The sequence below is a fragment of the Sciurus vulgaris genome (assembly GCF_902686455.1).
Source record: "Sciurus vulgaris genome assembly, chromosome: 10".
In the NCBI taxonomy this organism is placed as follows: Eukaryota; Metazoa; Chordata; class Mammalia; order Rodentia; family Sciuridae; genus Sciurus; species Sciurus vulgaris.
Genome location: NC_136470.1, coordinates 3,237,139 through 3,375,959, shown reverse-complemented (window position 1 = coordinate 3,375,959; position 138,821 = coordinate 3,237,139). Strand labels below are relative to the sequence as shown.

General features: G+C 56.7%; 3 protein-coding genes across 3 annotated transcripts; 2 read left to right on the top strand and 1 right to left on the bottom strand.

The window, feature by feature from the left end:
- Positions 1-36,011: 36,011 nt before the first annotated feature.
- Positions 36,012-92,172, top strand: ABCG1 (ATP binding cassette subfamily G member 1). The gene is made up of 15 exons (XM_079100458.1): positions 36,012-36,164; positions 41,822-42,065; positions 72,063-72,180; positions 74,198-74,330; positions 76,971-77,021; positions 81,582-81,727; positions 83,029-83,152; positions 83,402-83,516; positions 85,069-85,217; positions 85,350-85,451; positions 86,258-86,426; positions 87,206-87,306; positions 87,417-87,575; positions 89,510-89,628; positions 90,653-92,172. The coding sequence occupies exons 1-15, from the start codon at positions 36,123-36,125 to the stop codon at positions 90,879-90,881; spliced, it is 2,001 nt and encodes a 666-aa protein (XP_078956584.1). The 5' UTR covers positions 36,012-36,122; the 3' UTR covers positions 90,882-92,172.
- A 21,497-nt stretch (positions 92,173-113,669) lies between these two features.
- Positions 113,670-116,772, top strand: LOC306670822 (trefoil factor 3-like). The gene is made up of 3 exons (XM_079155819.1): positions 113,670-113,995; positions 115,210-115,356; positions 116,602-116,772. Exons 1-3 carry the CDS (start codon positions 113,914-113,916, stop codon positions 116,613-116,615), a joined length of 243 nt encoding a protein of 80 aa, XP_079011945.1. The 5' UTR covers positions 113,670-113,913; the 3' UTR covers positions 116,616-116,772.
- A 4,258-nt stretch (positions 116,773-121,030) lies between these two features.
- On the bottom strand, positions 121,031-124,125 carry TFF3 (trefoil factor 3). Its single transcript, XM_079155044.1, has 3 exons — positions 123,808-124,125; positions 122,447-122,593; positions 121,031-121,201 (listed from the first exon to the last, which is right to left on the bottom strand). The coding sequence occupies exons 1-3, from the start codon at positions 123,887-123,889 to the stop codon at positions 121,188-121,190; spliced, it is 243 nt and encodes an 80-aa protein (XP_079011170.1). The 5' UTR covers positions 123,890-124,125; the 3' UTR covers positions 121,031-121,187.
- Between the last annotated feature and the right edge of the window lie 14,696 nt (positions 124,126-138,821).

Here is a 138,821-nt window from a genome sequence, read left to right as displayed (position 1 = left end):
GGGGGAGAGAGAGAGAAAGTAGACAACACAGCGGCCACAACGCCCAGAACCCTCAAAGGGAGAGAGAATACAATTGCAACGCAGAATGTTCAATGGAAAATCACCCAGATCACTGACAGTACACGTCCCCACACCTTTGGGACCTGCATTTGCTGCACCCTGTTCAGTCACTGGTTGGTTCTCCCCAGTCCTGTCCGAGCAAGTCCAGGTCAGAGAGCACAAGAGGACACTCTGGATTGCTGTCTTGGGTCGGGTGCCACGTCCCCATCAAGGTGAGAGGATGTCTGAGGCCTTCTTGGCTCAGTGTCAGGAGACCAAGGGAGGATCTATGGGGAGAGAAGCCACAGGACCTGGCATTCCACAGTCCCATCCCCTAGAGCGCTCATAATATGTGTGCAAATATTCCAAAATATGAGAAAATCCTAGATCCAAAAGCACTCCTGATCCCAAGCACTTCAGATAAGGGATATTCCCCTGTAGCACCAAAAGCAATGTTTTGTGGGAATTATTTTAGAATTCTTGGAAAAACCAAGCAGCAAGCCCTTCTCACGTCGCCATGGAGACTACGCACAGGGAGCCCTGCCTTCCCTACTGCGGGTGGAGGGAGACACCCTTCCTGGCTCTGCAGGGTTTGGCAGATGCCACGCCACCTGTCCCATGGCCCATGCAGGCTTCCTGGTCTGGGAGTGAGGACAGCACTGTCATGACGCAGGGTGATCACGGAGGATTCTGGGGGTGCCGTCCACTCGGTCACTAGCCTTCGCAAGCATCGGCATCATGGAAGGGAGTGGGTGGGGTGGGAGGGATGGTCAGGCAGACGCTGGGGCCAGCTGCGGGGTTCTGAATCCACAGACGGCCCTTGTGTGGACCCTTAGCCCTCACAGGTGTGTGGGAGGTACCGGCTGGCGCGGTCCCGGGTACGCGTCAAGGCTGCAGGCCTCTGCGGGGATCCTCGTGCCTGATCACGCTGCAAGGCGTGAGGGTCAGGCAGCCCGGCCCAAGTGACCTGCCTCTAGAGGGCGCCGGCCTTGGCGCAGAGCTGCCGCGGGGCCCCGGGGGCCAGGCTGTCAGCACCACAGTGAGGCTGCTCTTGTCCACCCAACAGAAAAGCACGTGAAGCCTGACGCATTCCTACCTGTGACCCCCCGTCAGTGACATCACAGGAGGCTGCCAGAGCCACCAGCCTGCGTGGAGGCCACCACAGCCCCGCACAGGACGCTGGCCGGCCTCTGCCGGCTCAGGAGCAGGTGGGCTCCACGCTTCTTATCAATCCCGCCCAGGAGTGTGGTCAAGACACCTGCTGCCTTGGAAAACGTGCCCCTGCCCGACTCCTTGAAGCCATTCGTAGTTCATCTATCTCACGCATGTCCACACCAGTGTCCTGCTAGTCCCAGATAAATGCTGTTCTGTGGAGGATCTTTGATCGGTTCTGGGCCTGGCCTGAGGATGGCCCCTCTGCTCTGCCAGATCTTCCCTCCGCGCCTGGAGCTGGCCCCCCACCACGTCCACAGGCACCCAGGACACGCTGAGGAATGGCGACTTTCTCCTGGCAGCTTGCTCTTCGGACCTCACCAGACACTGGGGCTGTGGTCGAGGGAGGCTTTGCTCCTCTTTTTGCAGTGAGCCTCTGTGACAGGTCCTGGCCCCTGCCATTCTGGGTGACCTCCATGAGCCCACACAAACCCTGGCCCAGACTCCAGGTGATCCAGCCGTGCCACCCGGCTCTCACTGCCAGGCCCAGAACTCTCCACACACCAGCAGGACCCACCTGCTGGCTGGCAGAGGCAGCCTCCTGCTCCTCACTCTCACCCTGGGCCCTGGGCTCACCTCCCACCCGCCTGAATCTGCCAGGATGCCCCTTAGGCCGGAGGGCAGCAGATCAGGGAAGTCAGTTCAGGGTGGGCAAAGGGCCCAGAGGGCACGGGAAGAAAGTGCCTGAGATGCCCACGGTGGCCTCCCCCGGCCAGCTTTGCCCTCAGTCTGCCCTGCTGGCAGCAAGCCTGTTCTGTGGATTTTTCTGGACTCCCAGGCCCAGTCCCTGGAGGGATTGGGGGGTGAAGCCATGTGGGGAGTCTCCGTTTCTGTTCTTTATCCATCTTTGGTGACCAGGCTCCTGGCCCTTGTCCCAGGCTTGGGCCCTGTGAGAGTGGTACCCACTTGCCGCCCCCACCTTGGCCCAGGCGAGGACACGGTGAGGCTGCGGGCAGGCTCTGGAGCCTCCTAGAACCCGGCAGCCTGTTGCCTGCAGTCCTGCGGTGGCCGGGGAAAGAGCCTTTCCTGCCCTGCTGCTGTTGGCAGCGACCACGCCCCAACATGGCCCTCCTTCGCCAAGTCGCCGGAGGACAGGGGCCTACACACAGCAGCAGGGCCCTGCCGGCGGGGCCAGGGTGGGCGGGAGTGAGCGGCTGTGCAGGCTGCATCTGTCAGAGACCATGCACAGTGGCCGGCGCTGGCAGGCAGCTGCCTCTGGTCCTGCTGTTTCTGGGAGAAGAGCCCCGGTCCTCCCAGGGGGGCCGCTTGCCCGGGGCTCTGCCTCTGCAGCTCACTGTCCACGTAATCCTCGCGGTGACCTGATGGAGTGACTCTTCTGAGTGGTTTCCAAGCAGCAAGGACAGAAGGGTGTGGGGTGGGGCAGCCCAGCCTCCCAGAGGGACCTTCAGAGCCCACAAGCCAGGAAGGACCTGGGAGGTGGAGGGCTGGGGACCAGCTTCCCCTGGCTGCCACCAAGGACAGCACCCTGGGAACTGGAAGCAGCACTCACACGTGGTCTTCACCCTCTGGGGCCAGCAGTGCCGCTTGGCCTCCCTGGCCACTGTCAAGGTGTCCAGGGCTGAGCTCCTCCGGGGGACACTCCAGCAGGGGGAGCTCGGCCCCAGCTTTCCTGGCTTCCCCAGGCCCCCTCGCTGCTTGGTTCCCTGCCCCTCCTCATCCTCAAAGGCAGCAGAAGCAGGAGGACCCTCTTTCTCACCTTGTCCCTCTGTGCCCCCCTCTGCCTCCCTTTCCACATGTAGGGGTCCTGGTGACTACATTAGGTCACCAGGATGATTCAGGACGGTTTCCTGTGCCAGTGTCAGGAGATGGGCAGTTCATATTCCATCTGCTTCCTGAATCTCCTGGGCCATGTAGGATGACCACCCCCCAGGCTCCTGGATTAGGATGTGGAAAGGGCCTCACCTGGGGGCACGCACAGGTCAGTGCCCTCCGTGGCCACGGCAGGTGTGCTGGAACCAGCTCACACAGGCTTGTTTAGTAACAGCTGTTACTAAAAATTGGAGACGTAAATTCACAAATTATATTTAAAAAGGGAACAAAGTCTCAAAATGCATTGCTTTCCAATCACCTTACTACTGTCTACGGGCTCAGTTATTCACCTCCGTGCCAATGAAGTCCTAAAGGTATGTCACAGGGCATCTCCCTGCTCTGCCTTTAGCTACATGGTATTGACAGCTTGGGAGCATCCATTGTGGGAATATTTACAACACAGGAATCGGCAGGAGCTGTGAGGCTTGACTGATGGTCTTAGGAAGTGAGGGTGAAGACACTGAAGGCCTTGCCTGCCCGGGTTCTGTCCTGAGCAGCACGGCGTGCTCGCGGACCATAGTGGAATTGCATCTGCAGGTTGGCCACAAATGCAGAGCTTGGTAAAAATCAATGGAAGTGTTCTGTGTGGATCGATTGGCTCTGTGAATGTGTAAGAACAGCTGTCATATATTTTATCATTTGTAAGTTGCATGCTTCCTTTATATCAATAAAAACCAGAGCAGCCTGCTGACTGTCTCTGCTCACACGTCTCCTCTGCAGAGCTGGCTGTCGAACTCCAACCAAACCAAACCGCACCCCTCTGCCCCAGCGCCTCAGCCTCCGTGCCCTGGCCTTGCCCAACCACTGCCACGCTCCAGCATCCCCTCTGCACAGGCACCTGCTCCTGTCCCCCACCTGGCTGATGCCCCTTGTCCTTCGGGCCTGGTTGGGCCTCCCCAGAAGGCTGTCCTGGCACCAGGTGGGTCGGTGCCCGTCTGTATTCTGAGCCTGTCACATGCTGCAGGGATCACGTTCGCCCCGTCCTTATCTCTGGGCTGGAGTTGCCTCCAGGCTGAGCCCTGGTCCTTTGGGGCCTCAGAATCTAGCACGAGCTGTGCAGTAGGTGCACAGTAAACACTCGCCCCACGGAGGGCAGCATACTCCTGTACAGAGCAGGGTAAAGCCTTTGAATCTCCCAGACACAAAAATAATAGAGGGGCAAGAGAATGCTGACTTCCGAGCACAAGGCAGGGGCAGCTGGACGCCACTGTCGGCTCCCGGTGTCTGCAGGGAGGGCCCCTGGACACCTGCTTCAGGGCAGCAGCTGCCTGGCACCAGGACGAGAGTTTCTTTCTGCAGGTCCCCAGGGTGTGGCACCAGGCCTGGGAGGTCAGATTTTCCCCAAGGAGACCCTGGGAGCTGGGATCCTGCTGCCAGGTCGCCAGAGGATCAGCAGGAGAGGCAGTGACCTGGGAGGCAGCCTCCTGGGGAGGCCTGGGAAAGGCAGCCCCAGCATGGTGGCTGAGTGGGCTGCCCTCCCCACAGCCAAGACTTGGGCACAAGCATGGCAGGCCTGCTCAGCAGGGATGATGGGAGGGAAGAAGGCCCCCTGGGACCAAAGGTGCCCTTCAGGTGCCAGTGCAAGGACAGGGCTGGTGGCACCTGCCCACAACAGGACTGGGCTGGCTCCCTTGTGCACAGGCCCCCACGGTCACTTGAAGGCTCTCTTAGGGTGACATAGGCCAGGGTCTGGCTGAGGCCTGAGGCCTGCACACCTGACCAATGTCAGTGTCAGGACAGCCCTCAGACCCCAGGCCTTGGAACTCCCACGGAAACTTCCTGACCACCATCTAAACTACAGGGGCCATCTGAGGTTCCCTGTCTGACTGCGGCTGCAGCGCCCATGGCACAGGCTGTCTGCAGGTCCCTCTGAGCTGCAGCCTGCCCCTCCACAGCCCTGGAGGCCCCTCTCGTGCTCCTGCTGTGCCAGCTGCTGGCTCCCATCCTCCCCGCCCTCCAGCCTCTTGCTGTGGAAACAGGCCTGGGAGGGAGCAGCTGGTCACCTGTGCACACTCACTGCTGGGCACCGTGGGGAGAGGGCAGGAGGGCCCCTCCCGGCCCTGCACTCCTCCGTGAACAGGCTGCCAGCTGTGGTACACCTGCCTCACCCCTGGTTCCAGTGCCGACTGGGACAGAACTGAGCACAGGGTGACTTTAAATGACACCCAGATCTTGACTTTCTAAGTGAGTCAAGTCGTTGAATGTGCTCGGAGCACTTCGTGGCCCAGGGCAGGTAGGGAGGAAAGATGGGGACGGAGGGCCCCGTGGCCTGCCCAGCCTCCGTGTCACCGCTCTGAGACTGTAGATGCACCAGGACCCTCCTCCACATCTCCTTCACCGTGGCCCCAGGACTCCCAGCTGCTCCAGTCTGGAGACATTCAGGACCATAAACTGCAGGCAGGAGCGTCCCAGATTGGCCCGGAGTTTGCAGCTCCATGGAAAGAACTCCCAGGTGAGGAGTGGTGGGCAGAGGACAAGGGAGCCCGCGTGCAGCCATCTTCCTCAGCGCTGCACCTTTACGGCACGTGCACACACGTGGACACACGCCCCACCCTGGGCTGCCTGTGCAGCGGAGGGCCGCCCTCCCTCCGAACCTGCTCCACGTGCACACACCACCAAGGTCGCCCCTTTATTAGACCCCTGGGTTTTCAAAATGCTTGAGTTACAATATTCTCACTCCAACCGTCTCCTGGGGAAGGCCTGAAGTCCCTGCTTCATTCCTCAGATGAAGAAATAGAGCCCAGGAGACCCCCTGAGGAGAGGGACATAGCCAGAAGGCGGGGTCTCTGGCGCCAGGGAAGACAGAGTCCACGTGCAGGCAGAGGGGGCGCCCCCATGCTGGCCGGCGTCCATCACTGCACCACACACGCCGAGACAGCAGCCAGGAAGGCGAAGAGGAGGATTCCAGCTCATGATTCCAGAGTCCAGGCTGTGGCCAGGGGACCCAGTGCTTTGAGGTCTCGGGTGGGGGTGGGGGACAGTGGAGAAGAGCACTGAGCAAGCTGTCCACCTCACGGCCAGGAAGCAAGGGACAGGCAGGAAGGGGTCCAGTCTCCTTTAAGGGCACCACCCGACGACCTAGGGACCACCAACTAAGCCCTACCTCCTTAAGGCTCTGCCTCCTATAGGGACAGCCAGGGGACCAAGCCTTTAACATAGGGCCTGTGGGGGACACTTGAGACCCGGATTATAGGAGCGTCCACTCCTCGGGAAGTGGGGGAGAGCTGCCTGAGCTACCCGGCCACCCACAGGCCAGGAGCCTGTGCTGAGGAGCTCTGTGTCACAGGAAGACAACAGGGAAGATGCCAGCCAGGAGCCAAGGCTGAGCACACAGGTCACCTGCTGTGGACAAGGTGCCTGGAAACTGCAGGACTGAGCAGGCCAACTGTGAGGGGGGGCGGGGGCTGGGCTCCGAGTGGGGTGCCCGGGCTGCGGACAGGTACCTCCCCACGCACGCTCGGCGTGTGCGGGCAGGCGGTGGGAGATGGAGTGAGGCCTGAGCGGGACCAGGAGGCCGACGTGGGCTCACGGACATGACTACCTGGCTTCCTGGTTAACTTCTCTTTGCATTTCCCTCGATCCTTCACAGTGGAAAGGTTTTTAAGGACCTGGAAAAGTTGAAAGAACTGGACAACGAGCCCCCAGCCTAGATCAGGGCTGGAAGAGGGCAGCCTGCAGGCCCAACCTCGCCACTGCTCATTTCTGAACAGAGCAAGCCGAGAAGGATGCCAACGCTTTTAAACGGTTGGAAATAACCAAAAGAAGGGAGATACTCTGTGACACGGGACGATTACACGGAATTCACGTTTTGGGGTCCATAAGGGAGGATGTCTGGAGCACGGCTCGGGCACGGCTCAGGCTCGCCCGGTGGCTCCTCAGGCAGCGGGGGCTGGGGAGAGTGGGGAGCAGGGTGCAGACCAGAGCCCGCGGCGGAGGCTGAGGCTGGCACTTTGTCCCTGGGCAAGGAGATAGTCTTACTAATATTTTTGTCTATTTGTTCTAGCGATTACTGAGGAACATTTAAATCTCCAACTCAAGTTAAATTCTTCCCCTTTGCTGAGGAGGACGATTCAATACACAAACACATTACGGAGGGATTAAAGCAGGTCGGACACGTCGGTCCTAACGTTCAGATCTCCAGCTCCGCGGCTCCTCCGTCTGTTTCTCCGGCTTGTCCTTCAGCCACCTTTGAAGCTCCGCAATTGGGCGCATACACATTTGGGATGGTTGTACCCTCATGATAAATTTGTTCCTTTATCTTATCTGAGATAGTCCTCTATGTGGTGGCGTTTGAACTGGATTTCTTGTTCCTCTTTTTTTTGCACGTTCGACACTCCCTGCCTTTTAACTGGAGAGCTTAGCCCCTTGCAGCTGAGATGGTCTGGGGCGGGACGCAGTTTAGATCTCCCATCTTACCCCTTGTTCCCCTTTCCTTCCTCACTTGGATCAGCGAGTATGGTTTTTTCACTGAGGTAAAACATGCCTGACCATGAAATCGAGCCTAAGCAGTTGGGCGGCGTTCCAGTCCAGCTCCAGCAGGGCCGAGAGCTGTGCTTCCTGGTCCAGCGGCATGGTTGCTCCAAGGTTTCTGGTATTATGTTTCTGGCCTCCTGAGCTGGTCCCAGCCGGCCTGTCCACCACGCCCACCTCTCCACCTGGCGGCGAGAACCTGCGCTGTACCTGTGTCTCCCGCAGCCCCGGCCCTTCTTTGGCACACTCTCTGCCCGTGTGTCAGTTCTACATGTCAGGAATCCACAGCAGGGTCGTCTTCTTTTAAGCAGCTCTCTTGAAATCACAATGCAATGGAGTCGTTTCTGATTACACCTCTCATTAACATCGGATGGCACAGCGACATACCCAACCAACGCTCGGCCTCTTCCTCTTGCTTCCAGAATGCACTGTTTGTGCTTTGATGGCAGTATTTTTTAATACTGTTGTTATTTATTTGTCTTTCTCCTGTGTTAGACAATAAGGTCCTTGAGAGAGGGAACAATATCTATTCATCCAGTAACCTTAGCACAATGCCTGGTGCTGGGCGGGTTCACAAATGTTGGACCGTCACTCATTCCCTGACTTCCCGGATGACAGGCTGATAAGGGTGAAGGCACCGCAGAACCACAGATCCTAAACACAGGTCTGGGATTGTCCCAACAGACAGAACCAGGTAAGCACTCTCGGACGCACCTTGTCCCCTCTGCCGCCTGTCACCATCAACCTCTCATGCAACAAGGAAGTGAAAAGCACAAGCCACCACAGTCTGCTCCAAAGGGGCCTGACTTCCAAAAGTCCAGATGACTTGGGTGGACACTGACTTTGGCCAACAACCAGAAGGTACCTCATTTGTTGTTTTGAGTCTGGAGGCCTTGGGTGTGGGTGGGGTATGACAATGGAGACTGGTCACACCTGGATCTGTGTTCTAGCATCCCTGGAAAATGACCCAGACCCCTGAGCTGGCTCCCAACCTCACTGGGGAAACAGGCATTTTAATAACTTTATCCAAAGCAAAGAATCCCCTGCCTTAGAGCTAGAGCTGAGCATGCTCAGTGATGTGCGTGGCATTAGTTATCTGGACGAGGAAGTGTCCTGCCTAGAGCTGAAGTTCTGTGCCCACTGCCTTTTAAGTGGCAGGGCGGTCCAGGGCTGGCGAAAACACTCACAATGGGCAACAGTGACCCCATTCTTCTGAAACTGAGGATGTGGAAATATTTCTCTTCTAGCATTTTGAATTCAGAACAATTACAGCATTATGGCTTGTACATGCTTTGCTGACCTTTCTCTCACTTTCTAAGCCTCAAAATGTTGGGATGGTAGGAAAACACTCACAATGTGCTTTAGTGAAAGTGCATAAGTCTATAAAGAACCCAAAATAATGTCCCCCTTCCAGTTAGTTTTAACCTAGAATAGAAGATAACTTGTTTCAAAGAGGAATCTCTGAAGAATACATAAAGCCCTCTAAAAAGCTAATGGATTTTTTTTCACATGGAAAAATAAAATTAAGTTCAAATAACTTCCTGCTTCAAATTTTATTAACTGCATGCACTTACCAAGCCTTTGTGAAGGGGCGAGGCGGGCCATGTTACCTGTGCTATGGGAGAAGGCTGAAGTGGTTCCACAGCCAAAGCGGGTGAGGACGGCTCCCGACGGGGTCACCGGATTTCCTTTTGTCTTTCCCATGCACGTGGGACCAGCCATCCCCTGTATCACGGAATAGGAAAGGCCTTTGCTGTGGTGCTTTTAACCTTTCTTTTGCAGTAAGGAGCATGTGTCTCAGGACGCTGGTGGTGGTGGTGGTGGGGACTCTGCTGCTTTGCCACTCACTACCGGTCCCAGTGCCCCTCCTGGGCCTCCCTGGCATTTGAAAACCACTAAGCTCCTCTAACTCCATTTAAACGTGGGCACGTTGCTCTGAGAACTCACAAGTACAGGAGAAAAGGCAGGCCTCAGTCAGAAGACCCCTTATGGACATACCTCTCTGGACAAACTTCCCCCCATGTTTAAGGCCCTGGCTGGGAGCCTGGCAAGGGGTCTGTGGTGGTCAGCTCAGTCAGTGGCCAGAATCCCTGCATCAAGGGGACCAGAGAACTGAGGGACCTCTCTGAACCTGAGGGTGAAGACCAGAAGCTGACAGAAAAGCCTGTTCTGGGTCTGTAGGACATTCTGATATTGCTGCAGTGTCCACTTGAGGGTCCAGGTCCTTGCTGTCTGAAACAAAGAACTGAGCAAGAATTGAGAAGTTACAGGTAAAGTTCAGGTTTACTGCAGGTGAAGGGGGAAGCAGCCCTCCGTAAGGTAGAGCACCTGGGCTGAGCAAGAGGGACAGAGAGAGGCTCAAGACCCGAGGTCTGGAAATCAGGGTCTTCTATGCTGAACTGTGGGGCCTTCTCTTCCCTATCAGGACCTGACTGAAGGCCTCGCCCCATTGGTTACCTTATGATACTAAAGTAGAGTATGGTCCAATGTTTCCACGTTGGTGATTTTAGAATACCTAATAGAATACTGCCCACTTGACCCCCACTGGCCACTTTAAAATACCAAACCTGGGGCAGGAGATATCATGGTGCAGGGGACTTCTCCTAAACAGGGACATGACTCGTCTTCCTGTCGTGTCCTCCAGTGTCATCCTTCTTACACCTGGACTCTGACATCTTCCCTGAGCGCCTACCTAACAATCCCAGGGTCCTGGTGTAGTGGCAGGGACGACAAGCAGTTGTAATCTGGAGGTTGCCCAAGGCTGCCAGGGACTTCAGGAGACCCTCAAGTGTAACAGCAGGGTTTTCTCCCCAGGAAACACCCCCTGGACCTCCTTGAGAAGGAAAGGCACGATTTTTCCAGAACATTCCTAATCACTAGTAAGACCCCCCAAGGACTTCATCTCAAGGGTCAGTGAGGCTTGCAAGACCTGCCTCCTGGAGTTTAGAGTTTTCCAGAAGTGTTCGGCTTGACTTAACCATTTCAAAACCGGCTCCCCAAAAGCCAGCAAGCTATTGTTTCTGGGGCTTAACTCTTCCAAAATGATCAGGTACCCTTCAGCAAATTGCTACTGTGGTGTATCTAATGACATCTCAGTGCCTGAGAACACTGATTTCATCTGATAACCCCTCTAAGATTTGTCTGGTGGGAATTGGGAGAGGGGAGAGACAGACAGACCGACACTTCGGAGAAGCCCATGTAACTGCCAAGGTTTATGGGTTCCCCTGAAATGTAGACGCTCCTGTTTTGAGGCCTGCCTGAACAGCCGGTGCCACCTCTCCCTGGGCGCACTGGCTGCAATCTCCTCAAGGCCCACCTAAGCCCCTCAAGGGGGGGGTCTCTGCTAGGCACCCTGTGCACTGAACCTCCTCCCCCAGCTCCAAGTACAGGGGTCCTGCGGCTCACACTCATGGAGCCAGGACTCCCGGGACCCTGCAGGCTCCTGCGTGTCGCCCGACTTTCCTCTCCCGCCTTCCGGTCCTGTCTGGCAAAGGCACAGGCTGGAGAGGGGGCTGGTGGACCCTATGCTGAGACACTGACCTCGGGGTTACCCACATCAAAGCAGGGAGACAACTGTTCCTATTGGCTCCAGGGCCAGAAGCCCAGCCCGAGCTCTGATTGGCCCAGCTCGGGTCACATGAGCATGCCCCAGTCAATAGCGAAGGTGGTGGGGCCCGCTGATTGGTCAAGACTGGACCCTGCGCCTGGCGGGAGGCAGCCCCGTGGGAGGCATGCCTCCAGGAAAGGCGCTGACCGGCTACTGCGGGAAGGCCGCCCGGGTGCCCGACGCAGACCCCACCGGGGCCAGATCCTGTTGTCCTTGGCCCTGGGTTCATCTCTTGAATTACCCCGCTGCTGACAGGCCCTTGAACAGCGCATATTACGCCACCCCGATCCTGTCTGGAGCAGGCCAGGCCTCAGCACATAACCGTATAGCTATACATTATGTTCTATTTTAAAACCTTGCTGCCGGCTGTCTGGTGTTCAGCCTGGCTTCATTTCTTCATATAGAGCCTGTTTGTTCTAGAATACACTTAAAATTTTATTTCAAGAATTCTGAGCGATTTGGCAAAGTCATCCCTCTATGCCACTGGAGTGCGCTTGCAATGCTGGAATGTCTTTGTGATTTGTACTTTTCCACCTACTGCCCTTGGCTGTTTTAATTCATGAGCAGACTGACCTTCAACCTGCCAGGAATGCCTTCTGCAGGGTGAGCTCTGTGGATATTCTGGCTTTTCCTGGCAGTTGTCTTAAAAATGTCCATCTGTGTTCCCCGTGGCGCTCAGACAGGTGTACACACCTTCACGCAAGACCTCTGCCTGCTGCAGAAGGCTCCCCAATCCCCAGGTCACCGCGCCTCAGTTTCTTGGGTCCCCGTGAAGGAACCAGACAGGATGTCCACTGCAACTTGGACAGTTTGATCTGATGATTCTTGATATAAATGACACAACTCACAGTTTTGAGGTTGGCTTTTTGAAGCAGTGCCAAACTGTTTTAGGTCTTTTGATTTGGGATGCTGTCCTTGGCAATCGGTTGTACTACCCGTGGCTGCTTCCCTGCACTCGAGGGATAGTGATGTGAATCTAACTCCAATGCGCACCTGACACTCTGCCTGGTTCCTTCTGGAAACTGCTCTCTGCTTCATCTCCCAGAAAGCTCCTTCTCCTTTGGGCTTCTACAAAACATCAACTCGACCAACTCTGCTTCAGTATTTGTTGTTCTGGATGCATGAATGTGCCTGAGTGTTTGCACATACCAATGTGAACGGGCTAGTGCAGACAGCTCCATCAATAGCCCATAAAACTCAAGGTTGGAGACCAAGGGTGGACTTCTCGCAGTGCCTGCCTGGCATGAGGGCTTGCTTCATAGCAGCTGCTCAATAAATGCTCTTAAATGGACTCAGGACCTGTTTCAGCATTTACGAATGTGTTTTCCAATTTTCAACCTTCAGCTCTTCACAGCACCCTCACAGATCATAAGCCCACAGTCCTGCAACATCAGCCCATTCTTATGCCCTGAAGCTCTTTGAGGATTCAAAATCTTAATGCACAAAACCCGATGCCGAGGCATCTACCCATCTCCTGGAAGGGCTCAGTTATGGAGCCTTCCCTCCCAGGGATGAAGACGTACTTCCCGCAGTAGAGAAGGATCTCAAAGGTGCTGGGGAGAGACTGTCTTCAGGGTCTCGCTAAGATCTCATAGTGAAATCAGACACATACCTGGAGGTTTTCTTCATCTGCAGAACAAAGAGGCTGGGCGCCATGATCCCACACTCCTTCCAGCCCACATCCCGACTCTTAGGAGCACAGTACCTGTGTGCAGAACTGGCGAGAAATTGCAAAAGCCATCCCTCATGCGATGGGAAAATCCAGTTCAACTTCTAAGAAACGGGTTTTCTCCAGCAGATGTGCCTGGATTCTTTTAGAAAATAGGCCATTTCTAAGTGACTGGAAGCATTCTCACATGACCGCACTGAAAGCTTCATGCTAACATGAAAGCTAAAAATACACCCGCCGGCTTGTTCGCTGCTCTCAGTCCCAATGTCCCTTATGTTGAAACACTTAAGGAGATGGCGCTTGATGGTCACATTTTCTATTTGGATCTAACACTTTGGAAGTTTTTTTGTTGTTGTTACAAGAACATCACTAGGGTGAAAAAAAGTTTGGACTTGTTAAAATTTCCAAATGCCAATAGACAGTGGTCATATCCCATAATTAATCCCTTATCTTGAGAGGCAGGGTTGTCTAGTGGTCAGAGCAGGCCCAAGGCGCAGGTGGGTACTGCCGCGTGCTACCTTAGTGACCCTGATCACTGAGTGCTGACCAGGTAAGGCTGACTGGGTGCCTCTTTTCCTTTACCTTTGAGAGAATTGGGTTACAGAGGAGTCACCTCCTCAGATTGGCCAGGTACTGCCACATCTCGTGCTCCCACTGAGGTGTGGCAGAAGTCTTGTTTGCCTGTGGGCTTGTGGACACTTCTTATTGGAGACTTGGAATGCACGAGCAGGTGTCCAGCCTTGGATCTGGATTGTCCCTCGAAGGCCCATGTGCTGAGTAGGTTGGCCCAATGGGGAGGTGGGGCCCAGCTGGAGCTCTTTTGTGTTTAGGGATGTGCCCTTGAAGAGAAAGGGAATCCGACCCTTGCCCACAGCCGGCCCACGAGGCCATCGTGCTCTTGTGACGAGGCCTGGAGAGCTGGTGGTGTGGAGGAGCAGGAGCCCAGGCCCGGGACGAAGCTGCTGGGCCTGAGTTCAGCCAGCAGGGTGGCTTCTATCACCCGCTGCATTAGGCCCACTCCGAGCTCCGAGCTGAGACCAAAGTGACCAATGTGTGAACATCCACTGGTCATTTTTTCCCGTCTGACCAGCATTGAGTTCTGGGGCTGCTACTGCCAGCCCTACCTGCGTGGGGACATGCTTGGGTAGGGTTGGTGCCCGATGCTGCCAACGCTGTGCCAGTGGCACTATGCTGCCAGCTAAAATCATGCAATTGTGTGGCCAGGGCGGACGCCGTGGAAACAGGCAGGCCTGCAGGCTGAGCCAGTGGCCCCTCTGCCCACCGTCTGGCTTGTGGCTTCTAGGGCGGAGGGTTTGCTCCTCCGTGGCTGTGCTGGCCGTTGCCTGGCCACATGGGGAGCTCCCCACTTGGTGAGCCCCGCAGGGTCCTAAAGCAGGGTTGAATGGATAGTCAACCTGTCATTCAAGAACAGACTCGAACCATTTGTGATGTGAGAGGGAAAATGGTGGAGAAGAAAAATGGTCAATTTCTTAGACACCAACCCCAAGTTAAGGGAAAATCAAGGCCAGCTGAGACAAACGTGATGCTATTGACCATTTCCTGAGTCAAAGACCAAACAGAAAGCAAGGGCTGCCTGGACCAGAAACCAAATCGGCAGCAGACGTCATATTCATGCATCAAGGAGTAAATCATGGCGCTTCTGAGCGATGGCAGCTTGGTGGCTGGTAAAGTGGGTGGAAGCGTATCCGGGAGGGCCTCGGCACTGCAGCGCGGCTGTGGCGATTCCACATGGGTTTAAAGACAAACCGCCTCACACAAAGGGCACGCCAGGCACAAACGCCTCACGCAAAGGGCACGCCGGGCACATACAACTTACAGTTGGTGACTGAAGAGCAAGTTCAGGGAGGACACTGTCGTCTGTTCTGCCCAGGCTGCCATGACCGACTCGCAGCTGGGTGACATAGTGACAGCTCAGCTCTCCTGTTCTGGGGCCACGTCCTTGGGTTCCCTTCTGTGCATGCTTTCCTGTGTCTCTGCAACACGGACAAGATGAGAACATTCCAGATCTTTGGGTTCCAGCTCCCTTTTGCTTAGCGATGGCTTCTTCATCTCATCCCTCTCTTCTCACGCCACCACCAGTAGTCAGGAGGGGTCAAGCCAGCATTCAGCACTGACCTGGGGATCTCAGCTCAACAGCCACTGCGTGCAAGTCCGCCCTCCCCGCAGCAGGGAACAGGAGCTGTGCCCCTTCCGGGCTCCTCTCCACGTCCAGTCGCACATACTGCACACACCGCACGTCCCGGCTCTCACCTCGGCGGCCTCCACCGTCCACCTTTCAGCCCAGGTTTGGCTGGTGAACGTGGCTCGCACTCTCCAAGGAGGGCAGCGGTCTGCCAGCTTCCCTGGTCTGGCTCGCCCCCTGCAGCAGGCCTTCAGCAGCCCCTCGTGGCGGTCTCAGCTCTTGCTAGCATGAACCTCAGCGCTCTGCAAACCTCCACTCAGGGCCCCGTTCAGAGCTGCTCCCACCTTGCCAGGCATCTGCTGGGGCAGCAGCGCCCCGTCCCCAGTGCCAGTGTCTTCTCAGTCAGCTCGGGCTGTGGTAGCAAAGCACCACTGACTGGGTGGACTGTCGACAACAGGCCTGTAACGTCACTCGCTCTTCTGGAGGCTGAAGGCCCAGGTCAGGCCCAGCAGGGCTGCATGGTAAGGCCTCTTCCTGGCTTGTCCACCCTCACAGGCTCCTTGCCCATCCTCATAAGGAGGAGGCAGAATGAGCTGCTGTCACTCCCTCATCTCCTGAGGGCACCAAACCCACCACAAAGGGCCCTGCACAGTGTCCTCCCAAAAGACCCTCCAAATGTGGCCATGCTGGGATTCGCATCGCCACCTGGGGCTCTGGGGTCGCAGACGTGCACCTGACTTCTAGCAGTGGCTTCTTGTATGTGCTGGGAGTGAAGTCACGGGTAGAGGTGGGGAAGCAGTTCTGGTGTCTGTCACGTAGCAGGGTGACTAGAGCCGACCACAGTGCAGTACACATTGCAGAACAGCTAGGAGGCAGTTGTTTGTGTGTGTGTGTGTGTGTGTGTTTGTGTGGTGGTACTGGGGACAGAACCCAGTACCACTGAGCTACGTCCCCAGTCCTTTTTATTTTTTCTTTTGAGAAAGGATCTCGCAAGTTGCTCAGGCTGGCCTCAGAGTGGTGCTCCTCCTGCCTCAGCTTCCTGAGTCACTGGGGTTATAGGTAAGCCACCACACCCGTGAGGGCTGGCTTTTGGATGTTGTCATTACACTAATTTCCCTGATTTGATCTCTTTTCTTTACTTTCCTTTTCTACTTTGCTGCTTGGAAGGGGACCAGGGGCCTTGTGCATGCTAGCCACACAAGCCCCCACTGAGCCACTGGGCTGGGCAGGTGCCTGCCCTGGGCAGGTGGGGCCTGCCGGGTTCACAGGCAGGGGCTGGGGCCTGAGCAGGTGAGGATCTGCTCCTGGAGGGGACATGCAGAGTCATAGGGAGGGTGAGAAGGGTGCAGCTGACAGGGGCGTGGGTGCCCTGCAAGCAGAGGGGTGCCCTGCAGGAGGGCTGCCGGGGCAGCTCGAGCCTGTCCCTCGGGTCTTCAGGATGACCTCAGGGAAGCTCGAGCACAGACCACTAAGAAGGATGCGCAGAAGAGAGCCTGTGTGGAGCCGTCAGGAGCCCAGGCCCTGGACTCAGCTCAAGCAGGGTCTGGATCGGGTGGCCCCTTGTCCCTTGCCCTGGACAAGCTGTGACCTCCTCTGAAGAGGGGGAAGAGCAGGGTGGCCACCCTATCCACCTTGTCATTTTCCACACTCCGGGAGCTCCTCTCCCCTTCCCCTAGACCTGGCAGAACTGGGACGGTTGGTCACCCTAAATCAAGCCCACAGTTCGGGCTGACCTGGGAGCAAAGTTCTAAGCACAAGGTAAGCACCTGGTGAGAGGCAGTGACGGTTGTTATGGGTTCCCAGAATGACAGAGACAGTTTGCAGACACCCTCTGCTTGGGAGAAAGTGTGAAATTTTAACGTCTAGCTTACCAAACATAAGCCAGTGTGTAGCCCGCAGAATGGGCTCCTCCTGGCCCATAGGCACCTCCAAGCCTCTGTGCCACCAGACTCCATGCGGCATGGTAGTGCCCCAGGAGGGTGCCCCGCCACTACCCCGGTTCTAGGGGCTCAGTGCTCTCTCTCTCCTCTGCAGGTTACAGGAAGGCTGCAGAGAGTTCTAGCAACAAGACCACAAAGTGAGACCAGAATCTCCCGTGAAGAGACTGCACAGCCTCTGCCCTGAGCCAGGCGGTGGTAGAAGCTGGCTCTTCAAAGCTGAGCAAACCCACACCCAGCAGCGGCCTTGGCCGAGGCTGGAACTGCAGCTCCAAAGGGGAGGACAGATAAGGTCCAGCAAGAAGGGCCTGGGCCAGGCGTTTCCTCCTCTTAAAGTTGGACTCTCTCCACATCCACACATCGCTCCCTCCCTCCCTCATTCAAAAAGATGTCCTGCATGTGTCTGCTTCACACAAGTTGAGCCACCTTAAGTGACTAGAAAGATGTCCGCTTTTTATAAAAGGCACACAGCATTGGAGTGGAACTCAGCGGAGAGCTGACATCTCCAGGTCTGGAGCCAGCCCTGCCCACCGCAGCTCCAGGCCCAGCACGTGCCTCTCTGCAGGCCAGCTGGTGGCAGAGCATGCCGCACAACAGTCTCGCCAGGGGTATTCTGCGTGTTGAAATCACCAGGACCCACAATACACCACTTTCGGGAGCTTGAAGCACCTGTGTATCCCTCAAAAATCACCCACGAGGAAGCTCCCAGACTCACCGATGCCTGATGCTCCCGAGGTACTTTTGCCGATGGAAAGCATCTGTCAATGAAAGTAACAGAGCTGTCAGCAGACTCAGGCCCGCTGCCCCGCCCCTTCCCGTGGCAGGCTTCACTGATGGGTCAGGGCATGGAGCTTTGCTGGGCCTGGACTTGGCCGGGTGGCAGCCCTGCTGATGATCTGCCTGGGGCGTGAGACGAGCCTCCTCCTCCCCTGCGTGGATCCTTTGTGCGGACCAGGAGCTCCGCTGGGTGCACTTCTCCAGCCCTTGCTGTGGCGGAGTTCTGGAACCGGCACCCCGCCCAGGGCTTCTCCTTCGGAAGTAGCCGTAGTCACCAAAATCCTTCACCTGCAAAGGCTGCCTGGCCTGCGACTAGGCTCTTCCCACCCTCCTGCCCTGCCGCACCTCCTCAGCCCCTGGAGCTCTCCCCCAGCTCTGGACCCCCTTCTGGTGGTCCAGGTCAGACGAGTCCCCCAGTGCCTGCCTGAAGGTTGTGCTGGAGAGCCATCGTAAGGCTGGAGACAAAGCCCGTGCCTCCCCTCCTGGAGGCAGGTGCAGCACGCATGGCTGTCTGTGCTGAGGTCCACCCGAGAGCGTGTAGTTACTGCGACACTGTCCTTCTGCCAATGAGACCAGAGTGGACTCTGAAGGACGGGCCCGAGAGCCCACCCCCTGTGTGGATGGGAAAACACATCCTATGTTCTAACAAAAGGCCCCTGAAAGCACTGGCCTGGCCAGCGTGGGCACTGCCAAGCTCAGGACACTACGCAGGGTCGCCCGGAAGAGGAGCTGCCGGGCCAGGAGCCGAGGGGGCCCCACTGCGGAGGCAGGGCTGTCGGGAGCTGAGCAGCCCCTCGGCATGTGTAAGGTGCCCACTAGTCAGCTTTTAAGTCAGAGGCCCCCTGATTCCAAGCTGGCATCTTGATGATGGTGATTTTCATTCCGTCCGATTTGTGAGGAGCCAGGAGGCTGTGGCGGAATCGCGCTGGTAAGTCCCCACCACCTCCAGCCCTGCCGTGTCGGAACTGAGCTGCTTTCCCCAGCAGACCGTCCTCCTAGACAGCTGCCCCTCAGCGTCCTTGGGGAATGGGTTCCAGGATCCCCCAGAACATGACTCCAGTCCCTTAGGTAAAGTGGCGTCGTGTTTGCATATAAACTGCCCACACCCTCTTTCGCACTTCAGATGGTGTCTGGGTTACTCATGATTCCTAGACGAGAAATGCTCTGTAAACAGTGGCCACGCTGCAGTGTTTAGGGGACAAGAAGGGGAAAGTCTATATGTTCGTGACGGCAGACGAGACCTGGCCGTGAGAGGCAATTACAGGCCGTTGTGGTGAGACCAGCCTGGGGAAGGGGTCGCTCGCTCACCTCTGCCTCTCCAGGAAGCTAGCTCCCCTCCCCACGGGCCCTACCTGTGGGTGGTAAGGAGCTGCCCTAGGAGCCTGACACTCCTCTGGAACGTCACCCGTCCTGTGGAGAGAGCCCCCCTTCCTCTCTGTCCCTGGAGCTTGCTTCACGTTAGAGACCCTGCACGAGGCCTTCCGCTGAGTAGAGGAGGGATTTTATTTTTTTGTAAGAGAGGAAAAAGCCCCAGTGATAGGAAGGGTCTAAGATGACCCCAAATAACCTCTGAATGTTGAGAGAAAGTGTGGACCAGGTTCCGGATTTGGAGTTTGCTCTCCTCTGGGCCGGCCACTGTGAGAGTCCGGAGCCCTCCTCTCGGAGTGTTCAGTGCAGATGCACTTTTTACCCCAATATCTTTGATCTGAGATTGGTCGAGTCCACGATGCGGAACCCAAGGGTGCGGCCCAGGTGCAGAGGCCTGCCGCGCTCACTCAAGGTTCTGGCTGGTTCTAGAGGTCGAGGGAGCTCTTTGTGGCCATGTCCAAGCTGCTCCATGCTCCGCACCCCTGTCCTGTCCCACCCTCTCACTGGGCTCTGCTTCCCCACCCAGCCCTGGGGTGACAAGCACCCATCCACACGCAGCAGGGCCCCTAGGAGGCTCCAGGCACATCAGCTGAGAACCATGCGAGCCCATCCAGCTGTGCCCACTGCCCCACCGCACTGGCCCTGGGAGGTGCTCGTTAGATTGCCATTGTCTTTCCTCTGGGCTCCTTCATTGCACAGGTGGCCTTGTCCCAACCATGACAACAGGACTGGGACTGTCCTCGGGGGCAGACTGAGACTTAACCAACACCCGGTGATTGGTATCAGAGGGCGGCTCCTGTCCGTGTCTCCCCCACTGTGGGCGATGCTCTCTGTGGTCTTCCGTTGCCATGCCCTGAGGTCGATCCACACGCAGCCTAGTTACACAGCTCTTCCCCGGCATCGGCAACATTTTCAGACCCCTGCTCTGAGTTGGGAACAAAGCACTCTGCCGACGTTTTGATCTTGATGGCCGCCCCTTTACTTTCAGTGGTGGCCATGCTTACTAGTCTGTTCTGGAGGCTTCTCCCTCGCAGCAGCTGTGAGCTAGAAGGTGTAGGATAGCAAGGACAGCCCCCGCCCCCGTGGTGCAGGCCCCGGGCCGTAGGGGCTCCTGAGCCCGAGTTGGCTAACAGGGAAAAGATCTTTGCTGGTCCACACACCTCCCCGAGATTCCTGGAGGGCTGCAGATGAGCAGCTGGGAGACCTGTTCTCCTGATTCTAAGCCTGGGCCTCCTGCTGGAGTCTGCCCAAGGGTGCTGGGGAGTGGAGGCCCATCCGTACTGGAAGAGGGCCCAGAGGTCAGCACCTTGCCAAGGGCGGTCGTCATGACACTCGTCAGGACAGGTTCTGGAAGGATGGGAAGCAGAAGGCCAGAGCAGACAGCAGGTCAAGCACGGAAGCCGCTGGGCTGTGCCTGGTCTCTCCCTTGCTCACTCTGCCTGCTCCCTGTGCCTGCCATCAGGAGACCGCAGGCTGTGCCCTGCCTTCGGTTGCCCCCCACTCTGGTTGCCTCGGCCCCACAAGGCTGATCCCCTGCTCTCCCTTTCCCCCCAAGCTCACCATGATCCCCTTTCCGCACCACCTCCCTAGTCTCACTCTCTGGAAGGGCCAGTCTGTGGCTCTTTCTCTCTGTGAATTAAAATGTACACACAGGTGGGTCACACCAGGCAGGTTCCTGAACTCCCAGCAGGGCCTCTTTCCTGCCTCTTCTTATTATGATGAAAAGAGACCCCAAATCTCAAGCCCTCCCTCTGCCAGTTTTAACCCCATCCTGTGCCCCAGAGGCCTTTGCAACCATCCTGCTCTCTCTGGGGCTCCCTCCCTGCCCCGCCCAGAATGCTCTGCGGGAGAAACTCCAGGAAAACTGGAAAGACACAGCCCAGAGGCCGGCAGGTTGCTTTGGAGGACACTCGCATTTTGTGCTAAAGACACATTAACACGGTTTTTCTTTATTCACTGAGCTCTGGACACAGGAAGATCAGGTTTGCTCCAGGTTAGCACAGCCAATCCCCGAGTCAGCCTTGCTCGCTGCTTCTGCTGGGGCAGAGTCTGTAATGGCAGGCTGGGGCTCCTCCACAATGTCCCCGCGAGGTGTGAGGGCTGGCAGCTCACCAGGCGTCCAGAGCCGTTCTGGAAGGTAGGGAGGGAAGGGCCAGCTAGCCCAAGGCAGTGAGAGGGAGGGTAGCCAGTCAGGCCCACAAGCAGGAGGGGAGGCCCCAGGACATGGTCCCCACCTTCCCAGCATGGCAGAGAGCTCTGGAAGGCTCACCAGAGCCCACTGCCAGCTTTGCCTGCCTGGCTTGTTTGGGCCTTAAAGTTCTCCTCAAGCCCATGTACCTGTTGGAGATCAAGAAAATATTCTGGAACTTTTTAAAAGAATAAGGAAGTTGATGTGGGCTCACACTTTATTTCTCATTTTTTATCCTGTTTCCCCAGAAAAAAACCAAAGCCACAGCCTCATCCCCCTGTCCTTGTGGGCCTGGTGCTCAGGAACTTGAGACAGGCACGGAGGCCCGCGCAGCCCCACAGATGCAGACAAAGGACCAAGTTAGGAAGGACGGCTGCTTCCAGCAGGGTGCAGAGGGCTCAGGTGCCCCCACTGGCAAAGGGCTGCGGATCAGACAGCAGCAGGCAGGCGATCCTCCACCCAGGCCACCTCGGTGCCCACTCTAGTCCCTGCCCTTGGACCCCCGCTCGGCAACTGATGTATGGCCGGGGTGCTGTGTGGGCATCCCGGTGACTCTGGGGCAGCCGTGACAGCACCGTATTCAAGAGGAGCATGAAATGATGCAGACACTTGGCTCTGAACTGGCAGGCCCCTGAGCCCGAGTGGGACAGGGCTCCTGGGCAGACACCCTGCCCCACCCTGAGGGTGGGCACAGGGATTGTTCCGATTTGGGGGTGTTGCATTGCCGGGGAGCCCCCAATCTGGGGTGCTCAGACCTCACCGGGCAGAAGCTCTGAGGAATTCCAGGGCTGAGGGGAGCTAGGTCACCAGGAAAGGACAAGCTGGAGGGTTCTGGGAGCTGAAGACGTCCTGGGTGGGGTCGACGCAGTGGAGACGGGAAGCAGGATCGGAAAGGACGTGGCACACGGCCATCCTCACAGTCCCCGAGACAATGATGCACGGGGGCAGGAAGGCATGGCCTCCGTGCTTCCCTGTGTCTGAGACTCTGGCTGGACTCTCAGGCGCCTGGAGCGCTCACCGTCCCCGGGGGAGTGGGGGATGGAGAGTGGTCCTGGGCTCCCTGGCCCTTGGCCTCCTTCAGTAGTGGATGGTGAGCACGTGATGAGTTTGTGCAGCTGGCTGCTGCCGCCCCAGCCCAGGCAGGTCCACGCTGGTCCTCTCCCAGCGAGGAGCCCCTTACAGCACTGGGTGCTGCGGCTCCCGGCCAGGGAGAAGGGCGTGAGCAGGCAAGGTCCAGATCTGCAGGGGCATGAGCTTAACAGGGATGCCCACAGCCTAAGCCAAGGGAGCCCCTCTGTCCTTGGCTACAGGGAGAGCGGGCCTGCTGGCTTCTGGGTGGCTCTGGCCCTTCAGGGAGCTGGGCTGGCAGTTTCTTATAGGAACCCAAGTGCATCTGGAGCTAGGAGGCCAGAGTGAATCCAGGCGCATCAGAGTGCTCTGCGCAGGTGGACGAGGGAGTCGGAGCACACTCAAGTCAGAGAAGCACACTGGGCCGTGTGCAGACGCAAGGGTGCCAAGCCCGGCAAGCGGGGCCCGGGGTGGGTATTCCAGGCCGCTGTGGGCTGCTTTCATGGAATACCTCAGCCTGGGTGCTTTGTGAAGAACAGAAACATGTCTCACAGTCCCAGAGGCTGGAGTCCAAGTCATCGTGCTGCGTTGTGACCTGGCAGAGGGCATCGCCAGGTGGGAGAGAGGCAAGAGGCCAGGACTTCTTTACTGGGAACCCCCTCAGAAGGGCAGAGCCCTCATGACCTCCGACCTCTTCAAGGTCCCACCTGTCCCTGCAGCCCGAGTTTCCAACATGTGACCTTTGGGAGATGCACTTGAACCACAGCACAGGGGACAGGGTTGGCTGGGCCACGTGGGTCCAGGAAGGCTCAAGGGACAGTGAGCATCACCAGACACCCAGGGCATCCTGGCCTCTGCAGGGCCTCTCAGCACAGCCTCACACAGGGCCAGGGCCTCAAGCGGCTCTGAGTGTTCCTGTTGATTCCTCCACCGGGGCAGCCCCCAGCTGCCCTGGCCCTTCTGTGACGACGGCTTGGTGCGACTGCAGTGGCCTCAAGCTGAAAGCAGAGCTCACCAAGAGTGCGGAGGCTGACAGCTCCCGGGCTCGCCCGCCACACGTGCCTCAGCTGTACACACAGGACTTGTCCCAATAACCACAGATCTTTAAGGAGAGCCTGGAGACCCTGCTCAGTGGCAGTGGGTGAAACTTGGTGACGCAGGGCTGTGCCCAGGCCTCAGGGTCTCTGCTGACGCTGCTGCTAACACTTCTTCCTGAACCTTGGTGTCACGCATGCTCCCCGTGACTGAAGACTGCCACAACCACAGCACTGCCACTTTTACTTGCCATTAAGGTCAATTTCAGGTCATTTAAAAAAATAAACTTTTTAATTAAAGTGTGGGTTGTCATTCAGGGGACCGGAATTAACACCACGTTTGGGTCAATTCATGGAGAAGGGTGACAATGATTTTTATGGCTAGACCTGGAGTTGCCCAAGATGGTTCCCAAATCCTGTGTGAGGAAGGAGACACTCTGGCTGGCAGCCTGGTCTGGTGACCTCAGGGCCAGAGGGCAATTGTCTTGGTGCTGATGTTGAAGATGGGCTGCAGGGCCGGGCCCTGGCTGGCTGCTGGAGCAAGGCCACTGCACCCCAAGAGGAGGAACCACCCAGATGGCAGCTGGTGGGGGAGAGGTGACAGGGCTGTGGGCACAGGGCTCACTCCATGGGTGCAGGGCACACGGTGGCGCGCAGAGGTCAGACTTCAGTCAGAGAGTGTTCCAGAAAAGTCAGCAGCCAGAGGCTTAAAAACAACTAAGATCATACGATAACAGAGGACGAGAGGGACAAAATGGGCAAAGGGAGCACGTGGGTGGAGCACCAAGGGCCATCAAGCACACACTCTGGAAGCACTGTGGAGGGCACGCATGGCTGACCCAAGGCTCCTAAGTCAGACAGAGCAGCAGAAAACACCCAAGACGAATCAGGGAGCGAAAAGAACAGCGGCAACAAGGAAGTGTGAAGTGTGAAGTGTGTGGGACAGTGGCATCAACTAGGTGTGACTAGTCCTAGAGGGAGGGCAGAGGGGGAGGGGGAGGGGGAGGGGGGAGGAAGGAGGGCGAGAGGGAGGGGGAGAGGGGCAGGGAGGAGGGAGGGGGAGGGAGGGAGGGAGAAAGGAGGTGGGGGAGAGGGCAGGGAGGAGGGAGGAGGAGGGAGGGAAAGAGGGAGGGTGGGAGACAGGGACAGAGAGGGGAGGGAAAGAGGGAGGAAGAGGGAAAGGGGGCAGGGAAAAGAGGAAGGCAGGGAGAGTGGGAGGAGGGAGGGAGAGGGGAGGGAGGAGAAGGAAGGAGGGAGGAAGAGGGAGAGAGGGAGGGTGGGAGAGAGGGACAGGGAGGAGGGAGGGGGAGACAGGGAGGGAGAGAAGGAGGTGGGAGAGAGGGACAGGGAAGAGGGAGGGAGAGCGAGGGAGGGAGAGAGAGGGATGGAGGGAGAGAGGAGGGTAGGAGAGAAGGACAGGGAGGAGGGAGGGGGAGGGATAGAGGGAGGGTGGGAGAGAGAGAAAGAGGGAAGATGGGGAGAGGGACAGAGGAGGAAAAGAGGGAGGAGGGAGGAAAGAGGGAGGAGGAGGGAAAGAGGGAGGAGGGAAGAGAGGAAGGGAGGGAGAGTGGGAGAGAGGGACAGAGAAGAGGGAAAGAGGGCAGAGGGAGGCCTGTCTTAGTGGTGTTTGATTTTCCATTCGTCTATGGGATGGGCATAACTATCACGTGCAGACCCTGATGGATTTCAGTTTTTGGTGTAATTGGGATTTTTGTTTTACAATGAATGTTATAAAAAATAATTTCCCCATGATCACAAATGCAAAGTCCATCTGGGCAGAAGTGGGAAATAGGTAGATTTTCATACTGGGGTGGCCAGGGAGATAGGTAGTAGGTGCTATCTTATGCCCACGACCCCAGGCAGGACAGAGCTGCACTCAAGTAACCTCGCTCCTGCTTCTGCAGTGACAGGGACATTGGGCAACACTGTCCCCCATGTGATGGCACGCACTTATTTTAAACAATTCTCCTTGCAGCGAAAGGCACAAGCTGAGTCATCGCTGTGGTTTGGGGTTTGGGGTTGTCTGCAGTGGTGAGAACTGAAACCGGTCTGCCTGAGGCAGGGTCCCTTTCTGTCACTGAGTGCAGACAGGACTAGTGCAGGTGGAGGGCCTGCTGTGTAGCTGGGCTCCCAGGCAGGTTTTTGCCTCAGTCTGGAGTGAATCATGGACAAAATGCTTTTGAGTAAAAAATAACAGTAATGATAAGTTAACTTATCGTTAAGGATGGTAAGCGTACGGGGTGTGCAAATAACGAGATGCTAGTCGAGGAAAGCGCCAGCAGGCCTCATGTGGGCAGCGAGCATTTGGAATTTTAGCTGTGATGGACAGGAGCTGGGACTAAATTAGCCCAGGAACGCTGAGCCACTTAGGAGGAAGGATCCTGCAGATGTTGGGGTCCAGTGAGAACAAGTGCAACCCAGAAAAGCAGGGTGCTGAGGAGGGGCCCAGGGCTCGGTGCCCAGTGAGGGTGGGGCAAGCAAGTCAGACGTCCAGGGGACTCTGAAGCTCCAAGAGTTGAGGCTGACTTGGCACGTTGGGTTGGCCCTGCCCTGGAGGGGACCCAGGTCCCAGCATCCTGCCCCAGGAGCCTTTGGGGACATGTGTGGCTTCCCGGCCTCCTCACTTGCTAAGAAGAATTCTGAGGAATGTGCCCTCATGACTACAGACTTGCTCACAGTCTGCTGGGGTCTGGAGTCTGCCTGCTGGAGGGCCAAGCCGGAGTGGACTGTGCCGTGCAGGCCTCCCTCCCCCCTCCCCTGCAGATCAGCACCTGAGCTCCTTCCAAGACCTGAGCCTCCAGCCTGCAGCTGGGTCCAAGCTGGTCTGCAGGTGCCAGGAGCTGTCCTGCATGCTGGGCGCTCACACGGGGTGGACTCAGAGAGTCTCTGCCCCAAGTGTGGCAGACAGTCAGGTGAGGATTGAAGGCTAAAGCTCCTGCCCAGACTGGCAGGTTTGATGTTGTTCCAGGGCCTCACACAGGCTGGACATCAGTCTTGGCTTTGGCTGGGGGACTCTTGTGAGGATGGGGCAGCCAGAGGCAGACTGGGGACGTGGGGCTCTTGTCTTCAGCACTCCGGGCCTTTCGGGGTCCCCCTCTGTGTTCCCACCTGAGAACTGGCTCTCTACAGCTGTGACTCCAGCCACCTGGTTACCATGCTGTGTCTCCTATGGCCTGTGGGGCGCAGGTTCTGTGATGTGGGATTGGCTGTCACCCTCCTTGGGCCGCAGGCATTTCTGCAGCCGAATCCCAGCCCCAGGACAGCACCTGGGGAAAGATTTTGTCTGGTGTCTCAGGTATTGATTCTGTGGACCAGAGTTCCACCCAGGTCCCCCTCTCCCCCTACCTAGGCTGTTTCCAGGGATGTGTGAGGGAAACGGACAATGAGTATGTAAATTCAGATGGACTGGGAGTCAGTGAAGAGTCAGACGCTGCATTTCTCATATCGAGTGATGGCAAATTTGAGTTGAAGAACTAGAGTTCCTCTGTTCCACCATTTTTTCCCTTGATGAACTTCCTGCCCCAAAGTTCAGCTCAGGAAGCAAAGAGGAGGCCAGCCACCTGGGGGCTGAGCAGGGCAGGGAGGAGGCTGACGAGGATGGTGAGCGCCCGCCCTCATCTGGCTCAGCCCCTGAGTTACCCCTTCTTGTCAACAGTCACAGCCGCGCTCCTGCCATGGCTGTTTTGAGGCTCAAGACTGAGGCTTTGGGGCCTGGGGACCAGCCTAGGATGACATGGACAGCCAGGAACTGAGGCTGGTGTCCCCTACCACTGTCAGACCACGCCTGTAACACGCACACACACTCGCTTCTAGTGAGGAGCAAAGGGCCACTGTCTCTCCTCCCCAGATTGCTGGTTCTGTGGTGGTCTGGCCCTGCCCTCCCTTGATCATGCTGACAATTGATAAGGGACAGTGCAAAGCCCCCTGCAAGGCCCCTGTGCTCACAGCCTGCACCTTCCAGCCCCGGGGGCCTGGGCATGTCCTCTCCCCATCCTCCACATAGCTCCTCCACTCCCTCCCCATCCCTGTGTGAAGTCTGCTCTCTGCCCAGGTTCCGTCTGAGCCTCGCTGACGACTGTCCTGTGACTGCTTAGACATTACACTTTTAATCTGAGATGACTTTAGATCCGTAAGCAGTTTGGGGAGAGAGGACATCTCCTGTGGCCTCTGCCCTGTTTTCCTCAGTGGTGGCATCTTGCACCACTGTAGCACAATGTCACAACCAGGCACTGACCCTGGCAACAGGCGAGATGCAGGACCTTTGGCCCCCTGAGGATCCTCAGGCTGCCCTTCCCTGTCTGCTCCCACTGCCTCCTCAAGCCCCGATCGCTGTTCCACATTTGTGCTATTTTGTCATTTCAAGGAAGTGACAGCATGGAACCTGTTGAGACTGGCTTTTCGCAGGAGTCTCTGGAGAGACACCCATGCTGTGTGTTTCTTAGTCCTCTCTTTTTTACTGCTGAGTCATATTTCCTGGAATGGTTGGACCACAGTTTACCCACTGTTGAAGGATGTCTGGATTGTTCCCAGTTTTTGGTTAAGATAAACAAAACTGATTTAAACTTTTGTGTTCAAGTTTCCTTGTGGATATTAAGTTTTCATTGCTCTGGAATAAAAGCCCTGAAGTGCGCTGCTGAGTTGAACACTAACTCCACCTTCAGTCTTTAAAGAAGTGGCCACTCTGTCCTGGCGTTGGCAGTCGTGAGCGGCCCAGCTCCTGCATCCTCGCGCCTGCTGCCATGACGTCTGGGCTGCCCTGGTGGGCGTGCCTGCTGCCCCCTGAGGTGTGATTTGCCTCCTCTGGTGCTTGATGATGCAGAACTTGCCATGGGCCTACTCGCTATCTGCCTGGCTTCTCCAGTGAAGCGTCTCTTCATGGTTTCCGACTTTTTTCTAATTGGATTGACTTTGTTGGTTTTGTTGTTGCTTGTTTGTTTTTGCTGTTGAATGTTAAGCGTTCTTCATGTTCTTGATCCTAGTTCTTTGTTGGAGGTGAGGTTTGTGAAAGTTATCTCCTGACCTGGGTCTTTTCATCTTCTTAACAGAGTCTTTCTCATAGTTAACATTTTTCATTCTGATATAGTTCAATTTGCTAATTTTTCATGTTATGGATCATGTTTTTGGTGTTAAGAACTCTTTGTCTGATACTAGAGTCTGCGGATTCTTGTCTTATTTTTTCCTAAGAGTTTTATTGTTTTAAGTGCATGATCTGTTTTGAGTTCATATTTGCTAAGACATGAGATTTAAGTTTGTTTCTTTTTTCTTCTTTTGCTTGTGGATGTCTAATTGTTTCAGCAACATTTGTTGAAAAATGTATTCTTCTCCAGTAATCTGCTTTTGTAACTTCGTCAAAAATTGATGAGGCATATTTGTATAAATATGATTGATTCTGGAGTTTCTATTCTATCCCATCCATCTTCATTTCCTTTTTTTTGGGGGGGGCAGGCAATACAAATAGTCCTGATTATTGTAGATCTATTATAAATCCTTAAATCAGGTAGACTGATTTCCCCCTTTTTTGTTTTCTTTTTCAAATCTATTTTAACTATTCTAATTATTTTGCCTTTCCTTAAAATGTAGATTAATTTTGTTTATGTCTTAAAAAAATATCTTGCTAGGATTTTAATAGGAAATGAATTAAACCTGCATATCAATTTGGGGATCATTGCTGTTTTTAGTATGTTGTTTTCCAATCCATGAACATGGTATGTCTCTCCATTTTTCTTTCTTTCCTCTTCTAGTTCTTTTTTTTTTTTTTTTTTTTTTTTTTTTTTTAATGCAGAGCTTTGAAGGTTTTATTACACAAGTCCTATACCTATTTTTTAGGTTTACCCCTAAACATTATTTTGTTTGAATGACCATAAACATTATACTCTTTTAAATCTCAGGGCTCATATGTTCTTTACTAGAATATAGAAATAAAATTTGTTTTTGTATCTTTATCTTATATCCTATAATCCTGCTGAACTTGCATATTGTTTCAGGAATCTTTTTATAGATTTCTTATGCAGACAATCATGTGTTTTGAAATTAGTTATGTTTTAATTTTTTCTTTTTTCAATCTATGTCATTTTATTTCTTTTTCTTGCTTTACTACACTGGTTAGAATTTCCAGCACTATGGTAAATAAAAATGGCCAAAGCAGACATCTTGCATTGTTTTTTATGATGTAAAAAGAAACCCAGAGACATCACCACCAGCATGTGGCTCTTTGGGTCCCAGAACACTGTTTGCCCTCTCTTCTCATCTTCCCATCTGCCTGTGCTTGCTTCATATAAAGCCTCAGGTTCTTTGTTGTGCTCAGAGGAGCAGGGAGCAGCAGTACATCTCATATGCCCACAAGGCTGTTCTATGACTCTAAGTAGACTGGGTTTCTTGTAGACCTTGCCCCTCGACTGAAACAGATTTGGCCTATACACTCAACAAGTATATGGCAGCTGTAAAAGTCAGGAAGGTGCTCATCCAGCAGTCGGGTGACCTGGGAGCTCTCCTGGGAGAAGTGGCCCTTGGTGGCTTAAAAATTCCAGGAGCCTTCATTTCCTCTTTTCCTTGCACTGGAAGTAAAATGCAATAATGCATGTCAGAGCACCTGCAAAAGCGTTAGAGGTCCTTCACATGTAAGTCACCTTTGTATCAAGTGCCTACCATGGCTGAGTGCCATGTTGAGAAAGATGTCAAGGCAAAGGAATTCTAGAGAGAAACGGGTTTCCTAGTCTCTCTGGGGGAATGAGAAGCTGGGTGAGGCATAGTGTAAGGCCGTGAAGGGCTGGGGCTGACCTGGAGATGAATTCCAAGGGTTTTCTCATAAACAGGCTTTGGGCCCCAATTTTAAACTCTTCTGTCAGAATGTCTGCCCATACGCTTCCAGTCTTCAGGCTGCAAGTGACTGAACCTAGTTTCTGGTGCAAGCTTCTGGATCCACAGCAGGGAAGGATGGGAACAGTGGTGGCTAACATCTCTAAGATGCACTCGGTGTGCCACTCGGTCTTCACACACCGATGTGTGAGGAGGAGACCACCACCAGCCCACTTCACGGCCCAGAGAGAGTGCTGGCCGAAGGAGACAGTGCCCACTCTAGAGCTCAGCTCTCACCACTGGACTTGCGGCTTCTGAGAAGGGCCAAGGGCACCCTTGAACTCGGGGAGGTGGCAGGCCTGGTCTTCTTTCTCCTGAATATGGTGTCACCCTTATCTGTGCCTCTGAATTGCATGGTTTCAGCCACCCAAGGTCAGCAGGAATCTGAAAACATTGGCATTGGTCTAGACTCTCAGCAGAGAGAGATCCCATGCATGTAAGCTTCATTATGGCACATGGCTATACTTGTTCCATTTTATCATTAGTTATTGTCATTAGTCTTTCACTTGTGCCTAACTTATGAATTAAACTTTATCACCAGTATGTATGTTAGCAAAAACTGCAGCATATAGAGAATGCCAGAGAAGAGAAAGCTACTGTCATTTCGTTGTCAGCTCAACACTCATTTGGGCAAGAAATGAGTTGTCAACCCATAGTTGACACAAGGAGAGAAATCTTCCCTTGAGGGTCCAGATAAGTCCCCAGAGCTCTAGGAGCCCCTTGGGTTTGTGAGTCTCCTGCAGAACATGGCAGTGGGGGGTGGGATGGAGTGCCCAGTGGCTCTGCCTGGACGCACTGGAGTTAAGGGGGGGGACTTGGTGGCCCATGAGCTGGCAGTTACCTCCAATTGAGACTTTTTATGGGGTGAAGGGAAGGAGCCCCAGGAGTTTTCTGGTGTCTGTCTCCAAATCACTTGTCCCAGTGTTCGACTCCTCAGGTCCCACAGCAGAGGGCACTTCCTCTTCCTTTGTTTGAAGAAACTGTATCCCAGACCTTCCCTGCCATTCTTGGTCCCATGCTAGTGGGAGAAAACAGAGTCGACCTGTTCGCAGTACTCAGCTGGCCTCTGCCTGACAGTTTGTGAAAGGTTGACTTGTGTTTTCCTTTCCCTGGAAACGTCCCTTGTGCTTTCCGTGTCTGCCTTCTGGGCGCGTCCCCTCCGCCTTTGGTTTCCCCTGTCTCAGCACCTCCTTCCCTGACCTTCTGGCAGCCTGTCCCTGAGGTGGCATGGAGGGACTCCTCTCTGGATGGAATGGCAGAGGCACTTCAGATTCTGCTCTGAACTGACTGGGCTGTAGAAACAAGTGGGCATCCACCACTCCACCCAGCTTTGAGGCTTTGGGGAAAGAAATCCCTTAAACTGCCGACTCTCATATGCTGTGGACAGTGATCTCGACATGGGAGCGGGGAGCCAAGGAGAGGGCAGAAGGACCAGGCTTCTTCAGTTTTTTTCCTTCCTGAAGTGGAGAGGTGTCAAGAGAAGATGTCCACCGGTTACTCCATGAAGCACACACCGGGCAGCATAGACAAAGGGCCACACTGCCAGTACAGATACACACTGGCAGGTGGCGTCCACACTGGCAACCAGTGTGCACTCTGGCAGGCTGAAGACCATCAGCAGTTAGCAAGATGGGAACCAGAGGACCTGGAGTGGAACAGACTTAACAGCTGAGATGTCTAGGGAAATCCTTCCCAAGCTGTCCCTGGGACGGGAACCTCGCTGTGGATAAACACCCCTGCCTGCCTGGAGCTGACGTCCAGTGGGGGTACCAGCAGTCCCACATCAACAGAACCTGCGCCCCACAGACCACAGGAGACACAGCATGGTAACCAGGTGGCTGGAGTCACAGCTGCAGAGATCCAGTTCTCAGGTGGGAACACAGAGGGGGACCCCGAAAGGCCCGGAGTGCTGAAGACAAGAGCCCCACGTCCCCAGTCTGCCTCTGGCTGCCCCATCCTCACAAGAGTCCCCCAGCCAAAGCCAAGACTGATGTCCAGCCTGTGTGAGGCCCTGGAACAACATCAAACCTGCCAGTCTGGGCAGGAGCTTTAGCCTTCAATCCTCACCTGACTGTCTGCCACACTTGGGGCAGAGACTCTCTGAGTCCACCCCGTGTGAGCGCCCAGCATGCAGGACAGCTCCTGGCACCTGCAGACCAGCTTGGACCCAGCTGCAGGCTGGAGGCTCAGGTCTTGGAAGGAGCTCAGGTGCTGATCTGCAGGGGAGGGGGCGGGCAGCCTGCACGACACAGTCCACTCAGGCTGCCCCAGAGCCTTGGTCCTCCAGCAGGCAGACTCCAGACCCCAGCAGACTGTGAGCAAGTCTGTAGTCATGAGGGCACATTCCTCAGAATTCTTCTTAGCAGGTGAGGAGGCCAGGAAGCCACACATGTCCCCAAAGGCTCCTGGGGCAGGATGCTGGGACCTGGGTCCCCTCCAGGGCAGGACCAACCCAACATGCCAAGCCAGCTTCCTTGGGGCTGGCTTGGTGGCTCGTCTGGCCATCTGGCTTGCCTGTCCCCACCCTCACCAGGCACCAACTGTAGGATCCTCACCCCAAAACCAAGCCTTGGTGTCTCCTCTCCTCATTCTCAGCTGAGTGGCTGATAGTGGCAGAGAGAAACTGCACCATTGTTGCAATAGGATTTGAACTAGAAGTGTGATGACAGGACCTGAAGGCACTAGTCAGCTGAGTCAAAGGATCTGGGTGGCTCTCCACTTGAAGTTGCCTGGGTCTACTGCTGCCAACGTCAATGTCAACTCGGGCTGTGTTAACAGAGCCAGAGTCAAGGAGTGGGTTTTCCCTGTGTGCTCTGTCTTGATCAGACATACTCTGAATAGGTGTCTGTGGAAGACCCTGAATTTCACAAAGGATGCTGAGAAACTGGTCCTCATCTGCGGAAGAGGGAGTGGGATGAAAGGGCAGCTCCTACGAAGTCATGCTGGAGGACAGGATGTTTGAACAGGGGAGCAAAGACCTGAGAGGACACTCCTATAACACATGCCACGTTGCTATGGAACGCAGAGCAGACGGGTTGGCAGGGAGTCTGATGATCCAGGGACCACTTACTAAAGTCAGCCCTCGTATCCATGGGTTCTGCATTTGTGAATTCAAGCAAGCATGAATCAAAAATATTTTTTAAATGCATCTACATTGAATATATACAGATGTTTTTTCAGTCATTATTCCCTAAACAAAATAATTTAACTACTTTTGACATTGTAGCAGGTATTGTAAGATGATTTATAGTATATGGGAGGATGCAAGTAGGCTGTATGCAAATATGACACCATTTTACTTAAGGGATAGTTTGGTATTGAAGACGGTCTGGGAACAAATCCCCCATGATACTGAGGAACAACTCTATTTCATAATGCAATGATTTTCCTGTTGAGACAGGAAGTGGCTCCCCACTGGATGTCTTCCAGCCCAGCCTGGCCCACCTGTGGGTCATGTCTTGGCAGAGATTCCTGCTGGGGTTGGGTCTGGACCTGATGCTCCTGGGGCGAGCTCCTCTTGTTTTCTCCAGCCCACGCTTCTGTTCAGAAGGCATCAAAATGGCCTGGGGAAGCCTCTATGCCCCTGTTCTCCTGTGTGATTCCACCAGGGCCAACACGCCCATTTCCTTCCATGTGGCCCAGACCAGTGTCCTCCAAGTTAGGCACACCTGGCACAGTGACTGGCTGCCAGGAGATAAGACTGAGCGTGGAGATGCTGGGAGCGTTGTGTAGGAACAGCCCACCTGAGCAGAAGCCAGCATGGGTACGAGAGTCACGGGAAGAGCAAGAGACCAGGAGATGAGGTAGGAACACAGGTCCTTGACCTGGAGGGCTCCACCCAGCACACACACACCTTCCATCACCAAAGGCAGGTGTTCTCCCAGCCTAGGCCCATCCGAGTTGGCTTCCCGTCACTTACAACCAAGAGTCCTGGTACAGGTGCTATGTACCTGCCCAGCTCCACCCTGGCTCTTCGGAGTGGGCACCAGAAGGATGGTGTAAGGACTGGAGCTGGATGTCTCCATGTGGAATTTCCCAACCCGTTGAGATGACTGTGACCCCAGGATACAGATGGCATCTGAGGACCCTTTCCACGGCCCACAGTGGGAAGTCCACAGCCTACATCCCGCTGGTCACTGCCTGCCCCTCTGTCTTCCTCCCAGCCCTGATCACTCTCAGCAGCCCAGCAAGCACAGCTGCATCTCTCCAGTTCCTGAACAACCACAGTGGCCAGGCTGGAGCAAACCACCTGGGGGTTGAAGCCACTGGGTCTATGCTTGAACTGAAGGTTGGTCAATCCCACACAAATCACAGGGCAGAGAACTAGGGGGAGAGAAGAGGAGAATTTTCCAGAAGGAAATCTGGACATTCCTGAAAGTATGGAGACTGGGTATGGACAGAAAATGGATGTCCTTGCAACAGGCACCCTGATATCAAGACCCTCACCCTGGTCACATGCAGATTTCCTCTTTATCTGCTTTCCTGTCTCCTCTTCTTATGTTCTTCCTGTCCCTGGAGCAAGTGGTGGCCCAGTCTCCAGTGAGGAGGAACTTTCTCTCTCCCGGGGAGGTCTATGGGTGCAAAACGTCTTTCCAGAACATTCTGACTTGTTGGTCTCCCATTCAGTATATCTGTGACTGACCAGTAGATATCGGACACGTGAAAATGCAGCAGATTTTCTCCTTCCGCCAATATATAACAGGTAGTGTCCGGACACCTTGAGGGAAACCCCCCTGGCAAAAGCAGGCCCTGTCCTCCTTAGCTGCTTACCTCCTTCCTTTCCAAGGGGAGAATATGGACAGGCAGGGGAACGTGTGGGTGTGTTGCTCACCTGACTGCCTCCTTCCTAGGTGAGGAGAAAGCTCTGATTCCAGAGGTGTGATGGGGCGGGAGGCCCAGGAGAGCTGGAGGTGAGAGGAAACTTTCCTAGTTTTTGTCCCAACATGCACACAACTGAAACAAAAGCATTCCTGAGAGTGGGGCTAAAGAATGCCTTGTCGCCCTGGTTATCAGGAAACGGCCACACTTCCATATAATAAGGGCTTGAGCAGATGGCAGGCCATCTGATACTCCGGTCTGGGGCCAGATGAGAGGGTGACCTAATGTCATTACTTATACAGGCCCACGAACACAGTTGTGGAACGGAGGAAAAACACCTCCATCTGCAAAGTGAGCCTTCCCTTTATTTGGGGAGTGGGGTGCTGACAGCTGCCTGCGCATCTTCACCTGGCAACCGTAGTTAGCGTCAGCACTGCGCTTGCGCACAACAGCGTTGCAGTATGAGAGCATGTGCTGCCTCGGTGTGGGGGTCGCCCCACTTTGAGCTGTGGTTGGGGGAGGGGAGCCGGAACAGTCCTCAGGCTTAGTCCTTCTTTAGTCCTCAGGCTTCTACCTGGGAGAGACGTGCCCACCAACGACAGAATGAAAAATAAGTCGCCCGCTCTTGATCCTCGCTCCCCTACACCCCCTCCTGCGTGGTCCACACAGCCGCCCCCAGGTTTGCAGGCAGCGGTTTTCTGAGCTCCAGACCCCGCAGTCGGGCGTCCCCGCGGGCCTGCCCCGGGCGGCGCTGCCCAACCCCCGCGAGCTCTGGACCCCAGGGAAGCGGGCGGGGGCGGGTCTACAGCGTCCTCCAGGCCCAGAGGCGCACGGTAGCGCTGGCGGCTCGGGGACCCGCAGCGGGCCGGCCGCCCCCGGCAGGAGCAAAACAAGAGCACGCGCACCTGCCGGCCGCCCGCCCCCTGGGCGCTGGCCAATCGCCGCGCGGGGCGGGGCCGACGCGCCGGCCCGGCCCAGGCGGTAGCCCAGCCTGAGCCAGCGCTGGGCGCAGCGGCAGAGCCAGGAGCCAGCGCAGCCTCGTCGCCGCAGCCTCGTCCCAGTCGCCCGCTGCCTCGTCCCCGCCGCCGCCGCCACCGCCCCCGGGGCATGGCCTGTCTGATGGCCGCTTTCTCGGTCGGCACCGCCATGGTGAGTGAGCGCATCTTGGCGGCCAGGCTGGGTTTTCTTTTCCGGGAGGGCAGAAAACACACAAAGACGCTCACGCCTGTCCTCACACCCCTCCCTGGGAGCGCGCCCTCTGGGCGCTGACCCAGAGCCCTCTTTCCCCGGCGAGGCATGCCCAACTCGAGTGGCCCCCGCCCTGGCCACCTGGCGCCTCGGGATGCTATTTGCACTCGCCGAGAACGCCGAGAGGACGGAGGGGCCAGGAGTGGGGCGCCGGGCAGCGAGCAACCCCACAAGTGCACAGAGGGCTTTGACCTCGTCCGCCTCCAGGTGAGGGGCTTGAGGCCTTTGCGACCCTGACGCACTGGAGAGGGGCTGTAGCGTGGGCCTGAGGGAGGGGAGTGTCCGATCTCTCTGCCGGTGCACACGGCAGTGGGTTTGGGAGCGGGGGCTTCCCAAGCCACCCCTCCGGAACTCTGGGCACAGTCTGGGGGAACACAAAGAAGATAGGCTTCCGAGAGCAGAAGCCTGCGCTGCCCCTGCGCTCCCTGGGGACAGCTACTCGCAGAGGGGGCAGCGGAGTCCCTGGGGAGACAGAGGAGGGGCGAGCCTGGATCCTGCCGGCAACCTTTCTGCGAGCCCTGGGTGGGGCAGAGGCGTGCGTCTCTCTTCTCCCGAGGGAACCAGCTCCAAGGGGATGAAGGGGTGCCGGCTAGACGGTTACCGCAAGTGCTGTTCCCATGGGTGGTCAAGCATCTGCCCTAGCGCGTTCGCTCACACCAGGGAGAAAACAAACTAACCACAGCCCACCCACCTCACCTCATCCTAGGACCTTCCACTCACTTCTGTGCCTAGCACACCGACATTGCTGTTAGGTGCCAATGGCTAGGTTTCAGGCCATCTAGAGTACACATAGCAAGTCCTCCGTATTCCAACTCGGATCGTCCGGTTCGCCACCATCTATCTGTGTATTACTATCCTGCCGGCTCCTTCCCATAGGCTGTAAGCGCTCAGTGCACAGCGTGCGCGGGTCCCCCCTCCCCTCTCCTTTATTTCATTTTTAGCATCCTGTATTTGAAGTCAGCAGAGCTCAGTAGGATTTGACCGACAGTTACCTCTTGCCTTGAGCTCAAGAGAAAAAAAAAAAAAAGGTAGCAGTCTTTGTGCGCATGCTCTTCTCTGACAACTGCATCCTGTGATTCCAAACAGGTTACTGTAGAACATGCCTCGCGAGCCAGCTCATTATATAATGATTTCGTGTAAACGGATAGAATGGGGGAGTGTTAAGGAGGTTGATAGTGGGGTGGAGAGGCTGCCAAGAGACCCTCAGGCTAGCCCCCACCTCTATCACTGCCCAGCCTTTGACTTGCTAGGCATAAAAGATAATGGAAAAAAGCTGGGGGAAGGAGCCCATCCAGTCCCTCCTCGCCATGTTTACTTTTATCTAGTTGAAGGTTGGAGGAACACCTGCAGATTCTTCCTTTTGCACTTGTTCATTTACTTGGAGTTCCTAAATTATGCTGGTAATGGAAAATTAAGGCTACTGATGTTCACTGCATGTGAAGGAAATTTCTGTTCTTTTAAGTGATGGATAATTCTTCAAATTCTTTTAGAGCTGCAGAGGTGGCTTGTTCATGGGGAAAATGAATCAGAACACTCTAAGATATAGATTTTCTATACTAATTTTTTTTAAATGTTGTGTTATGGTTTGATACAGCCCCAGAGCTGTATCTCACAGGTAGGTGCTAATGGCTGGGCTTATTTTTCCAGATAACCTTGTTTTGTTTGAGAATCATTTTCCTCCTTGAAAACCTGGCACTCTTTTTAAGAAAAATTCTGTTGGTAGTCATATCCTCAAGTGTACCAATCTTGCCACACAGACCTCTCGGTGGGCTCAGGCCTCAGGCTGAGCTCCTTGGACACTCCCCTCACACCCAGGAAAACATTCTCACCAGTGGAAGCCAGGAAACGCCCAAACAGGGTCTCCCCAGCCCCTCGACCTGCAGGAATGGACTTAGACTCTACCACGTGTCATGCAGCACTGGTGGGTGGGTGTGGAGGCCTAGCAGACAGAGCAGCAGAACAGTAAGAGGGACACGGGAGGGAATAGGTGTTTGTTTTATTTTTAATGAGCTCAGGAGGCTGAGGAAAAGCTAGCTGTAACCTACATTGCCGGCAGCTCTCATCTGAGGATGTTTCCAGAGAGCTGGTCTATTTTGGAGTGACAGGCCACTGCCTCCCATTACACAGGTTTCTGGCGGGGCTGCTGGACCTCTGTGGGGAAAGGGTGGGAGTGGGTGCCCGGCTGGGGTGTGACAGGGCGGGGCTGTGGGACTTTCTCAGCCTGCAGTGGATTCTCATAGCAGATGACCCTGCAGACCCACCAGTTGTGGCCACGGAGAGCTAAGCAGTGCTTGCGCCTTGTCAAGGTGGCTGGGTGGGAGTCCTTGGAGCCGGACCCCAACAGGGCCACTCCCTAACGTGGGGCTGTGGCCAGGCAGGCCTCCCTGTGCTTCTCACGTTGGAGCAGGTGACCTCCCTCGCCCGCCGTCAGAGTCTGCAGGGGCTGGAGTGCTGTCGCTGTGGAAGCAGTAGCCACCACTGTCGACAGTGGCTTCCCTGGTGTGCTCGGGCATCCTTCTTCAGTACTTTACATTGTGAGCACCTGATGCCAGCTTCTGTCCCAACTCCAAGTCAGGTTAGTCACACAGCTCTGTGCTGCTGGCCTGTCCACTTGTCTCCAGCCCCCTCACCACCCTCTGGTTCAGGGCAGCCACCCCATCCCAGTTGCACAGTGCGGGAGGGGATTGTGCTGCGTCCTGCAGTTCCCAGCCTGGCACTACCCAGCTTGAGAGCCCTCTGTGGCTCCCCATCAACCCTCAGACAAAGTGCAAATTCCTTGACAGTGTTTGTGAGCCCTTCGCCAGGGGACCCTGTTTGCCCCTCTAGTCTCATCTTACACCAAAGCCCCCTGCCTGCTGCTGTCCCCCTGCCCAGCGCATGCTCCCTGCAGGTCTCTGGATGTTCCACTTTCTCTTGTGGTGAGGTCTTTTACGTGCTGTTGGCTTGCAGGAGCACCATGCTCCAGCGCCTGCCCCATCACCTGCTGGCCTCAGCCAAGACTGTATTTCTGCAGGAAGACTTTCCCAGAGCCCCACCCCAGAGTCTCCTGTGCCCCCTCTGAGTCTCCTGTGGCCTCAGGCCTCACCCTATTGTGATCGCCTATTTTCTTGCCTGGGGCTCAATCTTGGACTTGGGCTTGTTGAGGCCAGAGGCTGTGTCTAAGGGACTGGCTTTATCTGGTGTTCAGTTTGTCAAATGAATGAACAAGTAAGTGAGTGACCAGATGGATCTGGGGTCTAGGGGAAAATCCAGACCTCTGATGTCTGATGTCTGCCATGACTGATGGATGGGACACTGGCCACTTCTCCCTGTGTTCCAAGGGGTTTCCTTAACAAGAAGCCATCACCTGAGCTTTCTCAGGGGTCCGATACTTGTGTTATTTGCTGGGGAGAGATCCATGATTCACTCACTGCAGCAGGCATCCAAGAGGTAGAGGTCAAGGGGGCCCACAAGTAGGGAGGGACGCCAGAACACTTCCACCCCACCCTAACTAACCCCAGCCCTGGAGGTCCTGGGAGGGAGTCCAGCCTGCAGCACGTTTGGGCTTGGGACCAGCACTCTTGCCTTTCCGTTCATGTGGCTAGGCAGCGATTGGGATGGAGTTTGGGACCAGGCCTGAGCTACCCGTTGCCCATTGCTCCTCGACATCCCTCCCCACACGGCTGGTACCGGGTGTTTCCCAGGCTCTTTGGAGTCCACACGGGTGATACCTGGAAGAGCAGGTGAGGCCCAAGGGGCAGGTGGAATGGGCAGAGGGAAGGCCCCCGGTGCACGCTTGGTAGACTGGGCTTCAGGGGCACATTCCTGTCATATCACCAAGGCCTGTGACCACTGAACTAGCCGTCTCCCAGAACCCTTTTAAGGACCCAGCCAGGTGGGTGCAGCCCAAGGAGCTCCTGCAGGGTGCTTAGGTCTCGTTAGCAGGCAGGATAGGCACCAGCCTTCCCCCGTGCTGCCCGGGGATACCCGAGCCTGCCTAGGGTGGCGTTTGGAACAGCTCATGTGCTCTGCATGACTCTCCTTACTCTGCACCTTTGTTTCCTTCCACACGGGTTGGAGCCGATGAGCTAGAGTTCTCATTTGGTGAAGGTTTTGGGAAGTGGGAGAGCCTTCGAGGGGTGTGGTGTGTAGATCTTTTCGTAAATGAGAAGCTACATTTTCCGTTGCCAAGAGATCCAGAGTCGCTGTGCCCATCTCTCCAGCCCACCCTCCAATTGCGTTTCCAGCGTTTAAAACCCCCAAGTTTAGAACTAGATTCTGGAGCTTCTAGATAACTAGGTAACTCCAGCTTCTCTGTGATCCAGGCACCTGCCCTCAAGGGGACATGCTGGTGGGCAGAGGTGACCAGTTGAGTTTTGTGGTGTCTGGGGGTTTTATGGATAACCCATTTTCTGGTTTTATTCTGGTTTTTGATAAGAAATAGTTAGCAAACCTAGGGACGAGAACAATACAATGAGTTTCCACTTTAGAACAAGTGACAAGGGCACTGTCCCCAGCCTAGGGCACTTGGAGTGACCTGTGGGCAGCTCAGTGAGGGGCAGGCTCTCTCACAGAGGCACAGTCAGCAGCCGGTGGAGTGTTGTGAAAGGCCACTGCTTGGGATTCAGGAGAGAACATTCCACACGATGTCTGTTGCCCGGGCACATGTGCTTGGAGGTCCGGGTCTTACCCGTTGGGTCAGTTGCCAAGCTATGAGAAAAGCCCACCCCTCCTTTGCATATGTGCTCTGGGTCTCCACTGGCCTGTCGGCTACTGTCCCTTTGACTCCAGGCTGGAGCTTCAAAGCCAGTGCAAGGGTGGAGGGTGCAGCTCAGAGGAGGAGCCCTTGCCCGGCATGCACCCGGCTCTGGTTCCACCCCAACACCGTTAAAAAAACAAAACATGCTGGCTACGAAATACGAGGTATGAGGCCCTGGTGTGCTGCAGCCAGGTGAGCACCTGATGTGTTCTGATGACTCGAATTTGGAGATCACTCCAGCTCTTCACTTGAGGGTGGACTTGGAGCAGCTCCATGAACTGTGCCTCCGTCACCTTGTGCATGTGACAGAGAGAACGCCGAGCCGGCTCGCTCCTCAGTACTCTTGTGAAGACATGGTGAGGGAGTAGCAAGCACCGGGGGAATTTAAAAGGAAAGTGCAAAGACCACCCCACACACCCCACAGCTCTCCTTGTGCGTTTGCTACGGGATGACAAAAGGAAGTTATGCGGTTCTTAGGAGCCTCGTGTTTTTATGAGTTGACCATAAACAGGTGACTTTTTATGGTAGCCAGTGTTGTCTCCACTGAAGCAAGTGAGTCACTTATAATATGGCTTTGTGATTAGACTTTATGATTCCAAAGGAAGGTCAGTTTAACGTTTTATCTTTTTAATAGAAGAGAAAGCGATGGCTAGCCGTGACAGCTCCCGTGGTCGGTGTCTGCCCGCTGCCAAAGGCGCTCTCACAGCGAGAGAAGCGTGCTGTTAATAATGGATGACCCGAGCCTCGTGCCCAGTCTCCTGACTTTCCTGATGTCCATATGCCAGATGACACATCTTGTGCTTCCTCCTCGTTTTTCTAGAATGCCAGCAGTTACTCCGCAGCAATGGCGGAGCCTAAGTCGGTGTGTGTCTCGGTGGACGAGGTGGTGTCCAGCCACGTGGACGACGCTGAGACAGACCTTCTGAATGGGCATCTGAAGAAGGTGGACAACAACCTCACTGAGGCCCAGCGCTTTTCCTCCCTGCCCCGGAGGGCAGCTGTGAACATTGAGTTCAAGGACCTTTCCTACTCGGTTCCCGAAGGACCATGGTGGAGGAAGAAAGGTAGGGAGGGAGGCTGGTCTGGACACCCAACTGGGAAGAGACTGTGATACAGGCCACTGGTCGTTTGGGGAAAATCTAGATCTGGGGCGACTGAGATTCCCTTCCCGTGCCTTTGCCATCCAGGCTGATTTATTTAATGCTTTATGCCAGCTTCTTCTCAGCCATGAAGTGAAGTTCGGATTAAGTGATCTAAAAGTTCGCAGTGACCGTAAAGTTCGGTGGTATTATTACAGGTAGAGTAGCTCTTATGGGAAATGCCTGGGACCCGAAGTATTTCAGATTTTAGGTTTCTTTTTCAGATTTTACAGTGTTTGCTGATACATAATGAGGTACCAAGGGCATGGACCCAAGTCTAAACATGACCTTTGTCTATTTCACGTACATCTTATGCGATTTTTGAGTGCACCTGCATTTTAACTGCATCATGTCATGTGAGGTCAAATGTGGAATTTTCTACTTGCGGTGTCATGACATTGCTCAAAACGTAGAGACTGGGGAGCACTTTGGGTTTCAGAGTTTTGGACCAGGTGTGCTCAGCCAGCTTGAGAACCTGACAGAAGCCAGCAGTGTTCACGTGTGCTTGTTTCTGGCAGGTGCTGCAGGCTGTCCTTGGTGGACATTGTGTATGGTTTATGCCAGTCTTTCGGGGCGAAGCAGACTTCCAGCCATGCAGAGTTAATCAGAAGGCAGGTGCTCCCCAGGTCTGACCTGCTGGGAAGCCAGCGTCTGCCATCACCTCTCTGAGAACCCATCATTTTATTTGAGGACTCTGGAAGGACTCTTAGACGGGAGGTGCTGGTGGACTGTAGGGAAAAGCAAGCTGTTGGAAAGTGGGCTATGTAGGTACAAACTCAGTGTGGGACATTGCCACAGATTTGTCAGGTGCTCAGGGGGTTATGACAGGCGTCTTGAGTTCCTCGGTCACCCTTCCTCACCTGACTTTCAGCGCGCAGAGCATTAATGCTTCCCTGGGCTGGTACTTCTTTGTCCACCCGATCCGCCTCTTGCAGGCTTTACGTCCACACGCAGTCCCTTGGTGACCCCTCCTTGGGTGGGCGTGGCTGGGGAAGGAGGGTGCTGGTCTCCTGTTTCTACTGAAGCACCAGAAGCAACTTGGAAATCTGAGAGGAATTTTGATCAGAATAAGTGACTCAGGCAACCCTGGAATAATATAACTTTTAGGACTCTCAGCAAATCTGGACTTAACCTTTCTTTTTGAAGAGGACCAACCAAGACATTATGTTTTTATTTTTATTTCTTCTTTTCCCTCATGTCTTTGTTTCTCTATAAACTGTTTCTCAGTTTCTCTTGAAACTGAACCTTTAAGATCACCAATGTGGGCGGTGTGGACTTGGTTGTAAACACAAGTTGGAACCTAATCAAGGCTGATTCTGGGACCCGTGAGACCAGGTGGTTGTTGGGTGATTATGCCTGTGTTGGTACAACCAGGAGCAGATCCTGTGCCCTCTCAGGGGCCGACTGTAGAGCACTGTTACCTGACACTTACATTTTCAGAGCATGCCAGCCTGTTTTCTTTAGAAAAAATCCTGTGCCAGGTCAGGTTCGGGCCCGTTCTTTGAGGCTGTTGGAATTTCAATACAGGGGTAGCTTTTCCTTCTAACCCGAAGGAAGATCTTATAGAAGCATATACCACGAGACAGTGGGGTAGGCTCCTTATGTTTGGATCTCATTGGTTTGTAGATAGAGTGTGGCAGACCTGTGAGGGGCACAGAGTGGTTTCTTTCAACTGCTGCGTGTGGCCTTGCAGATGCCATCGTGGGTATTGATGGGATGGCATCCGTGACATGAAGATAGCTTGCAGTGCAGCCATGTAGACATGCAAAACCCTGGCAGCATCTTGGTTCGAAACCCAGCACAAAAAGTCTGGCACACACTGCTGCCCAGCTGAGGTTTGCTAGGATCCACCCCCTTGCCGGCCATGTGGCTTGTCCACCCTGTGCTCGCTACGCATTCACGCTGTTCACATCTACCATCGGAGTTGGCCTCCGGGTTATGGCTTCTTGGCGATGAAGGGACACAACTGTCTGTTTTCAGTAGCCCTCAGGAAGCTCAGCCAGGAGCCACTGGGTAGGTGCTTGTCCTATAGTAACCTCTGTGGGCTCTGTAGGGGAGGAGGTGGATATGGGTCCACGGGACTTGCCCATGAATCAGAGATGGTGGAGCCGGAGTGGATGACAGATGAGATTGGCCTGGTGTGTCCCAGTTATTAGTTTCTCAACCATCGAGGTGTGATTTTGCTGGCAGACGTCCTCCCTAGCTCTCCTCTTCCTCAGGAGGAGCTCCTTGGTGCACTGGCTCTGTCCCTGTTCTCCCTGTCCTATGGGCCCTGTCCTTCCTTTCCCTGGGATCTACAAATCAGAGGCTAGGTGGTTTACCACTCCAGCATGAGTTTAGGGTGCGAAATAATTGCCCACCCTCTTCTCACTCTGTAGAAAGGGCACAGAGGCTAGGAGTTGTCTGTGCTCCTGAGTGAGGTGGGGACAGGCCTGGCACGGGGGTGGCAATTTCCCATTGTGGTGGACATGCTGGCCATGGCTTGCCCAGTGTGGGGTCTTCTGAAATGTCAGGGTCCACACAGCCAGCAGGAAGCAGGAGTGTCATGGTGCCTTGGTCACACACTGGGCTGGAGGACACGGCCAAGGAAGCCTGGAGTGTTCCCTACTGAAGGGTCATAGCTGCAGATGTCCTTCTCCATGCTGCCTGCTCTCATTACCAGCCTGCCTTTCAGCTCTATCCAGCTGACTCTGAACTTGGTACCCTATTTCCCCAGTAGAGGTCACACCCCAGCATGAACAAAAAAGTATGCATTAAATCTGGCCCTGCGGCCCTGCAGGTGTCCTCTGGGCGCTGGTGTATGCGGATTCCTCTTGTACCACTCCCACGTGGCCTGCCTCTGCCTCTGCTCCTCGGTCAGCACAGACTGCCCCACCTGTGCGGGTGGACGCTTCCTTTTCCTGCTTTTGTCCTTCTGATATCTCAGGCCCCAGCAGTGACCGGGTTAGGCTGGGAGGCCAAATCCTAGCCACTCTCTGCATATCTTTCCTCATGGTGGCGGTCATCTCTGTGTGACTATAGGGTGACCTTCAGCACAGGAGTGACTTCTCTTACACTGTCACCTGATGAGCCGTCAGTACTGAGTTGCCTGTTTTCAGTTTTTACAATTCAAACTCCAAGAGTTGAGCTAACTGTAGCGATCACTGTGGGGCTAGACACCATGGCGCTGCTTAAGGGACCACGTGAGAGGCGAAGAAGCCTTGAGAGGCCTGGCTTTGACTGCTCCGGAGTTTGGTGAAGGGAACAGGGACCAGGTGCAGAAGAGCCTTGCCCATGGTCAGCCAAAGCTGGGAGCAGTTGTTCCTTTCCATTTCCGAGACGTCGGAGGATTCCAGGAAAGCTGTTCCCAAGTTTCTCCTGGAACACGGCGCTCCAATGCAACTCCACACAGAATGCTCTACTAGTAAGCTGGGCCGTGACCTCGCCGGCATTGTGAATCCTGCCTGGTCATTTTAAAGCACGCGGGGAAGAGAGAACTTCAGCATCCTTAGAGGAAAGCTGTCCAGTGGGTCTGTCTCAGTATTTTCAAGGAGACGTTCTTTACCCTCTGAGCCTGGCGATTGCTAAGCATTGAACTTGGTGTTTCACAAGACATCTTGCATTTTCAATTGTGGCTACATCTTCACCATATGATTAATGATGTCTTTGGAGGACAAAGTAGCTCACATAATAGATTCCTAGTAGAGAGCGTAATTGTGAAAGGAGCTATTCTCAGGAGGAAGAAGCACACCCCAAGGATAATTTCACCGGCTTTGGATACAATAATTACTTTCCCTCAAGGAATTCGCTCACGTAGCTTGAGTGGATGGGACGGGTGATTCGGAACACTGACGACCTTGGTGCCGTCACACAGACTGTTGTATCGGGGGATGGACCAGCACGCTGTGGTTCAGAGCACCCCTACTGTGACTCTGGGAAACAGCCCGAGCTTCCTATAAGGTAGACACATGTTGGTAGCACTTGGGACGCTTTTGAAGAAGAGTCCAGATAAACCAAATTCTGAGGTAGAGATGAGAGTGAGGAGGAGATTATACACATAGGGACCCATTTGTATTGGACGTGATGGGCCCCAATGAGCAGATGGTGTGTTTGGGGTGCTCTGTAGGCTTGCCCTCCCCGTCACCCACATGCCCTGAACCATTTGACTTCCTTAGGGCATTGCCTCAGCTGGCTTGGCACATGGGAAGATTCGGGGGGAATTCTGTCCATCCTACCTGTTCAAGACTATGACATGAGGTCTGGAGACGTTCCAAGGTCACAGTCGTAGGGAAGGTGGGACCTGAAACCAGACCTGGGATTTCAGGGCAAGGTCTGCTCCCCTCAGGAGCCTCAGGAGCACTTGGCCCTGAGAGGAACTCGGCCTGCACATGTGCAGGTGGCACAGTTGGGGTCTTCCCCTCTTCCTTTCCTTCAGCCTTCGGGATGTAGCTGCCCCTGGATGCGGAGGAATTCGCCCCCTGCAGGCACTCGCTGTTCTGTCCCTCCCCAACCCCATGGGGAGTGGAGCCTGTGAGCAGGGGGAGAGGCTCCCTGGGATCGCCCTGTGAAGAAGTCCAGGCTGGGAACAAAGGCAGTCACACCTGGGGTTTGGAGCATTTTCTTCACTATTCTCCAGGCGGGCCATTGTCTCCCCCTGGCCACTCTCCATGGGATACCACACCAGCTTTGAAACCAACCCAGCCACATTCTTGCCAAAACCCAGGCAGGAGTTCAACGTGCTGGGCAGCTCCATGTTAGATTATCTGTATTGGTTTGCTGCTAAGCTGCAGAAATGCCTTTGAACACCCTTCTCAAGTTGAAGTTTGCTTTCTCTTAATTTCCATAGCAGTTTTTCAGGACTTGTCCTTACAGGCTAGCTAAGAGGAGGGGGTGAACCACTAGCAAATCCTTTCAGGAATTCCGTGAGGACGACTGGATTGGAACCACGTGCCAGGTGGCATGGCCCAGCTCACTGGCACAGGCATGGAGGTGCTGACCAGTGAAGGCTGCAGAGATCCCCAGGATGGCTGTGGGTTTTCAAAGGGCTGCTCAGACTTGAGGGGAGATTTGTAGTCCCCTAAAAAGAATTGCTTTTGTGTTTCTTGGAAACTATTGTGCTAAGGTGGCTTTCTTTGGGGTGTAAAGAGAAGTTGCTTTTAATGCCTGTCTTTATCTTTCTTTAAGGCTGTAGCTAATTTTTTTACTGTGGTGTGACAGCCCCAATCTCCTTGCAAAGATCCCTTGCTCAAGGCTGGGGTGTCTACAAAGAGGAGCCCAACAGCCCGAGGTTGCCCCGTGAACTCAGAGGACTGGAGAGCTCCTTTCTTCCTCACTGGGGCCCGTTCGTAGGTTCTCAGTATTTGGTGGCTCCCAGGGGACAGATGGGCAGGCTGCCCACTCAGGGCCCTGAGGGACAGCACCTTCAGTGATAGGCTTTCTGGAACTGCTTTGAACCTCTGCTTAGAGGCCCCAAATAAGCTTAGAGACAATGTCAGGAACGTGCCAGCTCAGCAGACTCACGTGACTGAGTGCATAGTGCCTGTGTTTGTTGGTTTACAAGGACAGTCTTCACAGCCAGGGCCTGGCAGCCCCCCTCCAGCCTGCACATCCTCTCCCTGATGTGCCGCCTGGGAAGCCAGACTATTATCAGCTGACCTGGTTACAAAGCCTTGTATCTCAGGACCCTACAGCCTCTAGACGTGGCTTAGATGACCCTGTGACATTGGCCTTGGTGTCTGCTCTGCGCTTTTGCCCTCTGATTGGCAGGATCCTTATTTAGGCATGCCAGTTCTGTGTCACTCTCCTGGGGAGGGCTCCTGTTCTTGAGCCTCTGGCTTCTGCAGGCAGCTAGCTAGGCCTGTGCCCCGCTCAGAGCGTTGGTGTCACTGCCTTGCTTTCCGAGGACGTGCATGCCACACTCACTCTCCCTGAATGGTGCATCAGTCTTCACGTTCCCCACTGAAGCCCTCCCCTTAAACCAGATCCTAATCTGCCAGTGCAAGGAGTAACCACAGGTGACATTTTCTTGAACATGAAACCATTTCTTTTGTTTATACATTGGCAGGAAAAAATGTTTAGTAACCATACACCTGCTCCTGTCGCGTTCAGTTCTAGAATAAACAGATTTGCTTACTTAAGGAACAAGGGTAACCATGCAGGTCAGATTAGAGATATTTAGAAAGACCACATGGGGTTTGCCACGTGGTGAATTCTCTATCCATCGCATGATGGCGAAGTCCATACTGTGCCCAAGAAAGCTTATTATCAGATCTGATGCCGGGCATTTCTGCTCATGTGGGAAAAGGTGTCAAAAGCGGTCTCCTGGGTCAAGAACAGTGGCAGATGCGCCTGCAGAGTCCATCTAGCCCGATGAGCAGTCAAGAGTCTCACTTACCACTTTGCCAGCTGTGTGTCGTCAGTCACCTTGGTGCCCCATGGGGTAAAAGCCATTCCATGTCAAAAGTAAGACATGCCAGAGTGACCTCAATGTTGTTATTAGGTCCAACTGAGACCTGCATTTAGAGTCCTGATCTCTGAGCCAACAGGAGCTTGGAGCTGCCCATGTCTGCCCTCCCACGTGGGGGACCGGGCCTCTTGCATCACCCTGACTGCAGACAGCGGCCTGTCTGAGTGCTTCACCCGGGAACCAGGGCCTCCCAGGCAGCCGGGTCATGTTTGCACAACTGTCATTCTTGGAAAATGCATCTGTCTGTTGATTCGAGTGATGATCATTAGTTGATCTAATTCCTGCTTTCTGGAACTCTGCAGAGCAAGTTGTCTTGGACTGGAGCTTACAAATTGGGGTGGTGGTGGGGTCTCCAAGAACAAAACAATAAGTTTGTTAAATCCAGAGCTACCCTGAGGGGAGGAAATAAGGAACATGTGGCCCTTGGAGGAAAAAGGGCAGAGCACTGCTCTGAGAGGTGGACACCAGAGTGGCTCTGTGGCAGGCAGGCCAGTGGCGGGCTCCCCTGCCAGCAGGTTCTTGTTTTCTGTTCATACCCTGGTAAGGGTGGAGCCTGAGGGACCAGTGGAATATGAGTCATGTTTTCTGTTTCCTGTGCTGTCATAAGGCAACTTGGTGCACTCCAACCAAAAGTCCCTCGCCTGATACCCCAGCTCCCCATCTTGAAAGTGAACCTTTTGGCAGGAGTTTTATGGGATTTCTCAGTTGTTACAGATCCCCTCCCACTTTTTTGGGAGGAGTGTTTTTTAATTAAAAATAACCGATGTTTACTGAGCACAAGCTGTTTGCCTTAGCACATTGTCTCATTAAGTCCCTCGGGCGCCCCGGAGGCGCCTCATACAGCAGTCTTCTCCTGGAGCAAACTGCCCACCCAGGACCCCTTGCAAATAAGAGGCAGGCGAGGATTCAGGATTCAGACCCGAAGCGACAGCCTTTCTGAATGCTCCAAGGAGAACGCCTCAGACCATGAGCTGCGTTAAGCCCTCCTTGCTCATGAGATAAGCAAACCCCAGCCCTGGAGGCAGAAGAGGTGACGGCAAAGCCCTCTTTACATCCCCCCAATCGTTCTTGGACTCGGGCAGAGGGCAGCTTTGGGCTCTGTTCAGTGTCCACAACCCCACCACCACCCGTGACGGGGTTACAGACATTCAATCCAAAGGGCAGTTCATCTTGGCCAGTGGTCTTCTGCGTGCCACAGGACGGGGAGGGGTTGGCTGCCCAGTCCAGCGTGGGTTTACTGAGGCAGGTGCAGGTGCTGGCTGGGGCCTGGGGCCGCTGCAGCCGGCTGGACACACCTGACCCACGTAGCTTCCTTTTGGTCAGATGCAGGGCTGGCCGCAGGTCTGGTGGGGGCCGCCTGGAGGATTTGCAATTCCTCCCGAAGTCTGAATTCTGAGTGACTGCAAGGAAACTGCCTGCCTGGCCCCCTTGCGCGCGCAGGTGCAGGTGGGGCCCATGCGCGGGCCGCGCCTGCGCAGTGCCGGCTGGTCGTCTCCGCCGCCCGCGCGGGGGTTACTAGCGGTCAATGCTCGCTAGTAACCTCGGCGGCCGCCGGGCGCGGTGCGATTGGCTGCGCGCGCCGAGCGCTGTTGCTAAGGCTGGAGAGGATGCTGCGGGGCCGCCCTGGCCCGGATGCTCGGCCTCCGGCCCGGGTCTCAGCCCCGCGGACCCGACCGTCCTGCCCAGGGCGTCGGCGGGCACGCAGACCCCCGGCGCTGTGCGCGCTCTCGCCCCCTATCCAGCCCCGCAGCACACCCAGGGAGTGCGGGGCCTCTGAGTAGGAGCCGCCTCGGTGGACTGAGCAGTGATTCGGAGGGTTATTTTGAGGCCCGGGCTTGCTTTTTAAGATAAATTGGGGGCCTCCGCTGACATGGAGCTAGCACGCAGACACAAGGAGGACCGACCAGCCTCAGAAAAGGGCGCTGGGCGGGAGCCTGTGTCGTAGTGCTTTGATCAGAGCAGGGAGACGTCCCCAGTTCTGGAGCTGCTACTTACAGTTCTGCTCTGTGACCGTGGGTCTAACAAGGGATCCACATGAGACACCTTGTAAAGTTCTCGTTTTAAGTTCAGTCTAGGGAAGCCATGAGGCAGGGCTGCCTGGTGGGTGGCACTGGATAAGTACCAGGGCTGGTTTTGGAACCATGAGTTCCCCTTTGAAACTGAGGTGTGGCTCTACTAAGCCAGCTGGAATTCAGAGGGTCATGTGCAAGGTGACAGCGCCATGCCTTCTGCTGAGTCACTTCCATCCTGGGCATGGCAGAGGAGGCTAGGACAAATAACAGCTGAGCTCTGGGTGTGTTTTCTGTAGCATCTGTGATATTTATTTGCCTATTGGTTTTGGTGAACCCATAGAGGTAATGACATACATGATTTCTACCAGCTGTGCTCCATTTGGATCTGGAAGACCTGGGGCTCCTGGCCTTCTCTAGACACTGGCCCGACTGGTTCTTTGGGCTTAATTTGGGTGCCTCGTGCAGTGTTAAACTCCATTGCTCATATGCTTTGCTAAACCTCTGGGTTCCTGGATAAACGCAAGGAGACCACTTGGGACTAATGATTCTCCTGTCTTGGGTTTCCACTGCTTGCTTGTCCGGTGTGGCGATGTAGAGTTGGCGTTGCTGTAAAGCCTGCACACAGAGTTCTTAAGTACTCCCTGCGCTGATGGTGAGCCAGAAACCAGAGCTTCTCTTCTTCCCCACAGAGACTTCCTGTGTCCCTCTTCAGGCGTTTGTGTTTTCTTTGCCCAGCTGATGGCCTCTGTGGGGAGCCCCCTGGCCTCCCCAGGCTGGGGGAAGCCTGCCTCAGTTGCCGACTTCCCTGGGCAGGAGAACCTTCCTGGGCATTTCACAACCCTCTGCCCTGGGAGCCGGGCATTCTTTGTGCCAATTGGGGCTTTCCTTTTCTGAGCTTCTGCAGATGCACCGTGTCTGTGAGTCCCGCAGCCCTGCTGCCTGGCCCAGGGCCTGGCTCACGGTCACCATACAGACGGATGAAATCAGAGTAGAAGAGTCTGTTCCTGTAACCCACAGAGGGCTCGGGAGTAGGGGAGAAAAGCACATGGAAGTGATCTTGCAGTGACTTCCTAGGTCACCCCAGCCACTGGCCTCTCTGCATCGAGGTTGGCAGATAGGGTATTAGGTGGTGGTAGTAACCTGGTTCCTTGTCAGGCACCTGCTTTTGAGTCCTGGCTCCCTCGTAAGAACCATGTGACCTTGGACCTGAGTTTCCATGGGGTAGATGGAGTTGGTGGGAGTGCCAGTCCCAGGGTCACAATGGATAAGAACTAAGGCATTGCTTCATGAGGGACCACACACAGTAGCAATGGCCAGTGCATTTTGGAGTTGTAGCTCCATTTGGCCAAAGCATTGGTTTTTATAGTCCTGGCTTCCTTATGAATCTTTCCTACTGATCATGGTAATACCAGCTTGGTGCAGGTTGGCTCGGGAGCAGTGGCCTACACTGCCTTCCCAGCAACCCTGTAGGAAGGTTTCTGACCACGTCCTGTGAGGGATGGAGGTGATGTGGCTGGAACCCCGCAGTCACTTGCCAGGCAGCCCAGAGTGTGTCTCCCACAGAACCTGGGCGTTCCGATCCCCGTGCTCTGAGTGCCCTGCTGTGCCTGCACCAGAGTCCACAGCTTCCTGAGGCTCTTCTCGGAGAGTCACTCTTCCTGCTCTAAGACGCACCCTGGTTTCCACCCTTGAGTCATATTGGGACTGAGTCAACCCTCATTTCAGAGATGTTGACAAAAGTCTCTTTTTTAAGACTCGTGCATTGACAGGTGGCAGACAGGTAGCTGCAGCCTTGTTCCTTCTGGAGGTCTTTTTAGAATGTCCAGGTCACTGGATGATGACCTTTGAGGATGTAACCATGGACATTTGTGAGTGGTGGAGTGGAAATGTCCACCCCTGAAACAAAGCTCCACCACAACATTACACTTCAGAGTTTGCCTCACAGGGAGGTTGATGTAGGTCACCTTAGGGCTGCGAGATCTTATCGGCCCTGTGTATTTTAGTCTGGCTAGATTTTCATGTCTGAACGTGGAGGCTGTCATGCCTGCTGCTCTGACTGGCCATGGGTGGCAGGACAGGGCAGTGTGGGTGCCCAGGTGAGCCCAGCCTCTGCCACCCAAAGAGAGGCCATCCAGGAACGTGGCTCCTGCACTTGCAGTCACCTGCTGTGAAGTACATCCTCCTGTCATCTTATAGAAAACACGTTTCCCGTTCTTTGCAGTAACTCCAAGCTAATTTGTAATAGAAAGAGGCTCAGATGAATCAGCTGTACTCCAAGCCAGCTTACGGTTTTTCCTGTTTCTTTTAATGAAATGATTCCAGGGCTCGCACCCCTCAGCTAAACACTCTCGGCCGAAGAGGCACTGAGGTGCTGTGCTGGGGGTGTGGGCTTCGGAGTCAGGGAGTCTGCTGGGAACCCCACTCCAGCCCTGCCCTGCTGGCCAGCACCTGGGTCACGCACCCTCCCTGTCAGAGGGAAGTGTGAAGGGCGCCTCCCCACCTGCACCTGCGGGATCAGATAGCTTGACTGGAGGTGTTGATAAACACCAGCAGCACTTCCTAGGGTCATTGATGGCCTAGGGAGGTGGATCCCCTCTGTGACATTCTCAAAGGAAGCCACGCAGGCCAGGCTCGGAGTGGGAAGAGCCAGCACGTGATCCCCGGGCCACTGTGTCCTCCGCGTCTCACCCACGTGCTCCTCCCTGCCACCCTGTGAGCGAGGAGAGGATAGGAGGTGCTCAGGACTGGCCTGGGGTCACAGGGCTGCAGGTGGTGAAGCCCAGCAGGACCCAGCAGCTGCCTCCAGAACCCGGCCTGAGACCCCAGGGGCCGCGTCTTACTTTCGTGTGTCCCTGGGCGACGGGTGCTCCAGTGGCTTCCTGTGCTGACGATGTACACCCCCCAGTGCAGCCGGCTGCAGACAGATGGTCACAACACACAAGGGGCTACCTTGGTCGAGTGACTTCTTCAGAGTCGGGAGCTGGGCAGGGGGCCCAACCTCTAGAAGGTTCTCTGTGGTCATTTTGGTGGTTCTAGGCCTCCAGCATCTCATTTCTCAAATCCAAGCCCCAGGGAGGGAGGGATGTCATTTCATCTTCACACTAGGTGGCCCTGTGTGTGCTCATCTTGGGTTGGAGGGATCCTGAGGAAGTAGAGGAAACAGGTGGCAGCTGTGGTGTGGTGCAGCCTTGACCAGGCCTGGGGCGCCTGCCAGGCCCTGTCCCCAACTGTTACATGAGGCCCAGTCCCTTGTTACTGAGGGAGAAGTCACGACTTGGGCTCCGAGTACCTGCCTGTGCCAGCTGGACCCCAGGACCCACACCAGCCTGCCAGACCCCCGCCTTCCTCTGTGTGCCTCAGGGTCACATGTCACAGTCCGTGACTTCCCCAGGCCACGCCATTGTCATTGAACTTGAAGCTTCACCGGGCTTGCTGACTACATGCTGTTCCTTCACTGGGAATGAAGCGGTGTCACTGGAGACAGCTGGTGAGGGCGGGAGGTGCCAAGTGTAGGGCCACCAGGCAGGTATCACCCAGATCGCACCCTCCACAGTCCCGGGGAGCGTCCATGGCCAGACCAGTGGGAGCCAGCAGGCCCATCCGGGCAGGCAGCAGGGCACGTAGGGTGGGGCAGGCTCAGTGGAATGCCGGCGCATCGTTGGGAGGAGCGGGTCCACTTCTGGGGATCCTGCTCTGACTTGGGCGGCTCGAGCTGAAAGCATTGGCCTTGACCAGATGTGGCCGCCTCCAGGTTGCTGGCTGAGACCCAGGCTGGCCCCCCGGAGCTCAGCGTCAATCACTGTGCAGACAGGTGGTGGGGAAGCCTGGGGTTCAGTTCTAACCTCACAGTCTTATTTCCTTTCTGCAAACCTTCCTTGCTTTTGCTAGAAGAAAAAAGTGCTCTCTTCCACTAAGATATCACTGTAGGTGACAAAATCATTTATGGAGGCCGGAGTCTGAGGTCGTCCTAGGGTGGAGAGAGCCCCTCAGAGTAGCCCTGGGCTTCTGTTGTCCCCGTCTCTGGCGGTGCCTAACAGGCTGGCCTCGTGGCTCTACACCCCCACAGTAGGAGCACAGCGGGTGTTCCTCTGATCCTCCAATCCTCCAATCCTCCTATCCTCCAATCCTCCAATCCTCCTATCCTCCAATCCTCCCTCCGTACCTGCTCTTGGGATTAGACAGGAGACAGCCAGGGGCTGGGTGTGGCCCAGTGGTGGAGTGCTCACCTAGCCCGAGCCCAGCGGGTCTGGGCCCTGAGCTCAGTCCCCAGAGCCAGTGCTTGGCTGGCGAGGTGCTGTGCCCCAGCCCTGCTGGCTCGACCCTCCTGCACCACGCTTCCCGCACTCTGATGTGTGGTATCGTCTACGTTATTACCTGACTTTGCCATCCTCTGTTTCTGGTCAAGAACTTGAGCTTTTCCTCACCTGAATCACGGCAGATTCCTAACTGCGAGGATCGCGATTCGTGGGTTTTAAAAATGGTCCTTGGGTTGTGGATGTGGCCACGCTGACCTGAGCATGTGCTGTGCTGTGGGGTCTGCCTGCCACTGCTGCTGAAGGGCAGTACTGTCCCATGGCACCCATGTCCCGCCTGGAAAGCCTGGAAGCACCCACTTAGGGCTGAGAGTCACCTGCGCCCTGGGGGATGGACGTCCACACAGGCCGATCATGGGCAGAAGGAAGCCCGAGCTTGGTGCAGGGAGCATGGCTTGGCTGGAGGCAGACCCCGTAGGGGCCAGCGGGCTCCACTGTGCCCATCACCACCTTGCTGGAGTGACCTCCAGGTGAGACTCCCGTGACTGCCATGTCCAGCATGCCCAGTTACGCAGCAGCTCTGCCCCAGGGGCCCCAGGCCCAGCGTGGGAGCTGGGTGCCTGGAGCGGGGGTGGTGTTTGCTGGACACTGTGCACCTGGACACCCATGTGGCCCAGTTTTCTGGACACCTGTGCACCGTGCCAGGGCGTGGGCACATGAAGTAGACTTCTGGGTCACAGGGAGTGGAAAGCAGGGTTTTCTTGGAAGGGCCTTCCTTTCCGTGACTTGCCGAGGAGTCGGGTTTGTGAGGCAGCCCCTGGCGTGGGCATCTGCAGTTCTACAGTGACGGAGCAGCCAGAAGGCCTGTACTTTCCTGGACGACGTCCAGCACTCGATCCAGATAAAAGGATTGGGATTGGGATTGGGAAGTGGGGAGAGACTGCCCTTCTTCGTCCGGATGTGGTTCTCAGGGATGTGTTTCTTGGTACCGGCACCCACCGCAGGATGCAGCCTTCTTGGCCAGCTGGGTCCTTTTGTTTGTAGACCGGCCTTGTGCACATCCTGCATTCCAGTGCAGGCCAGGAGGCTGCCAGGCCCCCTGTGGGACAGGAAGGGCATGAGAGGGACAGGTAGCAAGGCAGAAGCAGGACTGAAGCTGGGTTCCTGTTTGCAGGAGGTGAAGGGAGGCCCTGGAGTCTAGACCGGCAAGCTGAGGCCGCCTCAGAGCTGGAGCAGAGAGCAGCTCCAGATGAGAGGAGGCCAGGAAGGTGCAGGCGGGGACTGACATCACTGGCCAAATCCTGGGGACAGCCAGCAGTGGAGCGCACGCATCCCTTGGGTATTCCCGAGGCCCACCCTTGCTGGACATGACATGCACGTGGACACGCAGGCGGGGAGGGTGCTGCCCGGTGCACTTAGCCTTCTTCTCCATCAGTGCCTGGAGTGGAGGCAGAACCGCCCCTGCCGGGGGTCTGGAGAGGCGGGGAGGCCAGGGACGCTGCCTGCTGAAGGGCAGCTGGCCTGGAGATGGCTGGGGCCACGAGGAAGGGCAGACGGTCACTCCTGTCTGTGCTCACAGGGCGGGACTGGATGTGAGGCGCAGCCACCTCTTTAGGGGAAATGGAACCAGCAGTGGGAAGGGATCATTGGCAGGACAGTGTCCCCTCTTTAAGGTGCTGGAGAGTAGTCAGACTGTCCCCATGCCTCGCCTGGAAATCAGTATTCCACCAGGTACTCCCAACACACGCAGAGAGGAAACAGGCTACTTTGCTCCAGGGGCAGAGAGGGAGAGAGAGGGAGAGAGAGAGAGAGAAAGAGAGAGAGAGAGAGAGAGGGAGAGAGAGAGAGGGAGGGAGAGGGACAGAGAGGGACAGAGAGGGAGAGAGAAGGAGAGAGAGAGAGAGGGAGAGGGGGTAGGGAGGGGAGAGGGACAAAAACAGAGAGAGAGAGAGAGAGAGAGGGGAGAGGGAGGGGAGAGGGACAGAGAGAGAGAGACTGAGACTGATTTGCAGCCGCAGCTGTTCTGAACTGGGCTAAAGGGATGGGATCTAACTCTGCAAATTCTACTTCCTGCCTCATTTGCCTGGCGGAGAGTGAGACGCAGTGACTAGGTGTGTGTTCCTGCTGTGGGCATGGGTGCACATGTATGATCACATTAACAGTGAGAGCATGTCTTAGAGCTAGGAGAAGACCTGAAGATTCATGTCGCGCCCAGTCTGCTCGTGTTATAGGCTGGAAAGCAAGGTCCAGGTTAAACACCAGTCCGGTGCTGGGGATGGACTGACTCCAGGGCCCTGTGATGCCAAGTGCTGCACCCTGAGCCACACCCCACCACTAAGACTGAGATTTTTAGTTTAAGATACACCATTTTTTTGACATTTGGTTTTTTTTACAACATGTACGTTTGTATCTCATAATGCATGTATTTAGTTTGTTCTGAGCGAGGTGATTTCTCTTCTACCATCAGTGGAAAATTTTCTTATAGCTGGATTAGAATAAGTTAAAGAAAATTTGTAAAAAATTAAAAAGTACCAGGCATGGCACACTCCTATAATCCCAGTGACTCAGGAGGCTGAGGCAGGAGGATCATAAGTTCAAGGTCAGACTCAGCAACTTAGTGAGGCCCTCAGCAACTTAGCAGGATCCTGTCTAAAAATAAAAAATAAAAAGGGCTGGGGATGTGGCTCAGTGGTAAAGTGCCCCTGAGTTCAACCCCCAGTACAAAAGAAAGACCACCAAGTCCTGTAGTTAAAGCCACACGTTCATTTGACATGTGCTCAGCCAGACCCGTGCCACCGGAACCTCGTTCTACTTGACATGGGACTTGCAGGTCTGGGGTACAAAATGGAAACTACTATAAACTTCTGAGAGTTTCCATTGACTTTATCTTCATTTCTTGGTGAGCTTGCTCCCTTTGCCCTCCGAATTAATTTTCAGGGTAAAAATATTTGAAATTTCTCCTATTTTCATGATGGGGTTAAAGCATCTTTTCTTCATTCAACAGTTTTTGAATTATTATTTTTAACTTTTCATTATTATAAACAAAGTATTTCTGCAAAGTCTGACCTCAGTGATTCTTAACTTGCACGGCCCGGGTCCTGACTCCGGCCGGGGCCTCTGACACTGCCTGGCGCCGAGGAGGGAAGCCGTCCATGCAGTGGTGCGGAGACCAGGCATGGTGTCTAGCAGGGGGGGAGCAGACGCCGTGCGGGCAGGACATCGATGGAAGCCACTGCTGCTAGCATCCCCTGGGCACCACGAGGAGACCATAGACCTGTCCACATCTGGTAACCATTGGAGTGAAGATCCTGGACCATAAAGGTGATAGTGGGGTTTGAATGGTGTCCCCCCACAAGGGTATGTCCCAGCCCCCAGGACCTGCAAGTTATGCTGTTGAGAAGAAGATACAAAAATGTGCAAATGATGGGGTCATCCTGGGTTCCGGTAGACTCAGAATCCAAGGGTAAGATTTTACTGAAGAGGAGAAGGGGAAACTGACACTGAGACACAGGGAGAAGACACAGGCACAAGAAGATGGAGGCGGAGACCAGATGGATGCAGCCCCAAGTCCAGGAGCACCTGCAGCCTTCCAGGGCTGAGAGGCAAGGAGGATCCTGCAGCCCTGATACCTCGATTTAGGACTTCTGATGTTCAGGCCTGTTGGAGGATACGTTTCTGTTGTTTTAATCAACAAATTGTATGGTATTTTGTTGTGGTAGCCTAGGAAATCAATGCAAGGAGAGAGTGGATTGGCATAGGGGAGGGACATGTGTAAAGAGAGGCACCTAGGACAGTGAGGGTATGGAGCAGGTGCGGCCCTGCTGGTGGGAGGTGCAGGGCTGGCTGCCACTGCCAAGCCCAGGTGGAGGTGCCCACTGACCCAGCACTGCCACGCCCCCGCACGCCACGCTCCCACAGCACGGTCTGTGGGTGCTTGCCTCCTGTGCCAGGCCTGGACTCCGTTCCAGCCTCACACACAGCCTTCCTTTTTCTTTTTTAATTTTGGTTCATTGTACACAAATGGGTTTCAACCTTCATTTCTCTGGTTGCACAGGAAGTAGAGTCGCATCATTTGCATAATCATGCGTGTAAACAGGGTAATGAGGTCTGCCTCATTCTATTATCCTTCCTTCTCCCCACCCCCTCCCCACCCCTCCCCACCCCTCATTCTCCTCCGTACAATCCCTCCTTCCTCCATTCTTGCCTCCTCCTGACCCCCTGTTACATATCATCATCCACTTATCAGAGAGATCATTCGGCCTTTGGATTTTGGGATTGGCTTATTTCACTTAGCGTGATATTCTCCCTCCATTTACCTGCAAATGCCATAATTTTGTTCTTCTTTATGGCAGAATAATACCACAGTTTCCTTATCCATTCATCAATTGAAGAACATCTAGGTCGGTTCCACAGTCTGGCTATTGTGAATTGAGGAGCTATGAACATTGATGTGGCTGTATCTCTGTAGTGTGCTGATTTTAAGTCCTTTGGGTATAGGCCAAGGAGTGGGATAGCTGGGTCAAATGGTGGGTCCATTCCAAGCTTTCTGAGGAATCTCCACACTGCTTTCCAGAGTGGCTGCACTAATTTGCAGCCCCACCAGCAATGTATGAGTGTACCTTTTTCCCCACATCCTCTCCAGCACCTGTTGTTGCTTGTGTTCTTGATAATCGCCATTCTGATTGGGGTGAGATGAATCTTAGGGTGGTTTTGATTTGCATTTCTCTTATTACTAGAGATGTTGAGCACTTTTTCATCTATCTGTTGATTGTAGATCTGTGAAGTGTCTGCTCAGCTCCTTAGCCCATTAGTCCATTGGGTTATTTGCATTCTTGGTGTGAAGTTTTTTGAGTTCTTTGTGTGTCCTGGAGGTCAGCGCTCTCTCTGAAGTGCGTGTGTAGACTCCCTCCCCCTGTAGGCTGTCTCTTCACGTGTGGGTAGTTTCCTTTGCTGAGAGAAAGCTTTTGGTTTGAAGTGACCCGATTGTTGATTCCTGCTTAGGGAATGACAGTTTGGCTCAGGAGGGAGAAGCAGGGGAGTAAAAGGGTTCCCGACGGCGGCGGCACGTGGGGTGGCCGTGGTCACCCAAGGCCCCAGGGTGTGGGCTGCAGAGGTGGCTGAGGCTGTGTCCGTCCCCAGGCCGGGTGGTGGCGCCCGCGCTCTGCCTTCCTCACACGCACCAGCACGCCACCGCAGGGGGCGCCGTGGACTCCAGCGCTTGACCGCAGCTGCATCCTCGTCCTGCCCGCGCGCAGGGCCTGCGGAGATTTCAGGGTTCCCTTGCTTTTCTGTGAAATGGGAATTTTAAAGTGTGTCCTGTAGCTTGTGGGGCAAGTCACAGGAGGAGGGTCACCCAAGGAGACGTGTGGGCAGTGGGGTGGCAGGGACACGCCGCAGGCAACGAAGCTTGGCTGTCAGCGTCATCGCCACCGTCACCATCTCCTTCTGTCATCGTAAAGCAAAACAAGAGGTGGGACTGGGGAGAAAGAAGCAGAGGGCCCTCGCTACGGAGGACAGGCACGCGTGTCGTGTGCTCACACGCCAGGCACGGGGTCTGGGCCAGCGAGGGCCACAGGAAACGGGACTGACGAGCAGGAGCACGTCGCTCCTGGCAGGCTCCAGAGCCGGGTGCCGCCTCTGGACACCGCGTTCCAGCCGGGTCTCGGGAACCTTGGCCCCCAGCCACATTTGGAGGCCTCATAATGGGGTCAAAGCGGGGTCCAGCCCGTGTGCCTGCCTGCGTCTGTGAGCTCTTCTCCCTGGCGTGGGCTGCGGAGGTGGCTGAGGCTGTTCCCCAAGCTGGGACACAGGCTCTCGGGACAGGCTGAGCGCTCACTGCTGACCCTGCACCGAGAAGCAGCCTGCAGCCCAGGCCAGAAGCGCCCCTGATCCCAGGAATGCCCACCTCCTCCGCAGGCCAGCCCGGCCACCCTGGGGCCACTGCCGACCTTCGCCACGGGGTTGGCAGGCAGGGAGGGACCATTTGCCCCCAGCTCACTGACAGGATGGGCTCATTCTCCCTGGTCCAAAGGTACCTGGGCTGTGTGGTCCCCACCGTGGTGCTTCTGCTTGCTCCATGGCCGGCTTGGACGTGGGCCAGGGCCGCACCTGCGGCGGATGCGAGACTCGCCCTGTACCACGGAGGCGCCAGGCCCCCAGACCTGAAGGGGCTCGTAGCAGAGCGGAGCCACGGTCCTGGGGACAGGAACAGGGGCGACAACCCGCCCTCGCTCCCTGAGGCCGACTCCTCTGGTCCTGACCACCGCTCCTGCTGCCCTGTGACTGGTCCTTTCTGGGGCACAGGGATTCTGTCACACCCGGGAGGGAGGGGGCGTCACTGCCTCCAGGGCCCGCTGTTCTGACTCTGCGGTGGTAACAGGTGTCGGCCATCTACACAGGTAGGCGTCCACGGTGGGCAGCCTGGGGGAGGGAGCCTGGCCTAGGTGTGTGGGGACAGGGTGGGGCCTGTGCCCGTGATGGCCAGCCAGGTGTCAGGCGCTCCAGGAGCCTTCCCGTTGTCTTCCCGCGGCACCAGGGGCAAGCGAGATGTTGTTAGCTGGGTTCACAGAGGAGGGAGCGGCTCCGGCACGTGGACTTACCACAGCCACGTGTGAGGACTAGGTGCAGGCTCTGAGCCACAGCAGCCACCGGTCAAGTTCATCAACCTCCCAGGGCCACCGTGGCTCCAAGAACAGCCCAGCATCTCACCTGGGGCCTCCCCAGGGTCTGGCTTCTGCTGTGGTGTCCTACGGGGTTCACGGAGCGTGGCTCCGATGTCCTTTAGCTTGGTCATGTCCCAAGGCAAACCCCTCTTCACAGACAGGGTGCTTGGAAAGACAAGCACATTCTTTTGGCCTGGAAGCTGCAGGCTGGGGCCACCCTCCCCTGCCGGACCATCCCTGCCCACTCTCCCGGCACCTGCCTCCTCTCCATGGGCCCCACTGGGGAGGGGGCCTTGGAAAGACATTCAGCAGAGCACCTCAGGACCCAGCACGCCTCCAAGTGCCAGCACACCTGGATGCCACGTTGGCCCAGGGAGATAGAGGTCACCAGAGTTTCAGGGTGCGCAGGAGAAGCATCTAGAACCCAGACTCCAGCCTGGTAGCGTCTGGTGAGACTAAGAGAGTCTGGCCCTGACTCAGTGCAGGTCCTCCAGCAGAGTCTCCAGGGGCGACCCAGCAAGGGGTGGGGAGGGTCGTGACCAGAGGCCCGGGCCGCCACCACGGAAGGAGCAGATGTCAGAATGAGCCCTAGGTGAGCTCCTGGGAGGGGCACCGTGAGACTTCCTGGTTCCTGGGGACGCAGAAGGGAAGCTGCCCACTGGTGACAGTACCACTGGTCAGCAGGATGTTCTGTGGGGTGAGGGGTGTGAGTGGACTGGCCAGCTACTGCTGTCAGGAATGGAGGTGGCTTGTCCTGGGGCCTAAGGCTCTGGGGATGCCATTCCAGGTACTTACTGATGTAGCCGTTCCCTGTCTGCTCGGATGCCAGTCTGTGCCCAATACCGTTCAAAATACCTGGATCCAAGCAGGTGGGAAGACAGAGAGGGGCTTCTGCTCAGAGTTAATGAAACCGAGGAGACCAGGAAGCCAAGGAGGGAGAGCCAACAGGGGCAGGGAGGGGGCAGGAGATGGACAGATGGACAGATGAACCGGGAGCAGGGGATGCTGATCACAAGGGAGGCCACTGAGCCAGGAGGCTGGATCCCAGGAGGCTCTAAGGAAAGAAAATGAAAAAGCAACCTGCAGCTGTGGCCAGCTGACCACCATAAGTCCACTGAGGTAGTGCCCGGGACATGGACGCAGAGCCTGCTGCTCTGTCATCCATTTGGCCTCCAGAGTGGGCAGTGGCTACATGACCAGTGGATTGTCAGGCTGACAAACCTGCGTTGGAGTGGATCTCCTGCTCAAGGCCCACTGAGGGTGGCCAGCAGGGCCATGTGCCATTTGCATATTTGGGCACAAGTGCCAATGTCTTCACTCGTTCTTGCTCCCTGTGACTGGTACTGGTACTTTAGGACCATTTTGATTTCATTAAACCCAATGTCCCAAACCTTGTTTCTGCTGTTGTCATTGACTCCAAAACCCCTTTTGATTTTAGAAAGCACCAAAAACAAGGAGAGTTTTGATCAGTGGGTGTGGCTTTGCTGTGTAATGAGACAAATGGAGGCCAAACCCCACGGGCACCAGAGAGAGGCTGGGATGGTAAGAAGGAAATGCCCCTGGTTGTCCAGGAAAGCGGACTTTGTCCTGCCGGCCCTGAGGTCACTCTTGGAGAGGAAGGGAGAAAGGTCTGGAGACTCGGACGTCTGGCTGATCAGCTCTGACCAGGAGCCCTTTCAGCTGTCCCCGAGGAGTGGAGGGAGTCTGCAGCTCGGCCTGGCCTTCCAACACTGGCATCCCATCCTGCCTGGTGGGGAGCCCGGCTCCGCGGCGCAGGTGTCAGAGTATGCCTTTGGCAGCCTCGTTGGTGCCGTTGGGATTTGAACAGTTGGAAGGTATTTTCTCAATTGTTCTAACCAAGTTCAAAAACCTGGGAGAAGACCAGTTCTGATTTTGGAAGGATTAAAATAGGACGATGATAGGAAACCACTCCAAACCCATCAGCAGGTGCAGATGACTTCCAGCTCTGTTGTAGTTCCTGACTGTGGCCACAGTGTGTGTGCTCATGGTGTGCATGCATGTGTGCACGTGGCGTGTGTGTGCTGGGGTGTGTACGAGCATGTGTGTGCATGTGCACACGCACTCGGCACGTCGTTGAGGGCCCTCCCAGGTGCAAATGCTGGAGGAGGCCCCAGTGGGCTACAGAGCTGCCCACTCAGTCTGCGTACCTTCCTCCCCCACTTGAGGCTGGAGCACCCGGGGAGCCCCAGAGCTGCTGGGCACCATCGTTCCTGTCCGTCCTACTGGGCTGCTTTAAATCCAGGTCCCTGCACCTCCCGCCAGGGCCTTGCTTTCACCCACAGCCTTTCAAGTCCCTGCTCTTGCCCCTCAGGTACAGGAAAAGCACTCTGGATTCATCCCTTTGGGGGTGACTTTGCCCCCTGCCTGGCTTTCCAGAAAGTTCTGAGCAGGATCTGTTGTTCAGCCTTTGGGAACTCTTGTTATCTGGCAGGCGCACACCCTCTTTCCTGGCCCATCTCTGCCTAACTGGCTGGAGCTGGGTGGCCTCTTGGGAGTCAGATGGCCCTGACCTGGGTCCAAGTGTAGATCCCTCCCTTACAGGGGCCCCTGGGAAACCCCTTGGCTCCCCAAGCAACTCCCTCCTCTGAAATATGGGTGTGCTCGAACCTCCCCTAGGGACTGTGGGGATCATGGAGGCAGCCTCCATCCTATGTGCACAGGACTTGGCCCCTAGGGCCATGACGGTGTCCCACCAGCAAAGACACTCATAGTACAGGCAGGACACTTGCCTCCCCCGTCAGGTAGGTTTTCCAGGTGACCACTCTCTGCCAAATCCTGGGGTGGTGTCTGCAGAGAACCCCGATCACATCTTCCTGCCAAGTTCTGGAGACCCCAGGGGTCTCTGCGTCAGCATCAGTGCAGTGGTGAGCACTGACCAGGGAGTGCCAGCGCCAGGTGGCCGGAGTGCCCGGCGTGCTGGGAACGTCACGGGGGCGACCCCTCACGTTCCTGCAGGGCACTGGCCCTCAGGAGACTGGTTCTCCTGGATACGACAGGTGCAGGTCGGCTTTGGGGCAGGGATGCGATTCTTCCAGAGATGGACAGCACCTGGGGAGGCAGGAGTATCCCAGGAATGGCTTCGCAGGCAGGCAACAAGGTCTGGAATGGTTGATCTTGGGCCAGGCTCCTGGGTGGGAACTCACGCGCTGCATGCGTGCTGGGCACAGCAGGATCCTCCGTTCCCATGGGCTGGATGAAGAGGGACCTTTGGCCCTGGTTATCTGTCACTTGCGTTTCCCAGAGTGCCTCTGGGTCACATTTTGACTCTAATTGTGACTCTGGCTACCACACTACCATCACTTACTGAGCCCCTTCTGATGCCAGGCTCAAAGCGAAGTGCTTCGAGCCGCTTCAGCGACACCCTCAAGGTCACGTGCTGGCTGCACACTTAATAGCAGATGAGAAAACAGTTTTGAAAACCAAAGGAACTTGCTCAAGGTCACACAGCTGATTAGAGGCAGAAGACCAGAGACGGGCACTGGAAACTTTGGGGACCACCAGAATGAGCTGGGCCATGACCCAGACCATGCACTGGGCTGTTTCAGAATTCCAGAGGGGTTCCCAGGGGTCTTCAAGCAGCTGGGGCCTCCCATGCCAGCTGGCCCTTACTAAGGAGACACGGGACCGGACCACAAGCACGGCATCTGTAGATCTGGAGCTGTGCTGGGTGGGACTGGCTGTGCTGGGTGCCCTGCACCCTCCCCTAAAGCTGCTGTGCCAGAGTCGCCCTGGGAAAAGGCAGTGCTGGGAGGGTCAGGCCTGGGCACACCCCTATCGTGCCCACTGCCTCCCTCAGTGGGCACAGGATTCCAGAGGTCAAGATGTGTTTAAATCAGGCAGAGGACTGCCACCCACTCAGGACCTGACTAGACTGGCCACGGAAATGCAGTCCAGGGACTCCCCTGCATGGTGCGGGCAAAGCACAGCCCCAGGTTCAGCAGGTGTCCCTCAAAACGAGTGAGGAAGAAGTTTCCAAGATGGAGCACTTGCCCGGGCCCTCCCAGGCTCTGCACTGCCATTCTAAAGAGGCCCATCTGAGTGCACAGGAGACGGTGCGCATGGTGGCAATAGCCCTCTCCTGAGCCACCCGGCAGCCCTGCCCGGGCAGATAACCTTCCCCCATCCCTGCCCGCCCTCTCCGTCCCATCGTGCAGCTGACCAGCCTCCGGTGTCAACCTTGGAAGTGGCCAGGAGCATCTCAGTGCTAACCAGACCAGACGACCCTTGACTGTGGTGACCCCCACGTCCCCGACGTCAGCACTGACTTTCTCTGGAGGGTGGGACTGTCTGGTCGTGCTTTCCATTGCCAAGAACGAAGGGTCGGTAGAAAGCAGTTCCTCGCGCCTCAGCCAGAGTCCCTGGTGTGTGTGGAAGGAGGAGGAACCCAGAGGGGTTTGGTGGGTCCTGCCGGGCATAGCTGGGAAATGCCTGGCTCCAGAATTCTGTGAACATGTCATGCAAGATTTTGCAGTTTTAAAAAAGTTAAAGATGCATGTTTATTTAAAAATAGTGATCTGTGTTTATCACCTCTTCTTAATTAGCTTGGAACACAAATGTTTCTTTTAGTGGTCTTTGTTTAGACCACTAAAGCAATTGAAAAACATCTATGTGAAATGAAGACCCGCGTGCAGTAGGGGAAACTTGGTCCACTCTCTGTGTGATGGTGAATGTGGGCCTGGCCTCAATAAAATCACAGTTTGCACAAGCATTGAATATACCCTCGGGATTACCCATCCCTAGCCATCCTGTCAGGACCCTGGGGAGGTCTGCATAGGAAACCTGGAATTACCCTCAGCTTCCAAAGAAATTCCAGCCATACGTGACTCATGCCCAGTGAATCCTAGTGTGGGAAGCAGCTCTGGGGAGAGACAGAGGCCCAGAGGAGGAGAGGGTGTTTGAAGCCCCCCACTGGTTGTGGTCATGGCTAGAAGGGGGGCCCACTGCCTTGGATTCCCACATTCTTGCTGGTTCCCCCCCAGAGATCCCTGTGGGAACTCTAGGGTCAATTGTCGAGAGTGCCAATCTTACTCTGCTTTCTGAGCCTCAGCAGGGTATGAGCTCTGGTCAGATTTGGTGCCCTGTGGTCAACACAGGAAAGTCTGAGAAGGACCTGGGTGGAAGAAGCACCCCTGGCAGAGACAGGACAGCAGCTCTCCTCTCTTCTAGAGCAGCAGGACTTCCTCCTCAGCATCAGGGGTGGCCCATCAGACACCTCTGGACAGCACCCAAGCTGGGCCCTGGACTCATCTCCAGGAGGCTGAGAGAGATGTGAAGAGTCCTGTCCCCTCCTGGGCTTGCCTCCTCTGCAGCATGAACTGAGGGCCAGCAACTGAGGACGGCGTGTTCCTTCCCAGGTGTCCGCTGAGGAGTTTAGCTGTGGCTTTGCTAAACTGCTTTCACAGGAGCAGAGCAGCCTGGTCTGCGTGTGGCAGGTCTGTCGGCAGCTCAGGAGCCAGGGCGGGGACACTCTGAACCCACAACCCCTTCCCGGCCTCAGCGTGCCAACCAGTGGCATTGGGTGACAGGGGAAGCAGATGGAGTTCTTATTTCCCCTCTTCCATCCACACACAGCCCAGCCCCCTCTTCTGCAAGGAGCCAAGGGGCAGGAAGGAAAAAGCAGACCCCAGCAGGACACAGAGCACACAGTCAGCCCTCTGGGCCTCCAAGGGAGTGGCGGCTGCCCCTTTCCCTTCCCAATTCTTGACAACCATCTTGTAGGAGAGTAAGGCTACTCCCAGCCCACCTGGGGCAGCGTGTTGGGGTCACAGTGGCAGCGTGTTTCCTGGGCAGGGGGCATCTCTAAGGGGGTTTCCAGAACACCTGTGTGGTGAGGCAGGTTGGCAGGGTGTGATCTTGTAGTTGAAACATGACCTCAGGGATGCGGAGTGATCGGAGCAGACCAGGACAGTCTGTTTGACCATCTCCTGGGAGAGAATGTCCCGTTGAGAAAACAACAGGCAGGCCTTAGGAGTCCACTCAGATGCTCAGATGCACCGGCCAACAGGTACACCCGGCAGCAGTTGCAGAAGAGGGCGATGTGGACAGCTGCCCCCTCTCTCCCCGCCTCTCTCTTTCTCCCCCCATCACCCCTCCCTCTCCCCTCCTCTCCCCCTCTCCCTCCCTCTCCCTCTCTCCCTCTCTCTCCTTCTTTGTCTTCCTGCCTCCCTCTCTCCTGCTCCCTGTCTCTCTTCCTTTCTCCCCAACCTCCTCCTCTCTCTCTCCCCCCCTCTCTCCCCCTCCCCCCTCCTCCCTCTCTCTCTCTCTCACCACCCCCTCTCCCTCCCCCAGAAGTCTGAGCATCTCTGCACTGGAGTAGACACATTCCTCGGTCTGCCCCCTGCCGGCCACCCGTGTCTGCAGAGGTGGTGTGGCAAAGCCCCTCTGCCGGCTGGGCTCTGAACCGGGATGACCGTCCTGTCTGCCCAGTTGTCTGTGGCACACTAACCCCTGGAGAGGTCAGGACCTGAGCTCTCGGTGTGGTGTTTCACTCTTGCACGGTCACAGAACACTGGCCTGCTTCTCCGAGGCACCCCTTCACCTGGCCCCAGCCCCAGACACGGGAGATGCCTGCCTCTTTTGGAGGCTGGGAAACAGCGGACGCGGATCTCCCGGGCACCTAGAAAGCGCAGCCCTTCCTGACTGCAGCTTCTCAGACGCACCCTGAGTCGGGTAGTCGCTTGCTTGTTATTTCTGCAGGTAGCCAGGATCGGGCCTACTGTCTCCCAGGGGCTCCGCCACGGCCGGCGTTCCACCCAGGTTGCTGGTGAGCCGCTGCAGGGCATCCGCCCGCTGCTGCGTTGCCAGGTGGCCCGGGGCAGCAGGAGCGGTTTGATCCTGAGTAGCTCCTGTGAGTGTGGGTCCTCACATCAACAGGGCCCAGTCCTCCCCAAGGGGCGCGTGACCCTCCCGCACCCCGGCAGGAATTCTGGTTTAATGGAGGATGTTTTGTGGATGAAGAAGAATGGAAGCAAGAGGTCTGTGGAAGAGTGAGGAGCTCCAGGGGCCCTTCATTTCCCACTGTGCCGCCTCAGCTCCGCTACTGCCCTGCCCACACCTGTGCCAAGCTTGCCCTTGGGTGACCAGGGTTTCTTCTTTCTGTTTCCTCTGTTAGTTACGTCACACCGGCAGGCTAGGTGCAGGGTCCTGAGCTCTTACTCGGTGGAGACAAGCCTGCTTGCAGGACAGGGAGGTGGAGGTGGCTGCCAGGACCCAGAACTGCCCGGCAGGGGCTAACCAAGTTCCTTGTGGTCCGAGTGCAGAGTCCTCGGGGTTTGGTTGAAGTGGTTGGAACCTTGGCTGCTCTGCTGACTGCTGTGTGGCCTTGGACACTCATTAACCCTCTCTGACCCTTGAACGCTGTCTGCAGTATACAGAGAACACAGTTCTCTGCTTGCTGTGAGGCATAAACAGAATGATGGGCTGGCACCAGCCAGACACGGTGAGGGAGCCCAGTGTCGCTGTTCTGTGACACCTGTCAGGCCGCGCTTCTACAAAACAGGGGAACCCACCCCGAGTTACAACGCTGTGTGCCCCCGATCTTTGTAGGTGCCAACGGGTTTCATTTCTCCCGTAAGGCCTTTCGGAAGTGGAAGCGGTGGGCGCCTTCCGCTTCCCGGGCTTCCTGAGTCCTCCCGGCCCAGAACTGAACATCCTGTCACCGAGGCTCAAGGCTGGAGGGGCAGTTGCCCATCTGCAAAGGAAGGGCCCTTTGGTCCGTTTGGGGTGTGGTCTCCATTTCTAAGGGAGGAAGCTGCTTCCTTTGGGGGGAAAAGTGCCTCCCCCTGAGAGGAAACCCCAGTCGTTCTCTGCTTGAGGCTCTGTGCACGGACTCGGCCCAGAGGGAAGGCTGCGGGGCTTCTGGGGCGGCCCTGCCCTTCACGACACCGTCAGGCCGCTGGGCCGCGGGGGCAGGGCAGCAGCTGGACCTGCAGAGCCCCAGGCCCTGGTGCTGCCTCACACAGAGGTCTGTCCCACCGTGGCGGTCACTCTGGGCCCTCTGGGCCGGGGCGCCCTTCTGCTCCTGAGCCCCACAGACCCTGGGTGGCCATAGGCCAGGCACGGCTCCAGGCGCAGCACCTGGTGGTGGAGAAGTCAGTCTGGCATTCTCAGCCCCTCCAGGGACAGTGACAGCTGGGAAGCAGATCAAGTGCATGTCGGAGCTGCGGTCAGTGCCTGGGCTCCAGCGGGGCCTCTCTGGGCTGGCCAGCCTCTAGGGGAAGCAGCCTCCCTCCAGCCTCCTCAGCATTGCCTTCTTTTTCTCACGATCATTGGGATCCAGGATCTGCACTGCTGATGACATCAACGTCACTCAGCGAAGGCGTAACTAAGGAAACCCTCTCTCAGTGCCCAGAGTCACTGCTTGATGGTAAACGAGCAGTCAGCTGCCACCACCCAGCAATGTGTGTGTCCCCAAAGATGGAGGAAGGCTCCTGCTTGTCAGAGAACAGAGAGAGCAGGAAAGAGGACCAAAGAGAGAGGGAGGCAGAGAAAGAAGAAATGGCAGGGGTGGCGGGAGAAGAGAGAAACGGAGAGGGAGGGAAAGAGAAGAGAGACGGCCAGAGGAAAGAGTGAGAGGAGAGGAGGGAGGGAGGGCGAGCAGGGCCCGGGGTCCTCTCCCCGGCTGGACCCCACACAGCTCCTCAGACAGCACCCTGTGCCCCTCAGTGACCTGTGCCCCTTTACCCTGGGACCATGTCCGTCCGTGAGGGAGGGCAGCCGGCAGACTGTGTCGAGGTCCTCGGTTCACCGCAGTCAGGCCTGGAACTGCATTTGGGTGACCTGTCCATGGTGAGGCCACTGTCTGTGTCCCTGCTTGCCTTTCCCATGAATGGCTGGATGCTCCCCGTCTCCCCGCCCCATCCTGCTCCTGGGCTGGCTGTGGACACCACAGCCTGTATGAGCTTCCTTCAGTCAGTAATGTCATCTGGCGCCCCAGCATGGAGCCCAGGCCGAGGGCCAGCCCCTGGCACTGTCAAGGCAGAGGGCCCCGAGACTGTGCCCCAGTGGTCAGATGGACCCTGCCTGGGGGCTGGGAAGTGGCCCCGGGCTGCCCCAGGGGCACAGGGCCACGAGCAGACTGTGCTGCGTGGCTGGGGCTGTCTCAGTGACCTGCCTGCACGCTCAGGCCCTTCTGGCCTGCGGGGCCCAGCTGGGCGCTTCTCCCAGCCTCAGGAGGAGAGCGCCTCAGGAAGGCTCGCTTGGAGGAGCCTCAGCCCCAGCCAGAGAGATGCAGGCGGAAAGACCTGGCGTTCCGTGCTCCCTTGATGGCGTCATGGGTCCCTGGGAGCACACCTCTCCCGGCAGGCACTGTCTCTGCTGAGCCGCTGTGCTGGGAGCGCGGCCTTGTGCAGGAAGCGCCTCCGTGACCCTCGCCGAGGGCAGTGCAGCTGGGCACCCAGCGGCTCCTGGGCTCCCCGCCCCGTGCCCACTTGTCCTCCTCACTGGTGGGCCTGTCCTGGTGGAGGGCGGCCCCTGTGCCGCACCAGCTGCCCTCTGCCCCTCCCCTCCCTGGCCTCCTGGGGCGACGACTGCCCTCCTGTCCTTAATGAGCCCGAGCCACAGTGCCACAACTGCCTCTGGCTCCACTTCCCCGCACCTCACTCAACAGGGCCTCGGGGACCCCATCTGGCGACAGTTGGCATGTTTAGGTGTCCAGCTGTGAAGGGCAGGAAGGCAGCAGGGAGGAACCCCGGGCAGGGCCCTGGGGTGCCACTGTGGGGAGTCCGATGACGGAGGGCAGGCCCCCCGCGTGTCCGCCTCATGGTGCCTGTGGGAGCCAGGCTCTTGGCCACGGGAGGGTGTGTGGGGATCGAATGCGGCAGCGAGGTGTCCCCGTGGAGCCCCTGTGAGCCGGGCTTCGTCCTCCCGAGCGCGCTCCAGCGCTCAGCTGAGGAAGGTCACGTGGCTTTTCTTGGGAAAGGTAGCTTTTCCCTTCAAGAAGCTCCCGGATGGGAGACTTGGCGGAGATGCCAAAGCTGTTTGAAGTGCTTACATGATGGGATGCTCTTCATTGTTAATTAAGGAATTAATAATGTATCGATTAATTATAAAGCAACTATTTATAAATAAGTTATATCTAGATAATTCATGCTTTCATAAAATATAAATAGTTTGTAAATGAGATGCTGAGTGGATTGTTTAATTAACACAGGCACGTGGGACCTTTGTGGGTCAGGAGTGAGCCCAGGCCAGTGCCTGGCTGTGTGGGCTCTGCCAGTGGCCAGGCCTCCTCGCTGAGGGGCAGTGGCCGACCCGTAGAGGTGGATGAGGGAGGGGAAAGTGCTCTGCAAACTCTGAGGCCTTAGGCACGAGCTGGCGGCTGTGACCACTCCTACACCTGTGGAATGGTCAGGGAGGTAGACCAGGCATGAAGTCGGCTCCAGGCCTGTTTCCCAGCCTCGGCCCTGCGTTTCACCCCCTGCACGAGAAGCGCGCCTCTGGCCTCAGCTCTGCAGGCAAGCTGTCCATGCCTTTGCATGCACCACACTGGGAGTCCTGTGACAGAAATGAACTCCGTCTGCTTTTTGCAGGATACAAGACCCTCCTGAAAGGCATCTCCGGGAAGTTCAACAGTGGAGAGTTGGTGGCCATCATGGGGCCCTCCGGGGCTGGGAAATCCACACTCATGAACATTCTGGCCGGATACAGGTGAGCGAGCCCCACTAGCAGAGCCATCCCCCAAGCTTGCCACCCCGCCTCCCATCACTGGGGTGTCCTGGTGTCCTCTGTGGTAGCTGCTGGACGCTCTGGCCACACGGACTTGGGGAAGCACAGGGGTGTGTGGGCATCTTGAGCTTCAGGATCTGTGAGGGGACAGTGCGGGGATGACAGCACAGAGGGCTGCAGATGGCCACAGGTGGGTGGGGGCCAGAGACTGGGCAGACAGACGAGCGGCATCCTGAGGGTCAGCCCTTCTGGGACAGGAAGAAGTAGGAAGGCTAAGTTGGGGAGAGGGAAGCAGGAGGACCGCGGGGACACGCAGCAGGGCGCACTGAGAGAGAGAGGCGTTTCTAGAGCAGGACGCGGGCCCTGCTGGGCGGGGCTTGTAATGTGGTTGTTGGCAACTTTGGCGATCAGAGTCCCTGGTGCCATGCCCAGTGCCATTCATTGGTGAATAACTGGAAAGGCGGATCTTCAGACGGAGTTGTAACATGCATCCTTAAGGCGTGTCCTCCGCTAACCAGCGCCCGGCAGCGCTGAGGGTGCTCCTCCATCCGTGGTTTTGGGTTCTGCAGCTTCACTCACCCACAGTCAACCATGATTCAAAAATATTACATGGAAATTTCAGAAAGAAACAATTCATACAATTTTAATTGCACACCCTTCTGAGAAGTGCCATAAAATCTCAGGCCACCACACTTTGCCCCACCCGGGTCGATTCTCATCCCTTTGTCCAGTGTATCCATCCTGTATGTGCTACCTGCCCACTAGTCACTTTGTAGCTGTCTATGTTATCAGATCAGCTGCAGCCAAGTGACCCTTATCTCACTCAACAGTAGCCCCCAAGTTCAAGAGCAGCAATGCTGGCGACTTTACTATAGTACATTGTCATAATTGTTCTGTTTTCTCATAAGCTATTGCTTATCTCTTTCCCAGATAAATTTATAATTAGACTTTATCACGAGTGTATGTACACATAGGAGTAAACATAGTATAAACAGAGTTCAGTACTACCTGTGGGTTAGCAGACCCTGTAGATCAGGGGACTTCTGTGATCATTACTTCATTCACTGAGACAAATGGCCAATGCTACCCCTTCCTTAGAGCTTCTGAATTACTCCTTCTTACCAGAAACTAGGATTTTTCAAATCTCACTTATGACAAACTCCTGCCTGTTGCAAACACATCTAAAAGCTGGAACCAAATTCTGAGCACCCAGAGTCAAGAGAGGGGTGTGGGGGTGGAGTATTTTCTGAGAGGGGCTATTTTCCAGCACATCACGCCCCACAGTTCTGGAAGGCCTGAGGGTGTTTGGGTTTCCCAGGAGGCTGTCCTCCTAGGCCTGGATATCCGGGGAGCCTGAAGGGAGGAAGGCCCCACTGCAAGGCCCTCCAGCTGCTGCAGGGGCTGGCTGGACGCTCCTGTTCTCCGTGGCTCTCGGAGGCAGGGCTGCAGAGATGGGTCCTCAGGAGGAGGCCGGTGATGAGCCATGGGGCTGCTGGGCCAGGCCCCTCTCCCCCATGTGAGCACACGGAGGCTTCCGGACAGCTCACCTGTGGGCAGAGAATGCTCCCCTTGCAGAAGGACTATCCACCTGGCTCTCTCTTTGAGCTCTGAGCCCAAGGCAGCTTCCAGTGTCCTTCCGGAAGCACCCTGACTGTGGTCCTTAGCCGAGGGCATTTGCCGTCGCCTGTGCTGCACACGAAAGCCAGAAGCGGGCCTCACAACCCTGCACCCAGGTGCGCCTCCAGTGGGGTGCTGCACCTGGAGCCGCCCCAGTGTCTTTGTTGAGCAGGAGCCCACGGCAGATGCACCATCCCTGAGAGCTCCCCGTGTGGCCTCTTCCAGCGGGTGCTGTCTCCCTGTGGTGCCCCTGGGCCTCGGAGCCCTCCTGCCCCTTGTGCCTCTGGCTACGGGTCCAGCGGGAAGGAGGCCCTCCTCAAGCCTAGGAGGCAGATCTGCGGAGGGAGCTGGTCTGAACACCTCCCTGTCCTTGGCTTTGCAGGGAGACCGGCATGAAGGGGGCTGTCCTCATCAATGGCATGCCCCGCGACCTGCGCTGCTTCCGGAAGGTGTCCTGTTACATCATGCAGGACGACATGCTGCTGCCGCACCTCACCGTGCAGGAGGCCATGATGGTGAGCTGCCACTGCCCCGGCCCGCCCCTGCATTAGGAGGCCCCTGCAGCTCTCCCCCTCTTGGTGGAGTCCATCCCAGGCGGGCTGTGTGGACAGCTGCATGGACAACAAACCCCCACAACCATGAGTTTCAGTGGTCCTCATTTGGCAAATGGTGGGGTTGCTGAGATTACTGATCACTGATGTGAGCGTTCATCTCCATGGTAACCACAAGTCCTCCTCCCCGTGGGCTGAGGAGTTGGCTTCCATCAGCCATCCTTGTGTCTCTGGCCCGAGTTCCAGCTCACCTGGTCACTCTCTGATGCACCTGCCTGCCAGGTGCAGAGCGAAGTCAGCACTTGCTGATCAGCTGTTGAGCATGCACATGACCCTAGCCGTCACCAGATGTGCAGCTGCAGGACAGCAGAGGTGGAACAGGGCCTGAGAGAGCTAAGCTGGGAGCCTGGGCCACACACGCAGCCACGGGGCACTGGGCTCCTGCAGGTAAACCTGACTCCGGAGGCAATCCTCTCACCTGCCCTGTGTGGCCTCAGCTCCTGCAGCCCTGGTTTCTGCAAGACCTCGCAGGGCCGGCTGGAGTGGGAGTGGGGGCAGGAAGGCGGGGTGGCCCAGACGACCCTGCCCGTGCTCAGTTGTCACGGCTCAGTCAGTTTCTTCCCAAGCCTGCTAAGTCCCCGTGTCTTCACCTGGTCCAGGTAAACCCACTGCGGAGGGCTGGACGGGTGGCGCCTGTGGCAGGTTCCAGAAGAGTCTGGATGTGCCCTGAACCCCATGGCCCTGCCTCATGCCAGGACTCTGGATGTCCAGGGCTGGGGTTTCTGGTGGTTTCTTTGTTTTGGTACTGGGTATTGAACCCAGGGGCACTTTCCACTTAGTTGCTGAGGCTGGCTTTGAACCTGAAATCCTGCCTCATCCTCCTGAGTCGCTGGAATTACAGGGGTGCAGAACCACGCCAACCTCCAGCGCGATTTTCAGAAGGCCCAGCCCACGGCGTGCGGGCCACGCTAATCTGCGGGCAGCAGAAGCCACCTGAATGCCTCCCACAGAAAGAAGGTTGCCAAGCAGCCCACAGCTGTGGCTGTCCTTCAGGCTCACTTGGTGCTCCCTCCTGCCTTCTCCTTGTCCCTGGGTAGGGCCCCCAGCAAGGTGGTGCGCTCCAGGCACAGCATTGGATTTGTCAGCCAGGGCTGCTGGCTCTTGAGCTGGGGTGTTTGCTTAGTGTCCCACCTGGGGGTTTCTGGTGTGCCCTGGGCAGAGCCTCCTGTGGTGTCAGTGAGTGGCAGCCCCAGTGTTGCCTGTGAGTCCAAAGGCTCCTAAACTTGCAGAGAGGGGCAGGCTAAGACTTCAGACGTGCCACCTGCTCCCCAGCTGCTCTGTGAAGAAACAGGCCTGGGGACGACAGGGCCTGTCTTATTCATCCTCCTGGCGCTGTTTGTGGACATGGGGCACCTCTGCACTGGCCCAGCCCCACTAACTGTCTGTGCCGGGGAGCCCGCATGTCTGGCTAGCCCAGAGTGGTCGTTCATGGCACAGGGGACTTAGGAGTGTGCAGAGACGGGGACGCGCAGCCTGGGCTGAAGCGTTCCCTCGGCCGCGGATCGCCGTTAGTCTTTGGTAAACATCACCCTACGCACCCGCAGCCTCCCTGCGTCCTGCCTACGTCCTGGGCCCCTAGGCCTAGTGCTCAGCGAGCGCGGCTGGACTGGGCAGGCGTGAGGAAGTGGCCTTCACCCTCCAGCTCCACCGCGACCTTCTTTTGCAGATGTGATTGGGGGCTCCGTGTCTCCCCAGTCTTGTCACCAGGCCCTGCTGTGGAATAGCACCTATTTCAGAACTAAATTCAGCCCGCTTCTGGGTTGGGGTGTGGAGCCCCTTTGAGGAGGCCTCTGACCCACGCTGTGGCACCTTCCCCCTCAGGTCCAGTGCACGTGGCCTGCGTTGGCCACTGTTGCTGACTTTTACCTGCTGTTTCTGTCCCTCACAACCATCAGCAGACAGAGTGACACTCGGTGTCACATGGCAGGCGGCCGGCCCTGCCCCACTTTGGGCTGTGGCCCCTCTACCCGCCTCCTGTTTCTCGGTCTCTCATTCGGCCCTTCAGGGGCTTCACCAGCTAATGAGGAGGGTGGGCTCTAACCTCGCCATGGTGGCCCAGAGAAGCCAAGTGCCCAGCTTGCCCCCGGGGGGACCGTGGCAGAGAGAACCCAGGCTGACGGTGGGCATGGCGGTCCCCACGCAGGGCTTCACCAGGTGGCTGAGGGGCCCAGTGCTGGGCTGGCCAACAGCTGGAAGGGGCATCCGAGGAGTGGCTCTCACCAGTCCCTGTGGCGCGATTCCCCACCAGGCCCAGTTCCAAGCCGCCCTGATTTGACCAGTGGTTTGTGGAATTCCCGACTACTTCTGGTCCCTGCCAGGAAGGTCTTCAGGGCCCTGCTGCCTGGTTCCCTCGTCTCTGTGGCCCACAGCCGGCAGGAATCTCACTTGGGAGTCCCCAGACTCTCTCTGCTCACCTGCTAAAGCCCAGGGACGTGGCAGCCGGGGCCTCCCGGGTTTCCTATGGCCATCAGGAGGCCCAGAGGTGTACCCCTGTGTGGCTCGCCCTGGCGATGGCCACTCAAAGCGCCACCCTTGTCCCCACAGGTGTCAGCACATCTGAAGCTGCAGGAGAAGGATGAAGGCAGGAGGGAGATGGTGAGTGTGGCCTTGGGGCACGTGGCCAGGGAGCTGGCGGGTGCTCGGCAGGGTGTGCTGGGCTTGGGTGCTGGCTCTGGCATGGCTTGCCCTGCTTCCCTCCTCGTGTGTGGGGGGGCGTCCCAGCCCCAGGTGTGGGCTGCAGTGGGCAGGGACTGCGCCAGAGAGCTCCGGGGCCTCATGGCAGCGCTGGCTCTCGGTCTGGGAGTGACAGACTGGCCACTGAGGTGGCAGGGGGCCAGCCTCGTGCTGGGCCGAGCATCATGCCTTTACCACACTTGAGACAGAGCTGCTGATTATCAGACACTAGCACTGGAGACAGTGTCATTGGTTTAGAAATGACCACCCTCCTGACCACACACTGGCAGAAGCAGCTTCGTTCTGCATGTTGCTCCCAGACTTTAGAGAGGAAGGGAAGCAGCGTCCAGCAGGCTGTGGCCTCCCCTCAGTCACCTCTTTGCTTCCTTACACCCCCATGAGCAGCGAGGTGCTGGAACACAGGGCCAGCAGGGGCCCCAGAGGCCGCCCAGGGTGCCCGGCTGTCTCTCGTGGTCCAGGGAGCCCCTGCCTGGCACTCCTGGGATTTTCAGCGTAAGGTGAATTTGGTGAAATCCCACTTTTATAAACTGCCTCTGTCTTCTGACACCTTTCGGGGCCACAGGCCAGCAGCTGAGAAAGCAGGATTGGCAGGGTCCACACGGGTGGCACAAGAGGCTGCTCATGCCTCGGTGTAAGCTGGGATAGTCAGGGGGACAGTCAGACACACTGAGGACGTGTTGTCACGACTACACGTGGGCTGTTGCTCTCCTTTTGCACAGAAGAGTCACTGCTAAGCCGAGGTAGACCAGCCTGGCATGGAAGGGATGTGCTGGGTCCCCGGGCTCCTTCCTCCCTGTGCTGCACGGTACTCCTCAAGCTCTTGGGGGTCAGCCCAGACACTGGTAGTGGGGACAGGGTGAGGAGCCCACTTCTGAGAAGTAAAGCAATGCCTCCTTGCTCCCGAAAATGTCCCACGTGCAGCCTGGCTCTGAGGCAGGAGGGAGGAACGTGGATCAGTCCAGCCCAGGACAGAGACGTGGGGAACGTGGAGCCATGCATGTGGCTCCCTTTACAGAGGCAGAAGGCCAGGCTGGACCCACCATGAAGGCTGAGAGCAGACAGTCCTCCAGGGTCTCTGGTCTTCTCTGAATGGGTGACTAAGGCAGCAGACACCTCACGCTCCCGCAGCTGCACCTGAGTGAAGACGAGGTTTATGGGCTGCATCCCCCAAAGATGCTGGAATCTGACCCCTGGCCCCTCTGCCTGTGACTGTATTCCGAGACGGGGGATCTTTACAGAGGTGACTAAGGTGAAATGAGGTCATCAGTGGCCCTCATCCAACTGACCGGTGTCCTCAGAAGAGACCGAACACAGATGCACACAGAGGTAACCCTGTGAGGACACGGGGACCCTGTCTGCAAGCCAAGGAGAGAGGCCCCAGGAGGGACGGCCCTACGGCATTTCGATCTGGACCTCCAGCCTCGGGAATCGGAGGCAGTCCTCTCCCTGTTTAAGGCCCAGTCTGGGACCTTTGCTGCGCAGACTGAGGGCACATGTGACCATGGAGATGGGCAAGGAAAGCCTTGGCTCTGGGGGAGAAGAGGAGAAGCCAGTGTGGGAACAGCCTGTGCCCGGCCAGCTCCGTCCTCCCGGGCCCTGCCCACTCTTGAGGAGGAGAGTCATCCGCCACAGGGCCCAGAGTAGCACCGCCAGAGCTGGAGGCACCAGGAGGCAAAGCCTTCCTTTCACAAGAAGTGACTGTCATCCGGTGGCCAGAGGCCGTGGGGGCCTCAGGACCCACCTCAAGCACCTGGTCACCTCTGTCCTTCAGCCTCCCCATTTCCACAGAGGCCAGAAGTGCAGTCAACCTGTTGGATACAGTGGCTTCACCAGGGTCCCAGGGGTCCCTTCAGACAGTCGTCTCAAGCACAGTGTAGAGGCTCCGTGGAGAGGCTGCCGATGTGGCCCCTGACCCTGGGGGAGGCACAGGGCGAGGGCACATGGCTTGGGGAGAGGGGCTCCCCAGACCTAAGGCCTAAGAATAGGCCTAGCACAGGGTCCACAGGGCTAGGAGGAGCAGCCAGGGCCTGGGGGTTTGTTGCCGACAGGGCCAAGCAACGAGGCTAAGCTGAGCTCATGGGGGACACCTTTGGCCCTGGGCCCAGCATCCCCTGGATAACCCTGGGCCTCCTCGCCAGCGCACGAACTTCCCTCTGTGACTCGGGATGTAAGACCCGACTACTGCCTCTGGAATGGGGCCAGCTGAGTTAGCTGATGTCTTTTGAGTCTGAGCTTCTGGGACCAGTGTGAGCTTAGGGAGGAGCCCGGGGCCTCCTCCCTGCGGCTGTGGCTGAACGGGCCTTCCCCAGGGAGGTGGCGTCATGGCTGTGAGGGAGAGCCAGGTGGGCAGTGCAGACCTTGGCCAGCAGGAGGGTCCATGGTGAGCCCCGTCGACTGGGCCCCTCTGCCTCCCACACCAGCTCTGACGTGACAGTGCTCAGTTCTGCACCATGAGCCCAGGCTCCTGCCCCTCACCTGGGCGGCCTGGTCAGCGTCTCCAGGAGGGCCATGGAACCCGCTCTGCCTGCTGTGTTGAAGGGACTAAAGACAGATGGCACCTTGATGAGAATAGGGGCGTCTCCTGGGAGGAGCCGTGTCGTGGCTTCCAGTAGACGGCACCCACGTGTGCGTGTCCTCCGTGGGCCGGGCCTGGAACACAGACAGGAAGGATCCCTGTGCCATTCTCAGCTGGGTCTAGACAAGCACAGATGACCCAGTACAGGACCCTGGCGCCCCTTCAACTTGTGTGCTGGGGGGTCGTGGAGGGGGCGTGCCCTGCCATCCCTGCAGCACCCCAGGCAGCTCGTTGTCCTGCAGACCTTCCTCACCTGAGGTCCAGTTTGCACCAACCCTCTCCTCTTGGCCACGTGTGGCCTCCAGCCCCCAGAACCATCTGGCAGCACTGCTGGCTCCGTACCCTAACTTGCTTCCTGCCAACCCCCTCTCTTACCTGGATGGAAGTTTGTTTTTGTCTTGTGAAAACACAGTGGAATAGAATGGAATGTTCTAGCAGGTAGTGGCATGTGCTGTTCACAGCCTTCCTTTCCCAGGAAAGGCATCTCAGCCCTGGCCATCCCTCTGGCCAGGCTGCTTCTGCAGGGGAGGTCTCCATGGGCAGGTCTGCACTGCCAAGTCTCCTGGTCATCAAGGCCTTGGGGGAACTGAGTTATAAGCACTGAGGGATTTTTATTTGCTTGTTTAGGGAAATAGGAATAAACAGTGAGCCCACTGTTTTCCTGACTAGTCTTTCAAACCAACCTGCGTAGCATCACTGCTGAATCACTTTGCAGACAAGGGGCCAGGCCTGGTGGTGGAGGTGCAGGGCGTGGCAGAAGGACAGGCCCCTGCCAGCAGAGGCAGAGCAGGTTTGGAATCTGCCCGGCAGTAGTGCCTGGTTCTTTGTCACCAAAGCACCACTTTGCACTGACCATGCATAAATAATTCAAAATCTTCCTTGCAAAGATTTCCTCCTCCTTTCGGATGACCTCAACTCCCAAGAAGCCACTGACCTGGAGTCCACTCACTGTGCCTGCAGGGGCCCACCAGAGGACTGCCCTGCCTGGGTGGGGACAAGGCTGGGCAAATTCTGGAGAGAGCTTTAAGGCTGCTGTCCCCTAGTAGGGGAGCCTTGTGGGAAGGCGGCAGCTGGCCTGACCACCTCCTGCTGACTTGCCTGAGCAGCCTCCAGGGTACACCTGGTCACAACAGCAGAAACCAGCCCCATACCTGCCTGTAAGCTGGCTGACCCTTGAGTCACTGTGAGGTGGCCCATCCTGAGCTGATGGAGGGCTCAGTGCACAGTGCAGTTTCGTCTGAGTGCTCAGCCACATCCCCGGGGCCAGGGCCTGTGGCCTCAAGTTGTTTATTGTCCTGTGCCATTAGGGGCTGTTTTCCACCAACACGTGCAGAACAGACTTCCTGAGAGGCCCGCAGGTGGTAAACCGCAAGGGCTGTGTAAACCACAGGGATGGCACAGCTGTGGTGGCTGTGGGCAGCAGGCCTCGTGTGTGCCAGGTGCTGCACCATGAGCCTTGTGGTAGTTTGATTTATTGGTCACAGTGACCCTTGATGCTGGTCAGCAGCCTGATCATCCATCCACTTACATGTCCGTTAGTCTCTCCATTGACCAAATACTTTTCAGACACCTTCTCTATGTTGGGCTCTGGGCCGGGCCTGGAACTGGAGGTGCTGGGGTCACCTGCTGGAGGCCAGAGTGAAGCGAGGACTTAGGTCCACACTGCTTCTCAGCCTCTGGGCAGCACGGCCTCCTGGCCCAAGTCAGCACTGTCCATGAACTAGGAGGTGCTGCTCACCTCGGCAGCCCCAGCGTGCAGGCTCCTGGGTGGATGGGCGACATGTGTCCAGCAGGATGGGTGGTGGGCAGGCTTTGCACATGAGCCCTGGTAGGCGACAAGGTCAGGAGGGCAGCTCCTAACTGGACTCTGGTCCTGCCACCTCCAGGTCAAGGAGATCCTGACCGCACTCGGCTTGCTGTCCTGTGCCAACACGCGGACCGGGAGCCTGTCGGGCGGCCAGCGGAAGCGCCTGGCCATCGCCCTGGAGCTGGTCAACAACCCTCCAGTCATGTTCTTTGATGAGCCCACCAGGTAAGCCAAGCCAGCCAGGGAGGGACAGGGAGGAGCCACCACCACCCCTGCCCTACAGGGGCCCTGCGTCCCTCCCTCCCTCCTGCCTGGGGCACAGCGAGGGCTCCAGGCGCTCAGAGTGACAGGCTTTGCTGTCCATGTACTCAGACGTGCATGTGTGCTCGACCCTGCACTGTGCATTGCTGGTGGGGACCTGGTCTGAGGGAAATGTGCCCATCTCTCCCATGACTCAGGGTTCCCACGCACAGCCACCCTGGCCAGCACCTCTGTGCCCTGAGAGGGGGCCTGCCCTCCGTGTGTTCTAGAAACTCTACTGTGTTAGCACTTTGTGGCTCAGAGAAGCTGCGTGAAGCAAGTCCGCCTTGATGCCCCTGTGGGTTTGGGGCTGTGGAGAGATGCTGCTCTATAGCCTGGCCCTGGAGCTCACAGGCAGTGAGTTGGCCACCGGCTCCTGGTCACATCATATTCAATTGTCCCCAGCAGAATGAGCCGTCAGGGTTTGGGCAGGGCTACTCTGAATGACTTCAACCAGGCTGTCACTGCCTTCCTGCCTGCTGCTCCCCTCTCCACAGGCCAGCTGGCCAGCTGGACTTGCCAGCAGCCTGGGCTGTCTGGAGGGAGAGGCATATCTACCACGTCCCCTGAACCCACCCAGTGCCCACCCACAGTGGCAGCCCCTACAGGTGTTTGAGGAAAAGCAAAGCAATGAGGCCTTAATCTCCTCTGGCAGGACGCCTGTCCTGGGAGCAGGGAGCTGCAGGGGGCCGCCAGGCACACACCCTTCCCTCGCCCTGTCCTGAGTGGTGGAGGGACAGAAGCAGTAGACAGGGCTGGGTGCTAAGAAGGGAAAGGAGAAAAGAGAGGTCACCCAGGACCTTCTGGAGAAGCGCCCACAGCCAGCTTGGGGTGCTGCACCCCATTAAAGAGACCTCAGTCAGTTAAGCTCCTGCCAGGCTGTGGCCCAGGCGCCCTGAAGCTGGCCCTCTCTGGCCGACGCTCCTGTCCCCAGTGAGCCCAGGGCCAGGGGGTGGCAACTGCTACCCAGCAGGCTGCCGCCCACTCCACGGGCACAGCTGCCCACCTGGAGTTCTGCATCCCCCTCCCCAGACAGTGGGAACCCCCTACATGCTTGTCAGGAGTAACATGTAGGATTAACACTCAGCCCCCTGAGGACCCGCCACGTGGCGGAGCAGGGCCTGACCTGGAGGACCCTCGTGGCAGCAGCTTCCTGGCCCCTCCAGGACTGGGGGCAGCGGGTTTGTCCCTGCTGCCCAGTGTCTCATGGTGCCCTTGACTTGCAGCGGCCTGGACAGTGCCTCCTGCTTCCAGGTGGTGTCCCTGATGAAGGGGCTGGCCCAGGGGGGGCGGTCCATCGTCTGCACCATCCACCAGCCCAGCGCCAAGCTCTTCGAGCTCTTCGACCAGGTTCGAGGTCCCAGCGCCCTCCTGGACCCCTCCTGGTCCCTGCCCCACCCTTCCCAGCAGCCCCTGGACCCCTCCTAGTCCCCCACCCTGGACCCCTGCCCCAGACCCCTGCCTCAGACTCCCAGCCAGGCTGAGGCTGGCTGGACACTCCCCTTCCATGGGTCCTGGGTGTCTGGTGACTGACTGGCAGCTTCTGTTGCTGTAGCCTTCAAGGTCAATTGATTTCTTCTCTCTCCTCACTGCTGACAGCTGTATGTCCTAAGTCAAGGACAGTGTGTGTACCGGGGGAAGGTCTCCAACCTGGTGCCATACTTGAGGGGTTTGGGCCTGAACTGCCCCACCTACCACAACCCCGCAGATTTTGGTGAGTAGAGCAGCTAGCAGGAAGAGGGTCCTGGGCTTGAGGAGTTGCTTGAATATTCCCCCAAATGGCTTGCGTGCCGTCCTGTGGTGGAACTTGTAAAGAACAAAGCAGTTTTCTTGTCTCCAGGTGGACATATCTGATGACCAGCTTAGTGTGCTCCCTCTCATGATGTCACTGGTTCCTAGAATTAGGACTGACCCTACATCCAGGATAAACTCATCTCAAACCCACCACTAATCCCCTGCAAAGACCCTTCCCCCAGGTCACACTGAGGCTGGGTGGACGCCCCTCCTTCTGGTCTTCCTGTCCCCAGCCTTTCTCTCTCTTGATCTCTGTAAAATGTCTGGCCTTCTGCCCCCAGAATTCCTAACTCCCATGACACTTCTCCAAGTTATGCTCAGCAGGCACTGCTCCTAGGTAGGACACACGTCCCACTCACAAGAGGCAGGCTAGGATGTCGCGGGAGCGGGAGGTACGGCCCGGGTGCGGGAAGGAGGCAGGGGTGAGGCTGCAGCATTTGCAGAAGCCATGGGCAGGACCCAGTTTATAGTTCCACCGGAGGGAAGGGCAGGCGGGGCTGGTGCCGCTGAGCAGGGGAAGGGAGGTGGGACCCACAGTCTGCCTGGAGGTGCGCTTGTAGAGGGAAGCGGGCTGAGGAGGAGAAATGTGCCCCTGGGAAGGTGCCCCAGGTCTGGGAGACGAGGGGCCCCTCAACATGCTCTGCTGAGGGGGCAGGAGCCCAGGGACTGTGGCCAGGGGTGGGTGAGTGACGGGGGAGCTTGGAGACCTCGCCAGGCAACCCAGCGTGTCCTGGCTCAGGGTTTGATGTAGGAGTGCTCAGCACCCTGGTTCCAGCCTGGGAAAGCAGACAGCTGGGGGCAGGGAGCTTTGGGCATCAGGCAGGATGGTGTTGGGGTGGGAACCAGGGCATGGCCCAGGGAGGACGTGGGGGACAGGGGTTGGAGAGTGCAGAGGCCGCTGCCCAGGGGTGGGGTGAGTGTGGGCCAGCCTGCTACAGCAGAGGAAGTGGGGCAGAGGGGCTCTCCGCCACGCAAGGCTGGACAAGGCAGAGAGGGATGGCAGCTGAGGAAGGCCAGGGGAGGGGCAGTGCCTGGACCTGGGGATGCGGGCGACTGGCCTGTGGCCTCAGGGTCCTCGGGCACGAGCACACCTGGGGGTGGGGGCCCCTCCCCGTGTCTCCTGGGACTCAAGCACGCGTCACACCCTGCAGGGTGAGCCCGCGGGGCAGCAGGCGGGCGGGCAGTGAGTCTGGGTGGAGTGAGTCTGTGGAGCTGGGCTCCTTACCTCCCAGGCTGTCCGCCGCTGCAGTGCACGTCTGCATTTCCGTCTCCTGACATGATGAATGGCCGCATGGGGTTTGAGAGCCCAACGTCGACTGATGAGCCATCTGGCCTCCACCATGGCCGTCCTCACGGGGCAGCTCCCAAGCTGCTTGGAGCTTCCCCGCAGGAGCCGTGACGGGGCCCCTCCACGTGAACGTGCCCGAGGGTCCTGTCCTGGGCCAGGCCTGACCTGCCTGTGTCTCCTGCAGTCATGGAGGTGGCCTCGGGCGAGTATGGCGACCAGAATGGCCGGCTGGTGAGGGCAGTGCGGGAGGGCCTGTGCGACTCCGACTACAAGAGAGACCTCGCGGGGGACGCCCAGGGGAACCCGTTCCTCTGGCACCGGCCCCCTGAAGAGGTAAGGCAGGCAGATCGGCTGACGGGATGGAGACAGGTGCCGCGGGCCACTCCCTGCCCCTGGATTGTGCACTCCTGCTCTGCACGGGACAGGCTGGCTGGGGGCTCACGGTGCCCTTCCCGGTGTCCCCAGGACTCTGCTTCCATGGAGGGCTGCCACAGCTTCTCCGCCAGCTGCCTCACCCAGTTCTGCATCCTCTTCAGAAGGACCTTCCTCAGCATCATGAGGGACTCGGTAAGAGCACCTCCAGTCGCCTGCAGGCACTTCTCTGGACTCACCTGACCCAGCTTTCAGGTTGCTTGTCTCCCATTTGCGTTAGTCCTGTCACTGTGGGGCTGGGGCGGCAGACGATCCCGAATGTCAGTGTCCACAGAGCCAGTGAGCGTGCGGCTGGCTGGCGGGGTGGCCCAGCCCCGCCTCTCTCATTCTGGGGCCAGGAATGGAGGAACAGCTCCCAGCTGAACTGCCCTTCTGGAGGCCCATGGAGGGCGAGCCAGAGGGAAGCCAGAGGGCGGCAGTGGTCACTGGTGCTCACGTTCCGTTGGCCGAAGAGCCAGGTGGCCAAGGCCCCATCAGGGTAGAGGGGGCGTGCGTCCCTTCAGAAGAGCAGCTGAAGGCATGAGCCCCGGGTGGGCCGTGGTCCCTGGTAGGGCAGGAGGCGGCTGGGAAGGAGCCCTGATAACACCAGCCCTAAGTGGACAGGCAGGCCACCCGGCTGGGAGAGGCCGGTGCACAGTAGCTCCTGCCACAGGCTCCTGGCAACGTCTGAGCTCTGCGTCTCCAGCCGGCTTTTGCTCCCTCTGCCCTGGAGTGAGACCTCCTTGTTTGCTGGTTTTGAAGAGAAGTGAACAAAGGACAGTAAATACTCCCATTTTAACAGCTGCAAAGCTTGCCGTGCCTGTGTGAGCACACGTGTGTGGGCACGCGTGTGATTTGGGCGAGGGCGAAGGCCTGTTTCCCTGGGATAGGGAGGATGGTGCAAAGACCCCCAACCCCAGAAGCCAGGCTCCTGCCCGCGGTAAGATCCACTGCTGCCCCAGGTCCTGACGCACCTGCGGATCACCTCGCACATCGGGATTGGCCTCCTCATCGGCCTGCTGTACCTGGGCATCGGGAACGAAGCCAAGAAGGTCCTGAGCAACTCCGGCTTCCTCTTCTTCTCCATGCTGTTCCTCATGTTTGCTGCCCTCATGCCCACCGTTCTGACCTGTGAGTGGTGCCCACACCCCAGCCTTCCGTTAGCTGGGTTCCTATCCAGCGGTGGGGCTCAGGGCCAGCCTAGACCATTAGATGATTTTTCTGGACATGAGGGTCCTGTTTCCTCAAATTCCATTTTATATGTGAACAAATGGAGGTTTTATTGTATTTGCTGTTAGACACCAAAATACAGTGTTAACCTAGAGGACTGACTCTGTAATGGGAGACTAACACAGTGGAAGGCGATGGAGGGATGCTTCCCAAAGGTTTGCTAATCAGGGGCCCTCAGGTTCAGCTATGCTCGCATGTTCCGTGTGGGGATGGCCTGAGCGCGGGCCCTGGGTGTGGAAGTGCTTCAGGCTGGAATTCCAGGCAGTTCCGGTCTGTTCACATGCAGCCTGCCCCTAGCCATCTCGGCTGGGTGGTGGGAAGCCAGCTTGCACACTTGCTTCCCACGGGCCCTCCTGCCTGCTGCCCTGAGTCTCCAAGAGCAGCACACCCTCGGCCGCAGAGGGCCTCACCCGCAGTCGGGCAGATGGAGCGGGACCAGGCAGGTGGCAGGAGTGGGAGCCGGCTGGGTCCCCACTCACCTCACCTTTCCTCACCAGCACTCTGGCTTATGGAGGGGCTGGGATTCTCCCAGGCTGGCCAAATGCTCCGTCCTGTTGTGCTTTAGCGTGCCAGGGCCCAGGCTGCAGGCAGGTGCTCTGCTGGGCTGCACGAGGCTCAGCCCAAGGGGCCTGGGCGTCTGGCTTCTGGGGCTACAGTGTGACCCTCTGCATTGTCCCTAGTTCCCCTGGAGATGGGCGTCTTCCTCCGGGAACACCTGAACTACTGGTACAGCCTGAAGGCCTACTACCTGGCCAAGACCATGGCCGACGTCCCCTTCCAGGTGTGTCCAGGGTCTGCCCTTGGGAGGCAAGGCCAGGGGCAGGAGGTCTGGAAGCAGGCGGAGCCTCAGCCCCTGCTGCGGCCGCTGGGTGACAGGCTGTGTGTTCCCAGATCATGTTCCCCGTGGCCTACTGCAGCATCGTGTACTGGATGACCTCCCAGCCGTCTGACGCAGTGCGCTTCGTCCTGTTCGCGGCCCTGGGCACCATGACCTCCCTCGTGGCTCAGTCTCTAGGCCTGCTGATCGGAGCGGCCTCCACGTCCCTGCAGGTACCGTGGAGCAGCACTGTGGGTGGCCCTCCACCTGGCCTGCCAGGCCTCGGCTGCCCAGGGGCTCCCCACCCTCCCTGAGACCTCTTCTGAATTCTGCCCTGAGCTTCCCAGACTAGGTCAGTCCCGAGGGGAGGATCACATTGTTCTTGGTGGTCAGGAGGGTTGCACTGACCGTGGACAGTGGCCACAGCATGTGCACCCATGGAGTGCCGCTGCATGCTACCATGCTGCCCCATGCTTTCTGACCGTCAGCTCATTTAGTCCCAGACACACCATTTTACAGGTAGGGAGACTGAGGCCCAGAGAGGCAAAGGGACTTGTTGGGGTCACACAGCTGGCTTCAGGCCAAGCCCCCAATCCCTACAGTACTGCTGCCTCTGTGCCCCGTAGCCATCCCTGGTCACCCCTGAACATGTGCCTGCTCCCCACCCCACCCCAGCCTCTCGATGGTCCCCCAGCCCTGTTGTCCAGAGAAGCCTGGGGCCACCCTCGCTGAACCTGCCAACCACACTTCATGGCTTCAGAGTCTCGGGCCAGTGCCATCCTTGGAACCAGACGGGGGTGCACTGTGCACCCCCAGGCCCTGAGGTTGTCTCCAGTCCATCAGTAGCAGCCGCTTGGCCTCTGGGTTTCCTCACCTGTGGGCGGGATGGCCACGGTGTGTGCCTCACGGCCTGTCAAAAGGTGAAAGATGACTCTCCAGAGAAGGTGCTGGGACCGCAGCCCCAGCCAGGCCACAGGGACGGCACCCTACTCCTCCTGCAAATGCCCACCCACCCTGCTGCTCTGACCCTTGCAGGCCAGCGATGGCCTTTGGAGGCAGGCACTTCCTTTGAGCCTGCCATGCTGGCCCATCCGTGAAGGCCCGGCTCTCCCTGCCCTGTCCCTCTGGGGACGCTGCACCCTCACCCTGCGGGGCGGCTCCCCACTCACACCAGCCCTGACCACTGAAGCCTGTCGGTCCTGCTCATCTGTTCCCCAGCAAAGTGCCCAGTCCATCCCTGCGGCCTCCACCAGCTCCCTGGGGCACAGTCCCAGTGGGACAGCCGCCCACCTGGGGCCACACGGCCCTGCCAGACCCAGACCCCACAGTGCTCTGCGTGCTCACGGCTGGCTGCTCCGAGTTCACCACCACCCTGCTCACCCCGCATACGATCCCCAGGCCATGTTGGCTGTGATGCCACTTACCCTCCTCCACCGACACACACACTGCACACGCGCACACCCTACACACACATGCCACACACAGCACAAATACACACACCACTCACACCACACGCCACACATGCATACACGCATCACACACATACACACTGTGCATGACACACATCACCATACACAATATAACATACACACCTCGCACCAGACAACCAAATACACCTCACACCACACACAGCAAACAAGGATACACCATGTACCACGAAACACTCACTGCACACACCCACTCACACCTGCACACACACCTGCCCTTAGAGGCTGTGGCCTCAGTAAGTCCAGCCTCTGTGCTGTGCTGCTGTGTCTGCCCTGAGGAAGGCACCTTCCAGTGGGACCTGTAGGGTCCCTGATGTCAGCCTGGCTCTGGGACTGAGGTGTCCCAGAGAGGGTCCCCAGACATGGAGACGCCCCCGGGGGTCAGCTCCTGGGGTGGCACACACCTGCCCCACTCAGCCTCCCTGGTCGCCTTCCCAGAAGAAGCCGCCACCACGCTGGAGGAAGTGCCCTCCTCACTCCACCTCACTGGCGGGCCCTGCTGGGGACCAGGCCCTGCTGCAGGGCAGTTCTCTGCTGCAGTCCCAATCCCGGTCGGCTCGTGGAAACTCTGACCCTTTGGGGCTCATCTTCCAGCCGAGGGTGACTGTCCTCAGGCCACGGAACAGAACTCAGGAGGACACCACAGTTCCCCCAGTAAGTTCTGTGTCCCTGCCCCCCAGGTGGCCACCTTTGTGGGTCCTGTGACGGCCATCCCCGTCCTGCTGTTCTCAGGGTTCTTCGTCAGCTTCGACACGATCCCGACGTATCTGCAGTGGATGTCATACATCTCCTACGTCAGGTAGCCGGGGCAGGGGACCTGGCGAGCGGGGAGGGGCTGCGGCTGGCAAACCCGTGCTCACCAGGCACCCAGTGCCCATCAGCCAGATGTGCACACACGCACATACATGTGCACACATGCACACTCATGCACACATGCACACACACGTGCATGCACACACATGCGCGTGCACGCACACACAGAACAAGGACAAAAAAACACCAGCACAAGGCTGCCTAGAGAAGCCAGGGTGCACCCTGGAAGTCTGGGTGGTTCCGAGAGCCGCCTTGAGCAGGAATACTTCTGAATTTTATGTGGAAAAAGCCACAAGGTCCTGGTGGTTTGTAAAGTGTTAAGAAGAAATCCGTGGTGAATGGGTGACCTTGCAAACATCCCAGGGTCACTGCACAAGAACACTGGTGCCTCGGCCCCGGGGGCTGTTCTGCCCTCTGTGGAGTGGCTCTCGGCACGCTGGCCCTTCTGTGGGCAGTGCCTGACTTCAGGCTTCACCGCCCCCCACTGCAGCCAGGCCAGTGACACACAAGATCCCAGCTAGGAACAAGGGCTGCTGTTCTAGAATGTCAGCTCAGACCTGGGTGCACTGTTCAGGAACACAAAGTCGGCACAGAGCCCCGGTACAGAGTCCCCACAGGACACGTGCGCGCCAGCACCAGGAAGCCAGAGGCCTGTGTCTTCTTTCTGAAAATCAGTGTTTCTGTGCTGGCCAGGTGAGCCATAGAGGGTGCACAGGCATTGCACACAGACGCTCCGATGTCTTGCCAGGGTTCCAACCCCTAGTCACATCTGACCATGACTGCACAGATGGAATCCGAGTGTTGTCAGCTCGCTCCTCCTCTGAGTGGTTCCTCTCTTCACCCCCTTGTGTTTTGCTGGAGGAAACAGAATTGGGAGGAAGCCTAGAGGAGCTGTTGCTCATGCTCAGCTTGGGGCACTGATGAGAAGCTAGGAAGCTTCTGGAAGGAGAGCTGTGTGGGCCGGGAGGCCCAGGGGACCTCGGGCCGCATGCTGGTGCTTTCCTCCCCAGGTATGGCTTCGAGGGGGTCATCCTGTCCATCTACGGCCTGGACCGGGAGGACCTGCACTGTGACATCGACGAGACCTGCCACTTCCAGAAGTCAGAGGCCATCCTTCGTGAGCTGGACGTGGAGAACGCCAAGCTGTACCTGGACTTCGTTGTTCTCGGGGTCTTCTTCATCTCCCTGCGCCTCATCGCCTACCTTGTCCTGAGGTACAAGATCCGGGCAGAGAGGTAGAAGCCCCGGGCACCAGCAAGGAGGCCAAGGAGGCAAATGAGGCGTGCGGCCAAGGGCCTGAGGCGCAGCGCAGCCCAACCGGAGACAGACTGCAGAGCACCGGCCGGAGGGCTCTGGGCCCGCCTCCGCCGGCAGGGTCGGCTCTCCTCTCCACCACCTTTTCTAGCTGTAACTAGGAAGATGTAGAAAGGTTTGTTTTACATGCAGGATTTAAAGTGCCAGAACTGGGGCAGAGTTCAGAACTGCCGCAGCTGGCACCACGGGGCGCCCGCTGTGAGGTTCCTGCTGCGGCCCCGTGAGGCTAGTCCTCCCCGAGGCCGCCAGGGAGCTGGATGTCCTGGGGCAGGATATCCAAGTGCAGGACTCTGCTCTAGGACTGCAGTGTCTCAAGGTCATCTTCCTGAGGTTTCTCTTTTCCAACAGAGTCACTTTTTGGGTCAAAAGTCGATAAATTTCATCTGTTTTAAGAAGTTGTATCTTTTTAGCACTTGCTGAGGACTTACCCAGGGTAGATTCCGTGCTTTGTGTAGAGAGTTCGGCCTGATCCCAGAGCGGGTCCCCCGCAGGCAGGAGGAGCTCCTGGAAGTGCAGGTGCCACTGTAGGGGGCGGGGCTCCTGCCGTCCCCTCCCCCCACCCCAGGGTAGGACGACCTGGCCCCCTCCTGCGAGCCCTTTCATTTCCATGTGCTTCTTACTTTAAGCCACTAGATTGTTCCTCCCTAACTTTCTGACTACCTTCGTTTTGCCTAAAAACAAAAAAAAAAAAAAAACAGCCACTTGTGTGGAAGATGACCCTGCTGATTCTGAGGAGGTCCTCCTGGCTCTTCTCACTCCATCTACCTCCGCTGAGCCTGGAAGCTGAGCTTCAGGAGTTGCAGCTGTGGCCAGGGCGATGGGTCAGCTGGAGCAGCCCTGAGAGAGGAGCAGCTGGACAGGAGGGGAGCTGCCACGAGACCCTCTCTTTCCAGAACCCCTGTGCGAGAGCCAGTCTCCTGTGAAGACTGTGTTTGTGGGGGCAGGTCGCTAACCTCTCTGAGCCAGTGTCCTCGCCTGTAAATAATTGCACTAGACCGCGCGGCGCAAGGTCCTCTTCAGCTTCAGAAGGTCCGGAGGCCCGAAGCTCTCGTTTCCTGCTGGTAGAGAATGGAACGCATCTGGATCTTACTTGCACATGCATTTGGTTGGAAAATGTTAGAGAGTTTTTTTATTTTTTCACTCCTAGATCTTTTTTAGTAAATCCAATGGAAACGCGAATTAAAATGTAGTTTTAAGTTTGCTTGTTCTGTACAGACACGGCCTTCTAGATTCAGCTTGTAACCAGGGTCAAAACTTAGCCTTTATAAAAGTCTTCATTTAACTTCAAGTGTAAGACGCTGCACACAGGCCGGGCCTGGTCGTGGAGCTGGAAAAGCAAAAGGCCCTTTGCAGAGCCTCAGAGTCCCCAGGCAAGGCCAGCCAGAAGCCCCCTGGCCCTCAGGAGCCCTTCCCTTATGCGGGAGTGCTGTGGGCCCACAGGGACATGCACTCCAAAGACGGCTCCCTCCCTTCTTGAGTTCAGAAGGGAACCCGAGGTTCCCCCAGATTTAGAATTTGTGTCCAAAGAGCACCAAAGCCCTCTGAAGGGATTCGCTGCCTAGAAGCTCATGCGGCCCCATTTCCAATTTCCACTGTGAATAGATTATTTTTACCCCTTAATAAGTAAGGATCTGATTGGGGTCCTTGCAAAGGACAGATATCGGGGACGAGAGGGCTATTCAGCTGGCTGCTAGAAGGGAAGGCACGTGCCAACTGCCACAGGTTATCTTAAAGGCGCCCACCCACAGCAAGTGTTGCCGGCCCCTCCCCTGCAGGCCTGAGGGGGCAGCCAGGCAGGCCAGGGCGTCCGTCCCTCTCCCAGGGCCCACAAGTGCCCTGGTGCTGATCGGGTCCCCCATCACCCTGCCGGCCGTGGCTTGGTTTGCAGGGGCTCCCTCCCCTCAGCCTTTTGTTCTCGGGAACTTTTGCACAGTAACTGCCCCAGTGACCTAAGACAACAACCAAGCAGCCAGCTGCTTTTCAAAATCATCACAGTGAAGCTGCGTGGTGGCACGCTCTTTCCTGTGCTGGGATGTAACCCAGACAATGCCCATGTCTGGTGCCTTTGGTGACTTCTGGCTGTAACACATCCCCTCCCCCCTTGGAGAATCCACAGCCACCCCTTCTACTCTGCTGACCAGCCCCAGTGAATCAAGTCCCTCCCAGTTCCTTTGAGAGGGAGGGGACTGTCCCCGGAAGGGGAGCAGCCCTGTGACCCCCGAGGGTGGGTGCTGGAGTGTGATCCTACCACCTGGGGAGGCACCTCCAGCACCAGGAACTGCACCATGGGGGTCTTGGGTGAACACTCATGTCAGAAGCCCACTGAAGGGTCGTTTTCCCAGCTGGAGGTCCGAGGTGGACAGAGTCCTCGAGGTGGCAGCTGCCTTGGTGTGTCTCTGGGAGAGTGCAGGATGCTGCGTGCCCAGCCGGCTGCCCTACGGTCCCTCTGTTCCTTTGCTTTCTCATCAAACCTCCCTGATCCAGCCAGGCCTGGTGCTGTGCTGGCCCTGGAGGAGGAAGCTCCGCCCTCTCGCTGTGCAGGTGAGGACGGCTGAGGCTGGGAGAGGCTGGGCGAGCTGGGCCCTGAGCTAGGAAGAGCAGTGGGCCGAGCCCGTCGGGCCTGGTGTCCCTGCTTTTCTGCTTTGCCCTGCTGCCTCCTGTTGATCCCTGCAGATGAACTGAGATGCTTCAGCAGGTGCATCTGCTGACGTAGCACGTGAGCAGCTATTCAGTCACCCATCTCGCCAAGCAGATGGCATCTGCCCTCTTCTTTGAGGGCCTCACGTCTGAGTGCCCACTGGGGTGTCGCTGGCTGGCCTGGGGCTGCTGTCACCTTGTCTCAGTGGAGAGGGACCATCCTGCCTTTGTCTGCTCTTAGCTTCCCAGTGCTGCACCCCTTGGGCCAGCTGGGGCTCGGGCTGGCATAGCTGTGCCCATCTACATACATACGTGCCCACGTGGGCCCAGACGTGCAGGGGTGCAGACCCTCTCCAGTGCGTGTCGGGTAGTGTTATTCCATGGCATTTCCTTCATCTCAGTAGCACGGTGGCCTGCAAGCCCTCACTGCCCTCCACCCCAAGAAGTAAAGAGAACCTTCTCTCATCTTGTGCCTGTGCTGCAGATGGGAAAGCGTGGTCCTTACCCACCCAGGCTTCTGTCCGATTCCAGCTAAGTCAGAGTGTGACAAGAAGTCAGACAACCCAGTGGGCAGAGGGAGGTGTCGAATGTATGAATAGGAAGTCAGATCATTTTAAGAAATAAAAGACTGCTAATAAAATATTTTGTATAAAACTTTTTACTTGCATCGTGTGTCAAATGCTTCAAGTGATTGCTTGTTTTTTGCTAAGCCAATGACGCAAACGAGGTTGTATTTGTCCCCCTGGTGAGGCCTCCCCTGTCCTTGCTCCCTCAGGACAGGTTTTACTTGGACTGCCCCAGGTGGTGAGACTTTCTGCTGTCCTCCCAGTATCCTCGCCCGACTCTCCTGCTGTGTTCCTGTGACCCCTGCCTCACAACATGCCAGCCCAGGCTCCAGGCTTGGAGCCATTCTGGCCTCACATGCAGCAGCCCATTTGGACCTGCCCATCAGTGCTGCCCCTCTGTCCTGTGCACCACTGCAGGGGTCTCCACCCCCAGGACCCAGGGACAGCTCCAGCAGAGGACATCCTGCCGGCTGTGCTAGTTTGGCAGAAAATTCATTTCCCAGGCCCAGACTCTGTAGAGAAGCTGCTGCTGGGAAGGTGGCCCCCATGAGGTTTGCCCCAAGTCCAGGTGGGCAGGACCAGGAGTGGGGTCAGGTGCTGCCTTAGTTCCCTGTTCCTGGCGCTTCGTCCAGGTTATGTGCCTGAAAAATGGTCATTTTCCAAGGGCAGCAGGGGCTTAGGCTGGGCTTTCACAGTGGACTTGCTCCCACCTCTAGGGCAGAGCAGAAAGCAGGCTGGGCAAGGTCACAGCAGCCACACATGGTGGTCCCTACAGTCCTCTAAGGGCAGGGAGGGAGGGCATGTGGGCATGAAGGCTGGTGCCCCAGGGGGAAACAGAGAGGGGCCCACTGCCACTACAGGCCACTTCTTACTCTTGTCTCTACCTCGGTGCCCCCTTGTCTCAGGGAGGTCCATTCTGAGGTCCCCAGAGGGTGGCTGAATCTGCACATAGTAGGATCCTATCTAGACTATGACGGACACCCAGGATGAGGACTGATCTATAAATTGGCACAGTGAGAGATTGACAGCTAACAGCAGAGAACAGTTATATCAATAAGCCATCGTAAAAGCGTTATGGATACGTTCTCTCCCTCAAATATCTTCCATATTTGTGGACTGTGCCTGACCACAGGTAACTGACAGCAGGGAAGCAAGGCCTGGGTGAGGAGGACCACTGACCAAGAAGGCAGGCCTCCAGGCAGAGGCCAGAGCAGGTGACAGGCAGGCCTGCCTGCTTCCTGATGACCCTTCTCTACCCGCTTTCCTCCTCCATTTTGGGGAGGCAGAGGCTTAGCCTCAGCTCGTCCTCCCGTTGCCTCTCAACGTGCCAACTTGCAGATGCTCCTGCAGCAGACTTCTGTGCCACCCGGCATGCCCAAGGCCAGCAGGGAAGCATGTCCTGCATGAGGCCAGCACCTGATGCCTCCCTGTCTTAAAATAGTCCCCTGGCATCAGAAGGAGAAGCCCTCCCATGCACACGGGCTCCGCATCCTGCAGGTGAGGCAGTGCTGTGCCGGGGCAGAGCTGGGGCTCTCCCACACCTGGTGGCCACTGCGGGTCTGCAGAGACAGGAAGGGAAGCACTAAAGCACTCTTGCTTGTCACAGCCTGTGAGGTCACAGCTGAGCCTCACTCTGCTCTTCGAATGCTGCCTGTGTGCGGAGGCAGAGCGCTGGGCGGGGGCTTCCCACACTGTGGTACGATCTCGTCCCAGCCTCTCACCTTCCCGGGGAGCCACCCCACAATCGCCCCTTTCAGGTCCACAGCCAGGACATGGCCACAGGTGCAGGAGGTTTGCATTGTCCCTGGGGGTCATGGTTTGGGGACAGCCTCTCCGCCCCTGAGATCTTGGGAAAGGGTGAGTTCAGGCCATACTAACCCAGAGGGTCACCCGGCGAAGGCCTCCTCTTGCCAGGGTGGCTGTCCTGTGGGTGCCCTGGGCCTGTACCTGGACGTGGACTCAAACGTGCCCATGGTTATAGGTGGTGTTCATGCCTACTGACTTTACAGGACCTAACATCTGGACACCTGGGACCCCCATGAGGTCCCTCCCCTTGATGGGAGCTGAGCAGGCCAAGATGCCGCCCAGCTGGTCGGCAGCCCCGCCCTCGAGGCCTGCTTGGGGCCAGCCCTCAGTTCCCCCAGGTCTCCTTGAAGGAGACCTGGCAAAGCCCTTCCTGCTGGTGCTGCCGGCTGGCTTGTCACTTCTGCGTCACCTGCCTCGTCCCAGCAGGGCAGTGTGCCCAGCAGGCCCCTGGAGCTCCGAGAACACTGCCAAACAGGAGCGTGCCGAGGACACCACAGGCTCGTCCACTCCAGGGAGAGTTGCCAAATCGCCTCCCGTCTTAGGGGACCCTGGCGGTGCGCCTGCAGCTGGTCCAGACACACCAGGGGTTGATGGAAAGTCGGCGACCGCAGGTGCTGCTGTGGGCGAGGAACACACAGGGAGAGCAGGATCTTCCCTGGAGGTGCAGGGCGCCTCTGAATCTGATGGTCCCGTGGTTGGGTTTTTCTGAAGATATTTTTATGGACAATGGGGCTGCCTTGCCCATGTGCACAGGCCCAGCCCACAAGACAACCGAGGTGGACACCAGAACACAGCGTGTTCCCTCCCCTCTGCCACACTCAGAAGGCATGGCGCCCACTCTGCGTCCTCCACCCTGGCCCACCCCATAACAGCCCGTGTGCCAGACCACCAGGCACCATGCTGCCCATTCTGGCCTTAAGAGGTGTGGGAACACCATCCTTGGAATGTTCCAGAATCCATGCAGACATTCCCCTTCTGAGGGACTCTACTGTGTTGTTTCTACAATAAACCATGCTTTAATCAACCTGAAAATCAGCAAACATTCTTCTATCCTTACACTCTGCAGTTCAAGCTGAGAAGCCTTTCCGGAAACCCAAGGAAGGAGACGCAGATGTGAGACAGAGGCGTAGAGAAGAGTGGCCTGCAGGTGGCGCTGCAGACCTGCCCTGAGCCCTCCATCTCTGATGCGGAAGCGCCCACCCTGGCATCCAGGTGACGCCTGCAGGCAGGCTCTCAGGGTTGCAGGTGCGTGGGCACCTGATTCCCCATGAGGTTGCCGCCTGTTTGAAGCCAGGAGCCTGCTGGCGTTTATTTAGCCTGTTGCAGTGATACACGATGGCGGGGTCCATTCCGACATATTCAGGCGTGCGCCTAACTCGGTCTGCTCCATTTCTGTCCCCAGCCCTTCCCTTCCCTGTCCTCCTCCCTGCCTCTGGCCCCACGTCTGCTCTGTAGGTCTTCCTTCTATCTATTCTTAATTGGCACATCACGGTTTACGTAAAGCAGGTGGGGCCCGTGGTGTTCTGAGGAACGGTGGATTCCCCTGCCATTTCCCTTCCTTTGCTGTCCCCTGCAAGCGGTGATGCTGGCCTGTGCTCCGTGCTGCCCTGCTCTGAGAAGACCAAGGCAGCTCATTCCCCCGGGCCTGGCAGCTGGCTGCTCGTTGGCTCTGTGACCTGGGGACCGCTAGGACCTGCTTCTCCTGATTCCCTCCCCTGGGTGCCGTGTGTGAGCGCAGGTGTCAGAGGAAACAGGACCTCCCCTGCTCCCACATTAACTCCCAGGTTGGTGAGGACTGGGCTGTGGGAGGAGCACAGCAGTGGTCAAACCCTGTAGGTGTCCAAGGGTGCCCTCCAGAGCCGGGCACCACAGGGGCCAGGAGCCTGCCCTCAGGGCAGGGCACCAGGAGGCAGGTCTGGGGGATGGGCAGCAGAAAGGGTCAGCAAGAGAAGACCTGCAGGGTCCAGGCCAAGTGGGGCAAGGACAGCTGTCCAGAGAGAAGCGGCAGATGATTCTGGCACCCTGAGCGTGGCCTCCCAGGCTCAAGAGCTTGAGAGGCCACCTCCGAAGCCACACTGCTGGATCGACGGCATTGAGGGCCAGGTGAGCCAGCCACATCCTGGTGTTCTGCACGTCCTCGGAAGTGAACTCTCGGTTCTCCAACTAGGAAGCCAGACATCACCTAAGTGGGCAAATCAGCAGAGGTGTAAATGCACAGGTGCCCTTGAGATAGCATTCACAGAGGTGGACGTCACCAGGAAGCGCACAGCAGGCCATCGCCACACCTCATCTCCCGGAAGGAAACCCACTCATCACACCCTCTCCCAGCCTCGCCCTGCCCCAGGCCTGGGCCCGCCTTCTGTTTCTGGGGGTCTGCCTGATCTGCGCATCCCACGTGGATAAAACCACACCGCACTGCTCTTTGAGTCTGGCTTTTTTCACTTAGCATGAAGCACACTGGTTTTTAAGACACAATAAAACCTAAGAAAGAAAGGGTGTCCCAAGTTCAAAAAGGAGGAGCGCTCCCCCGACAGCAGCAGGCATGAGCGTGGGTGGCTCTGGCCTGCAGGTGCCCAGCCATGAGGAGTCTTTTCAGCCAGCACTTTGCTGGGTGGTCATGACAGCAACTGTGACTGTCCCCATTCTGCTGACAGGGACCTGAAACCCAGATGGTCTCTGGTCCTTTGCGATACTTGACGATGCCTCTTCAACCTAAAGATGGAGGACGGGGAGAACTGTCAACCTCTGGAGGAGGCAGATCCCTGCAGGGCCTCAGTCACACAGCAAAGGGAAGCTCTAGGCCACCTAGAGGGGCCACTCAGATATCCAGAGACAGCCTGCTGCCCAAGCCCCTGCATGGGGGTGCCCGAACCACAGCGAAGTGTCAACCACGGAGGCAGGAGCCAGGCAGGCCGAGCGGGCAGCTCACGGGCCACTAGGGGTGTCTCGTATTAGAACGGAGCAGCTCAGTCAAGTTCCAAACTAAACAGACAGGCTCCCCAGCTGCACATACTAGGTGTCGCTGGAAAACAGGCACTTTCAAACCAGGCGGACCATAGAGGCAGAAGCAGCTTTGTGTTAGGATACAGGACAGAATGGCCTCAGGCTCACACAGACAGGTGTCCCTCCAGAGCTAGCCCACAGGGTAGGCTGCAGGCGATGGCCTGTGAGGACCCTGCGTTTCGCGGACTCCTGCCATACCAGGGCCCCATCTGTATGACACTCGGGGACACATCCCCAGCTTTCCAAATGGCCCGGTTCGTACAGCCTCCACTGGGTTAGAACACGTCTCTAGTCCTGGCCACACAAACCAGTCGTCATAGAGCAGATCAAGAATGGGACCAGGGATCCCAGAACAGGCTTGGAGACAAGCAGGACGGAAGCTGCTCGGGCCTGCCTGTGGCCCACCCGAGACCACCAGAGTGCTGTGCCTGCCAAGTCGGCGTATGGACGGCAAGGCAGACCTCGGCACCTCGGGGCAGCCAAGTGAGAGAGGTCAGCCAGGACTGTTGTGGGTTCGGGGTTGCCCTAGTGATGTTGGGGAGGTCGGAGGAAGGGGTCTGCTCAGGATCCAGTGCTGTCAGAAGGAGGGGTAATCCATGATGGGCTGTGGCTGGGTTCTGTGTTCTGTCAAGGAGGGAGGCACAAGCCAAGCCTGCTGATTGGCAAGGAGCTCAGTAACCCAAGGCGAGGAGAGGGCAAGGTTGGTCCGTCGGTGGTTTGAGCGCAGTTTCTGCTGTGTCCACCAGATGGCAGAATGGTCCCTGTCTGCTCCAACCCTGTATTCAGGGAACTCTCTGGGGGTGCCCTGTCCTTGCTCCTAACACCCTGCCTGGGGCCCCAGAGGGAGGCAGGAAGTATCCCTGAGTTCCCATGGAAGTGAGGAATCAAAAGCAGAAGGATGGGAGTCCTGGTGCAGAGTGACACTTGGGGGCTGGGTGGAGGTGGGGAATGATGAGACTGTCTCCTCCCAGGAACTGCCAGCCACTTTGCCATAAGATTTGAAGGACACTTCCTGACTTAACTGGAGATACCTGCTACAGTGCAGAAACAGGACTGGAACGGGGGTTGTGGACCAGGGAAGCCACTGACCCGACAAGGAGTAGCAGGGTCAAGGCCTTGAAGAGAGGTTTGTGCAGAAAGGCTCAGGGATTTGGGATCTGGGCTTTGGAGGAAACCTTGTCAACCCTACAGTTTTGGACCCATTACTGTTGAAAGAAATCCAATGCTGCAGAGTGCTGCCATGATTGCCTGGGCTTACACTAAGCTACATCTTCAAGAAACCTCCACGCCAGTGCAGACTCAACACTTGAATGCCAAGTTTGCTCACATGCATGTGCTTGAGAAAGTGATTCACCAGCAGAAGCACCTTCACATAGGATGGTGCATCATGTATCAAAGGCCCAGTAGGATGAACCTCAAACAAAAGAACATTCCACGGTTTCACTGATCACTTTCTTGGAGGTCAGCCTCAACCCGTTTTATGCCTCTGCGGTTTAGTATAAGCATTGATCAAGTCAAAGGCCTGTGTTGGCTGATCATTTCTGGGTTCCAATCTGGTTTACATGTCATACATGGAATATTTCTTATTCTTTTCCCTGGCAAAGATTCTGATGCTTCAAAATTCAATGCTTTGTTCTCAAAGGGACATAACTGAACTAACTATAGGCAGATTTCCAAAGCCATTCTCTTCTAACCTGAATTTGGCTAGCCTTATAGAATCTTCAGAAATCACTTTTCTCTGCTGTTAGAAGAGCGTAAAAAGGTCTCGTGAACTCCAAAACCAAATAAAACCTTGGTTAGAGACCAAGTTCCACAGAAGTATTAGCAAATGGGTTGACACGTTGTGGGATTTCTTTTTCTTTTTTGGTACTAGGGATTGAACCCAGGGGTGCTTTACCACTGAGCTAGATCCCCAGCCCTTATTAATTTTTTATTTTGAGACAGGTTCTCACTAAACTGCGAAGTATCTCATTAAGTTGCTGAGGCCGGCCTTAAACTTTGATCCTCCTGCTTCAGCCTCCTCAATCTTTGGGATTATAGGCATGTATCACTGTACCCAGCTCTGTGGGATTTCTTAAGGAGTCTGGGACAAGAATACAAAGTCTGAATGTATGTTTTGGGAGAGAAAGGCAGTTCATAGTCTTCATTAAATTCTTTGACAGGATCTAGCACTGTCAAAGAACCACAGTCCTCCAGGAATGGCTCATATTGGGTGTGTGATGTGGGGAAGAGGTCTAGGTTCCAATTTTCTCTGTGCAGTTTGGACTTACACTGGGTGGAATATGAGATAGCAAACAAAGGAAGCGCAAAGCAAAAGCTTTGCTTTCTGGAAATTATTAAGTAGCTTTGAAAACTGAGAAGAAAAATTCTAGAATCCTTCAGGAATGCATGGCTCATTTGTAGAAGTAGAGAGACTGAGCTGGATTTTGTGCTGGAGGTGGATTAATTCTGGTCTGAGGAAGAGTCACACTAGTGTGGTGCTGTCTCCTTGGCATCTCAATGGAGCACGTGACCAGGGAGAACTCCTCCAGCTCTTCACTCTTTTCTGAGCTTCTCTCCACGTTTGTTTGGTCTAGTCGCTAAGTTACCTGTATACGGCTTAATCTTTCTATTCCCTGTCTGTTGATATTTTAAAGACTTAACCTATAATTTTAGCTTGAGCATTTCTGTGTGCTTAATGACCTATCCCTGACTCATTCTTAAAATCTTCTCTTTATGGTTATATGGACTTTTAATTATTAAAAACAATAAGTGACTGCAATTAAAAAAAAAAAAAAAGCAGAAGGATGGGGATCCAGCCCACTTCCATTCCAGCACCCTAGGAAAAGCGGAAGCCAACCTCATCACCCCAGCCCAGAGGCAGCCCTTTAAGACCCTTTAATGGACTGTTCGCCCAGAGACAGCAGGTCCTGGACTTGGCTGAATACCAAAGTAACTCCACTTGATTTTCTGCCAAGAGCTTTCAAGAGAAAAAAATTATGAATAATAAAAAAAAAAAAAAGCATGATGAACGAAATATGAAGATTCTAACACAGGAGCCAACCACTCGCCCAGACCCTAGCTCTCACTCCAATAAAACTTCATTTACAAAAACAGGTGATCCCAGTGGCTCAGGAGGCTGAGGCAGGAGAATCTCAAATTCAAGACTAGCCTCAGCAACTCAGCCAGACCCTATCTGAAAATAAAAAACAAAAAGGGCTGGGGATGTGGTTCAGTGGTTACGCGCCCCTGGGTTCAGCCTCCAGTACCAAAAATAAAATTTAAAAAATAAAGAAAAGCAGGTGGCCAGTCCATAGTCTGCAGTTTGCAATTCAACTTATTTAGAGTTGCATTAAAATGTCCCCCCTCCGGATTACTGACTGGGCCGTGGTGGAACCCGTGGTGTGTGCCTGAGGCAGGTGCCTCCTCCCACCCTCGCCTGGCCCTGACTCCTCTTGCCAGCAGTGCCACTGTGCTCTGGAGCTGACATGCTTTGGGGAGAGCTTCAGTACACCCCACTAGGCCCTGCTCCTTGGCCTGACAGGCCTCCCAGCCCCGGCCGCTCTCCTCGGGTATCTCTGGCCTTCTTGGCCCAGAGCCTCTGCAGGCTCTGATTGTTCAGCGTCTGTCGCAGGCTCCCTGGGTGGGCACCACATCTCCATCGTCCTGGCAGCGAGAAGCCCTCAGACCTTCTCCCTTCCTTGCTGGGTGTCTGCCCTGCACGTGGGAGTGCTAGAGGCTCCTGTCCAGCTGCAAAGGCCCAGCATGAGACTGATTAGCCACCAGGGGCCTGAGATGCTTTGAAAGTGGCTCTGAGGATTCCAAGATCGAGCCTCCCACTTGGGCGTAGATGAAGTTACTGGGTTGGGGGTGCCCTACCTATTGTGCTGCTATGACGCACGGCACGGGTCAGAAGCCACAGAAATCCATTGCTCAATTGTGGCGGCTGGAAAGCCAGGTGCAAGGCACCCACAGGCGGAGTCTCTGGAGAAGGCTGCTCTCTGTTCAGAGGGTGCCTCAGTGGCACGTCCTGGCCTGGCAGGAAGCGGGAGGGCAGAAGGGCCTCGGCCAGCACCCCAGTCACTGGCCACTCCACCATATGATGGAGCCACCGGGCACTCCCAAAGTCCCCGTGTCTTAACACCACAACGGGGTTAGGTCTCACTGTGAATTTGAATAGGCACCCGCGGCAGGGTGGCTGACGCCGCAGTGGCAGGAGCTCCAGGACACATGGAGCAAGTGGCCAGGGGCTGGTCTGCAGGAACAGCGTGAGCTGTGGGGAAGAGGTTTGGGTTCCAGATGGGAGGTCAGCTCCTACCTCCTGTCCCCACCTGCAGGCAGTTCTCCTGGGTGAAGGGGTCACCAGAAGGTGGCACCTGGGCTTGGGGTGAAGGTGGCTCAGCATGTGAGGCTGACTTTGGGGTCTTCCCACATCCTGGGGAGACACACCCAAGCTCTTCTGATGAGATCCTGAGCAGCCAGCAGGTGACAGAGATGCCATGGCGGGGTGGCCGCGGCCCTCCTGAGTGCGGCCCTTGCTGCTACATTCCAAGACCTGCTTCTCTCCTCCGCGCTCCCTGCTCCTTCCTGACCTCTCCCCTCCCCAATCTCAGGGAAACAGGGTCGCCTTTCTTCCCCAATCCGTGAGACAGGGGAAAGTCCAGGTAGTCCACGTGGGTACGAACGACAAGGGTCTGGGAATGAGAAAATTGGCTAACAACTCTTTTTCACATCGGGCAGTCAACACGGGCAAAAGTAACGAGGGTCGAGGGGGCGATTGTTTTCAAAGGAAGAACAAAGACTCACTGAGGTTATTTTTCAAAAAGATTTGATGTTCGTGCTTCTAGGCACCTAAGGGGAAGAAAAAAGACAACGATTAATGAAAGAGAGAAGATCCGAGGGTTATGAGAAGGCAAGGTGCCCCTTCTGCAGGATCTTCAATTCCAGAAGTCCCCTCCTCCTCGGGAGCTGTCCTCTATCACTTTCTTAAACAGCCCTCGCTATGCTCGGCTGTTCCCGCTGTTCCTTCTTCGGCTCTGTGGACCACAGAACTCGGTCCCACCCATCCATACGGCCAGTATCGGCAGGCAGTTATCTGTCGTTGAGCCCACACTCACCACAGGAACAAAGTGGCAGGACCATCGAGTGACCAGGTGGACAGTGGCCGCAGGGACTGTGAGGGTGACAGTGGCTGGGGCCAGGAGGCTCCCCTGGGCCTCGGGCTCCAAGGGAGGGAAGGGCTGAGAAGGCAAGGCTGCGTGCTTCTGGGGTCCTCATGCTTCTGGGGCAACTGTGCCAGGGCCCTGTGGCCAAGTGCAAGAAGCAGGTGTGATTCTAGCAGCCTAATTCTTCCCGGGTGACTTTAGCACGAGAATATTACTTTACCAGACAAAATACTTTCTCATCCAGAAACATTACTTTCTAATTTTCTGTAACCAAATATATTCCCATAACTTTAACTTTCTTATATCACTTTTCTGGTTTCAGACCCTCTTAAAAATCTATGTTCTGAAACAATGCATATGAATGTTATCCATGCACGTAATTTACACAACAATTTCATCCCAAGAAAGGATTTAGACACTGCCATATACAAAAACTGTGCATCGATCATTTCTCTCCCAAGAGGCACTCAAGGGGTTGGAGCACAGGATATTTCTCAGCCTGATCTGTCCCCATTGTCATTATCACAATGCCATCAACTTCAAGTGGGTTCCCCAATATCCATTGGACTCAAAGTCTCCTTTGGGGCCTTTTCCTTATTCTAAGCATATTGTGATGCAGTGGAGGAGGCCCTTCCCATTGTTCTCCTTAGGCTTCCTTGAGATTCCATTGCAGAGGCTGCCTACAAAACACAAGTTGGCCTTAGTTCCTGGCTTGTTCTTTTCTGGGTACAGTTATTTATTCTGCCAGTCTCCCCGAGCTTTTAGTTGGATGGAACATTGTAATAGCAAGAATTGCTTTGCCTCGGTGATGGACATCCCCTGGCCAAATGGGAGGTCCTGTCAGATCGTAAAGGGGGAGACCACTCCTGTCCCCAGGACATAACCTGACAGAGCTGCAGCCTGCTGCCACATGCCTTGTGGCAGCAACTCCAGGCCCTCAATGGGCAAAAGGGACTGGAAGGGAGGGTTGAGGTCAGGCTCTCATCCCATTTATCTATGGCTCAGGCAGCATTCGAGAGGGTTTTTTCATTCCATGTATGATGTCCATGACCACAGAGATGATCCGTGGCTACCTGGGACCAGGCTGAGAAACTGCTGAGAGCACCACACTGGGTTTAAAGACGTAACTGTGTATAACCCATTCTTCTGGTGTCCTGCGGTCCTTGCAGCCCAGAGGCAGTGTTTTCGGTACCTTCAACTTAGCTCCTGATGGTTAAGACCCTTCAGCACGCAACTACAAAACTGCCTCACCTTTATAAAAACGCCTATTCCTGCTGACGGGCAGACCCCAGCCTGTGGGACAGGAGTCCCCTGTGATTCTCCTTTCCTAGCAAAGCAATAAACCTTCTTTTTCCTTTTTCTCAAAACTATGTCCTCCTTATTGAATTGGCATTGGGCACAAGGAAGAAGCGTAATGAATTTGGTGGCCCAGATGGGACCTGAGAGCTGCCCCCGCCCCAGCTTTCTTGGGCAGGCCTGGCTCCCCAGGAACCCCACTTCCATGCTGAGGTGTGAGGTGCTGGTGAACTTGTTGAGAGCCGACTGCAGGAGAGTTAGCAGATGGTGAGTTTGCCTGGGGTCAAACCACAGGAGCTGCTCCTGTGAGTGAAGGGAGGACTGAGGGACCGTCCAGCAGCTGCCAAAGCCCCTTTGGCTGCAGGTCAACTCCTGAATTCTCTCCCCGAACAGTACAGGTTGCTCCATCTTGATCCACTTTGAGAAAAGGAAACCAAACTCGGGAAAGTTGTGACAACTCTGACCATTTGCAGAGTCCCCTGGTGTGCCCACCAAGACCCTCGGTACCGCGCATCTGCTTCCGCTTCTTAGGAACATCGGGTCCCTCTTTCGGGGGACACCTGCGGCGCCATGTGTAGGAGTCATGGTGCAGTGGGACCTGAGATCTGCTTTAGCCAGCTTTTTCACTGCTGTGACCAAAAGACCTGACAAGAACAATTTAGAGGAGGAAAAGTTTACTTGGGGCTCACAGGTTCAGAGGTGTCAGTCCACAGGCAGCCGGCTCCATTCCTCGGGGCTGGAGGTGAGGCAGGACATCAGGGCAGAAGAGCGTGGTAGAGGGAAGCTGCTCACATGAAGATCAGGAAGCAGAGAGACAGAGACGCCCCGGGCCAGATACAAAATACATGCCCTAAACCACGCTCCCAATGACCCACCTCCTCCAGCCACACCCTGCCTGCCTTCAATTACCATTCACATAACCCCATCGGGGATGAATGCACTGATTGGGTGAGGACTCTCACAACCCAGTCATCTCTCCCCTGAACCTCCTTGCATCGTCTCACACGTGAGCTTTTGGGGGACACCTCACATCCAAACCATAACATTCCATCCAGGCCCCGAAAATCTCATGACAATCTCACGATGCAAAATGCGTGTAGTCCATTTCCAAGAGTCCCCATAGTCTCAACAGTTCCACGATTTCCCAAAAGGTCAAGTCCAAAGTCTCCCCTGAGTCTCGGGGCAAGCTCACATAATGAGCGCCTGTAAAAATCAAAAGCGATTTACAAGAATCCAATTGTAAAGGTACAGAGTAAACATTTCTATTCAGAAAAACAGGGGCATGGAGAGAAGGGAGGGGACCAAAGCGAGCCTGAAATCCAGCTGTGCAAACAGGTCCTCCAGGTCTGTGTCCGGCATCTGGGCACATGGCATCACCACATCCTGCCCGAAGGGCTTGTTTGGATGCATCCCTGTGACACGTTGGGTGCACCCAGATGGCCTTTCCGTTCCCTGTCTGTGCTCAGTTCCTGCAGCTTGCCTGTGGTGATGTCCCAGGTCAATGGCATTTCCTAATCGTGGGGTCCCCACGGCAGCTTCGGCTTGCTCCTCACATATCCAGCACCGCCCTCTCAGGTGGGGCCCACACAGATCCAGGGTCTGCTGTACTTTTTCTGGCCTCCCGGGCCGACCTTTGAAATCTCAGTGGAGGCTTCCATGACCCGCCAACTCCAGCATGCTGCGTTCCTGCTGGACCAGCACCACATGGTTGATGCCAAGGTCTGCTGCCATCTCAAGTGGTACCCAGGCCCCCACCAGAGACCCTGGCCGCAGTAGCCTCTGAGTGCCTGGGTGGCCGAACACGTTGAAAAACCTTCCTAGGTCCCCATGCGCAAGAAGGGTGCCTTGAACAACGGCAGTTTCCTTAGTTCCAGTTTTACTCCCACCTTTGAAGTACGAGTTGAAACTTTTTGCTCTTTTCTGCTCCTGATTATCACAATAAATTTGGCTAAAAGCTACCAGCGATATCCATGCCACTGCCTGAATGCTATGCTGCTTAGAAATGTCTTCTGCCAGGTTAAGAAGTACATTGCTTTTAAAATCAGCCTCACAGAAAGTGTCAGGACACAGGAAAAATGCAGACAACCTCTCAGCCAGAAAAGAACATGAATGGTCTCTGGTCCAACTACCAAAGTGTCCTCCTTTTCCTCTAAGCCCTCGTGAGCCCTGTCTTCACTGTCTGGTCCCATTGACGTTCTGGTCTTCTGAGTTCCCACCAGAATCAGCCAGTAAGCCCCATTTACAACAACCTAAAGCATTTCCAGCTGGCACTGCTAAGCATCTCGAAATTCTTCCCACTAATTCCAAAAAGCTCCAAAAGCTTCTGAACCATGTGTTCAGGTTAGTCAGAGCGACAGCCGCACTTGGCAGTATCGACTTCTGTTTTGGTCAGCTTTTCCACTGCTGTGACTAGAAGGCCTGACCAGAACCATTCCAGAGGAGGCAAAGTTCACGTGGGGGCTCACGATTTCAGAGGTCTCAGTTCATGGGCAGCAGGCTGCATTCTTTAGGGCTCGAGGTCAGACAGTGTTATTGCCTAGAGGTGCTGGGTTCATTGTCTCCGTTCAGCAAAGAATCGAAGAACAGGACACAGAGATAGCAAACAAGAGGTAGGTTTTTTGAAACGATTCACAGACAGACTTCTCTGAAGGGAAGGAGCCCCAGAGCTGGGAGTCTGGTGGGGGAGCCCTGGCCTGCTCTTTTTATGGTCTCTGGAATTTGCTCCTTTCCTAATCTCCTCCCCCGTCCACGCGCTCCTCGCTCTTATGGACGGGTGCGCCCCATGTTCATGCATCTGTTTTAGTTTTCCTATTGGATCCTGCTGTAAGAGCATGAGTGCAGAAGGAACACAACTGGGTCCCCAGCTCGTGTCCACGAGCACTTTTGCAGAGCAGGAAGCTGACCTCATCAGAAGACCCTCTCCGTGCTCCTTTGCTCTGGCCCTGTCCCCGACCTCCTCACTCCACATCTTGCCCCGACTGTAACAGTGTCCACTTGATGCTTGGAATCAGCCCTGCTGCTCCGCCACTGAGACTTATGTGTAAGATGGACACCTTTCTTCCCTTCCTCTCCCCTGCTCCTCCCTGGTCTCAGGGGAAACAGGAGCACCATTCCTCCCCATCCTGGGCGGAGTTGTCTGTGCTGAGCACACACCCGCCACACGATGAAGTCATCCAGACTTTGGGGATGGCACCAGAAGGTCTCAGGAATGACTGTCTCCCAAATTCACAAGTGCATTTCAACTCCGGCACGGAACACGTGGAATGCAGCCCCTGAGTCACCTCCTTAAAAGCCCCCTGTTCCTGCTGATGGGCAGAACCATAGCCTGTGGCACAGGAGTCCCCGTGTTTCTCCTTTGCTAGCAAAGCAATGCAATTTCATTCCCCTTTTCTCAAAACCATATTTTCCTTTATCCAGGCGGCATCAGCTACAAGGACAGACATTTCGGTAACAACCCCATTGGCTCAGGAGGCTGAGGCAGGATAATCAGAAATTCTCCACCGGCCTCATCATGTTGGGGAGATCCTAAGCAATTTAGTAAGACCCCGTCTCAAAATAAAATATAAGGAAAACAGGGTTGGGCCAGTGGCTCAGTGGTTAAGCCATATGCCCATATGGTTCTGCGTTCCATCCCTGGTATGAAAAGAAATGATTTTAAAAGAAATAATAATGATAATCAGAAATGGTATGTTGCAGTTTCAATTTATATCTTGTATTTAGGTTTGGAATTTATCCGTGTCAATAAAGTAAAACAGATTCTTTCACTTTAACAGGTGTATAACATTCCATCAATTCATTCCCCTGTTGAGAGGCCGCAGGCGAAGTATCGCCAACTTCCTCCTTTTGAAATGTATGGGTTTCTTTAATTATCAGATGTCGCCCAGATGCCCGTCAAAAGCAATTTCTCAGTCTCGTCCTCACCAGCTTTGTGTCAGAGTTCCTGCTCGCCCACATTCCTGTCGACGTTTGAAGATACCTGTGAAATTCGATGCGAGTGACGTGCTGTTTTAATGCTCATTTATTGTGCGATTCCTCAAGTTTTAGCGAGACCGAGTCTCTTTCAGTCCTTATTGGTTGCTTAGGTTTTCTCGACAGTGGATTTCCTATTTGTGTTTCTGAACGCTCTTTTCTTTTTCTCAGTGTTTTTGTTTTGATTTGTTTTCCAGTGGGCTCTGCCTCCTTCATAGCCGTCCTTTGCCGGGAGCATGAGCTTCGTGCACCTTCTCTTGGTTCATGGCTTGCCTGGTTTTCTGACCTGTGAGTCTTGATGCATGGATATCCTCACATTCAATTGAATCATGTCGATCAACTGTGTATGATTCGTGTTACTGAAGAAAATCTGAAGAAATCTTAAAAATGGCGGAGTTGCTGGAACAAGGTCAACATACAAAACATGTGGCCTTCTCATCCATGAGCGGGAGCCTCTCTCCACTTACTAGCTCTTCTCCAGCTCCTTCAGTACAGCACATAACCTGTGTCCATATCTACTTTTCCATTATACTATGAAGCCCTCATGGGGTGGAACTGTGTACATATTTGCCTCCTTTACAGAGTCTGTCACATCATGTTCCCATTAGAGGCTCTCAGGAAATGAAATTTATAACTTTTGTCTTTGGGCTTCATGTCTAAATGCAGAATCCAGTGAGTCAATACGGTTCTGTTTTGGTTGTTCCTCATATTCTCAGTGCAGGGAGACGTCAGTGTGGCGGCTTGGCTGAGATGTCAGTAGACACCACCCTTCACAGTGGGGTGACACATCAGAATGTCCAAAACAATCTGGCTACTGATGGCTAGATGAACCTTAAATATGTCACCTAGCTGAAGCTATAAAAGGCTCAAGGAAAGAGAATGTTGAAGAAAATGATATGTGAGAATTTTTTGAGAGATCTGTTGATGTGCTGAGTCCCTCCCCGGGCCATGTTGCTCCAAGGGAGATGTGACTCTCTCCGGTCTCACGTCTAGTGAGAAATGTCCTAGTGGGACCGCCAAGAGAGTTTGGCACATGCCACTGCAGTTGGAGGCGAGAGGAGTCTGGGTTCAGGCTCTGGAGAATTCTAACATCTAGCAAGCACCAGCATGAGCCATCAGGACCTGCCCGCCTCCCAGGGTTTGTAGTGAAGGCTGAGCAAGGGTGTCCAGGGAGCCATGACCGGGCTGTGGAGCTCAGGAGAACTGTCCGTCATCCTAGATCTAACGTAGGAGAGACACTTGAGTCACGAAGAGACATCGTCTCAGCAACTGAAGACACTGCCACATTTCTGGGAAGGCAAGGAGTGATGGGTGAGTTTTGGGAAGCACCGCCCAGAGTCAGAGGAGGCACAGTCAAGGAATCCCCGAGGAGCCCCCAAGCAGCACGCGGGATGGGAGCCCAGGAAACGTGGAGCCAGCCTGGGAAGCTCCAGTCCGGGAAGGGACCCCTGTGCTCTGCCCCTGGGCTCTCCCTGGCCCCAGCCCACTTCCGCGTTCCTTGGGGGTTGGGGGGTGGGGGGACGGGAGCATGCACTGGCAGCTGCACTTTCCCGACTGACCCCTGTTCTGGGGTTGCTCCTGGGAACCTTGCCTGCTGCCCAGTATTCCCTGAGCTGGACATTGTTGTCTCTGGACTTTGTGTGTCTTCCCTGAGTGAGGTGGGAGGACGCTGGCCGAGTGAGGGGCCCCCTTTTTCAGTTGTTGTGCCCCATCTGCACGGTTCCTAGCCTGACATCGGTCCCATAGCCCTGTGCCAAGAGACAGGTGCTCCCCTGCGCGACCGATGTGTGCGTCTCCTGAAACACGCACGTCTGGCCCCGAGTACTCAGGGAGCTCTGGAAGCCTCCCTCTGGGAGGCAAGAGGGAGCGCTATGCAGAAGGAGGGTCCCGCGGGGGGGGGGGGGGGGGGCGGCTGCAGAGTGGGCGTGGCCGGTCCCTGGAGCTCCGGGAGGGGTTGCTCTGACTGGGTACCTTCCTCCTCTGCCTGGCTCTGCCCGGTCCAGGAACAGAGAGCGACGGCAGTAGAGCCCGGGGGGGTGACCTGGAGCATCGCACCCTGTCCACGCCCCGAGAGGGAGAACTGCCAGGCAGGCAGCTGTGGCCTCCTCTGCAGTGCCCTTCGGCCCCTCTCCCGTCTGGCCAACTCCTCTCCGTCCCTCGGCACCCAGGCAGATCCCCCGTCCTGCCAGCTCTTGCCATTCTGCACCACAGTTCACCCTCCCAAGCATGTTCTTCGTCACCGGGCCGTGGGCTCTTGGGTCAGGGGCTCTGCCCGGTGTCCCGAGGCCCCGGGGTCTGCAGGCCGAGTGCCTGGTCCACGCGCAGCCCGTGCTTGTTACGTATGCACCAGTGACGACGCGTTCCAGAGCGGGAAGTTCGCAGCCCCAGCACCAGGGCCAGGCTGCCTGCCTGTCCAACCCACGCAGGCGGCCCTGCCCTGCCCTGCCCTGCCCTCTCCTGCCCTTAACAGCAGCACACAAGGCAGGGGGTGGTGGGAGAGTGGGCTGCAGAGGGCTCCCGGGACAGTCCCCCCTGCACATGCCGGGTGACTCTGCAGGGACGGGAGGGGGAGCAGAGAGGCCGGGCCTTGCTTACCTGGTCTCGGGCTGGCCAGGCAGCCAGCTGTCGGAGCGGGGCTCAGCTGCACTGCCCCGGTTCTACTCCATCCCTGGAACTTGACCTCCCAGGAGCGAGGGAGGCAGGGAGGGGTGCGGAAGTGGAAGCAGGGTGAGGGGTGCCCCTGCCCAAGCCCGAGGTCCCCGGGCAGGGTGCTGGTGAGAACAGAAGGTGGGGAGCACACGTGCGGTCTTCCTCCCCGGGAACCCCAGCTCCCCCGGCTCCAGGGCCCCGCCCAGCCCCCCTTTGAGGAGCCCGACGGTCCCCCTGGCACAGCCCGGCTCTGCTCACGCCCACCTGCGCCACAGCTGTCAGAGCCTAGCCGTGTCACCCGGTGGTGAGCGGGTCAGCTGACCCACTGCAGAAGGCAGCTGCCCAGGAGAAGATGCAGCTGGCTCTCGTCTTCCTCCTCGCTGACCTTCGAAGCAGGAGCAAGCCAGATGTGTGGCAGTCACCTCAGTCCACTCGTGGAGGCTCCTGGGCACAGGGGCCCAACCCCAGGCAGCACGTCCCAATGCCCAGTGAGTGCACAGCCTGGCTCCCACAGGCCCTGCGGTGAAGGATGGCCCTGCGGGTCCCCTGCCCGCCAACACCCCCACCCCAAATGAGCCCTCAGTCCGTAGGCCCGTGTGCTGGGATGACACACAGAATGTGCCCGGAGGGTTTCCAGGTGCAGTCCCTGCAGGGGCTAGAGTGACATCGCACGCCACAGCAAAGACTCAGGAGCACGGCGGTCACAGGCTCTCAAGGGCCTGGGAGCGAGATCCGCCCCTGCTCCCGACCAGCCGCCTCTGCTTGGGAGCTGGGGTTTGCACCCCGGGTCCTGCAGAGCTAGGTGACGGCTGCTGCAGGAGGGACTGCCAGCGTCAGGCTTGTTCCTCAAGTTAAGTAATCTGCAGCTCATCCAGGTAAGCGAGTTTCCAGGGTGGAGCATTTCTATCTGAGGAGGAGGAGGAGGAGGAGGAGGAGGAGGAGGAGGAGGGGGAGCCGAAGGAAGAAAAGAAAAGGGAAGAGAAAGGAGAAACACGCTGGGCAAAGAGGTACATCTGTGTTGTGCTTGGGCTGGCGCGGTGGCGCTCACCTGCAATCCCAGCGGCCGGGGAGGCGGAGGTGGGGCGGGGGGGGGGGGGCGTGGATCGCCAGTTCGAAGCCAGCCTCGGCAACAGGCAACAGCGAGGCTCTAAGCCACTCGGTCAGACCCCGCCTCCAAATTTAAAAATGCAAACGACAGGGCTGGGGACGTGGCTCAGTGGTCCAGTGCCCCCGAGTTCAGTCCCCCGCAGCCCCCACCAAACATGCTTGGAAACAGAGACCTCTGGGGTTAGAAATGAATGTCCCTGTGCAGGAGGGGTCTCTTGTATTATTGTGTTTTGTGACTTGTATTTTATGTGCTCCAATTAGCTGCACCTGACAGTAGAAGGCATTTATACGTTTTGAAAGTCGTACAGAGAAAGAACGTGCACGTTGCACGAGTCGCGAGAGGAACGTGGGGATCCGACTCAGCTGCTGCGTGCCCTCCGGCTCCCGGATTAAGGGGCCTGTGGGCGAGCAGGCCCTTCTGCTGGGCTCCCGGCTGGGCAGCTGAGGCTGACAGCTGAATGTCGGGGACCCGGTGCCGGTAGAGGGAGCCCTGCACCCCACGCTGAGCCCTCCTCCCCTCCTCCAGCTGAGATGCCACAAGCTGGCTCCCGGATGGACGAGCATCAGCCCTGGATCAGAGTCCACCAGGCGCGGCCCCCCTCGGGACAGGGGCCCTCCGGTGCTTTGCGGTTGTGTGCAGGAGAAAGACGGGAGGAGCTGGAGCCTGGCAGAGCCCTCCCCGAGCAAACAGCCCAGCCCTGTGCACACAAGGGGGTATAAACGGCCCTCCCGGAGCCTGGCACATCCTGTGTGTGGTCGGTCCTCAAGCACGCTGCTGTCATGGAGGCCAGAGCGCTTTGGCTGCTGCTGCTGGTCCTGGCCCTGGGGTCCTCTGGCTGGGCTCAAGAGTACATCGGCCTGTGTGAGTATCACTCTGGCCCCCTGGTGGCGGGGTGGGGGCGCCCGGCAGGGAGAGGCTTGCCGGCCAGGTGCCCTTCCGTGGGCTGGAGAGTGGGGAGAGCACACGCCTCTACTCCACGTCGAGGCAGGGCCGCCGCTGGTCAGACGCAGCCCCCTCCTGGCAGCAGCCCTCCGGAGAGGGTCTTATTGCCCCCGTGTCACGGTCGGGGAAGCCGAAGCTCAGAGAGTTGGCATCCCCAAGGCAGCCTCCCTCCCGGGCAGGGGCAGACCCGGCGTGCACCCAGGCTCGCCCAGGGGCGGCTGCGCTCTGTGCGCACCCCGCCGACACACCGACGCGGTGAAGAGGCGTAGACAGTCAGGCCGGGACACTCCTCGCCGGGCCAGCAGCCCCCGTGTCGCCACATCTGTGCCGCTCCAGCAGGCACAGGGCCAGGTCCGAGGGCACCGGGTGTGGCTTCGCCAGGTTCCCGCCCAGAGGGGGCGCAGGCAGCAGCTCCCAAGGTGGGCCGCCCATCAGGGTGCTGGTCAGCTCCTCCTGTGAGTGTGTCTCAGGGCGGGAGGCAGGCCCTGCAGGTGGCCAGCGGATGGCAAGGTGGCCCAGCTCGGAGGAGAGGCGCAGGCGGGAAGGCTGGGGGCTGGCGTGGGGCTTCCCCGTGAGCTCCACTTGCCCGGGAGGAGTCTGGCTGGCCGATGGTGCCAGGTGGATTTTTCAGGCACAGGCAGGCAGGCCTGCAGGACTCTGGGCGCTGACGGCCTCAGGAACACCCGGACACCGGGGCTGGGCGGGTGCAGAAGAGGTGGAAGCAGCCAGCACGCAGCGCGCTCTTCCCAGGGTGGTGCGGAGCTCCCGTGTGCTTCCCGTTCCTAGAAGAGGGGCCGGTGCCACTGCTCAAACAAGGAAGGGGAGCCTTGTCCCGGGTCCAGGAGGGCCGGAGTCCCACAGGCCCTGCCGGCCGGAGGGTACCCTGACCTCCCGGCCAGGCGAAGGGAGCATGCCGAGAGTGAGCCCCCGGGGCACACGCGGGGTTCCTGGGTCTGGCCTTTCCCAGCCCATCTGCCTTCTTTCTCTTGGAAAGAAAGCCCACCCTCCCGGGTGCGGGGCGGCGCCCTCTCGGAGCCCGGGTGGGCCGCAGAGAGGCCGCCGGCTCCCAAACCGAAGCGAACCACTGGCCCCAAGCCCCGAGGGCTCTGTGCTGACTGGTGTTTTCTGGGCAGCGGCAAGCCAGTGTGTCGTCCCACCCAAGGACAGGGTGGACTGCGGCTACCCCCAGATCACCGAGCGGGACTGCAACAACCGGGGCTGCTGCTTTGACTCCAGCACCCCAGGGGTGCCCTGGTGCTTCAAGCCTCTGCAAGAGACAGGTGAGAGCCAGCAGGGTGAGCCCGGGTGCCTGGCGACTCGGGCCCCGTCCTTCCTGGGCCAGAAGTGGAGACACGGCGACCCCAGGAAGCCACACGTGCCTGGGCCCGGGCCTGGGCTTGGGCAGGACAACCAGCACTGTCACGGTCGCTGTCACCGTCTGTTGGTGGAGGCCTCGCATCAGGGCAGCTGCTAGCCACTGGCTGGTCCCCTTTGTCCCCTCTCTGTAAAATATAGAAGCGAATGCTTTCAAAGGTGTCCTAGGCTAAGGAATTGTGTAGAAGGAGCCAGATTAAAACCGTCCCACAGAGAGAGGGGAAACATGCAGGCTTGGACACGACGGACTCTGAAGGTCATTCTCTGCCCACCGAGCATCTGGAGTCCCTGTCATCTGTGACTTGCTCACAGCAGCTGGTGGCCATGCTGGGCGTGGTGCCCTGGTGCCTCCCTGCACCCCTCCATCCTGCCCCGACTGGCCCGCCAGGAGGTGCCTCTCTCTCTGACCGCCTCCCTGGCCGGGACTGGGGTAGGGCTGGGGGTGCGGGCAGTCCCCCCACCCCGGGACTCCGGCTCTGGGAGGGGTCACGTGCTTGTGCAAACAACAGATGGCCTGAGCACGGTGGTTTGTCATCCTGGCCCCATCTGGGCCCCACCCCATCACGTCTTGGGAGTGGCCGTCTGCTAAGAGCCATCTGGCATGCTCCCCTTCACCGAAGGATGTACCTGCCGGAAGCACCTTCCGGAATCGGAGCCAGAGGGGCCAGGCTTGCCCTTTGTGCCTGGGCAGCAAGGAGGGAGGCTGAGCCCCGGCCGCTCCCGGCTCTCACCAGGGATGGTGTCTGCCATCCTCTGCACCCGGCTTCCCGTCCTGAGCAGAGCCGGGAGGGCGGTCTGGAGAAGGTTTGAGGACAGCCAGGGAGCCGCCCCTCACCCCTGCTGGCTGTCCGCACTCCTCGGCCCCCCGACCGGGACTCTGCGTCTTCTTCAAGTGCCGGCCAGTGGTCCTGCAGAGGCACACCTCTCTTCTCTCCTGCCCCGGTGACCTGGGTCCAGTCAGTTCCCTTAGCCACCCTTGATGGGAGAAGCAGCTGTCCTCACAGGCTGTGGGGACGCTCGGCCTTTCCCTGGGAACCCGGGGGAGGCTTCAGAGAGGCACTGCCCTTGGAGACACCCTGCCCTTGGAGTCCAGCTGGGGTGGGCGGGTAGAGATGGCTCTGCTCACCCGAATGCCTGTGCTTTGTCCCCAGAATGCACGTTCTGAAGCTCTGCTCGCCGCGGCCTGGGAAGGCACCGCCTGTGGCCGCTGGCTGGCTGAGGGGGCTGCTCGTCACCACTTGGCCTGCTGCGGGCAAGTGGGCCCGCTGAACACGCACGTCCAGGGTCTGCTGTCCTAAGGAATAAAGCGCTCACGCTCGGCATGGGACCTGTCCTTGTGCTCATTGCTGCCTCCTTGTCTGGCTCCCTCCTCAGCAATCAAGGGCGGGTGGGCCGGCGAGCCGTCGGGCGTCTCCCGGGACAGGCCTGCCCCAGGCCCCGCGGGCAGGCCATCCCGAGGAGCTGCCAAGCTGAGACCGCAACCCCGGTAGCTGCCCACATGACGGGGGGTGGGGGGCCTCCAGGTCCCTTCAGCTCTGAAGAAACTTGTCATCTGTAAGGTCACGGGAAGCTCCGCGTGTCCTGGGTGCAGAGACAAGTCCGGGGAGTCCTCCTGCCAGCGAGCACTTTTTATTTTTTTAATTGATTCTGCTCTCTTTTCCCCTCACACGTGTATGTAGGGTGGTGTCGCCTTCTACCGTCCTTCCCACCCACCACCCCAGCCTCCCTCGCTCCCCTCGGCACAGTCCAGAGTTCCTTCACTCTTCCTTACACACCCCATCGTGGACAGATGGTTACTTTTTGGTTTCGGTTGGCCAGTCATGTTTAACACCCAGGACACTTCAGATGGCCTTCTTTTGCTCTTTTAGGAACACGGGTGCAGCTGCGTGAGTAGGTGAGCCAGTGTCACGCCCTCGTGTCCCCTGCCGTGTCCCGGCCTCTGGGTGGGAGGCTGTTACCTGCCCTTCCTCGGGCGAAGGGGCCTCCAAGTCCCTTAAGTTCTGAAGAAACATGTCTTCTGAATGGTTTTTCTACGTTATCACACAATCTTGCAGTTTGAGTTGGACTCTCAGACATAATGTCTATATGTGTCTTGGTGTGCCAAGAGTCCCATCTGGGTCCCCAAATTTGTTCCTGAAAACTTGGTCCTTGTCCCCAGTGCCAATCCAATAACAAGGACACAGTTTTGAGAAAAAAGGAAAATGTTTATTGTTTTGCTAGCAAGGAGAAACACAGGAGACTCCTGTCCCTCAGGTTGGGGTCTGCCTCTCAGCAGGAAGGGTGCTTTTAAAGAGGTGACTCAAAGGCTACATTCCACGTGTTCTCTGCTGGAGTTAAAATTCCCTTGTTAAATTGGGAGATATACATTTCTGAGACCTTCTGTGCCATCCCCAAAGTGTGGATTACTCTTCCCATGGTGGGTGTGTGCTCAGCACAGACAACTCTGCCCAGGTTCGGGAAGAAAGGTGATCCTGTTTCCCCTGAGATTAGGGAAGGGGAGAGACCAGGGAGGGGCAGGGAGAGAGGAAGAGAAAGAAAGGTGTCCATTTTAAAAATAAGTCTCAGTGGCAAAGCAGCAGGGGCTAATTCAAAGCATAAGGTAGACACTGTAAGAGTTGCATACTCAAGCTACCACATAGAGTAGTGAGAGAAACTTCTAGAACACTCTAGGCCTTGTGTTATCTCAGCAAGGGACAAGTTTAGCTAGAGAGATGGAGCAGTTCTGTGTGGGCAGAAGGAGGGTTCTGCTCAGGGGCAGGTTCTGGGTGGTAACTGAGTTGCTCTCAAGGGAACAGCAAAACACCAGAGACCAAGGCTGGGTGGAGCACAGGGTAGGAGGCATCTAGGGTCCAAGTCAGGGAGGGCAGTGCCGGGAATGGCAAGGGATGCTCTGGAGACACAGGGGGACCGTTTCCCATTACAAAGGTCTTGCTGGAGGTGCAGGGGGTCGAGGGCGCAGGGGGTCGAGGGCGCAGGCGGGTCGGCGTAGAAAGTAAACAGAGCTCAGTCTCCTGACCGCGCCCAGAGCTGATGCCACACAGCAGCCTGGGGACCTGAGGCTGAGACCCCAGCGTGGGGGGCGGAGTTCACATTCCTCCAACTGTACTTGGGCTCAGCCTCAAAGGCTGGGTGATCCATGAGGACTGGGGGACAGGGCCCTGGAAGCAGATGACCAGGCAAGAACTGACGGACACCAGGGTCGTCCCCAGTGCAAAGCCAGGCTTAGTACACGTCCAGGTCCTGGGTTTGCTGAAGGTCACCTTAGGTCAGGCAGGTGCCACCACAGACCATGAAAAAGGAACGGGAAGGCTTGGACTCAAAGACCAGGGCTTCCTGACATCATCCTCTCGGTTGGGGTTTTGGACACAGTACCAAAACGAGACCCCCATCTGTGATCCAAGGGTGGTGGTGCCATCCAGGGTGTGGGAGCTGGGGGCAGGCCAAGCGCAGGGTCAGAATGAAGGCTGCTGCCTAAGGGGCCAGAGTCCCTTCCCGGAGCAGGGGGAAACCAAGAAACCCGGCCTCTGTGAGCAGACGGGATTTCTGGCCTTTGCATAGTGAGGCAGATGCCCCTTGAGGACAGTCCTCATGGGGGTGGAGTGTTGGAAAAACCCAGGCACACCTGGGGCTGTGCACCCTCAAATCTTCTCAAGGAAAATGCAGGCCAGGTGCCCCTTGGATCACAGATGGGGGTCTCGTTTTGGTACTTTGTCCGTCAGTTCTTGCCTGGTCATCTGCTTCCAGGGCCCTGTCCCCCAGTCCTCATGGATCACCCAGCCTTTGAGGCTGAGCCCAAGTACAGTTGGAGGAATGTGAACTCCGCCCCCCACGCTGGGGTCTCAGCCTCAGGTCCCCAGGCTGCTGTGTGGCATCAGCTCTGGGCGCGGTCAGGAGACTGAGCTCTGTTTACTTTCTACGCCGACCCGCCTGCGCCCTCGACCCCCTGCGCCCTCGACCCCCTGCACCTCCAGCAAGACCTTTGTAATGGGAAACGGTCCCCCTGTGTCTCCAGAGCATCCCTTGCCATTCCCGGCACTGCCCTCCCTGACTTGGACCCTAGATGCCTCCTACCCTGTGCTCCACCCAGCCTTGGTCTCTGGTGTTTTGCTGTTCCCTTGAGAGCAACTCAGTTACCACCCAGAACCTGCCCCTGAGCAGAACCCTCCTTCTGCCCACACAGAACTGCTCCATCTCTCTAGCTAAACTTGTCCCTTGCTGAGATAACACAAGGCCTAGAGTGTTCTAGAAGTTTCTCTCACTACTCTATGTGGTAGCTTGAGTATGCAACTCTTACAGTGTCTACCTTATGCTTTGAATTAGCCCCTGCTGCTTTGCCACTGAGACTTATTTTTAAAATGGACACCTTTCTTTCTCTTCCTCTCTCCCTGCCCCTCCCTGGTCTCTCCCCTTCCCTAATCTCAGGGGAAACAGGATCACCTTTCTTCCCGAACCTGGGCAGAGTTGTCTGTGCTGAGCACACACCCACCATGGGAAGAGTAATCCACACTTTGGGGATGGCACAGAAGGTCTCAGAAATGTATATCTCCCAATTTAACAAGGGAATTTTAACTCCAGCAGAGAACACGTGGAATGTAGCCTTTGAGTCACCTCTTTAAAAGCACCCTTCCTGCTGAGAGGCAGACCCCAACCTGAGGGACAGGAGTCTCCTGTGTTTCTCCTTGCTAGCAAAACAATAAACATTTTCCTTTTTTCTCAAAACTGTGTCCTTGTTATTGGATTGGCACTGGGGACAAGGACCAAGTTTTCAGGAACAAATTTGGGGACCCAGATGGGACTCTTGGCACACCAAGACACATATAGACATTATGTCTGAGAGTCCAACTCAAACTGCAAGATTGTGTGATAACGTAGAAAAACCATTCAGAAGACATGTTTCTTCAGAACTTAAGGGACTTGGAGGCCCCTTCGCCCGAGGAAGGGCAGGTAACAGCCTCCCACCCAGAGGCCGGGACACGGCAGGGGACACGAGGGCGTGACACTGGCTCACCTACTCACGCAGCTGCACCCGTGTTCCTAAAAGAGCAAAAGAAGGCCATCTGAAGTGTCCTGGGTGTTAAACATGACTGGCCAACCGAAACCAAAAAGTAACCATCTGTCCACGATGGGGTGTGTAAGGAAGAGTGAAGGAACTCTGGACTGTGCCGAGGGGAGCGAGGGAGGCTGGGGTGGTGGGTGGGAAGGACGGTAGAAGGCGACACCACCCTACATACACGTGTGAGGGGAAAAGAGAGCAGAATCAATTAAAAAAATAAAAAGTGCTCGCTGGCAGGAGGACTCCCCGGACTTGTCTCTGCACCCAGGACACGCGGAGCTTCCCGTGACCTTACAGATGACAAGTTTCTTCAGAGCTGAAGGGACCTGGAGGCCCCCCACCCCCCGTCATGTGGGCAGCTACCGGGGTTGCGGTCTCAGCTTGGCAGCTCCTCGGGATGGCCTGCCCGCGGGGCCTGGGGCAGGCCTGTCCCGGGAGACGCCCGACGGCTCGCCGGCCCACCCGCCCTTGATTGCTGAGGAGGGAGCCAGACAAGGAGGCAGCAATGAGCACAAGGACAGGTCCCATGCCGAGCGTGAGCGCTTTATTCCTTAGGACAGCAGACCCTGGACGTGCGTGTTCAGCGGGCCCACTTGCCCGCAGCAGGCCAAGTGGTGACGAGCAGCCCCCTCAGCCAGCCAGCGGCCACAGGCGGTGCCTTCCCAGGCCGCGGCGAGCAGAGCTTCAGAACGTGCATTCTGGGGACAAAGCACAGGCATTCGGGTGAGCAGAGCCATCTCTACCCGCCCACCCCAGCTGGACTCCAAGGGCAGGGTGTCTCCAAGGGCAGTGCCTCTCTGAAGCCTCCCCCGGGTTCCCAGGGAAAGGCCGAGCGTCCCCACAGCCTGTGAGGACAGCTGCTTCTCCCATCAAGGGTGGCTAAGGGAACTGACTGGACCCAGGTCACCGGGGCAGGAGAGAAGAGAGGTGTGCCTCTGCAGGACCACTGGCCGGCACTTGAAGAAGACGCAGAGTCCCGGTCGGGGGGCCGAGGAGTGCGGACAGCCAGCAGGGGTGAGGGGCGGCTCCCTGGCTGTCCTCAAACCTTCTCCAGACCGCCCTCCCGGCTCTGCTCAGGACGGGAAGCCGGGTGCAGAGGATGGCAGACACCATCCCTGGTGAGAGCCGGGAGCGGCCGGGGCTCAGCCTCCCTCCTTGCTGCCCAGGCACAAAGGGCAAGCCTGGCCCCTCTGGCTCCGATTCCGGAAGGTGCTTCCGGCAGGTACATCCTTCGGTGAAGGGGAGCATGCCAGATGGCTCTTAGCAGACGGCCACTCCCAAGACGTGATGGGGTGGGGCCCAGATGGGGCCAGGATGACAAACCACCGTGCTCAGGCCATCTGTTGTTTGCACAAGCACGTGACCCCTCCCAGAGCCGGAGTCCCGGGGTGGGGGGACTGCCCGCACCCCCAGCCCTACCCCAGTCCCGGCCAGGGAGGCGGTCAGAGAGAGAGGCACCTCCTGGCGGGCCAGTCGGGGCAGGATGGAGGGGTGCAGGGAGGCACCAGGGCACCACGCCCAGCATGGCCACCAGCTGCTGTGAGCAAGTCACAGATGACAGGGACTCCAGATGCTCGGTGGGCAGAGAATGACCTTCAGAGTCCGTCGTGTCCAAGCCTGCATGTTTCCCCTCTCTCTGTGGGACGGTTTTAATCTGGCTCCTTCTACACAATTCCTTAGCCTAGGACACCTTTGAAAGCATTCGCTTCTATATTTTACAGAGAGGGGACAAAGGGGACCAGCCAGTGGCTAGCAGCTGCCCTGATGCGAGGCCTCCACCAACAGACGGTGACAGCGACCGTGACAGTGCTGGTTGTCCTGCCCAAGCCCAGGCCCGGGCCCAGGCACGTGTGGCTTCCTGGGGTCGCCGTGTCTCCACTTCTGGCCCAGGAAGGACGGGGCCCGAGTCGCCAGGCACCCGGGCTCACCCTGCTGGCTCTCACCTGTCTCTTGCAGAGGCTTGAAGCACCAGGGCACCCCTGGGGTGCTGGAGTCAAAGCAGCAGCCCCGGTTGTTGCAGTCCCGCTCGGTGATCTGGGGGTAGCCGCAGTCCACCCTGTCCTTGGGTGGGACGACACACTGGCTTGCCGCTGCCCAGAAAACACCAGTCAGCACAGAGCCCTCGGGGCTTGGGGCCAGTGGTTCGCTTCGGTTTGGGAGCCGGCGGCCTCTCTGCGGCCCACCCGGGCTCCGAGAGGGCGCCGCCCCGCACCCGGGAGGGTGGGCTTTCTTTCCAAGAGAAAGAAGGCAGATGGGCTGGGAAAGGCCAGACCCAGGAACCCCGCGTGTGCCCCGGGGGCTCACTCTCGGCATGCTCCCTTCGCCTGGCCGGGAGGTCAGGGTACCCTCCGGCCGGCAGGGCCTGTGGGACTCCGGCCCTCCTGGACCCGGGACAAGGCTCCCCTTCCTTGTTTGAGCAGTGGCACCGGCCCCTCTTCTAGGAACGGGAAGCACACGGGAGCTCCGCACCACCCTGGGAAGAGCGCGCTGCGTGCTGGCTGCTTCCACCTCTTCTGCACCCGCCCAGCCCCGGTGTCCGGGTGTTCCTGAGGCCGTCAGCGCCCAGAGTCCTGCAGGCCTGCCTGCCTGTGCCTGAAAAATCCACCTGGCACCATCGGCCAGCCAGACTCCTCCCGGGCAAGTGGAGCTCACGGGGAAGCCCCACGCCAGCCCCCAGCCTTCCCGCCTGCGCCTCTCCTCCGAGCTGGGCCACCTTGCCATCCGCTGGCCACCTGCAGGGCCTGCCTCCCGCCCTGAGACACACTCACAGGAGGAGCTGACCAGCACCCTGATGGGCGGCCCACCTTGGGAGCTGCTGCCTGCGCCCCCTCTGGGCGGGAACCTGGCGAAGCCACACCCGGTGCCCTCGGACCTGGCCCTGTGCCTGCTGGAGCGGCACAGATGTGGCGACACGGGGGCTGCTGGCCCGGCGAGGAGTGTCCCGGCCTGACTGTCTACGCCTCTTCACCGCGTCGGTGTGTCGGCGGGGTGCGCACAGAGCGCAGCCGCCCCTGGGCGAGCCTGGGTGCACGCCGGGTCTGCCCCTGCCCGGGAGGGAGGCTGCCTTGGGGATGCCAACTCTCTGAGCTTCGGCTTCCCCGACCGTGACACGGGGGCAATAAGACCCTCTCCGGAGGGCTGCTGCCAGGAGGGGGCTGCGTCTGACCAGCGGCGGCCCTGCCTCGACGTGGAGTAGAGGCGTGTGCTCTCCCCACTCTCCAGCCCACGGAAGGGCACCTGGCCGGCAAGCCTCTCCCTGCCGGGCGCCCCCACCCCGCCACCAGGGGGCCAGAGTGATACTCACACAGGCCGATGTACTCTTGAGCCCAGCCAGAGGACCCCAGGGCCAGGACCAGCAGCAGCAGCCAAAGCGCTCTGGCCTCCATGACAGCAGCGTGCTTGAGGACCGACCACACACAGGATGTGCCAGGCTCCGGGAGGGCCGTTTATACCCCCTTGTGTGCACAGGGCTGGGCTGTTTGCTCGGGGAGGGCTCTGCCAGGCTCCAGCTCCTCCCGTCTTTCTCCTGCACACAACCGCAAAGCACCGGAGGGCCCCTGTCCCGAGGGGGGCCGCGCCTGGTGGACTCTGATCCAGGGCTGATGCTCGTCCATCCGGGAGCCAGCTTGTGGCATCTCAGCTGGAGGAGGGGAGGAGGGCTCAGCGTGGGGTGCAGGGCTCCCTCTACCGGCACCGGGTCCCCGACATTCAGCTGTCAGCCTCAGCTGCCCAGCCGGGAGCCCAGCAGAAGGGCCTGCTCGCCCACAGGCCCCTTAATCCGGGAGCCGGAGGGCACGCAGCAGCTGAGTCGGATCCCCACGTTCCTCTCGCGACTCGTGCAACGTGCACGTTCTTTCTCTGTACGACTTTCAAAACGTATAAATGCCTTCTACTGTCAGGTGCAGCTAATTGGAGCACATAAAATACAAGTCACAAAACACAATAATACAAGAGACCCCTCCTGCACAGGGACATTCATTTCTAACCCCAGAGGTCTCTGTTTCCAAGCATGTTTGGTGGGGGCTGCGGGGGACTGAACTCGGGGGCACTGGACCACTGAGCCACGTCCCCAGCCCTGTCGTTTGCATTTTTAAATTTGGAGGCGGGGTCTGACCGAGTGGCTTAGAGCCTCGCTGTTGCCTGTTGCCGAGGCTGGCTTCGAACTGGCGATCCACGCCCCCCCCCCCCCCGCCCCACCTCCGCCTCCCCGGCCGCTGGGATTGCAGGTGAGCGCCACCGCGCCAGCCCAAGCACAACACAGATGTACCTCTTTGCCCAGCGTGTTTCTCCTTTCTCTTCCCTTTTCTTTTCTTCCTTCGGCTCCCCCTCCTCCTCCTCCTCCTCCTCCTCCTCCTCCTCCTCCTCAGATAGAAATGCTCCACCCTGGAAACTCGCTTACCTGGATGAGCTGCAGATTACTTAACTTGAGGAACAAGCCTGACGCTGGCAGTCCCTCCTGCAGCAGCCGTCACCTAGCTCTGCAGGACCCGGGGTGCAAACCCCAGCTCCCAAGCAGAGGCGGCTGGTCGGGAGCAGGGGCGGATCTCGCTCCCAGGCCCTTGAGAGCCTGTGACCGCCGTGCTCCTGAGTCTTTGCTGTGGCGTGCGATGTCACTCTAGCCCCTGCAGGGACTGCACCTGGAAACCCTCCGGGCACATTCTGTGTGTCATCCCAGCACACGGGCCTACGGACTGAGGGCTCATTTGGGGTGGGGGTGTTGGCGGGCAGGGGACCCGCAGGGCCATCCTTCACCGCAGGGCCTGTGGGAGCCAGGCTGTGCACTCACTGGGCATTGGGACGTGCTGCCTGGGGTTGGGCCCCTGTGCCCAGGAGCCTCCACGAGTGGACTGAGGTGACTGCCACACATCTGGCTTGCTCCTGCTTCGAAGGTCAGCGAGGAGGAAGACGAGAGCCAGCTGCATCTTCTCCTGGGCAGCTGCCTTCTGCAGTGGGTCAGCTGACCCGCTCACCACCGGGTGACACGGCTAGGCTCTGACAGCTGTGGCGCAGGTGGGCGTGAGCAGAGCCGGGCTGTGCCAGGGGGACCGTCGGGCTCCTCAAAGGGGGGCTGGGCGGGGCCCTGGAGCCGGGGGAGCTGGGGTTCCCGGGGAGGAAGACCGCACGTGTGCTCCCCACCTTCTGTTCTCACCAGCACCCTGCCCGGGGACCTCGGGCTTGGGCAGGGGCACCCCTCACCCTGCTTCCACTTCCGCACCCCTCCCTGCCTCCCTCGCTCCTGGGAGGTCAAGTTCCAGGGATGGAGTAGAACCGGGGCAGTGCAGCTGAGCCCCGCTCCGACAGCTGGCTGCCTGGCCAGCCCGAGACCAGGTAAGCAAGGCCCGGCCTCTCTGCTCCCCCTCCCGTCCCTGCAGAGTCACCCGGCATGTGCAGGGGGGACTGTCCCGGGAGCCCTCTGCAGCCCACTCTCCCACCACCCCCTGCCTTGTGTGCTGCTGTTAAGGGCAGGAGAGGGCAGGGCAGGGCAGGGCAGGGCCGCCTGCGTGGGTTGGACAGGCAGGCAGCCTGGCCCTGGTGCTGGGGCTGCGAACTTCCCGCTCTGGAACGCGTCGTCACTGGTGCATACGTAACAAGCACGGGCTGCGCGTGGACCAGGCACTCGGCCTGCAGACCCCGGGGCCTCGGGACACCGGGCAGAGCCCCTGACCCAAGAGCCCACGGCCCGGTGACGAAGAACATGCTTGGGAGGGTGAACTGTGGTGCAGAATGGCAAGAGCTGGCAGGACGGGGGATCTGCCTGGGTGCCGAGGGACGGAGAGGAGTTGGCCAGACGGGAGAGGGGCCGAAGGGCACTGCAGAGGAGGCCACAGCTGCCTGCCTGGCAGTTCTCCCTCTCGGGGCGTGGACAGGGTGCGATGCTCCAGGTCACCCCCCCGGGCTCTACTGCCGTCGCTCTCTGTTCCTGGACCGGGCAGAGCCAGGCAGAGGAGGAAGGTACCCAGTCAGAGCAACCCCTCCCGGAGCTCCAGGGACCGGCCACGCCCACTCTGCAGCCGCCCCCCCCCCCCCCCCCCCCCCGCGGGACCCTCCTTCTGCATAGCGCTCCCTCTTGCCTCCCAGAGGGAGGCTTCCAGAGCTCCCTGAGTACTCGGGGCCAGACGTGCGTGTTTCAGGAGACGCACACATCGGTCGCGCAGGGGAGCACCTGTCTCTTGGCACAGGGCTATGGGACCGATGTCAGGCTAGGAACCGTGCAGATGGGGCACAACAACTGAAAAAGGGGGCCCCTCACTCGGCCAGCGTCCTCCCACCTCACTCAGGGAAGACACACAAAGTCCAGAGACAACAATGTCCAGCTCAGGGAATACTGGGCAGCAGGCAAGGTTCCCAGGAGCAACCCCAGAACAGGGGTCAGTCGGGAAAGTGCAGCTGCCAGTGCATGCTCCCGTCCCCCCACCCCCCAACCCCCAAGGAACGCGGAAGTGGGCTGGGGCCAGGGAGAGCCCAGGGGCAGAGCACAGGGGTCCCTTCCCGGACTGGAGCTTCCCAGGCTGGCTCCACGTTTCCTGGGCTCCCATCCCGCGTGCTGCTTGGGGGCTCCTCGGGGATTCCTTGACTGTGCCTCCTCTGACTCTGGGCGGTGCTTCCCAAAACTCACCCATCACTCCTTGCCTTCCCAGAAATGTGGCAGTGTCTTCAGTTGCTGAGACGATGTCTCTTCGTGACTCAAGTGTCTCTCCTACGTTAGATCTAGGATGACGGACAGTTCTCCTGAGCTCCACAGCCCGGTCATGGCTCCCTGGACACCCTTGCTCAGCCTTCACTACAAACCCTGGGAGGCGGGCAGGTCCTGATGGCTCATGCTGGTGCTTGCTAGATGTTAGAATTCTCCAGAGCCTGAACCCAGACTCCTCTCGCCTCCAACTGCAGTGGCATGTGCCAAACTCTCTTGGCGGTCCCACTAGGACATTTCTCACTAGACGTGAGACCGGAGAGAGTCACATCTCCCTTGGAGCAACATGGCCCGGGGAGGGACTCAGCACATCAACAGATCTCTCAAAAAATTCTCACATATCATTTTCTTCAACATTCTCTTTCCTTGAGCCTTTTATAGCTTCAGCTAGGTGACATATTTAAGGTTCATCTAGCCATCAGTAGCCAGATTGTTTTGGACATTCTGATGTGTCACCCCACTGTGAAGGGTGGTGTCTACTGACATCTCAGCCAAGCCGCCACACTGACGTCTCCCTGCACTGAGAATATGAGGAACAACCAAAACAGAACCGTATTGACTCACTGGATTCTGCATTTAGACATGAAGCCCAAAGACAAAAGTTATAAATTTCATTTCCTGAGAGCCTCTAATGGGAACATGATGTGACAGACTCTGTAAAGGAGGCAAATATGTACACAGTTCCACCCCATGAGGGCTTCATAGTATAATGGAAAAGTAGATATGGACACAGGTTATGTGCTGTACTGAAGGAGCTGGAGAAGAGCTAGTAAGTGGAGAGAGGCTCCCGCTCATGGATGAGAAGGCCACATGTTTTGTATGTTGACCTTGTTCCAGCAACTCCGCCATTTTTAAGATTTCTTCAGATTTTCTTCAGTAACACGAATCATACACAGTTGATCGACATGATTCAATTGAATGTGAGGATATCCATGCATCAAGACTCACAGGTCAGAAAACCAGGCAAGCCATGAACCAAGAGAAGGTGCACGAAGCTCATGCTCCCGGCAAAGGACGGCTATGAAGGAGGCAGAGCCCACTGGAAAACAAATCAAAACAAAAACACTGAGAAAAAGAAAAGAGCGTTCAGAAACACAAATAGGAAATCCACTGTCGAGAAAACCTAAGCAACCAATAAGGACTGAAAGAGACTCGGTCTCGCTAAAACTTGAGGAATCGCACAATAAATGAGCATTAAAACAGCACGTCACTCGCATCGAATTTCACAGGTATCTTCAAACGTCGACAGGAATGTGGGCGAGCAGGAACTCTGACACAAAGCTGGTGAGGACGAGACTGAGAAATTGCTTTTGACGGGCATCTGGGCGACATCTGATAATTAAAGAAACCCATACATTTCAAAAGGAGGAAGTTGGCGATACTTCGCCTGCGGCCTCTCAACAGGGGAATGAATTGATGGAATGTTATACACCTGTTAAAGTGAAAGAATCTGTTTTACTTTATTGACACGGATAAATTCCAAACCTAAATACAAGATATAAATTGAAACTGCAACATACCATTTCTGATTATCATTATTATTTCTTTTAAAATCATTTCTTTTCATACCAGGGATGGAACGCAGAACCATATGGGCATATGGCTTAACCACTGAGCCACTGGCCCAACCCTGTTTTCCTTATATTTTATTTTGAGACGGGGTCTTACTAAATTGCTTAGGATCTCCCCAACATGATGAGGCCGGTGGAGAATTTCTGATTATCCTGCCTCAGCCTCCTGAGCCAATGGGGTTGTTACCGAAATGTCTGTCCTTGTAGCTGATGCCGCCTGGATAAAGGAAAATATGGTTTTGAGAAAAGGGGAATGAAATTGCATTGCTTTGCTAGCAAAGGAGAAACACGGGGACTCCTGTGCCACAGGCTATGGTTCTGCCCATCAGCAGGAACAGGGGGCTTTTAAGGAGGTGACTCAGGGGCTGCATTCCACGTGTTCCGTGCCGGAGTTGAAATGCACTTGTGAATTTGGGAGACAGTCATTCCTGAGACCTTCTGGTGCCATCCCCAAAGTCTGGATGACTTCATCGTGTGGCGGGTGTGTGCTCAGCACAGACAACTCCGCCCAGGATGGGGAGGAATGGTGCTCCTGTTTCCCCTGAGACCAGGGAGGAGCAGGGGAGAGGAAGGGAAGAAAGGTGTCCATCTTACACATAAGTCTCAGTGGCGGAGCAGCAGGGCTGATTCCAAGCATCAAGTGGACACTGTTACAGTCGGGGCAAGATGTGGAGTGAGGAGGTCGGGGACAGGGCCAGAGCAAAGGAGCACGGAGAGGGTCTTCTGATGAGGTCAGCTTCCTGCTCTGCAAAAGTGCTCGTGGACACGAGCTGGGGACCCAGTTGTGTTCCTTCTGCACTCATGCTCTTACAGCAGGATCCAATAGGAAAACTAAAACAGATGCATGAACATGGGGCGCACCCGTCCATAAGAGCGAGGAGCGCGTGGACGGGGGAGGAGATTAGGAAAGGAGCAAATTCCAGAGACCATAAAAAGAGCAGGCCAGGGCTCCCCCACCAGACTCCCAGCTCTGGGGCTCCTTCCCTTCAGAGAAGTCTGTCTGTGAATCGTTTCAAAAAACCTACCTCTTGCTTGCTATCTCTGTGTCCTGTTCTTCGATTCTTTGCTGCACGGAGACAATGAACCCAGCACCTCTAGGCAATAACACTGTCTGACCTCGAGCCCTAAAGAATGCAGCCTGCTGCCCATGAACTGAGACCTCTGAAATCGTGAGCCCCCACGTGAACTTTGCCTCCTCTGGAATGGTTCTGGTCAGGCCTTCTAGTCACAGCAGTGGAAAAGCTGACCAAAACAGAAGTCGATACTGCCAAGTGCGGCTGTCGCTCTGACTAACCTGAACACATGGTTCAGAAGCTTTTGGAGCTTTTTGGAATTAGTGGGAAGAATTTCGAGATGCTTAGCAGTGCCAGCTGGAAATGCTTTAGGTTGTTGTAAATGGGGCTTACTGGCTGATTCTGGTGGGAACTCAGAAGACCAGAACGTCAATGGGACCAGACAGTGAAGACAGGGCTCACGAGGGCTTAGAGGAAAAGGAGGACACTTTGGTAGTTGGACCAGAGACCATTCATGTTCTTTTCTGGCTGAGAGGTTGTCTGCATTTTTCCTGTGTCCTGACACTTTCTGTGAGGCTGATTTTAAAAGCAATGTACTTCTTAACCTGGCAGAAGACATTTCTAAGCAGCATAGCATTCAGGCAGTGGCATGGATATCGCTGGTAGCTTTTAGCCAAATTTATTGTGATAATCAGGAGCAGAAAAGAGCAAAAAGTTTCAACTCGTACTTCAAAGGTGGGAGTAAAACTGGAACTAAGGAAACTGCCGTTGTTCAAGGCACCCTTCTTGCGCATGGGGACCTAGGAAGGTTTTTCAACGTGTTCGGCCACCCAGGCACTCAGAGGCTACTGCGGCCAGGGTCTCTGGTGGGGGCCTGGGTACCACTTGAGATGGCAGCAGACCTTGGCATCAACCATGTGGTGCTGGTCCAGCAGGAACGCAGCATGCTGGAGTTGGCGGGTCATGGAAGCCTCCACTGAGATTTCAAAGGTCGGCCCGGGAGGCCAGAAAAAGTACAGCAGACCCTGGATCTGTGTGGGCCCCACCTGAGAGGGCGGTGCTGGATATGTGAGGAGCAAGCCGAAGCTGCCGTGGGGACCCCACGATTAGGAAATGCCATTGACCTGGGACATCACCACAGGCAAGCTGCAGGAACTGAGCACAGACAGGGAACGGAAAGGCCATCTGGGTGCACCCAACGTGTCACAGGGATGCATCCAAACAAGCCCTTCGGGCAGGATGTGGTGATGCCATGTGCCCAGATGCCGGACACAGACCTGGAGGACCTGTTTGCACAGCTGGATTTCAGGCTCGCTTTGGTCCCCTCCCTTCTCTCCATGCCCCTGTTTTTCTGAATAGAAATGTTTACTCTGTACCTTTACAATTGGATTCTTGTAAATCGCTTTTGATTTTTACAGGCGCTCATTATGTGAGCTTGCCCCGAGACTCAGGGGAGACTTTGGACTTGACCTTTTGGGAAATCGTGGAACTGTTGAGACTATGGGGACTCTTGGAAATGGACTACACGCATTTTGCATCGTGAGATTGTCATGAGATTTTCGGGGCCTGGATGGAATGTTATGGTTTGGATGTGAGGTGTCCCCCAAAAGCTCACGTGTGAGACGATGCAAGGAGGTTCAGGGGAGAGATGACTGGGTTGTGAGAGTCCTCACCCAATCAGTGCATTCATCCCCGATGGGGTTATGTGAATGGTAATTGAAGGCAGGCAGGGTGTGGCTGGAGGAGGTGGGTCATTGGGAGCGTGGTTTAGGGCATGTATTTTGTATCTGGCCCGGGGCGTCTCTGTCTCTCTGCTTCCTGATCTTCATGTGAGCAGCTTCCCTCTACCACGCTCTTCTGCCCTGATGTCCTGCCTCACCTCCAGCCCCGAGGAATGGAGCCGGCTGCCTGTGGACTGACACCTCTGAACCTGTGAGCCCCAAGTAAACTTTTCCTCCTCTAAATTGTTCTTGTCAGGTCTTTTGGTCACAGCAGTGAAAAAGCTGGCTAAAGCAGATCTCAGGTCCCACTGCACCATGACTCCTACACATGGCGCCGCAGGTGTCCCCCGAAAGAGGGACCCGATGTTCCTAAGAAGCGGAAGCAGATGCGCGGTACCGAGGGTCTTGGTGGGCACACCAGGGGACTCTGCAAATGGTCAGAGTTGTCACAACTTTCCCGAGTTTGGTTTCCTTTTCTCAAAGTGGATCAAGATGGAGCAACCTGTACTGTTCGGGGAGAGAATTCAGGAGTTGACCTGCAGCCAAAGGGGCTTTGGCAGCTGCTGGACGGTCCCTCAGTCCTCCCTTCACTCACAGGAGCAGCTCCTGTGGTTTGACCCCAGGCAAACTCACCATCTGCTAACTCTCCTGCAGTCGGCTCTCAACAAGTTCACCAGCACCTCACACCTCAGCATGGAAGTGGGGTTCCTGGGGAGCCAGGCCTGCCCAAGAAAGCTGGGGCGGGGGCAGCTCTCAGGTCCCATCTGGGCCACCAAATTCATTACGCTTCTTCCTTGTGCCCAATGCCAATTCAATAAGGAGGACATAGTTTTGAGAAAAAGGAAAAAGAAGGTTTATTGCTTTGCTAGGAAAGGAGAATCACAGGGGACTCCTGTCCCACAGGCTGGGGTCTGCCCGTCAGCAGGAGCAGGGGCTTTTAAAGAGGTGACTCGGGGGCCACATTCGACGTGTTCTCTGCTGCAGTTGTGATCCACTTGTGAATTGGGGAGACAGTCGTTTCTGAGGTCTTCTGGTGACATGCAAAGTCTGGATTACTCTTCCTGTGGTAGGTGTGCACTCAGGGACAAATAACACTGCCTAGCATGGGGAAGAAAGGTGATTCTGTTTCCCCTGAGATCAGGGACGGGGAAACCAGGGAGGAGCAGGAGAAGAGGAAGAGAAAGAAACGTGTCCATTTTAAACGTAAGTCTCCATGACTGAGCAGCAAGGGCTACATTCGAAGCATAACGTGGACCACGTTCACCCGGTCCTTATCCAGTGAGAGGAAAAGTGCCTTTGAACAGTGCACCTGTGACTCTGCCACAGCCTGGTCCCTCTTGTGTGGACGTGTCTCCTGACTGCCCTCCGAGCCGGGCTGTGACGCACCACCCGTCTCGTCTGTGAGTGAACTGCGAGCCGTGTGCACAGAGGTTCCGCAGGGCCTGTTTCAGAGCCCATCCTGTTGGTAGGCAACTCGTGACTGATGCTGGCTCCTCCATGTCCTCCCGAGGCAGAGCCCTGGCCCTCCTCGGGCAGCAGAGCACCTGTGGGCACAGGCATTCCACAAACAGCCCTGCAGGGGTCAGAGTGCAGCCCTGCTGAGCTCTGGCCAGGTGTGCCATCCACCCTGGGCACCACCTCACGGGCTGTCAGAAGAACTGTACTGAGGTCAGTATTCTGAGTTCTTGAGGATGGCCACTCGTTGTCTGAGAGCAGAGGGGCCTCTGTGGAGCTCACAGACAAGGAGAGGAAGTGTATCAGGTTTTTTCATGGAAACGTAGAGTAAGAACAATCAGGATTGAAAATACTTCTGGTCTCACCGAACACTGTCGGGTCTGGTACCTGATTTTTGCCAGCATGCCCTGGCTACAGCTAGCCCAGATGAGCAGAGGGTTAAGAGAATTCAAAGTAAATTAAAAGCAGATCCTGCCTTTTAGAAACACATGGTTTTCAAAAATATGGGACCATCCAACCACAGAAAGGACATAAGATGACCAGACCAAAATGGCCACATGACCCACAGAGCTTCCTGAGGGCCCTCAGTGTTTGCCTGAGGTGTGGGTTATCTACCTGGGGACAGGGCTTTCTCTGCGTGAAAAAGTCCCTCACAGTGGGTCACCTTCCTGGGCTGCTGCCAAAGCTGCCTTGTGGACCCTGCCTGAACCAGACGCCAGCCAGCTTCTCAATTGACTCTGTCCCCTCTCCATGCTATCAACGTCCCCTCAATGAAGCACTGGCCTCAGGCTGTGTCGAATCCAGCAGGGAAGTGGGGGCAAAGTGGGTCACCAGGGATCCTGGCAAAACCTTCTGGGCGCCAGGCCTCCCCGGGCTCTGGTGACAAAGGTGCCCAGGCCTCAAGGCCCCAGCGACCTGATCTGCAGGTCCAATGGCGGGCAGCGGAACACCAACTGACAGATCCTCTGCGTGGCTCGCTGCTATCTCGCTTTACAGGCCTTGAGGAGGCTTGCAGAAGGGCTGACGTTTGTGGAGCTCCCGCGGGCAGATATGTTATGGAGCCAAGAACAAACAGTCAGTCTTTATTAAATAGTCACTGTGTGCTCACCCTGAGGCCCGGATGGAGCCCCGGGAGGTAACAAGGAAGGTGATGTGATCACTGCTGGCAGAGAGACCTGGCAAACTCCAACTCCAGGCCACGGCCAAGTGCAGAGGTCGCTGCCCTCCAGTGGCCAGGCATATCGAGGAAGAGCAGAGGTGACAGGTGGTTTCACAAGTGAACTCACAGGCTCAGATTGTCCGGGGGAAGATCTGTGGGGGGTTCTGGACTCGGTGCCAGCACCTCACCCTTCCCAGCACAGGAATCTTAAGGGAGAGGGGACTGTACTGGGCATTGCTCAGCAGGTGCCTGGGGCGACGGGGATGTGTTATCTGAAACATGAGAGGAGGACAGAGATGTGACAAGAAAATGCCTCCCTCCAGGACACCGGGGCAGGGCCTTCCAGAGCATCTGTGGTGGAAGAGACCCTGGAAGCCCCCGATCAGAAGCATACCTGGTCGTGGGCTCCAGGGCCAGCTGCTCAAGGACTGGTCATAACCTGGGTCCTCGGCCTTTGTAGAGGAGCAAAATGGCTTTCCTCTCCCCTGCTAGGTTCCGAGGTGGAGCTTATGAACTCAAATGACAAAAAGAAAACAGGAGAATACACAGTGGGAATAGTCCGATGTTGAGGAGCACGGAGGCCTTCACAAGGAAGGAGAGACCCCGAGACGCGATTGGGTCTGGGGGTTCGTATACCCTGTTAATAAAACCGGGTCAGCTGTGGAGAAGTGGTGAGACCCAGGTGAAACCCAGGCAGCCAAGGGAAGGCCAGGCTGTGCTGGGCAGGCTCATCTGCCCGGCCGCCCCAGTGCCGACACTGTGACAAGGGCCACTCTCCTCCCGTCAGGAGAGGCAGAAGGCAAGGAACGCCTCTGCACTGAGTCCTCCAAATTGCCTGCAGTCCAAGACAAGGCCCATGCCAAGGCGGCATCCTGGGGACCACACTCTGGTGCCCTTCACCTTCAGGAGGGTCAGCAGGGATGGTCCCATGCATCTGGTGACAGCACAGGAATTCAAGCTTGTGTGGGTCCACGGGTGCTGGCCGTGGTTTCCGGTGGAGAACAACGCCACCTTGCTCGGCTGCCCTCGGAGCCCGCAGAGGCTCAGGTGCAGGTGGACGGCCTGGCCTGCAGGACCAAGCTGCCCGAGTGCTGGCCGGTGGCAGCGCTCTTCCTGCATGACAGGGGACGCCACTGCTGTGGCGGACGTCTCCTGCGGCCCTCTGCAGACACCTGAGTTCATCCCTCCTGACTTGTCAGTGGATGTCTGACCAGGCCTCCTTCGCAACCCGGCTCCTTGCTGTCCCCACTCTGGGTTCCTGCCCGCTGACGTTGGCCTGGAGCAGATCGGTAGCTCCATCAGTCCTTCTAGCTCTTCCCCCAGAGTCATCTGCTTGGGGGAAGTGGCTCCCTGCTCCGCTCCCAGCACCCCTGTGACGGAGGGAGGCCATTGCAGAAGTGGATGTGGGAGGGGGCGGGTGGGCCAAGATGATAAAGGCCGTTGACCTGGTCCGAAGCACCCAGTCTGGCACTGTGTAGCCCAGCTCTGCACCGTGGGCAGGAGTTAACCCTCCAGGCTTCACAGGGCTCCCGTGGCACCTGGTGGCTACTGAGTGATCAGGAACCCCACTGAAGGCTAAGCGGTTGCCCGTCGCCCTGCTCCACAGACCCTAGTGACGTGAACTGACGTAGTGGGGCGGTGCCTTGCGTGAGGATCACGGCCTTGCTCCTTGAGGCCAGGCAGACTTTGTAGAACAAGCAGTCAGAGAGTAGAGGAGGTCAGCAGGATCCAGAGCTGATCAGTAACTGTGGTCATCCTGAGGCTCAGCGTTATAAGGCAACAGCAGATGGACAGATTTCCTAGCCTTCTGGACTCTTTTTTTTTTTTTTAACATTTATACCTTTATTTTATTTACTTATTTTTATGTGGTGCTAAGGATCAAACCCAGCACCTCACACATGCTAGGCAAGCGCTCTACCACTGAGCCACAACCCTAGCCCACCTTCTGGACTCTTGCACACACTGCATGGTACAAACAAAACCAGACAGAAATCCTGAAAGCACCTTTTTGGAATTACAAAAAATAAATCATTTGTAGTAAGCCTATATGGTGTACATAAAGCAAATTGATATAAATATGTTTTATTTTAGGTAAGAGCTCATTAAAATATAATTTTATCATGGTCTTTTCTTCTTAACTTTGCTTTTAGTTTCTGAAAAAAACTTTGTCCTTCATGAGATTGCTTAAATCAATTCATCAGCCAACTTACCTGTAGGGGATATTAACATGAATGTGCAGTAATGTTATTTTGGTCACTAATATTCTCATTGGCCTTTTAGTTTCTTGACCAGTATTCCTTTTTCTTTCTGCTCTTAACTAACAGCTATTCTGATTAAAAATGAGTTGTCAGGTGGCTAAAGAAACAGAGCTTTACACCTCTAACCATGGGAAGTGATCTGACCCCAGTTCCTGCGCTGGGAAGGGTGGCCTGAGGTCAGGCCAGGCAGGACTCAGGCCAGGCAGGACTCAGCCCACGGGACACGGGAGGAGCCGGCATCCAGACAGCCCGGCCCACAGCCCGGGCGCCACAGGCAGAGCCTTGCCCACGGGGGCAAACATGTGCTTATTTTATAAACCAGAAACCCGAAATACAAGTAGAGAGAGAAAACATGAGCAGAATGGAACGCTGTTCTAGGCACGAGACAGTAAACAAAATGAAAAGGAAATAAAGACTTTCTTGTTTGATCTTAAAGATCACCATAACATGCCTCTGTGACACACATGTGTATCAGACTTTAAATCCTGATAATAATACCGCTGAAGCGCACATGAGAGATTCACAGAACTTATTGTTCCCCGTGAAATCATTCCATTCCTTAAGGTTGAAAAGTTACCATCACTCTATGGCCAAACGCAACAGAAGCAGAAAAGGCCGACAACATTTTAAGACCCCTGCACAGGGAAATTTATCTTTTATTAAGCAAAAACTATAGAATTTCTTCTAAGGGAAATGCTTTGCCAGAGAAGATGGGAGAAGCAGAAGCCCGTGTAAAGGTCCCCTGCCTCTGGTTACCAGGAAATGCAGACTAAAATGGAGACAGGACTCTTATCACACCTGCTGTGGTGGCTGCAAGATAAGGCACAGAGAACGCCAGAGCTGGGCAGATGCCCAGGGCACCGGCTCTTCCTCCATGACTGGCAGGAAGGAAACGTGGTACAAACACTTTGGGAAACAGTGTTTCGGTTCTTGAGACGTTAAACGCCACTTACCCCAGCCCCAGAGAAGACACTTCCCCAGCTGTCCACCTAGTGCTCTCAGAGGCTTGTGCAGAGTGGGTTACAGCAGCCTTATTCTTGAGAGTGGAAAACTGCAAACGACCCAAATGTCCATCCACATTGTGAAGAGCGTATCCCATGGACTAGCAACACAAGGACAGAGCACCAGTGCAGGCCGCAGCCCGGACACATTTCAGGAGTAGTGAGCTCAGTGAGAGGAGCCAAGCTCTGTCCTGCAGGACCCAACACGGGGGAGCTTCCCAGGGGACAGAGAGCAAACAGACAGGTCAACAGATAGGCAGGGACCCGGGGGCAGTGGAGATGTCCGTATCTCGACGGCAGCAGCGTCTACAGTACTCTGTACATCTGCCATAGCTTACTGAACTGATCACTTCAAAGTGGTAAATTTTATCGTGTGTCAATTACACCTCGACAAACCCCAAGCACAGCCCTAACCATATCAGTATTTCTAGTGTGAAGACAGTGGACTAATTAGACGGAAGGGCAATTCTCACCCCATGATAGTTGCTGAGGTCCATGTCTTGACATTAAGACACTGAATCCTCAGCCACCAGATCTTGGCTGCAGAAGGATGTGGGACTTCTGCCCCCAGATGGCCAGCAGAGGGCGCAGGAGAGCAGACCCAGGAACGGGTTGGCCGGGAAGTTCTTTCTGGTGGACACACACACCTTGGTCTCCTGAGCCCTGTGTCCTAGACAGGACTGATGGAATGGTCCTCTCACCTGTCTCTGAACCCCATTTCTGACTGTTCTACATGAAGGTCAAACTCTTATTAAGTGCTGAACAGAAAAAAAAAAAAAAAAAAAAAAAAAAAACCACACATGAGGCCTGCCAACCCCTGCACCTTGGGGAAACCCTGCCACACTCCGAGCTGCCAAGAGCCCTGGCAGGGACCAAGGATCAGCCCCTTCCAGCAGGGGCCGTGGGGTGAGGCAACACCTCTCTCCCAGTCCATGAGTATGGCCTGGAAGCCGAGGAATCTCCCAGGCCAGCCTAGAAGCCTCTGGGGCTGAAAGCTCAGCTCAGGAGGGGTGTTGGCTCATACAGGGGACGGGCCAGCAGTGAGGATGTCAGGTTCTCTGTGTGGGAACCAGCCCTGAGCTGCCTTCCATGGCCTGGGGGTCTCTTCTGGTTATGGAGGACACCCTGCTTCAACAGGACAGGAGAGCTGCCATCTCAGTTCCAGGGCCCAGGGTTCAGGCATCCTGGACATTTCCCCACCCTTGACCAAGTGTAGCAAGAGAGAAGTTGCTCTCCCCTGGGTCCACATGCCCCAGGGAGTCCTGAGCAGGTGGCAGAAGCAGGACTCCAGCCCACCAGGGGATGGCTGTCCATCCCCGACACCGGCCAGGGCCACAGGAGGCAAGGTAGCGCAGGAATGCAGCAGATCTCCAGGAGGGCTGCCTCAAGTGCCCATGGGAAGGACTGCAGCTGGCCTCCTGTGTGAGGGAGCACCTCAGAGTGCACCCC

Excerpts from the sequence above, each read along its gene's own strand:
- ABCG1 (XM_079100458.1), top strand. The coding sequence starts at position 36,123 with ATGGCCTGTCTGATGGCCGCTTTCTCGGTCGGCACCGCCATG. Across the intron at positions 83,153-83,401 it reads TCTTCGAGCTCTTCGACCAG|CTGTATGTCCTAAGTCAAGG; the intron begins GTTCGAGGTCCC and ends CACTGCTGACAG. Across the intron at positions 85,452-86,257 it reads TCAGCATCATGAGGGACTCG|GTCCTGACGCACCTGCGGAT; the intron begins GTAAGAGCACCT and ends CTGCTGCCCCAG.
- LOC306670822 (XM_079155819.1), top strand. The coding sequence starts at position 113,914 with ATGGAGGCCAGAGCGCTTTGGCTGCTGCTGCTGGTCCTGGCCCTGGGG. Across the intron at positions 113,996-115,209 it reads TCAAGAGTACATCGGCCTGT|CGGCAAGCCAGTGTGTCGTC; the intron begins GTGAGTATCACT and ends TTTTCTGGGCAG.
- TFF3 (XM_079155044.1), bottom strand. The coding sequence starts at position 123,889 with ATGGAGGCCAGAGCGCTTTGGCTGCTGCTGCTGGTCCTGGCCCTGGGG. Across the intron at positions 122,594-123,807 it reads TCAAGAGTACATCGGCCTGT|CGGCAAGCCAGTGTGTCGTC; the intron begins GTGAGTATCACT and ends TTTTCTGGGCAG.